Source organism: Ceratotherium simum, chromosome 5, assembly GCF_057802395.1.
Source record: "Ceratotherium simum simum isolate JZ-2026a chromosome 5, ASM5780239v1, whole genome shotgun sequence".
Taxonomy (NCBI): Eukaryota; Metazoa; Chordata; class Mammalia; order Perissodactyla; family Rhinocerotidae; genus Ceratotherium; species Ceratotherium simum.
Genome location: NC_141904.1, coordinates 88,824,925 through 88,967,555, shown reverse-complemented (window position 1 = coordinate 88,967,555; position 142,631 = coordinate 88,824,925). Strand labels below are relative to the sequence as shown.

The following is a 142,631-nucleotide window of genomic DNA, read 5'->3' as shown; positions in this document are numbered from 1 at the left end:
CTCTCCAACATTTGTTATTTTTTGTCTTGATAACTATAGCCATTCTCATGGGTGTGAGGTGATATCTGAGTGTAGTTTTGATTTGCATTTCCCTGATGATTAGTGATGTTGAACATCTTTTCATATGCCCATTGGCCATCTGTATATCTTCCTTGGAAAAATGTCTGTTTATATCTAAAACAGAGGTGCTTTTAACCAATGGGGTCCAAACTGTTTTGGTAGCACACTCTTATTGGTAAAAAAAAAAAAAAGAAAAATGAGTATAGATTTCCATTATCTGCCATGTACTGATTTATAAATTATATACATATATATACTAATATTTATACACACACATGCACAAAAATAGAAATATTAAAGAGATGGAGGAAGGTAAAAAGATGTCTTTATGTCTTCTTCTTTCTGCAATAGATCTCGCATGACCCCTGGGGCTCACGTCCTATTTTGGAACCCGAGACGCCATGGCTGAGTGAAGCAGTGACGGAGGGAATGACAGACTGCTCATGAATCAGAGCTTTTAAGAGCGGAGGCTCTGCAACCAGACCATTTGGTTGCCTTCTTCACTTATTAGCTGTGTGTCCTTGGGCAAGTTGCTTAACCTCTCTGAGCCAAAGTTTTCTCATCTGTAAAGTGGAAATGGAAATGGTCTTGACTTCAAAAGACTATGGTGAGGAGTAAATGAGATCATCTATGGAAAGTGCTTAGAACAGGGCCTGGTACCTTGTTAGCTGTTGCTAGTGGGAAAATACTTCTTCCTGGAAATAAGGCTGAAAAAGTGGCCAGAGTCAGAGAGTCGAAGACTGCGGACTCAGGAGGGAAAGCATGTCATCGACTCCCCTCTGCTCTGTGTCAGGGCCGACAGAGGCTGGGCCTGAAACCCTCTCTGCAGTTAGCATGTGACGAGTGTGGCGGGGCCTGGGCCTCTAACTTGTGGTGACCAAACGGGGTCCCGTCTGTGCCGTGGGAGGAGGGTGTACAGTGGGGGTGGTCAGAGGCCTGGATGGCTTGGAATGTGCTCTGCTGGGCAGAGGAGGATGCAAGGACTCGGGGAACCGGAGCTGCAAACCTGAGCAGCTTTTGGCCAAGGACGTAGCTTGTCAGGGTCGTAACTCACTCATCCTCTGCCCAAGTTGGCAGCTCCAGTTCCTGGCTTACGAGGGTAGTTTCCCCCGGCTCCTCTGTGGACAGACTGCTGCAGAAGTACGTGGAAGGCTGCACGTATACATATAAAACTGGTATCCCTGCTCCTGCCCCAGCCTGGTCCAGCGGAATCACGGGGAATGGGACTCGGAATTCTATCTTGAGTACGCATTTCCCCAGGACTCCTCAGCCTGACTGACTTGGAAATGGTTGGATTACACATCCACATTGCCTGCTTTACCATTTTTAAGGGACTCGGAGTCTCTCTCTCTGAGGGTATAGCCCAGTGGTCAGGGTCATAGAGGCTGAGCCTCAGTTTCCTTGTCGGTAAACAGGGATAGTAAGAGTACCTGTTTTCTTCAAAAGTGAGGTCTAAGTCCTTTAGTAGAGGCCTGGCTGGTGAGTGCTCAGTAAGTAGGAAGCACGATTATTACTACAACAATAATAATTAATAATAGTAATTATTATCATTACTGGTTGTTGTTGTTGTATTAGATGTAAAATATTTCTTCCAGGAATTTAAGTTCATAAAAAAAAGGAGTTTGAATGTCATAGAAAAGAAATTCCTGGTCCACCAGATCAGAGCAAAACAGCGTGCAAGTCAGCTGCTAATTATGTTCCAAGAGGCCTCCAAGCAGAATCAAGCCCCTCCTGTGTCTTTACACACCCCTAAAAGTGCCACGTGCTTTGTGGAGGTGCCAAACCCCACTAATCACACCGTCTTTCTTTTCAATAGAAGAATGACTGCAGAAACAAAATCAAGCTGAAAAAATAATACGACAATGTATTAAAACACTTCAATATATTAAAACAATGTATTAAAACAGACACTTCTTCAATGAAAACACATTTAAAAATTTTCACATGTAAAATGGTTTTTCTTTAATTACTCTAATATAAAAGACAGCAATGTTTCACATTTTACAGACTATTAAGAAACAGTTTTAAATCTCTCTCATAAGTATTTAATGAAAACAAATTTGTTGAAGGGTAGCAACCACTACAAAATTAATACTACCAAATCATACGCGATGACTTTTGCATTAACAATAATATTTGGAGGATAGGTGGAGAAAATATCAAACAAGAATATGGACATCTTAAAACTACATTTTATGCAGCCTTTATCTTTTTACTAAATCTTGTGCATATTAGAAGACGTATTCAAGGCAGTTGTAAAGATATTCAGCTAAAGTCACACTTCAAATGATAAAGGGGCTTTGGCTTCATTTGACATCAGCAACGTGACTGATCGACACATCTAGGAACCAGAGTTTTTAGGGTTTTAGGTGTTTAATTGCCTGCAGTCTCTCAGCTGAGGATTCTGGCCTTACAAACTTGTTTTTGGCCCTCATTAGTGGGTTATAAATAATTTTTAATTAGGTGAAAGGGCATCCTGTTGAAGGTGCCGTGATGGGAGTTGTCAATAATAAAAGAAGAAAACGCTTAAGAAAAACTGGAACGTACGACTTTGTGTCATAAGACACTCTAAGCAGACTCAAGGGTGGTTTGAAGTTTTTCCTTGTGATTTTTCAAATGCTGCGCGCAAAGCAGTCATTGCGTTTGTAATGATCCTGACAGTGCCTTGGAAAATTTTCTTGTGCTTTCAAAATTAATATGATTGGAGTAAAATTGCAAAAGAATACTTAGCCCTTGAAATCTTGTTCTAATTAGCATATTTACAAAATCAAACATTCAGTGAAAAGTGCCTTGAAAAATCAGCCTAAGACCGGGGATTTGGCCTCCTGGCTTTCCCCAAGTTAATGGGCAGAATTAGATGACGCAAGAAATTTCTGTGACATCACAGCCCATCAAAATTTTGGCCAAGGAAATTTGGGATGTGGGAAATAGAAATTTAAAAAGTTACTTTTCATATATTTCTTAAAAAGGCAATGACATTGTTCTCTAGGTATCCATCCATGATTCCACGAAGTTCTGTCCATCCTTTTAACCAAATGTCTTGTCTAATGGCTGTTGACATCTGTGAATCCGTTTGTCTTTTCCAATATTGTAGAAGTGTTATAAATCCTTTAGTCCTTTTACATGATACAGAAATACATATCCCAAATCTTTGCATCTTAAAGAAATCCAGGAACCCTCCTCTCTTCTCGAATGATCTTCAGAGGAGTTTGAACTCTGGACTAAGTAGGGTAAACTTGACTGGTGCAATATCCATCGTCACAACCTTCACACGTGGTCCTCAAACCTCACCCAGCGGGAGAACCACGTGGTGAGCCTGTTGTGCTGCTGGTGCGGGAGGCGTGGAGTGGGGCCCGGGAATCTGCCGCTTTCCCCAACATTCTGGTGCTTCCAGAGCCGGAGGCCCATGGACCACACTTTGAGAAACAGCTATTTGCAGCTCCTGTCTGCTTCTTCTTCAGTGCTAGGTGCACCACTGTCAGGATGATTTGTTACTTTGTGGGTCACGGGAATGCGATGCACACAGACATTTGTGGAACGTCCTCAATGGTATTTTCATGGAGGCCCATCACGAGATGAAAACGTGCACACCAGTGTGGTAACGCCAGGGCCAGAGTTTCATGAACGCCCAGGCATCCCTGTCTTGATTATTGGAGTTTTATAACACATTCTGGCATCTGATAAGGCAAGCCCTTGACCCTCTTCAGGCGTGTCCTGGATCTTCTTGGGTTCCATATAATTTTGTGTTATTTAGTCTTTTTTAAAATTGACATAAGTCACAAACAATAAAATGCATCATTTTAAAGTGTACGATTCACAGTTTTTTAGTATATTCACAGGGTTGTGCACCCATCACCACTATCTACCTCCAGAATGCCGTCGCCTCCAAAATAAACCCCATACCCTTTATCAGTCACTTCCCATTGCCGCTTCCCCCTGGAACCACTAGTCTACTCCCAGTCTCTAGGGCTTTACCTATTCTGGACATTTCACATACATGGAATCATGCAATACGTGGCCTTTGTGTCTGGCTTCTTTCATTTAAAATAATGTTGTCAAGGTTCATCCATGCTGTAGCATCTATCAGTACTTCATTCCTTTTTATGGCTGAGTAAAATTCTGTTGTACAGATATATTATATTTTGTTTATCTATTCATCAGTTGATGGAAATTTTGGTTTATTCTACCTTTTGGCTACTGTGAATAGTGCTGTTATGAAGATTCATGTACAAGCTTTTGAGTGAACATATGTTTTCAATTCTCTTGGGTATATACCTAGGAGTAGAATTTCTGGTCATATGCTAACTCTATGTTTAACTTTGTGAGGACCCTCCAAACTATTTTCCACAGCAGCTGCACTGTTTTACATTCCCACCAGCAATGGATGAGGTTTTCAATTTCTTTACGTCCTCACTAACACTCCTTATTGTCTGTCTTTTTTATTAAAGCTGTCCCAATGGGTGTGAAGTGGAATCTTATTGTGGTTTTGATTTACTTTACCTTATGACTAATGATGTTGAGCATCTTTTCATGTGCTTATTGACCATTGTGTATCTTCTTGGGAGAAATGTCTATTCAAATCCTTTGCACATTTTTAATTGGATTATTTGTCTTTTTATTGCAAGAGTTCTTTATATATTCTGAATACTAGTCCCTTATCAGATATGTGATTTGCAAATATTTTATCCCATTCTGTGGGTTGTCTTTTCACTTTCTTGATGGTATCCTTTGAAGCACGAAGGTATTTAAATCTGATGAAATCCAATTTATCTATTTTTTCTTTGGTTTCTTGTGCTTTAGGTGTCATTAAGAAACTGCTGCCTAATCTAAACTCATGAAGATTTACACCTATGTTTTCTTCTAAGAGTTTTATGGTTTCAATTCTCATATTTATGTCTTTGATCCATTTTGAGTTAATTTTTGTATGTGGTGTGAGGTAGGGATCTGAATTCATTGATTTGCTGTTGCTATCCAGTTGTCTAGTATTGTTTGTTGAAAAGACTATTATTTCTCCACTGGATGTCTTGGCACCCTTGTCAAAATCAATTGGTCATAGATACATGGGTTTATTTCTGGACTTACAATTCTTTTCTGTTGATCCATATGTCTATCCTATGCCAGTACCACACTGTCTCAATTACCATAGCTTTGTAATAAGCTTTGAAATCAGGAAGTGTGAATCCTCCAATTTTGTTTCTTTAAAGATTGGTTTAGCTATTCTGGGTCCCTTGCATTTCCACATATATTTTAGGATCAGCTTGTCAATATCTGTAAAAACAGCAGTTGAAATTTTGATTGGGGTTCACTGAAACTGTAGATCATTTTGGGGAGTACTGTCATCTTTCCATTAAGTCTTCCTATCTATGAACATGGGATAATTTTCCATTTATTTAGAGCTTCTTTTTTTTTTTTTTTAAAGATTTTATTTATTTTTTGCCCCCAAAGCCCCAGTAGATAGTTGTATGTCACAGCCGCACACCCTTCCAGTTGTTGCATGTGGGACTCGGCCCCAGGATGGACAGAGAAGTGGTGCCTCGATGCGCACCCGGGATCCGAACCCGGGCCGCCAGCATCGCAGCACGCGCACTTAACCACCAAGCCACAGGGCCGGCCCTATTTAGAGCTTCTTTGTTTCAACAATGCTTTGTAGTTTTCAGTATATAAGCTCTGTACTTCTTTTGTTAAGTTTATTCCTAAGTGTTTTATTCTTTTTGATGCTATTGTAAATGGAATTGTTCTATTTCCTCTTTGGCTTGCTTATTGCTAGTGTACAGAAGCACAACTTATTTTGGTATATTGATCTTGTTTTCCTTAATCTTGCTGAACTCATTTATTATTTCTAATAGTTTTCTTTGTGTGTGGACCATATAAAATTTATAATCAGCTTGTCAAGGCCCCCAAAGAAACTTGCCAAGATTTTGATTGGAATTGCATTGAAACTATAGACAATTTGGTGTTGAATTGACATCTTTGCAACATTTAAATTTTCTTATCCATTATCTTTCCATTTATTTAGGTAACCTTTAATACTTTTCAGTTCCATCTTAATTTTCTGTGTACAAGTCTTACACATCTATTCTTGGATTTATTCTGAGGTAGTTTGTATTTTTTTCTTGACATTACTAATGTATCTTAAAGAAATAATGCTTCAAGATTTTCTGTTAGTATATAAAATACAATTACCTTTCATATATTAATCTTATAATCAGTCACCTTGCTAAACTTTCCCATTGTGTTTAGTAATTTTTCTATAGGTTCTTTGAATTCCTATTAATCATGGATTAAAATTAGTCTAATTCTGGACATTTGAGGACTGAAAAAAGGGAAAGAGCCAGAGCTGATATTAATTTAAGTAAAATGTTGTTTGTTTGCTGATGCTATCACACTGAACTTTAAACACAGTAAGCCATGCAATGACGTCGTCCATGCTATTGAAAGCATCATCTCTCTTGGTTCTCTTATTGACCATGGACTTGGATATAAGTCACTAGGTGCAAAGGTTTCTTTTCACCGTGGCTGGAGATGGAGCCCCCAGAGGGCTGGACAGGAAGAGGTGAAGCGTTAGCGTCCCAAGTGTCTCCAGTTAAAGCTGCAAGGGGACAGGAAATGGTGTTAGGAAGCATCATGGCACCATGCAATAGGGGATTGATTTTCTGTTTGCACTTAAGCAGGAAAAGACTCTTCCTTGAAGCTGTTGAAGATACTTGTCTTCAGGTGCAGAGATTGCAGGGGCCACAGACCACAGCCATGGGTGATTGTGCGGGAGGAGACGTCATCCTCCACTCCTCAGGCCAAGACCTGGAGCACCTGAATCTGGGGTCAGGGCCCGGAGGGGGAAGCAAGCGAGGCTGCTGCCTTGCTAACTCCAGGACACACCACCCACGCTCCATTCCAGAATGACTGTCTCCTGGGCGCTTCCTCTGGGCCCCGCACTTTGCACCCCAAGCCGATTGAATCCTCCCCACGCTCTCCACTCCTATCACCCCCGTTTGTATGATGAGGAAACTGAAGCTTGGGAAGATAGAAGAACAGGGTCAAAGTCACCCAGCTGGTAGGTGGTAGGGCAGGGGCAGATCCCAGGACCGCAGCTCTCAACTGCTCTCATCTGTGCCTCCCCACCCTGGAACAGAGCGCGGGAAACATCACTCACTCCCGAGAGGAGACGGAGGGAGGGCCTGCCCTGGTTCCCACAGAATGTCCAGGTCTTGGTGCCTTTTACATTTCAATCCTCCCTTTTCAATATGTTTAAATTACATATTTTAGTGTATACATGTTGCTTAGGATCTCTCCAAGGGGCCCTTATTACCTTGGTGAGGATGTTATGTATGTGAGCCTAAGGTCAGGGCTGGAATTCCTCTCTGTCTTTGTAGCCCTGCACGGGGCTGGGCATGTGGTTGAGGCTGAGAATATTTACTGGAAGGATGAATTACTCGTTCTCACAGAGAGGCTTCTGAGATAAAACCAGCTCACATTTATTGCAAGTTTACTCCGTGTCAGGGATCACTGGTATTTAAAATGCAGCAAACCGTTTAATCCTCACAACAGCCCTATGAGCTAGGTCCATTATGATTCCCACTTTATAGACCAGGAGACTGAGGCTCAGAGAGGTTGTGTCCTGGCCTGAGGTCTCAGCCACAGCAAGTGGGGCTGAGCCAGAAGTGACCTTGGACAACTGAATCCAAAGCCTGCCCTCTTAACCTCCACATGAGGGCACTCACTGTGTGACTCTGTGTCCCCTGCGTCTTCCTCCTCATCTTCAGCAGGGTCAACCAGCCACCGCTAGGATAGCTCCAGTGATGGGGGCTCAGTGCAGCGCCAGCCCTGCCGCTCCCTCCCCACGCTGGTTGCACCGCTCCTGGCCCCTTCTCCGCCACACTGAACTGTGTGAAGTTCTCTGAGGCGGACCGTCACTGCCCATTCCATTTCGTGATGCTGATGTCTGAACTATCCGGCCACGTTTGTCCAGCTGGAAAACCCACTTCAAAGTCTGGGCTATTCCACTGAGTTGAAAACATCACCAATTGTAAGATGCACCTTTATTTTACATACACTCGAGAAAGAAAAATCCTACCAGTTAGACTTGGACGTAATGCTTTCTTATCATTTGGAATTTTTATTTTATTGTTATTGAAGGAACTCTTTAGGTATAGAGTTTATCATTTATTACTCTTGTGCATAAAAAATTATTCAAAACAGTCAGACCCTGAATGTGAACAAGTTTTAGGACCAACTTAAGCAATTTATTTCTCCAGGTGTTCAAGACCATCGACTGCAGCACTTCTAAAAAGACTGCTCCACTGGTCTCTCTGGGGCTTTCTCCCTCACCTCTGACACCCATTCTGCAAGGCCGCTGGAGTCTTCTCCCTGGGCCTGTGCTGGCCCCCATCCTGCATGTACCAGTAACAGGAAGTGACAGCTTCATCTATTCGTGTGGATCTTCTCTTTTGGGATCAGTAGTTGCTTTGCAAGAAAATATGGTTATTTCTTCTGCTAAATATTTGCTTTACTAACGTCACCTTTATACGCTGTTCCCAGGTCTCTTTGCATACACAATAACTTTTCACTTCAATGCCAAGTCATAGTGTAACCTCCTTGAAGACATTTTAAGTGGCAATTTAATGTAACAGGTGTCATTCCAACAATGCTCAGACCTCAGCAGAGTGATGACAAATGAGCGGCCATGACCGAGCTCACACAAGCACAGGCAGTGACAGCTGCCGCCTGGTGACCAGGAGGGTGAGCTGCTCTCCTTCTCAGAGACGGTACAGTGAGAAACTCAGGAGCGTGAGCCCCCCGAGGGCAGCAGTGCGCCTCATTCCTCTCTGTGCCCCCAGGGCATGACCCAGGGAAATATTTTTTGAATAATTAGGTGAATTGAGTAAGACACACTGCAGCTGGGGACAGTGACGGTGCAGGAGGGTTCAGGAAAACACTAACAAGCAGCTGTAAGAACTCAAATCACAGAAGGCTGGGGCCAGCGAGTTTAGGGGCAAAGTGCCCACTTGGCCAGAAGTAGACCCTGAAAGTGTCACAGCTTCATGTCTGGAAACAGCTGGTCATGGATGGTAGAATAGCAGATCTTAGAGGGTGCTGAGAGATCTTGTTCAACCCCCGACAACTAATTCATGGAGGAGCCAAGACGCAAACCGGAGGGTCCTGGCTCAAGCAGGACGCCGCCCTCGCTGCCTCCTGCAGGCTGGGTTGCCTCAGGCAGCACGGAGCCCCTGACACTTGAGGTTTATAGGGAGAAGCGGGAAACCTACTCCACCTTTGGTGGTAGAAACACCACAGGCTATGAGGCGGCCGGCCTTTGGGAGCTTTGTCGAACAACCTTAGCCCAAGCGGAAGGTTTCACGGATGAGGAAACCGAGGCTCACGCATCGCCTCCTTTAGGAAGCCTCTCCTTCCTCCTCGGAACACTCCTCCAGGCCCCAAGCCACTTGCTACTCTCTTGGCAGTTTGTCTCTTCTTTTGCCATCGTCTATCAGTTGTTTGTGTCTGGATTTATCCCCCTGATGATACGATAACCTTCAGTAAAGGTGCCATCTCCTTAGTGGCCACATGATCTGGTGGAGGGAGGGTTGACTTTGAACCACTTATATGGTCGTGGGATAGCAGGAAAGTTACTTACAATATCTGTGCCTCGGTTTCCCCTATCTGTAAAATGGAGATGGTAGTAATAGTACTTACCCTCCTCTGTGGTTGAGAGGATTAAAAGAGATAAGGAATGTGCAAGTGCCTAGAAGAGCACCTGGCACATGTCAGTTCTCAGGAAATGTTAGATTTGAGTTGTCATCACCATCATCATCACCTCTAGGCTTTCTCCATAGCGTGAAGCAGACGTCTGTGAATTAAATGAATTTGTGTCTGTATGGTGGACAAACATCTCTACAGCACCATTACCCTCCTCTGGTAAGCGCCCATCTTCCTTTGGGAAGTCACTCCTCTCAGGGTTAGCCCCCAGGGTCATGGTGGGCTCTGCCGCAGCGCCACCACCCTGGCCCATGTCAATCTGTGCAGCACTTGCCCAGCCACAGTGATTGGCTCTAGGATGATCACATAACCGAGGTCTGGCCAATCAGAAACAACAACTGAATTCTAGGTCTTTGAGCTGTCTCGCCCCCAGGGACATACAGCTGGAAAAGTGGAGCATTGACATCTCTGCCTCCCTCTCTTCATCCCAACTGAGAGCCTGCCTGAGAAAAGAGCCAGTGCAGAGGGAGTAGACCCCAGAGAGGAAGTGAGAGAAATCAGTACTGGTGACATAATTTGACCCCTGCATTAATTAAGCTTCACCTGAAGGCAGATCTACTCTTTGCCTTTTTTAATTAGTGAGAAAAAAATTCCTTTTATGCTTAAGCCAGCTTGGGTTAGGCACCTGAAAGGGCCCTAAATAATAGTTATTCTAAGCCTGTGTGACATACAAATTTACATATATTTCTAACTGCATTTTTAAAAGAACTTTTCCACAAATGTAAAATACAGTGCAGTCAGTGTGAGACCACGAGATCCTTGGGCTTTGACTAGCTTGCACAGATAAGTGCCAGGCCCTGCACCCTCCTCCTGGAAACCCGGTTACCTGCTTCCCTCCACTTCCTTCGCACAGTCTGAGCTGCAACCACGCTGTCTTGTGCCAACACTGCCACCCTGTGGCCAAGTCATGTCTGACTCAGTGTCTGTCCCACATCTTTCTTCAGTATCCCAGGAGGGAATTATGATCACTTCTCCTCTTGTGTCTCTTTTTATTTATATCATCTCAGCTCAGTTCAGGCAATTTCCTTCTGACCCACACGTGTCACCCTTCTCCTTTGTCTTTCTGTGCTATTTCTTGGCCAATCTCTTCTGGAAATCAGCCCCTCCAACCCCTCCCTCAGCCCACCTTGTCCCTTCCTTCTCTATCCATTTATGTGTCACCCTCGCCCCCCCAGCCCGCTCTCCTCCTTACTCCCAGGGAGCCTTTGACATGTGAGCGATGTTGGCAGAGTTGTGATTTGGGTGAGGAGCTCACTCCACCTCCCCCAGCACCCCCGCCCTGCCTGTTCCGCAGACTGTGGCCCTGAGGACCAATCACCTGTCTGCATCTCCCCTCCTGCACTAGCAGAGGCCCGATCCAGAGGAGGCCCTGACAGTGTTTGCCCAGGGAACACACCCGAGGACTCGGTCTCTGGGCTCTGCCTGATGCGTGTATGGTGAGCTTTGCTCTGGCCAAGGCCCCGTGGCTTGGAGCTCAGACCCACTGCCCCCCTTTCAGACAAGTGTATCACAATGGTTCCTTTCCTTGCCTGAAGTCAAATTCATAGAAAATATTACCTGCTTGCAACCCATAATTTAAACAAATTAATATAATGCCCTAGTTGTAATATTAAAGAGAAATAAAGGAAAATAATTTGTAACAAAATAATACGCATTTCATCACATGAATGCTTGGGCAGGACCACGCCAGGAGAGAGGATGCAGTTGTCAAGAGATTGTGCCTGTTTATAATGGACGTGTTTAGATTTAAGAGAAAGAAGACACTAACTGAGTAACGTAACACTTTGAAATAAGGCCTAAAGCACACACTTACGCACACGCACAGAACGGGCTGTGTGTACCAGAGCGGCAGGTGCAGACCGATGCAGGCATGGTCTGTGGCGACGGGCTGCAGGTGACGTTCTGAAAGGTGAACACTCTCGGGAAGGTGCTGGGAGACAGGAAGCGTAGCTTTCCCTGGATTCACATGGTGGTTTGGTTCCATCTCTGGCAAGTTCACGTGTATTCAACACCTTGCAAAAAGTAATAGAACCACTTTGTGTTTAAATGCAAAACAGAGTGAGAGTCTAGACTCTGGTAATCACTAAGAGGGATGCTGGCCATTCTTCCCGGGTGGAACGGTCCTGTGCCCTGAGATGCCCAGCTTCCAGGATCCTGTCTGCTAAATGGGAAGGGCTTCACCCCTGACTGCTGAGATGAGCATGAACACCCCGTAAAAGTCCACGGTGCCCCTGGGTGATAAAACTCCCTGTGAGGAACCCTAGCTTAGAAAAAAGTCTACGAGCTGTAGGGACCATGGTCGACGCTGCACGGCCGTGGGTAAAGCGCTCCCTGTGCCTGGATAGCTCCCCTGTGAGATGGGGCTTTCTGATGTCAGGTAAGACGGTGTGTTGATCCATGGCAGGGACTCAGTGGCAGGAGCTCCCTCCTTCTCTCCCCTGTAGTCCTTGGTCAGTCCTCAAAGACCCCACCCTTTCTCTCATTCAAGGAAGCTGGGGTTCAGGCCCATCTATCCGTGCGTGCTTCCAGAAGCTTCTGGGGGTTAGCCCTGCATTGCATCTGAGCTCCCTTTCCCTTCTATACCTTGTGCCATCCAGAAGCCTGAACCTCTATCAGACTCTGATTCCTTCACTCAAACATTGCTTGAGCACCTGCTGTGTGCACTGACAGCCTTGTGAGGGTGTGAAAGGAGTCACAGACTGGGGCTCAGATCCAAGGCTCAGCACAAGGCCTGTGCTGTCTGAAGGCAGCAGAGAGGGCTTCCTGGAAGAGGGGGTACCTGAGCAGGACCCTGAGGGTGGGGAGGGTTTGGACATGGAGCTCTGAGGAGAAGAACATCCTGGGAGAAGCAGTGTGGGGTCAGCGTCTGAGAGGCTAGGCTGGGGCATGGAAGGCCATCAGAAATCACTCTGTCACTAGCCTGGGTCAGGTCCTGTCTGCTCCGGCCTGCGCCACAGCACCAACGCCTCCCTGGTAGCCCGGCCTCCAGCCATGACCCTCCAATCCACCCTGACAGCTTCTGCCAAGAGGAAACCTTCCCCAGATTCACCGTTAACCTGGCCCAGCCCTGCTTAAGCCCTCCACGGCTCCCGTCTCCGGCAGGGCAGGCAGGTCCTTGGCGACCTGGACGGCTGGTTGTTCCCGCCTCCACCCCGTTACTCCCTGCTCCTACTGTCTGGTTTATTCATTTCTTCATCCAACACACGCTTACTGAACACCTACTGTGTGCCAGGTCTGCGCAATTAGTAAAACCCAGACAGAGAAGTTCCTGATCTCACGCGACTGACACTCTGGTGGGGAGACAGACAACGAAGAAAACACAAAAATGGAAGATGACAGTAGGAGTTAAGCAGATAGGAAAAATACAGCAGGGTCGGGGGACAGAGAGTAAGGATGGATTTTTCTTAAATATATATTTTAAAATTTAAGGGTTGATCCAATACCATTTTGTCCTTCCTGGCTTAAAAAATCCAGATTTTGTTCCTGCAACAGTTTTGTGCCTAATTCTGAGGGTGAATTCTGATTGGAGTTGGCTGATCTTGGCAGTCCCATTTCCCTTGCCAGGGATTGGTCCAGGGATGGGCATATGACTCTGTTTGGCCAATAGTATTTAAGGGAAAGACTGCCAGGGGCTTCTGGAAATGATTTCCTAGAAGGGATGTGCATAGAGAACACCTTTTATGCCGTAGCTCCCCTCAATTTTGCTTAAGCTGCTGTCATGAGAGGATGTGCTGTTGGAGCTGTGGCAGCCATCTTGTGACCGTGAGCAGAGACAGCATGGCATGCAAAGAGTGGCAGACTGGGAAATTAGACAAACTTGCATCCTCAGTGACATAATTGCACCCCTGAAGAAGCACAGTCCTCACCTCAGAACTTCTTCTCTGGTCGACACTAGTGCCTTAGATCAAGGCTCCTTATTAGTGGATGTTATGGTTGTAGGTGTGCTGAGTTACAACCTCCTTCAGGCCTCAGGCAGCCAGAGCAGGCTGAGTGTCTGGAGCCCCCAGGCTGGTAGCCTCTGCCTTCCAGCAGTGCCTTCTATTTCCCACAGTAGCCAACCCATGCCACCATCTCTCTGGAGAGCATGGACCGGTGGGGTGAAGTCGGGAGGCAGTGCTTGAGGCCCTGAGAGTCCAGTGTCCCACTGTGGACCACCATCCCCATCTTCAGTGACCACTCTGCTCTTGTCATTTGGAATTACTCTCTGCTCCCCAGACACCCCAGACCCTAGCTAGCTCCATGCTTTTACACTTGCTGTTCTGTCTGCCTGAATGCCCTATCTGCTCATCTCTTTCTGGCAAACTCCTGCTCATCCCTCAATGTCCAGTTTGAGATCAAATGTTGCCTCTTCTGTGAAACTTCTCCAAGCCTCTGCTCCAGGGTCTCTTTGGTGCTTCCTCCTGCCCGCCACTCACTGCCGTTGGCTGATGGTCTCTTCTGCTATAGACCAGGCCTTCCACAAGCCCAGGGGCTGGGTTTCCTTTATACCTGTGGTCCTTGTCCCTAGTGCCAGAACTGGAGGGCTCAGACCAGGGGCCAACAATTTTCGTTGGTTGGCTGAGTGAGTGAGGTGAGTGAGTGAATGAATGAAGGAAGGTTCTCAGCTGCCAGCCTGAGGGCAGAGGCCAGGTTGGCCTCTCCTCTGTGCAGGGCGCAGCGCCAAGGTGGCGCTGGCACAGTGGTTGTTCCGATGATCTGGAGGTGAACTCTGCAAGGGGAGACCAGGCGGCCCTGCCGCGCGGGGGCAGGTGGAGGCCTGCCTGCTCCCAGCCCTGCCGCCGCCTCTGAGCTCCGCTCCTCTCCCTGCATCTCGGGCGGGCAGCCGCCCAGGGGCCGGGCCCCCCTCGTTCCTCCCCAAGGCCTCTGCCAGCTGACTTATCCTCTCCGCCATCTCCAGACTCCCGGATCAGCCCCCTTTCCTTCAGGTGTGCATGCGGTGGGACGCTGGAGAGTGGGGCAGGTGACAGTCCTCGCTGCTCTGGGGAAAATGAATTAGCCTGGGTTCCGCAAATCACTTTGAAGATTAAAAAAAAAGAAAAAGAAAAAGAAAACACACGCACTAGTCCCTTATCAGGACGATTATTACCTTGAGGCTTACCTCTCCTCTTTGCTAGGGCACGGTTCGTCCCCATTCCATTCCATACCTGTTTTTCTAGAAAATCCAACTTCTGAAACCCAGGCACTTTGGTGCGTTTGGGAAGGTGCCTTTGGGTCCTCTCTGGGCGGGGCCTCAGCTGCTGAAAACTGGTTTCCAGTTGCTGCTGGGATATGGGTTAGGCTTCAGATGTGGGTTAGGATTCTGAGCCTGGGGACCCCTGGCTGGGGCCTAGCCTCTCTGAGCCTCCGTATTTCAGCAAAAAGAGGATAGTAATACTTCCCTCGGAACTGCCATACAACAGGTGCTCAATAAACAGAGCTCCCAGCCCCTCCCGACTATCTTGGGACAGAGCAGACAGAGTCTGCACGGCCCCAGGTAAAGGCTGGGCCTGTTGTCTGGGCCTGGTTTCCCAGGTACTCCCCAGGGACCACCCAGCCAGCCTGCCCGCTACAGGGCAGACTCCAGCTCAGAACCGCAGGAACAGCTGACAGCTGCCAGGATGCCGGCTTCCTCTCCACAGTCGGAAGGGCCTCGCCGTGCCAGGCCAGGCCAGGGGCAGGCAACATAGTGGGCCCTAGGTGTCATGCTCCAGACTGAAGTCATCTCCTTGAGATGCCCTGGAACGTGCCCCCTGTCCTTTCCTGAAGTGGAAACTGAGGCTCAGAGAGGTCCAGTCTCTGGTTAATGGACACCAGCTGGGCTTCCCCGCTTCTCACACCAGCCGGGCTGGGGGAGGGGTGGCTGACAGGCAGACAGGTGAGGTTTGGCAGAGGGAAGATCTGTGAGCTTTTATGGGGCTTCAAAAGTTTGGCATGGTTCAGCTCGAGGTGGGCGATGCTTCCTTCTTGGGGACACCTGCCCCTCTCAGGTCCTGGCATACCTGCCAGGCAACAGGTGGGCCTCAGAACCGGCTCATTTATGGCTCCAGGTGAGTGATGGTGGGACCCCCCACTGAGGAGTGGAGGGACAGGGCCTCAGGCTCCACAGGAAAGGCCAGAGGCGCCCTCCCATGTCCACTTCACACCTGGGGCCCGGCTCCTGACCAGCTCCATCGCCTGGAGCTCCGGGAAACCAGAGGGCTTCTCTTTCATTCTCCTCCCCGCGGAGGGCCCCTCTCCGACTGGGCCCCCTCTGCCTCAGACGATGAGTGACAAGTGCCTCCTAGGAGCCAGGCCTGCAAAGGGCAATGTGGGGTCCCTGATGGAAAGGCGGTCACTGGGCTTGGTCTGGAGCATGTCCCTCACCTCGCTGAGCCTCAGTTTCCTCTTCTGTAAAACGGGGATAAGAAAAGCCCCCCTAACAGGGCTGCTGAGGAGATTAAATGAGATAGAAAAATAGCTGGGTCTGGGGGCTCCCAGGTGTTCGTTCACAGCAGCATGGGTCCACCTTGTACGAGGGGATCAGGAGGGGAGTAAGCTTGGAGACGCCGTTTCCTGAGGGTGACGCGACAGCAGTTGGTGGCATCTACCTGCCGACAGAGTCTGAGCCAGTCTTTGCCCTTGAGGAACTCTCAAAGTGGGAAGAGAGATTGAAACGCCAGTGTGCTGATGGGGATGGGACGAGAGCAACGACTGGCCTTTACTCAGCACTTGCACTGTGCCGGCCTCTCACTGTCAATGCTTTCCATGTTCTAGCTCACAGTGCCCTCTGCGCCACACCATCCCAGGAGGCTGGTGTTGTTTTGTGAGGAAGACCAGCCCTGAGCTAACAGCTGTTGCCAATCCTCCTCTTTTTGCTGGGGAAGACTGGCCTGGGCTAACATCCGTGCCCATCTTCCTCCACTTTATATGGGACGCCGCCACGGCATGGCCTGACAAGCGGTGCGTAGGTCCATGCCCGGGATCTGAACCTGCGAACCCCAGGCCGCTGAAGCAGAACGTGCGCACTTAACTGCTGCGCCACCAGGCCGGCCCTGAGGAGGCTGGTGTTTTATGGCCATTCTCAATTTTGGGGTGAGGAACTGAAGCACAGAGAGGTCGGGTCGGGGCCTGAGGACACAATGCATGGCTAGAAAGTGGCGGACCAAGGATCTGAACCCAGGCGCTCAGGCTCTAAAGCCACTTCTTTTAGCCACTGAATCATGCTGTCTTTCAGAGAACACTGAGGATCTGCCTCAGAAAGTATAGGATCCGTGTCATAAAGGAGAAGGGAAGAGGATCTGGGAGATGATCCATGGTTCTTCCTACATGTCGGCCCCCTCCTGCTCACATACCGTCACTGGATCCCTAGTGTGTACAGGCCGATGCAGGGCCCTGGGTCCCCTGACCCCCATGTCGTCCTCGCCCTCCACCACCCACATCACCTGCTGGCCCCTCCTTGTCTGGCGTGGTCTTTCTAAACTCCTCGCTTCCCCTCACACTGCCCTCTCTGCCCAGCCCTTGTCTCCCTTCCCACAAGCCCAGCTCCCGTGCGGCCTTGGCTCCCAGGGTTAGAGAGAACGGTCGCCCCGTCCCCTGAGGGCTGGTGAGTACCTGGTCCTACCAGCCAAACACAGTCATTCCAGGGGTTTCTAAGAGGTGCCGGGTTTTAATACTGTGATTGTTTTATCACATTTTTGTTTAAACCCTTGAGTGTCTGTAGATATCTACAATGTAGAAAGTCTGGAAAATAGAAAAGCAGAAGGCAAAGAAAGGGTCTTCGAATGCTGCGCCCTGCCCAGGAGAGAGCTGCTGTTAGTGAACACCGGGTCTGGCCCACAGGCCTTTCCTCCCGTTTCTAGTCATGCGTAGTTTCAAAACGTTTATTCAGACTGCTGCAGGTGATGGGAAGACCCGCATTTTCCTCTCTTGTTTCAGGGTCTATTCCCCAGGGGATGGGAAGGTCCTCCTGCATGTAGCCTAAGTCTCTCCCAGGGCTTCCCCATGGGTCACGCCCTCAGAAGCAGCGGACCCCCGAGAGTTGCCATCCTGGGTTGCAGAGATAGGCAAGAACAAGGGGCTTCACTGGAATCTGCGCGGAGGGGTCAGGGGTTCTGGGCACCCCATAAAATGAGGTCTGGGAGGTCGCTAAGTAACCCCGGCAACCCAGCAGGCCAGCTCCACAGGGGCAGGTGCCTCTGTCTGTCTTGTCCACTCCTGTGTCGCCAGGCCCATAGGATAACTGGCAACATGGCCTGGCCCCGAGCAGGCGCTCACGTTGGTGGCTCGTGGCATGAACGAGGGAGAAGTGCGGTGTGCAGGGGTGGGGAGACGGCACAGACCAGAGAGAAGGGCTTGCCCGCGTCGGAGACTTGAGCATCAGAGGCTGCGCTGTCCCCTCGGGATGCGGGGGAGGGGAGAGCCCCGGGGCCAAGATGGGGTGGAGGGGCTTCCTGGCCGGGTCAGGAGGCTCCGCCCAGCCACCTGCCACCACTGGGCAGAGGAAGTGGAGGCTACCATGTCAGAACGCCTGCCCGAGGGCAGCCTCGCTCTGGAGCCATTTATCACCTGCAGCATTCCAGGAATGCAGAGACAGCGGGTGACAGAGGACGTGGAGGCAGGGGGGTTGGGGGGAGCCTTTCTCCAAGAAGCAGAGAACCCAGGCCCTTGGCGTCTGGGGAGGTGTGGGTCTAGCCTGGAGACTTGCACGCGCAGAGCCTCGGGTACCACTGGCTTTTACGGGCTGTCCACTGTGAGCCAGCCACTGTAGGGCCTCTCACAGCGCTAGGCGCTGCCACAGTCCCCAAGTTCGCGCCCCCGGGGACCAGCAGAGCCAGGATTCACACAGGCGGCCTGGGGCTGGAGCTCACACACTGATGCAGAGTGCTCCTGTTAGAACCCAAGCCAGGCAGGGCCCTGCTGTCCGCCCAGCCCCCATACGGCTCCCACCCACTCAGAGGAAAAGCTGAAGTCCTTACAGCGCCACAGCACCAGCCAAGTCAGTGCCTCTCTGGCCTTGTCTCCTGCCACCCTTCCTCTTGCTCACTCCGCTCAGGCTGCAGACTCCTGCCGGCCTGCCCCAGGGCCTTTGCACTCTCTGGTCCCACTGCCTGGGATGCTCCTCCCCTATTTAGCTGCTTGGCTCACTCCCTCACCTCCAGGTCTCTGCTCAGAAATCACCTCCTCCAAGAGGCCTTCCCCGACCACTTCTGCATGCCCTACGCCCTCAAGACCTGCTCTGTCTAATAGAGCAGCCCCCAGTCATGTGTTGCTCCTGAGCACTTGAAATGCAGCAAGTCAGCATCGAGACATGCTGTGAGGGTCAAATGCACCGGATTTCCAAGACCTAGCATTACAAAAAAATGTAAAATATCTCATAATATTTTTTTTGTATTGATTACATGTTGCCATGATAATATTTTGAATTTTTTGGATTAAATTAAATATATTATTAATATTAATTTTATCTATTTCTTGTTACGTTTTTCAAACCAGCCACGAGAAAGTCGAGAATAACGTGGGAGGCACCTTCGCCCTGGTCTCTCTCTCTCGATAGCACTCCCCGTCTGCCGGTCCCGGGTTCGGTTGTCTGTCTGTCTGTCTATCGCCTGGGCCTCTCCAGCGGGAGGGTGTGGTTTGCGCCTGTGTCCCCGCTGCCCCTCGCACACATGGCAGCAGTTGTCGGGTGAGGAGGGGCCTGCACTGTGTCGGGGTTGCTCTAGGCTTTGCTCCTGAGCGTCTGAACTTGGGTGGGGTAGGAGTCAGAGGAGGAGTGCTGGGGTCCTCGGTGCGGGGCGCAGAGCACTACGGGAAGAGCGAGATTTGGATTCGGGAGCAGCGCTGCCTCTGGCTCACTTGGTCACTCTGCGTTTACCGTCGTCCTCTGAGGGTCGCACTCTGCCTGAGGTTCTCATGGGCTCCTGGAGGTTGTCCTGCGAGCTCCAGTGGCCGGGAGAAGCTGGGGCAGCTGCCATCTAGGCAGACTCACGCCTGAGCTAGACAACAAGACTGAATGAGCCGTGGCCCGGAGAGAGACCGCCGCCGTTAACGTGTGGGCCCTCCGGGAGGGGGTGGAAATGGAGGAGCGGGGCCCGGTTTGGTTGGGAGGTCCCAGTGCCTTCCAGGGCGGGGGGTGGGCAAGGGCCAGAGGGGCCTGGGGACTCACAGGTGGACACGGCATGGTCCATGTCCTTGAGAGGGATCTCAGGGAACTCCAGTGCAGTGGGGTAAAGAGCAGGGCTTGGTCAGAGAGGGGCTGTGGGATTCCAGAAGTGAGTGTGGCCTCTGCCTGTCTGGCCAGAGAAGGTTCCCGGAGGAAGGGACATTTCCCCTGCTGGGGGAAGGCTGAGTGGGCCTGAGGGCAGCTGTGCAGAGGTGTGGTGGGGTGTGGGCTGGACAAGGAGGCCGTGAGGCTGGAGCGACGGGGCGCTGGTGGTAGTGGGAGCTGGGCCAGAGGGGTCGTCAGGGGTCCGGCTGCACTCGAGTGGGCTCCGGCCTGCCCTGGGGCTCTGTGACCGTGGGCGCTGTGGTGGCTGCTGCTCCAGGTCTGCGCAGAAGGGGACCAGAGAACCCCCGGCATCCCCTGGCGAGTCAGGCAGCCAGCGATTCCCCACGGGTGCCCCAGGATGTCCGTCCAGTCGCAGCTTGCACACCTCCCGGTATGAGCTTCCCACTCCTTCCAGGGCAGCTCAAGACCGGGACGGACGTTCTCCTCAGGCCAAGCTGAGCTTGCCCCGGCGACCGCCGCCCCTCCCCCAGGTCTGGGTTTGAACCTCAGGGACATAAATGCTCCTGCCCCGAGTGCCCTGGAGTAGCCCTGCAGAAACTGGGCACAGCGACAGGGCCCCAGGGGCTGCTCCTCTGCAGGCAGGACCACCCCGAATTCTTTGCTGCTCCTCACAGCCCCTCGTCAGCTGGCCTCTGCCCGGGAGCCCCCCAGCCTGTCTGCCCCTCGTGCTGGGAGCTGCAGAGAGAGGATGAACCCCTGCCCTGAAGACCGAGGGTGCGAGTCTCCCTGACTCATCTGTGGCTTTGTCACATGAGGCCCCTTCTCCCAGACTCAGTTTCCTCCTCTGGGAAGTGGGTGTGCCTCACAGAGCTTGCCCCGCAGGGTGACGGCGAGGCCTGTTCCCAGTGCTGGCTTGCTGGGTGTGCTTCCTGCTCTCCGGGGAGCTGGGCTCTGAGCGAGCACTGCCAGGCAGGTGGGCTGGCAGGCCTGGCCCCCTGCAGGGTTAGGGGGCGGCTGGCGTGGAATGATCACCCCAGCTGCATGGGGGGGCAGGGAGGAGGAGTGGGGGGCAGCGGGGAGCCAGGAGCGATTTAACACCTGCACACAATTACCAAATGATTCGCCTTCTGGGAATTATTTTTTATCTCAATCTTTTATTTGGTTTCATATAAAATGAGAGAGGGACCAGTAGGGCCTGGGAAGGGGGCAGCAGGGAGCTGCTGGGGTACCAGGAGGCTACTGCCCCTCGCTGTCACCTGGTCAGGGTAACCTGGCCCTAGGGCTTGCCTGGCCGTCGAGACAGGACGTCCAGCTGCTCTGGGGCCTGCAGCTCACCTGGGAAAGGTGGGAACCCTGTTGGAGGCAATGGAGACCCTGCACTGCTTCTGGGGGAATGTGTGTGTGTGTGACATGGTGGGTGTGACACAGTGCTGGGCAGGCCTGGGTGCGTGACTGAATTTAGATTGGGGATGTACCTGAGCAGTTGGTTAGGCACATGTGTGTATGTGAAGAAGTAGGTTTGTCAGGGCAGGGGTGTGTGTGTGTGTGTGCGCACGCGCGCGTGTATCTGAGTGTGCCTCGGAGGAGGTATGGGGGTTTGAGGGGCCTCCTGGGCTGCTGACGGCAGAACAACTGAGGGGGCGTTCATGATGCAGATTCCCGGGCCATATCACAGACCTACCCGACCCAAAGCGGAGGGGCAAAGTTCATGAATCTTCACTTTTGACAGTGATAATTTTTAACTTCCTAATAGAAGTGACCCAACGACTCATATATATCCTGAAGTTTGAAAACCACTGTCTTATTTTATTTAGCATTGTAGAATCTTTGGCAGTTTGAGAACTTTATAATAGTCAGATTCTTTGGGCCATTTAAAATCTTTAGGACTCTGGAATATTCTGATTTTAGGGGGAAGGGAGAATGTTAAGAATCATTACAACTTCCAAGTGTTTTGATTTTTACAGAACCATTCAAACTCTAGAATGTTCCAGTGCTTTACAGCAGGGCTTTTCAAATGTCAGACACTACTGTTCCCATAAAACCTCTGCCCTCCCCTCATTGAACCTGCTATTTTTTTTCTTTTTTATTCAGTCAGACACCATTTATCTTCTTCTTTTTTTTTTTTTTTTAACTTATTCTGGAGTAACTTTGGACTCACAAAGACAGTACAAAGATTTCCCACATAGCGTTCACCCAGCTTCTCCTGATGTTAACATTGTGAACGACGTAAATGCAATTACTAAAACCAGGAAATTAACACAGATTTAAAAAATGCCAATAACCAATCTGAAGACTTTATGTGAATTTTGCCAATTTTCACACCAATGTCCCTTTTCTGGTCCAGAATCCGATCCGTGGTGCCTTAGTTGTCGTGTCTCCCTCGTGTCTGATTTGGAAAGGCTCTTTAGTCTTGTTCTATGCTATGTTTTGAAAGAATGCCGGTCAGTTATTTTGTCGACTGACCTTCAGTTTGGGTCTGTCTGGTGTTCTCTCATGAGGTTGTGCCTTTGGGCAAGAACGTGGCAGCAGTGCTCCTCGGGCCTCTTGTCAGGATGTCTTTTTACCATCCACCTCTGCTATCAGTTGTATTTTCATCTAAGTTGATCCCCTTTTTAAACTTACTGCCTGAGTTAGTCTAACCATAAGAAACAATATCCCCCAAATTGTGATGGGTTTGATGTGCTATGGCTATTAAAATGGAAAACAGTTTTTCCTTGTGCCACCTAAGACCATCTCCACGACCTCCAGAGCTGTGTGTAGCACTGCTGACAAAGGTTCCTTTAGCTGGTGTAGGCTCTTTGGAACTGTGCAGTGTCGATTTGGTTTATTTTATTATTATTATTTTCAAAGAGTCATCAGAACTGTCAGAACTCTTGGCCTGTTTAATCTCTCTTCGATTCAGTGTGCTGAGAACTGTTAGGAGACAAGGCCCGAGGCCTCCATCTCGGTGTCTGACCTAGCTCCCTCAGCTTCCCAACCACCTGGAGGGTCATGGCTTGTTCTTAGCACCAGGAAATCTTGGCCTATGTAGGAGCTTTGGGGTGAGGCCCTGGACTCTGCCACTTTATCGAGTGCCCACCCACAGATGAGGTCCCCACCCATGCTGACATACCCCCGTGCCGTCAGTGTCCTGCAGAGGTATTTATCACACCTCAGTTGATGCATAAATGTCCACAGAGGGAAACCTGAGAGCTCTGAGAGGCTGTGGGGTCTGGCTCCCAAAAGTAAGCCATGAAATGGGCTCGCCCAAATGTCTGTGGACACTGCTGTGGCAACCAGGCCACCGCCCCTGACCCTGCCGCTCCTGGGCCGTGTGCACTCTGCCTTGCAATCTCACAGGAAGACCATTCTCTGGAAGCTCTTCACCGAACCGCATGGGGCAAGGACCCCGGGACCCACTGCTCCCGGACTTCGTGGTGTGTTGAGCTGAGCCACAGACAATCCAGCACAGCCGTGTCTGTGCAGTCGGCATCCTACAGATGTGGCTTAACCCTGTCACCTTCTGAACAAAGACCACGGCAGCACGGCATCTACGCCTAACGTGACGCACGACCCTTCAGCCGACTGGAGGCATGCTGTGCCTCCCCCGAGGAGCGGCCTCTCGGATGTCATGGTCGCTCCCAGCTGAGCCTCGTGCCCCTCTGCCTGTGACTTCAGTGCTGAGATTTGGGGTCACCACCATTAGTACCTTGTGTCTCAACAGCTTGGAAATGGGAGAGGGGGCAAGAGAAAAATAATGAGTTAAGATATAGTAGTATATTCATATGAAAGCAAGAAAAATCACATAAATTCTACAGTCTGCATTTCCGTAATTAGTCGTGTGGCCTCAGCTGCCTTGGTGACTTCCTTCTTGCCCTCCCCGTCCCGTGTCCCCTTGGCCATCGTCTAAGCTTGGTTCCCCCCCTCGGGCTGCATTCCTGAGGGGACTGTGCCACGGGGGTTGTCTATCCGCACTGCTGTGGTTTCTATAACCTCAGGGCACAGGTGTGCCCAGAGGCGCCCCAGGGAATCCCTGAGTCCGATGCCTGCACTGCCATTCTGCCGTCAGCACCCAGGAGGCCCCTCAGAAACCTCTGCATGGGGGTCCCGAGCTGCGCTCCCACTCAGTCCAGAGGCAGGGACCAGCCCGACCGGGAAGGAGTTGAGTGGGGAGCAGAGACTGAGCATTTTCTGGTGGGTGTTGGACAGCAGCCCAGCGGACCCCTCTGTGCCAGGCTTGAGCCAGCTGCTCCGGGGGTTTGGGGAGGCAGGCCGCGTCTCGGGGACTCGCCTGGGCCTCTTCTACCCCACCCTGCCCCTGGGCCCTGCCTGTCTGCTGTCCAGGCAGCTGGGCCATTGCAGGGCTGGCGTAGTGGGGGCAGCCTGGCAGGGCCCAGCGGAGATGCTCTGTCTCTTGGGGATGAAGAAGGCACGCACCCTGGGGTGGGAAAGGAGCCGGGGCACGAGCACAGGCCGCGAGCAGTGTAGGGCCCGGGCCTGCAGTAACAGGCCTCGGTGGAGACACAAAGGCCCATTCACCGTCTCCCGGGGCAGTGGCGACTCACAGGGGAATCCCTCGGCAGCCCGGGGGTGTGGGGAGCCAGTTCCCAGGAGACAGCTTCCTGCCCGTGTGGCACGACATCTCGGGGTGGGGTGAGACTCGTCTGACCCTCCCTCCAAGACTCTCCGGCACAGAGCCTGCAGCCCCGGCCCATCCCCAAACGGCAGTGCCAGGCGCTCCTCTCAACCCCTTACTGCACCGAGTCACTGACTCTTCACAACAACCCCGCGAGGTGGGAAGTACCGGAGAGGGGGAAACTGAGGCCCAGACAGGCCAGGATTCAAACCTGTGAAGTCGGGCTCTGAAATCTACAAGCCTGACCAATGCTGTGCTGCCTCCACAACCCTGGATCTCACGGAGAGGTGAGTACTCACAGATTAAGGGCTCGAACCCCAACCCTGGGCTGGAATTGGCTCCCTGGCACCCCATGCAGGCTGCCCTCTACCTCTGCTTGTGCTCCCCCTGACACGCACACCTTAGGCAGCCCACTCAACCCCTACATACTCCAACAATGAGGATGCTCTTTCTTGCAGGGAGCTGGAGTCTACTTCCCTGTGACTTCCCTTATAGTTCTGGCTCCTCCCAGGCTGGGGTCTCCAGCCCATATCCTCCCATTTTCTAAACATACTCTAGGATGTCCCTGCTTCTCCTCCAGGATAGGACTCAGTTCCTTCCAGGAGTACTCTGCATAGTACAGAACAGAATTGAATAATCACCTCCCTTAGGCTGGGTATAGATCTTAGTTAATATGACCTGACCTAGGCACTTCCTTCTTTAGAGGTACTATCCCATTGTTGATTCCAATTAGTTCTCAAGTAGGCCTTGAGATACTTTTCATTTGACATAACTATGACTTCCAAGTCTTGAGAATTTTACTTTTGCCTCTTTTCAGCCCCTTCATGCTCAAGGGCATCTCTGGGGGGCCTGGCCCTGATACCCTCACCACAGCAATAATCAACACCAACACCTGCTTTCCCCACCAGTGTCTCAGGAATGCCCCAAAACTACCACATCAGAAGACTGAGGCTCAGAGACCTAGAGGGACTCACTGTTTCCTGGGTGCCAGGCACTGGGCTGAGTCTCCCTGACAACAACCCTCTGAGGGAAGTGCTGTGTTGCCCCATTTTCATAGGTGGGGAAACTGAGGCATGGGGTGGTTTAGTAACTTGCCTAAGCTGCACAGCCAGCGTGTGGCTGAGCTGAGATTTGAACCCGAGCAGGCTGGTGGTCCAGGCTCTTCACCCCCAAACTGTTCCGCCTCCGGAGACCACGAGGCACAGGCTTTGGCTCCACCACTGGTGCCGGGCCAGGCTGGTCCTCTGTGGGCTCGCTCATCTCGCTGCGACAGGGGGACAATGCTATCTTCCCCAGGGGGTGGGGCCATGTCCACACAGCGCTCGGCTGACCTCCCAGCACAGGGCTAGCGCTCAGCGAGTGCGAGTTTACAAGGAAAGAAAAAGAAACAAAATGTTTAAAAAGCGCTGTGGGATACCCGAGTGGAGTTAAACTGCCCCCCGGCTTCCCTCCAGGTCGTCCATCCATTCCTTCAACCAAGATCTTTCAAGGGCCTGCCAGAGTCTCCCCCTGGCCTACGAGCCCCTGTGATCTGGATCCTGCAACCCCTTGCTCACGCCGTGGTCACTGCACTCAGGCCACACAGTGGGCCTGGCTGCTCCCTGGCTGTGCCGGGCCCCTCCTGCCCCAGTTTGCACTGGCTGGTCTCTCCCCCGAAAGCTCTGCCCCCACACATCTCCTCGGCTCACTGCCTCATTTCAAAGGCCTTTAATTTCTCAGGAAGACCTTCTCTGACCGTCAAGTCTGAGACGTCACACCCTCTTCCAGGCAACGTGTGGCAGCCCCTTTCCCAGCGTCGCTGTTTCTCTTTAGCCTTTATTGTGCTCTAACACACGACTCACGTTTGTGGTTCTTGTCACGTGCCTGTCAGCTCCACCAGGGCGGGATGTTTGTCCCATGCCGTCCCTGCTGCAGCATCGGCGAGTGCCTTGCACAGGGAAGGTTCTCGGCAAGCACGTTTGGAATAAAGGCATGCTGTGCGCTTGGAGCAGACCTGTGGGAAGCTGACATTCTTGTGGGTGACAACAGATGCCCACACTGGGGAGTCCCGTCCGGGAAGTGGTTTGCAAAGCCTCTGGCTGAAGCCAGCCCAGGGCTTCCGAAGAGCCCATGTGGGCCCTGGGTCCCCGCTGGCGGGGGAAGGGCATCGGAGCTGGGGGAGGGGCAGAACTTAGAAATTTGACATTAATACCTCAGGACCTAATTCATAAAAACGTCTAATTACAAGGTGCCAGTGTTTAATTGTAATTTCAGTAATGACCTGCAACTGCATACAAATTACAGGGTAATCAACTCAGACGCGCTCACAGCTGTGGCAAATGCCATTTACTCGCCCGCGGAGCTCCCCAGCCGGTGTCTCTGGGGCTCAGACAAGGGCAGGGTGCTGGGGACGTCCTGCACTCGGGCTGTGATGCCACAGTGAGTGACGAGCGTGACGCCGGGCTGCAAACCCACTACCGGGAGCTTTACCCCCCCGCCCCCGCCCGTGAAGAGCGGCCTCCTCGCGGCCCCCGTTTCAGCCGCAGTGAGCAGGACTTGGTCAGTCCCAGACTGGATCTGGAAGGGTCGGGGGTGGAAGGGGAAGGGCAGCCTCCTGGTCCACTTGAGGCAGGCGGGCAGCCCAGAGACAAGGCCGTGGCTGGGTTGGCCTCTGTGCCTGTAGTGGGGTGGACCTAATTGGAGGCTGGGAAGTGCTGGCCCCTGAAGTGTTTTATCTGGGCCACACAGTGCTCTGAAGAACGAATCTGTGAGTGAGGCAGGGCACGTGCTCCCTTGTGACCACACTCTGCACTGCTCCCTCTCGTCTCCTTGGAGCCTGTTTCTTTCACTTGCACCTTTCCCACCTGGGCCCCCTTGGCACTGAGCCGCCTGCACTTTTCCAGAAGCAGTGCCCAAGGTAAGAGGAACGTGGGCTTTGATGCCGGACGCCCAGTGGTTGAAATCTACACTCTGTCCCTCGCCAGCTGAGTGGCCTTGGGCAAGGAGAGGGCTCTCTCCAAGCCTTTCCAGGTGCGAGAGAGGTGATGCACATATACAAAATGCCCAGCTCGCAGGGTTTGGCCCGCACGTTCTCAGCTGCAAAAGGCAGCGTTGTGTAGCGGTGAGCGTGCGGGCCGTGGTGCCGACGCCTGGGTTCCCGCCCGGCCCGGGCACCTGTGAGCTTCCCAACCCTGCAGTTGCTGCTTCACCTCTGGAAGTCCTCGCTTCTCCACCCGAACATGGGGACGGTCGTGCAGAGCACCGCCTGCCTCCGGGAGTATGTGGAATGAGTTCATGAACGTGAACAGTGCCTGGCACACAGCGGACACTCCAGGAGTGTCGGCCATGAGTGCCTACCCTGCACGGGGCGCTGTGGATAGAGTGGAGGACAGGATAGCCCAAGGTCTTGCACACGCACGTGCACACACACACGTGCACACAGGCACGCCGCACTCTTTCTCCTCTCCCTCTCCTTGACAGCTCTCCCTTGTTGATCTGTCTGGAGAACTCTTTCGTCCTTCGAGACCCAGCTGGTTTCTCCTCCTCTGTCCAGTCTTGGCAGCTCCCCTCCCTCCTTTGGGGCCACATCTGTCGGGTGCTGGCTGCTCTGTGGCCACTGGCTGAGCTCTGTCTCTGCGTGGGAGTGTTCGGGGTGTCTTGGTCGTGGCGTCATTGCCACCCGGGCAGGGCGCAGAGAGGAACTCACTGACTGTCGGTTGAACTGGTCCTGATGGAGGAGGCAGCAAGGAGGGCCCTCCGAGGACTCCCACGCCAGGGGAGATGCTTTTTCATTAACTTTTTAAAAAAGGAAATACATGTGTATGTGGAAAAAATACATAATGAAAAAGTTCATAGGGTAAAAGTAAGATTTTCTTCCCCAACCCCTTGAATCTTCTGGAGGTAGCCCGTGTGCACAGCTCCTTGTCCCTCGCTGCAGACATTTTCTGTGCATCCACAGGCAGCGCGTCTGCCTCCGTGGACGGGCCCCTCTAGACACACTCGTCTGCCGCTCTTTGTTCACTGTCTGATCTTTGTTGAACATCCTTCTATTGCAAGTTTCGCAGAGCTCCCCATGCATTTTAGCAGCTCGTGTGTTCCAAGGTGTGGACGCCTCATGATTTATTTATGGCCCCTGTTTATAGACTGTTTATAGGCTGCTTCTGATGTTTGCTACCCAGGCCGCGCTGCACGAGCACCTTTGCACACGCATGTATCTGCCGGTGGTGGCGTATTCCAGGGTGGTCAGGTCCCCTGCCCAACCGGGCCAGCCCCCACTGCCGGGCCCCTCCGTTGCTGTCAGGCCTTCGGCATTTTGTCTTTCAGCAGCTGCTCGCTAACTCTAAAGGACAGCCTCATCCCTGTGGCTTCCAGCCACGTTTTGGGTTCAGGAGCTCCAAGGTTTTGATGGGAAACACCCTCACGAGTGAGAAGAGGGACAGATGGGCACACCTCTGCCATCCCCTGTCCCCCATCACCACCGACCACCAGGTACCTCTGCTTTGTCCAGTTTTATGTGGATTTTTCACTGTGGAAGTGGAGTTTCTCAGCTGTAGAACTGTGTCCGAAGGCCTTCATTTAGTCAGGCACCTCCTCCCCCTCCAAGTTTTAGATCCAGGGAAACTGAGGCCCAGGGAGAGGAGCTCTGTGGTGTGAGGCCCTGGCCAGGCCGGGGGGGCCGGCGGCCACCACCTGCCTTTGCCGGGTAGCCCCATCAGGGGCCAGCAGCCCCGTCCGTCGGCCTAATCCGTCTTCTGCCCAGCTGAACAGTGGCGAAGGCTTATTTCTCATCCCATTTTAATGCAAAGGAGGTTGCCAGGCCTGGCTTGTTCTGAGCTCGGTGACAGTGGCCGTGAATGGGGACCCCAGTAACGGGGACAAAAATGTGACAGGGCCCTCCATCATGGCATTGTCTGACACTCGGGACATTATGGTTGCTCCAGGAACCCTCTCTGGGAAGGGGCGGGGGCCTCCGCCTGGTATGCTAAGCAGACAGAGGCCGCCCGCCTTGGCCTGGTCAGTAATTCCATTGTGTCAGGCGCTTGGACCTGAGCGATTCAAAGGGTCCCCCAGCTGCCTCCCTCCCTCCACCTCCTGCTACCAAGGCCTGGACGTCGGGGGCGCGGGTGGAGGGGCTCCCAGACCCCTACCTCGAGGAGGCTGCTGGTCCCACTGCCCTGCTGCGTAAGCCCAGGACAGGTGCTTCCCTCTCTGGGCCTCAGCGGGTAATAACAGCAGCGACAACAGGGACAATCAGCACACACGGCACACATTTCTGCGTCTGCCGTGAGCATTTGGCATGCTTCGCCTCTAATGCTCACAGTAACCTTGGGACGGGCCTCTGCGACCTCTAGCTGACAGAGGAGGCCCCACGAGGGCAGTGACAGGCATCGCGGGCGCGGCGGGCTTTGGTGGGCACCCGACTGCGGACGCTGGCGTGAAGCAGCGCATCCCACGGAACTCGAGCCCAGCCTCGCGTGTGAGCTCGGGCTTTCCAGTGGCCACTCGAAAAAAACGGAAAAAGAAACAGGTGAATGAATTTTAATAGCGTAATTCATGTAAGTCCACACAAACTATTATCATTTCAACATGTTATCTATCTTTAAAACACTGTTAATGAGACATCTTATGTTCCTTTTTTCATGCCAAGCCTTGCAGTCCGGTGGGTATTGGACACACAGCGTACCTCAGCCCCAATGTGCCACATCTGAGTGCTCGGGGGCCGCACGGCTGCTGGCTGTCATGCTGGACAGCACAGCTCTAGAGGGGACCAGCGGGCGCGCTCACCTGGGCTGTTCGCCGACTCGGTGATCCCAGGCAGGCCACCCCGCCTCTCTGGGGATCAGTTTCCCCCTCTGAAGCTCCCTTCACAACCTGGTGATGAAGAGGGACAAAGTGATCCCCGGGGCCCTGGCTCGTGGCTACTTGGGTGCAGGCACCCTGGCAGGGCCTCTCTGGGACCCCAGATCATTCTGCAGCCCCCCAGGGGCCTTTTCCCCAGATTGTGGCTGGGACAGCCTTTCCCCCCTTCAGGCACAGCAGAACCCACACAGCTTCGCTGGTCAGGGGCAGCTCCAGGGTCTGGGCCCCAGGAGCTCCGGGGAGTGGTGGAACACATGTCCCTCCTTCTCTGGGCCAGCCCAGGGCTTGTCAGATCCCTGATCTGCACCTGGGCTCCAGGATATGGGAGGCTCCAGTGTCAAGGTCAGGCAAGCATGTCCTGAAGGGCCAGGGCCTAATAGTCGTTCTCACATTGTTCCCCACTGCCCTGTGAGCAGCTGCAAACCTCATTCTCCCCATTTTACGGATGGGGAAACCGAGACTCAGTGAGACGCAACTCGGCCAAAGTCACACAGCACGTAAAGGTGGGAAGCAACGGGACCAGCATCCTAAAGCAGGCAGACCCAGTCCAAGGCCAGGGAGAGCAGACTTGGGCGCCTCAGGGCTGGACCCCACAGCACTGGAGTCGGTGTGGGGAGGGCTCGTGGCTCAGGCTACTGGGAGGGTCCCCAGGCACCTCTGGACCAGAAGAAGGGGCTTGAACTCGAGAGTTCACTTATTATGTGACCTTGGACGAGCCCTTCCTCTCCTCCAGGCCTCAGTCTCCAGTTCTGGAAAATGGAGCTGCCAAGCCAAACTGGGAGGGCTGGAGGGGGGCTCAGAGGACGATGGGCCTGGCGGAGGAGCCAGGCGGGGGAGGAGCCAGGCAGGGTAGAGGGAGGACCGGAGGCACGTCACAGCTTAGCCCCACGGGGGCCCATGTCCTCTGCCCCCCCGTCCCCATTGCCTCTGAGGTTGCCTCTCGTGGCTCCATAACTCACTCTGTGGTCCATTACCGCCTGTCCCATCTCTGGCCTGGAAAGTGCCCAGTCGCAAATGGAAAGGAGCCGGGGGTTGGCAGAGCAGGCGAGCCTGCGGTTCTGAGGACGGGAGCCTCCTCGATCAATGGGGTCTGGGGAGGGTGCTGTGGGGGGAGGGAAAGGAGCTATGTCCATACCCACTCCCTGTGCCCTTCCACCCCGACCTGGGAACTGCCCTTTACGGCTTGTAAACGCCGACCTCCCTGTCCTTGATACACAGACCCTGGACCTGCCCTTGAGGAAACCAGGTGGAGAAGGAAGAGATTTACCTGAAGTTGCTCGTCGCACAGAGCCAGCGGGTGGGCAGCACCAGTTCCTGATCACAGGCTCCTTCCAGCTGCCTCTCCCTGGGCTTCCACCCGGGGGGGTGGCATTTTCACTTGTAAGTGAATGGATCTTGGAAGAAATTGGAGCGGCGAGGACTCTCCTAGCTAAACTTCCACAGGAAGCAGGTGAAAGTACAGCTCAGCCCTCCCTCCTGCGTGTGTCTTCAGGTGAGTGGGCCTTTGTTTCCACATCTGCAAAGTGGTTCAGGGGAGGTTTAGCAAAGGAAAGCAATCGGGACTCCTCCCTGGCTCAGGAGACACCCATCCGGTTCACCTGCCATTACGCCCCTGCCGCACCCCAGCACCGCAGAGGGGCCGTGTGCAGAAGCTGTCTGGGCTCTGCTGTGCCTGAAGTGGGGAGGGGCCGCCCAGCCAGGCTGCAGAATGGTCGGGGGTCCCAGAGAGGCCCTGCCTGCCCGAGTAGCCACGAGCCAGGGCCCCGGGGATCACTTTGTTCCTCTTCATCACCAGGTTGTGACGGGTTCAGAGGGGAAACTGATCCCCAGAGAGGTGGGGTGGCCCGCCAAGGGTCACCAAATCAGCGAGCAGCCCAGGTGACTGTGAGCGCCCGCTAGTCCTGACTCTTGTGGGCTTGCCCCTGCCTGCGGCGCACAGTGAGAATGGAGGAGCCACACACTCACTCTCGGAGCATTTATTGAGTGCCTGCTGTGTACTGAGCACCAGGTGTTGGCGTAGACCGAGCAAAGCAGCCCCAGCCCCTGCCCCTCCCAGCCCGGCAGGGCCCTCCTCAACCAGGTGGGGCACAGGGACAAATGCCGATGAAAACCTGCATCCATGATGGAGGAAGTGAGCACTCTGCGGTGGTGGAAAACCACTGAGCTGGGGGCGCAGCAGAGACCGACTTGGATTTGGGGCTCAGGGGGGCCCCTCTGAGACTGGACAGCAGAGTGGGGAGAAAGGCGTCCCGGGCACACGGAGCAGCAGGTGTCGGGTCCTGAAGCGGGAAGAAGCCTTTGGGGGCCCAGAAACGGGAAGGGCCTGTGTGTGTGTTGGGGGGGGTGGGGTCTGGGGATGGGGGCGGGGCCAGAGTTGACACTGGAGACTCAGCGAGGCCAAGGTGTCACGAAGTCAGACTTCGTTCCCAGTGGGGTGGTGGCATTGGGCTGTTGTGAGTGGGGTGATGACATCTCTGCTTGCTAGGTGGAGAATGTTTGTAGGGGGCGGGAGAAGCCGGAGACTCGCTAGGAGCCTCCTGCAGCCACCTGGACAAGAGAAGATGGTGGCGGGCCCAGGGTGGCAGTGGAGGAGGAGGGGAGAAGCAGATGGATTCAAGATCTATTTAGGAGGGGGAAATGGCAGGCTCAAGGCTCAGACGTGGGAGGTGAAGGAAAAAGACAAGTGAGGAACAATGCTGAAGTTTATGGTCTGAGCAAGATCTGGGGGAAAATCAGGAGTTCCACAGTGGCCTAGTCAGCTTGCCTGTGAGACCTTCAAATGCACAGGACACACAGGCAGTGGGATGCCTGATCCCACTGGGATGAATGTCTCCTAGCAACAGATAAGGTCACCTGGAGACAGACATGGAGAGAGCCGGCAGGATGGGCCCATGACTGGACCAACTTGAAACTTGGGTCCCATTAATCAAGGTCTATACCTAGAATGAGGGAGGTGACATTTGTGCTTTATCCTGCTCAGATTCCTCCTGGATCCTGTACCTGGTGCTGGGTGAGAAGGACAGGGAGGAGTCTACAGACACAATTCGGTAAGTAGTGCTGGGGAAATGATGCGCTCTATCTGGAGTCTCTGCAGGTTCCCCCAGGCAGGGGGAGTAGGTGGGGCTGTGGGCCAGCAGGGCCAAGCTGGGTTCCAGTGTCCAGAGCACAGAAAGGCAGGCTCCATAGGGATGGGGCAGGCTGACCAGTGAGGAGAGAGCTCCCCATTCGGAGAGTTATATGAGCCACGAATGGACAGCCCACGTGGAGGGTGATGCAAATGGTCTCCCGCCTCAGGTGGGGGCTGGACTCTGGGATCCACAGGGCCCCTCCTGCTCAGGCCTCTGACAAGGAACAATGTTCCCAGGGAGCAGCAGGAACCACCACTGATTACAAATTGCCCTGTGATTTTTCTCCCGTTACCAGGGTGACAGCAGGCCGAGCATCTTAAGCAGCAGCCCAATCTTTTAAAGCCGTAGGTGATTTCCCTTCAGGGTTCTTCACCTCCTTTCTCCACTGCATCCTCCCCTTTCCCTTTGCCCTCTCTGTCTCCTTAACACTGTTCCCTCCCCTTCTCCTCCCTCCCTCCCTCCATCCCTCCCTCCGCCTTCCCTCCCTCCCTCTCACCCACCCTGTACTTGGCATTAGGGTTCACACCTGTTCCCTACTCAGCTTCTAAAAACTGTGCCTTCTCCTTGTAACGCATGCCAAGGCTTCTCGCTCACAACTGCTCCGGGCCTCGGTTTCCCCGTCTGTAGAACAGGAGGAACATGAGCCTGGGCGACCCTACCCATCCCCACATGTCCACATCCAGCTCACCTTTGGATAGCCAATGACAATACTTCCTCTGACTTCCCCGGCCTAAAGCCAACTCTGGTTCATTCATTCACGTTCGCAAGCGTTCATTAACCTGCACTGTCCAACGCGGTAGCCCCGGCCACGTGTGGCTACTGAGCCCTTGAAATGGGGCTGGTGCCACGTGTTGAAATAATATTTGGGATATATTGGCTTAAATAACATACATTATTAAAGTTAATTACACGAGTTTCTTTTTACTTTTTAGAAAATCTCAATAAGCTACGTGTCTCGCGTTATATTTCTGTTGGAGACGGCGTGACTCTCAGTCTGTGAGTGTGGAACAGGCACGGCAGGCTGCAGGGACGGCTGCGTCCCGACACAGCCCCGGGCGGACAGGCTGCTAGTGTTCCTGTTTCACAGGGGAGAAAAAGAGTCTTGAGAGAGGGGCGGCGTGCCAAGGGCACACTGCTGGGGTGGCTGTGCTAGGTCCCCTAGTCTCTGTTGGAAACTCTAGAAAATAAAGCTGACAGACACGGAGGTGTTTTTTTCAATTATAATTATTTTATTGAGGTCCCACTGGTTTATAACATTGTGTAAATGTCAGGTGTACATCATTATATTTCAGTTTCTGTGTAGGCTGCAGCGTGGTCACCACCAAACGTTGTTACCCACCACCGTACGTGTGTCCCTTCACCCCTTTCACCCTCCCCCCACCCCTTCCCCTCTGGCAACCACCAATCTGTTCTCCTTACCTATGTGTTCATTTGTTTGTTTATCTTCCACGTATATATATAGAATGAAATACTACTCAGCCATAAAAAAAGACAAAATCGTGCCATTTGTGACAACATGGAGGGACCTTGAGGGTATTATGCTAAGTGAAATAAGTCAGAGAGAGAAAGACCAATACCGCACGCCTTCACTCAGACGCAGTGGCTTAAGGCAGAGACCAGGGGGTTTCAAAGCTGGGTGAGGGCGGCAGTGCAGCTCCCTGTGGTAGGCATTCGGGTTGGTCACCATGGCCAGTCGCCGTCCAGGTGTCCAGGGTGTCAGGTGGTGGTGAGCGCTGAGGGGGTCCTCACCAAGCCGTTACCCCCTCCCCAGCGCAGCCCTGACACTCTGGCATCATTACCTTGTCCAGTTGGATTTAACCTCCAGGTTCCACCTGCTGTTCTGCCCACAGGTTACACAGAGGTGACCTGGTGCACAGCTCATTGCTGCTTGTATGACACCTGGTCTGTGAGCACACTTGGTCCAAAGTTTCTGAGGCCACTGGTCCCTAGGATAGGGAGGAAACAGCAGGGCCACAGCCCACCCCAGGCTGGAGCTGCCACCCAGACCCACTAAACAGTTCCAAAGAGCTTGCTCTTAAACACCCTGCCTGCTGGGCTGGCTGTTTTTCACTTACTGCCCCCTCCCACATGCTCCCTGTCCTTCTCCGCCCTGCTGGGCGCCCCAAGGCTGACCTCTGTGGACCCCATCACCCAGGCTCCCTTGCCCTCCTGCTCCTGACTGGCTTGGCCAATGGAAAGGCAGAGGCGGGGTGTGGGGGCACTTGTGCCCCCTCCCTCTTTCCAGGGTCACCATGAGCTGGCTGCGTTCCTCCGCCTACCGTGGCAGCCCCTGTGCGAGGCCCCCTCCCACGCTCCAGCTCTTTTCTGGCGCCCAGTCCCTGCCCCGCCCCTTCGGGCCCAGAGTGGTGATGGTGCTCCACCGTGGCTAGCCCCTGGGGCTGCTCTGCCCCTGTGGGCTCCTCGAGCCCCGCCCTGTTAAGTAGTGCCTCCAGCTGGCATTCTTCAATGGCCCCCGCTGAGGGGACATCTGTGTCCTGCCTGGACCCTCATGAATCTGCCCACGGCCCATCCATGGCCTGGAGCTCAGCCGGCCACCTGGCTCTGGCTCCTGGTGCAGCCCAGCCTGGCCTTCCCCATCCCACTCTCCTCTGCCAGCAGCCACCCCTTTACGTCTGCTTCACAGCACGTCCTGCCTCCCCTCGCGGTGGTCAGTTCCCACGGGTCTTGGCTTCCTCACTCGGTCGGTCTTACCCACCGCCTGTGGATCAGCATCGCTTGGTGACAGCGTCCTTTACCCATCTCCAGGGCTTCTTCTCCGAGACCACGGCTCTGTGTCCAGTTCTTTCCACCATCTCTTCATCCCAGGCCTGACACTCAGGTGACCCCAATGACTGACTAAATGAAGTGATACAGGATATCCACAGCCTGGAAACAAAGATGGATATATGTATGTGCATGTGAGTGTGTGTGTGTGTCTGTATACACAACCACATATATACAGATATATATACGCATGCATACACACACAAACATGCATACGAATAGTGTGAGTCCTATACATACACACATACAGTCACATATATACACACATACATACACACACATATACACGCATATGTATATAGTGTGTGTGTGCATACACATACACATTTGTATGTAATGTTGTCAAGGACATCTTCAATTTATAAAACCATTTAAAGATGTCATGTGTGTCCAGACTCTGGCCTCGGATGCCGCAGCTGCAGCCAGACGTCTGCGTGAGCGGGCCGGAAGATGGAGGATAGAAGGCTCTGCGTCTAGCAAAGCACCTGGCATGGGGCCTCCGGCCCCCATGGTGTGAAGAAGAGCTTAGCAAGGGGGTGAAGAAGCACTTGCCGGCCAGAGGCACCATATCCTTGGGACTTGTGTCATCTTTGTGGCCAATGCCAGGCCTGAGCGCTGTGCCTGGTCCGCGGACTGATGGGAAGCGTGTGCACGGGTAGGTGCATGCTCCATGGGGGCCCAGGCTCCAGGATTCCCCAGCTCTGCGGAGACAGTGAGGCGGGCTTTTCTCCATCAGCCCTTCCAGACCTGCTCTCAGCCCTGCTTGTGCCCCGGGGGCTGACCTGGGGCGGCACCCATGGCCCCGTGCTGGCTTCTGTTGGCCTGAACGGGGGTCAGAGGCTGAGCAGGGTCCTGGTCCCTCCTGCAGGGCTGCCGGCAGCTGTCGGGCTTCCAGGGAAGGCTCTTCTGTGCCTCAGGCCTCAAGGGGGATGGCTCCCTGCTGCTGCCAGCCCCTGGGATTGCCCAGCCCACCCTCCCGGCTGATTGCCCTGACCCCGCCCAGGCCTCTGTAACTAGCCCTTTATTAATCACCCTTTTGACTGTGCAGTCGGCTTCCTGCTGGGACCCTGCCTGATTCAGCAGGGGCAGCACCTCCTGGAGCTGAGTCTTGGTTTCTGTGAAACGGGAGTGATAACAGTAGCCACCACATAGGGTGGTTGAAGAGGTTAGCGAGAGAATTCACCTAGCAGTGTGGCTGGCTCACCATGAGTGCTCAGTAAAGGGCTGTTAGGTAACCATGCTATGGGGGAGCAGGGTGGGGTAGTGGTTAATAGCATGGCCTGTGGAGCCAGACAGTCTGGGTTCAAATCCCAGTCCTGCCATATCACAGCTGTGTGACCTTGGGCAAATTACTCAGCCTCTCTGTGCCTCCCCTGTAAAATGGGGGTGGTAGTTATGACACCTATCACTTGAGGACTAAACACTTGAACATTGCTAAGCACGTTAACAGCAAGGTCTGTGAGTGCATTGCCTAGTGGCCACAAGATCCCCCGTGTGCTGGTTGGAAGGTAAACACCAGCGGTGCCGCAGCGGGGCCCTGCCGGCATTTTCACCACGGGAATCGGCAAACACTACACACTGGAGTCTCCTCCGTGCCCCACACGCAGTTTAATTTTCCCACTTCTTCCGACTTCTCTTCCACGTTGCCGGTTGGAGGGATGTGGTCAAGCGGTCGTGGCGAGTGTGTTCCTGTCCACTCCCTTCTCCAGTGTGGGGGTTTTGTGGCCCCGGGAAGGCTGGGGAAGGCCCACGGCGGGGCGCGCCCTCTTCGCACTCAGCACCACCACCTCTGCGGCCCCGTGCTTCTCACCCTTTCTCCCTGGGCTGGGTTACTCCACCCCGCCTGCCATGGACACGCCGGGGCCTTCAGCCGGGCCACAGCTCCACGGACCTTCCCAGGGCCCGCGCCCCCCTCGCCTGTCGGCCGTGTAACCAGAGCCGCAGCCGGGGGAGCCGGGCCCGGCGGCCAGATCGCACAGGTATCGGCTGACCGCCTGTGTCCCGTTTTCCTTCACACGAGGCGCATTTAACAATGGCTGACAGTCCTCACAGGGGGCCCGGTCCCCCCAGGGAGAGGCCCTGGTGTGCTATCGGGCCACACGATCTCGCCCCTTCGAAGGCCTGCCCTCCCTGCTGACATATCACACAAATGGGGCCTTCACTCGCTGCCAGCGCCCGGCTGCCGCCCTGGGAGTGCGGCCGGAACCCAGGCCCCTGTGCCAGCCAGGCCCGCACGGCCTCGCTCCTTCCCTCCATGTGAACCTGCCTCTCAAACACCTGACTGCTCTCCCCTTGGCCTGGATTACACCCCGTGAAAGCCCTTTGTTCCTCGGCCCTGGGTGAGACTGGGTCTGGCATGGGGAGGGGCTGCTCTGCCTCTGCCAACGTAGCCATCTGCCCGTGGGCCGCCCCCACGCTGCCAACCCGCTGCTGGTGGGACACCAGCTCCAGGCCCAGAGAGTAGATGAGGGGGGTGGGCAGGGCTAGGGGGTGCTGCTATTGCCTTAGGTAGCCCTGATTGTGTCTCTTTCCTGCCCCAAGACCCTAGGCTCCTCTGCTCTAGAAACTTCTCTGCAGCAGCAGATGGGGGGCCTGGTGTGTGGTCTCGTGCTGCCCTGCTTTCCTGGGTGAACTGGGGAAGCTTCTGGCCCTCGCCAAACCTTCTCTTCCTCATCTGCAAGATGGAGATAATGGTACCAACTCCAGGTTGTTGCAACAGCTAGTTGTTCACACTCAGCGCGTAGTAGGCCCTCGGTTAACGCTGGCGAGAGTGGTGGCAGACCTGTCAGAACTGGTACTCGCAGGTGTGAGGGTTTTTCCACGAGGACGGGAACAAGGACCAGGCCCAGCTCCAAACACTGGGGTTGGGGCCTTTGCAACGACACGTGTCAGAAGGGATGGGGAGGGCAGGCTGAAGAGGCCCAATTTCAGGCCAGGACTTGGGGTCCTTGAGAGAGAATTCAGCCTAAGTGAAGGCCTGCCCCGCAAACCAGGCCTGAGTCTGTAGGAGAGTCCAGATCCTGGGCAGACTGCAGAGCTGCTCTGTCCAACTCCATGGCCACCAGCTGCATGTGGCTGTTTACATTTAAGAAAAATAGAAGAAATGCAGCTCCTCTGTCCCACTAGCCATGCTTCAGGTGCTCAGCAGCCACGTGTGGCCGGTGGCTGGCACCCCGGGCAGTGCCCCTGTAGAACATCTCCACCACTGCAGAACGTCCTCTTGGAGGGCACTGCTCCGAGGCCTGGCGGGTGAACTAATTCAACACACACTCGTTGTGCACCTCCAGTGCGCCAGGCCCACCTGTGCCGTCCAGAAACCTGCCGTCACAGAAGCTTCTGCAGCCTGCTCTTTCCGTGCATATGTATTAGGCACATACTGTGTGCTGGCGCAGAGAGAGGGCATCAGAGCTCTGGCCTCAGCAGGCTCGCGGCGGGCAGCGGAGTGAAGGCCTGGATGCTCATCAAGGCCACACGAGCCTGGTGTGCCAAGACCCCAGAGAGACGTGCAGGCCACGTGCTGGGGCCTGGTGGAGCAGGAGTCGCCCCCACCGGAACAAGGGATGCTTCAGTTTCTCCACGAGGAAATGTGCAGGTGGCTGAGGAGGGGTTCCGAGGTCTTCAAGTTCTGAGCTAATCACCCATGATTCCCACCGCCAGGGTCCTGAGTGGGCCTAAGATGCGCTTCCATCCAACCAGGCTGAGGAGATGGTTATTTCTGCTTCAGCAAGACACAGCCTCACCTCGCTGTGGTAGACAGGGTCATGGCTCCCCCAAATATGTCCATGTCCTAGTCCCTGGAACCGGGGAATATGTTGCCTTATATGGCAAAAAGGACTGTGATATGTGAATAAATTAAGGATCTTGAGATGGGGAGAGTATCCTGGATTACGCAGGTGGGCCTGATGTAAAATGGTCCTATACGAGGAAGGCAGGAGGGCGATGTGATGATGGAGGCAGAGACTGGAGTGATGTGCTCTGAAGATGGAGGAAGGGGCTGTGAGCCAAGGAATGCAGGTGGCCATTAGGAGCTGAAAAGGGAAGGAAATGATTTCTCCTCTCAGAGGCTCCGGGAGGAACCAGCTCTGCTGACACCTTGACTTTAGCCCAGGGAAACTGATTTCAGACTGCTGACCTCCAGACTATAAGAGAATAATCTGTGTTGTTTTAAGCCACTGAGTCTGTGGTAATTTGTTACAGCAGCGAGAGGAGACATATAATACACCAGCCTAGCAGTTAACATCACGGGTTTTGGCCCTGGACCGAAATAGGTTTGAATCCCAGCTACTCCCTTTTCTAACTGGACAAACTAGGGCAAGAGGGTCCATTTCTCTGTGCCTTAGTTTACCTTAGCTGAAAAATGGGGCTCATAATGATACCCACCTAATAGGGTCATTGGGGGACTTGAGAGAGATCGTGCAAGCAGATCGTTCAGAAAATGCTCCCTGTTGGCATCACTGTCATTACCTCTTGAAAGGCAATATGTGGTTTATTGAGGGTGTAGTGCCCAGATCCGGACTGTCTGGGCTGTAAAATTACTCCGTCCTGCCTCAGTTTCTTTATCTGTAAAATTACGGTAATAACAGGGGATGTTATGAGGATTAAGTGAAATACTCTGCATACAGCGCTCAGAATAGTGCCTGGCCCCTGGTAAGCATTTAGTCAAGGCTAACTATTATTATTACTGATGTTATTGTATTCCCAGCCCAGCGCACCATCCTGGGGCCCCCACGGGGCTGTCCCCCAACAGCCAGGCTTGTGGGCCGGGGCTGGGCCTGCAGCCAGGAAGGCTGCACAGCAATGCCCTGCCGGGGCGACGGGCAGGATGGGGCCACGGCTGGCCTGGCCAGGCCTGGCGCTGGCCCTCTGTGTCTCCACTTTCTCTGCCCCTGCACCCCTCAAGCTGTCCAAACATGGGCTGGGAGCCTGAGGAGGAGTCCCAGGGAAGGACCCTGGGGAAGGTTGGCGTCCGCAGCGTGCGGCTGGAGGAAGCAGCCCCTGTTTGCTTTCCTGCAGCCCGGGAGCTTCCTTCCCTCCGCGTGTCTGCTTTGCTTCCCCGAAGCTGCCTGCTGTGGAGGGCTGGCCGCCCGGTGGACCCAGGCCCTGGAGCCCCGGATGCTTCCAGACTCGGAGAAGCAGCTTAGAACAATAGCTCAATCCTCGGCCTCAGCCCCCAGAACTGACTCTTGGAACTCTGGCCATTGAAACTAATTGAAGACAAGCAAAACCAGCATTCTCTGTGCACCCACTGTGTGCCCGGCTCCCTTCTCAGCAGTCCGTGTACGTCAGCTCCTTGAACTTCCCTGAGACACTGTGAGCCAATACCATCCCACCCCCGTTTACCGGCCAGGAAGCCGAGGCCTGGAGCTGGCAGGCAGTGGCCCAATTCCCAACACTCGTACAAGTTGCATTTGATCTCCAGTAGCTGGCTCTAAAGCCACCTGCGCTGTGCGGCCCCCCAGAAGCTTTAACACAGAGTCAGAGGCTCAAAGTCATGAGATCAGAGCATTTTAAAACAGAGTCGTAGAATCCAGGAAGCTGACGGTAGAAATTCTCAACAGTATTACAGGATCTTGTAAAAATCAGAGATCCTTACTCTCAGGCTCATTACATGTACCTGCCAGGAGACCCTAAATATTCTACTGTGCCCCCTCCTGCTCAATCCCGCCTACGGACACATTTCCACGCACGCCCTCCTGCTTTGGGTCTCTCCTGCCTCCCCCAGCCTGCCCACCTCCTAGCAGCTTCCCTCCCACCTTCCCCTTCCTACTTGCCTGCATAAATTAGCACCCCTGCTCTGAACATCTGGCGACAACAGTGGCCCAGATTCTACAAGGCTGTGCGTTTCTTGTGTGGATTTCACGGGGCAACCCCCAGGGAGGATGGGGGGCTCACGCTCAAGCTGAGCGTGTGGCTAGAGGCGGCTCTAGTTCCTCCAGCAGAAGGAACTTCAGACGGTGCCTGTGAAGGAACCTCATGCAGATCTCAGGCCGGGATCAGCCCCCAAAAGGTTTGCACAAAAATAAAATCAGCTAGGGGGCACAAAAGAAAGATCGTCCAGGGCAACCCAGAACTTGATGCGGGAACTCTCTGCAGCACCTGGTGGGTGGTTGTTTAGAGCCCCTTGAATTCCTCCAGCAAAGGAGAGCTCACTACCTTGGGGCTCTCCAGGGTTTATCCAGGGCCCTCATGTTGGACAATCAACCCCCTTCCCTGGAGGATCCATCATAATGTAAAAGCCCCACTGTTTAACTCAGAAACCCCACTTCTAAGATAAACCTTCAGCAAGACTTACACCGTGCAGAAACATGGATGTTCAAGGATCTTTGTTCCGGCATTGTTTGTGATGCTGGAAAAACAAACGGAAGCCTCTTGGATGCCCAGCAACAGGAGGCTGTTGAGGGAATGGATGCAGGTGCCTCCATGCTATGAAACACTCTACGGCTACGAAGAATGAGGCAGGTCTACTTGTGCACGTTGTGAAGTTTGGAAACCAGCTTGCACACAGGCCCACAGTGGGATCTGTGACAGTGTGTATATTCACATAGAAAGTCTGCTCCCAGCGGTTCCCTCTGAGCGGGAGGGTTTTGGAGGGGATGCGTGTATTTTCACTTTTTACTTTAGACACTTCTGCATATTTTTAAACTAGGGAGCATGTGTTACTTTTGTTATTAAAAGATATAAAGAAAGAGGACGTCCTTGCTTACGCTGAGAGCATCTGCCTGGAGAGAGCACCAGAGGGACGGGCTGGCGCGCGTCACCCCATCTACAGGCTCATTCACTGAGACTTCAGGCCAGCCACTTGCCTCCAGCTCGTGAGACGGACACAGCCCAGTCCTACTGTTCTAGCTGGTAATTCCAGTTGCTCTAGTAGTGAAACCCAGGCATCTCAGTGGCTTAACACCATCGAGGTCAGCTGCATGCATTTCAGCAGTCGAGAGGGGCGTGTGGCAGGTGGCCCTCACGGGGCAGGCCGGTCCCGGGGCTCCTGCCATCTGCGGTTCCTCTCTCAAGGCTGCTATGGGGGAGGAGAGGAGAGGCGGGCAAGGCTACTTTCCCACGTAGGTCTGGTTGTGATGCACCCACTTTTGCCCCTGGTCCCCCGGGTCCTGTCCTACAGAACCATCTCCTAGACACAGCAGGACTGGGGCCTGCAGCGCGTGGCTTTGCTCTGAGGCAGTGAGCACAAATGCTCTGGGCCTCTCAGCCTCCAATGCCAACATCTTTTCTGGCGCTATTTAAGCTACCATGACTTAGAAGCGGGCAGCAGGGCTCCAGAAGGAAATTAGGAGGACTCACCTGAATACCCAGGTAGCCCTGAGTTAAAGCTGCCCCGGGGAAGTCCCGCAGAGTGGGGCTGGGGAGGGCGCATGGGGCTGCTCTGGGCTTGCCACAGACTTGGCCGTCCTCGGCTTCCTCGCCTCTAAACGCCACCAACGAAAACACGCAGCACCCAAGGGCCAGTACTGGGAAGTGCGAGGATGAAAAACGGAGCTGGGTCCAGGGTGGGGGAGGCAGCAGTGCAGTGCTGCTGATTTAGGCAGGGCAGTCAGGGGAGGCCTCTGTGACAGGGGGGCTTCTGAACAGGGACCTTCCTGGAGGAAGGGAGCCCACCAGGGTAGGGACGAGCATGGCAGGTCCAGCCAGCTGGAAGCCCTGGCTTAAGCAAGCAAGCACTTCCGGAGAGGTGGATGCCAGCAGGGCCAGAGCCTGTGGACCTTCCGGCCCTGGGGAGGAGTTTGCACTTTCTTCCAGTTGTGATGGGAAACCAATGGACGAATGAATGAGGTAGAAAGTACAGGGGGGTGAGAAGGCAGAGCGGTCTGTCTCTGGCAGGGTGTTCCCGGGGTCCAGGGCGCCCGGTGCAGGCTGCCTGAGGAGATGCGCGTGGGGAGTGGGGAGGCTGACCAGGGAGGATGCTCAGGAAAGGTTTCTCAGGTAGAGGTAGAGGCCGCAGCGGGAAACGGGGTCAGAGGTGTGAACACGCCCTTTACAGAAGAGGAGACAGAAAAGGCCACGGAGCACATGGAGAGATAGGCAGTCATCAGCAACCAGAGAAGCACAAGGCATCACTTGATGTCGATTGGACCGGCAGGAATCGGAAAGCTGGGGACTGCCAAGGGCTGGCGTGGGCGTGGGCACCGAGGACCCCTGGTGCCCGGCGTGGACGTGGCCACGGGGGAGCCAATCAGGAGAGCTGCCCCCAGGGCTCATGCAAATGAAGTGACACCTGCCTGTTTGGGACTCAGCAATTCTGCTCCTGGACACTTGTCCCGAGACATTCTCACCCAGGTCCCTCAGAAATGTGCAACGCGCGGCTGTGAGGATGCACCCTCCGGTGTTATTTGGGCAGTGGGCGCCGCAGGCCCTGGGTGCCCATCACGCAGGGAGTAGATGGACATGTACTGAGCACCCACTGCTTGCCAGGCACAGAGCAGTGCAGTCGACCTCATTATTTCATTGCGGAAGGAGTCTCTTCTTAACCCCCTCGTACTGCAGAGGAGACTGAGGTTCAGCAGGGGAAGCCCTGGCCCGAGTCCCAGAGAGTCAGGAGCTGCAGACTGTGTGGCTCTGCCTCCCCCAGAGTCAGCTGAGGTCCCAAGGAGCTGTGTCCTCAGCGGTTTCACCTGCTCCCCACCAAGGGGCCAGCTCCCACAGCGACGGTAGCCGTGAAGCCAGGCGGTACATGGTCTTGCAAGATGCACCCTGGCTGTTGTCAGGAACCCGGCTCTGAGTCCTGGCTCTGCCGCTCAGCTGCCCTGTGCCCATTGCTTGGCATCCTCAGGCTTCCCACCTGTGAAATGGGCACAATGAGACCCACCTCAGAGGCATAAGTGAAGTTTCTTACATCAAGCTCCCGGCACAACAAATGTTTCTTTCCCTTATCCCCACTCCCCAGGTATGTGGAGGAAATCTCTCATCACCACCCCAAATTTAAGTAAAGAAGGCTTCTCAGAGGAGGTGTGTCTAATCACGGAAACTGGTTTTACAGAAGTTCAGTCCAGGCAGACTGAGCTCTCATCCCAGCTGTGTGGCCTTTGCTAAGTTCCCATCCCTCTCAGGGCCTCCGTCTCCCCCGTTGTTAACCAGCTGGTCCAGGCGAGGAGATCCTCGGACTCAAGCAATGCTTCTCGGTCGGGGGCCGGGAGCTCTGGACACTCTCTATGCAAGAGCCCAGTGCGGCGGAGAGGGAGAGCCCCAAAGCAGTGTGGATTAATCTACACACTGACATGTGTAGATTGGGGGCACGTGGAGGGTTTACAGCAGCCAGAGGCTGTGTTCTGGTGCCTGCTCGACCCCAGCCCTTCTCTGACCAGCAGACTCTCTCCCACGTAAATGCCATAGCAAAGATCCTTGGAGCCTCGCATCCCCTGTGCTCAGCCTGGGCCCAGATATAACAGAGAGGCCAGGCACTGAGCTGCGAGCCTTTTCCCTGCAGCACGCGGGCAGCCAGGATGGGGCGGCAGGAACCTGAAGACTGTTGGAGGCAGAACAAGAACCGCTCTGGTGCGGCTCACCGTGAGGAGTCCAGGCACTGCAGCCAGGCTGCCTGGGTTCACGTCCTGGTCCCACCGCCACACGGCTCCCCGGGCGAGTGTCTCACCTCTCTGTGCCTCCATGGACGCAAGAGCAGCCCGGTCACTGGGTTGTTGTGACCATGCAATGGGGGGCATTAGGCGCACAACACTGGTAAGCCACTGTCACTGTCATTCTTGCAGGTCCCCCTCCCCCCATGCACAGGGGACTGAGCCCTCAGGGGGACCCGAGGACCGCAGAATCCGATTCGTCAGGACCCTCAGTCAGGAGAGGCTAAGTTATGCTGCAGTAACAAAGCCTCAAATCCCAGCGGCTTAGTACAACAAAAGTTTATTTCTCGCTCCTGCAACATGTCCAAAACAGGCCAGCTGCGGCTTTGCTCTGTGCCGTGGAGTCAGGCTGACGGAGCAGTCACCATCGGAACACTGCCCATCGCTGTGGCGGAGGGCAGAAGGGAGCGGCAGTTGCTACTGGCTCTTAAATTGTCTGCCTGGAAGTGAGACTTCCCCTTCCCCTTCCATTCAAACTGGCCCATGCAAGTCACATGGCTGCCCCAAGGCTGCGAGGAGCACGGCCCTACCGCGCGCCTGGAGGACGGGGAGACAGGACATCTGCACGCAGAGCCGATGACTGCCACGCCGCCCAACCTTCTCTGTTACTATTATTATGGTTGCTACTATTATTTCAAATAGGGGCATGCTATTATTCTTGCTGGTATTCCTTTAAATATGGGGCTCAGAGGGATCAAGGAGTCAGTTCCAGACCACAGAGTAGTCACTCACGGAACAAAAGCTGTTCTCTTTTTCAACAAGTGTTTTTTGAACAGCTACTGTGTGCCAGACACTGTCTTAGGCACTGGGGAAATTATGCAAAACAAGGGAGTCAAAAGGCTCTGAGTTTAAAAAGTGTTTTTTCTGGTGGTGGCGGGAATACAGACAAGAAAGAGTCAACATAGTAAATAAGTGAATGAAATCATAAGCGAGAAGGTAAAAACAAGCGAGGGAAGGGAGGCTGGAGTCCCGGCAGGAGGAAGCCACTTTCAGTCTTAAGTAGGGTGGTCCAGCCTCTTGGAGAAGGTAACATTTGAGCAGAGACTTGAGGGAGGTGAAAGGGTGAGCCATGAGGATGTCTGCGGGAAGGGCATTCCCTTCCCGCAGACAGAGGGAACAGCGTGAGCAAAGGCCAGTTCCGTTATTCAATCGACAAACATTTATTAGGGCCTACTCTGAGTGGGCAGGTGCTGAGAGTTTGGCACACAGAGAAGAATGAAATAATCCCTAACTCTATAGACTTCAGAGCCCAAAGGGGAAGAAAAGAAAGGCCTGGTCACTAATGAATTAATGATTCATTCATCCATCCACTAAGCATTTATTTAGTGCCCACAGTGGGCCCTGCTCTGTGTGGGATGCTGGGGCCCTGGTACAGGGTCAGACACGGTCCTTGTCCTGGAGTTGGCCCAGTCTGGTGGGGGAGGTAGGCGCACCAGGCAGCTGCTGTCCAGTGTGAGAGAGAAGCACAGTGGTCAGGGAGCCCAGAGAGCCCAGAGCCCACCGTGGCCCGGAGAGCTGGGGGGCAGGCCCAATCCTGAGGCCTGAGGAGGCCGTGACAGGGGGCTGGAGAGGCGAGATTCAGGAGGTGGGATCAGCAGGAGCAGTGACAGACTGGATCTGGAGCTGGGAGGAGAAGGGGGAACCAAGGGGCACTTTCGGGGTCCCACCATGGGTACCTGGGAGGCTGAAGAAGGGGCCATTCTCTGAGATTAGGAATGTGCAATGCAGAAGAATTTTGGCAGAAAATGGTGAGTCTAGACTTGGCCACACAAGGAGTGAGGTGGCTGGTGGGACAGTGTGCTGCTTAACAGTGGGACCCAGGGGTTCACACCTGGGTCTGCCCTTGCCCGGCAGCGTGGCCTGGGACAAGTCAGAAGTCAGTCCCTCTCTGAGCTTTATTTTGTCACTTGTAACCTGGGAATAAATACTGTGTACCTTGCAAAGTCCTGGGGGAGGGGGCCGTTAACCGACGTTACCTAAGTGCCGTGTTGGTGGTCCCTGGCAACCTCGGCTGCTCACCAGAGTCCCAGGGAGCTCTGAGAGGTCCGACTTAATAAATGGGTAAGGAAGGAAATGGATTCTGAAGACAGTCCCCACACCCCAAGGTAACAAGGGGCTTTATTCTTCTCAAAGTAATTGAAAGTTTTTTCACCAAATCAGAATAAAGTAAAATTACAAAACACAAAGAAGCAAAAAGAACACAAAACTCCAAAGTGGCCACCTGGTGAAAACCACCATGAATATCTTTACAGGCAAATTCCCTATAAATATGTTCATTATATAGGCATATATTCATATATTTATGTATGTATACATGTGTGTGTGTATATATATATATAAATATATCTCCAAGTATTTGTAACTACAGTCATGTGCCACATAATGACGTTTCAGTCAACAGCAGACCGCACATACAATGGTGGTCCCATAAGATTAGTACCACATAGCCTAGGTGTGTAGCAGGCTGTACCATCAGGTTTGTGTAAGTACACTCTATGATGTTCACACGACAATGATATTGCCTAGTGATGCATTTCTCAGAACATAGCCCTGTCATCCATTAAGCAATGCATGACCATATTATATTTTTATTTCCACCAAAAATAAAACCAAGCTCTTAATCTTCAAGCAGAGTTCACCAGGCCTGGATTCACAGCTGCTTTCACCCGTTAGGCAGGTGACTTAACCTTTCCCGGCACGTTCTCCTCATATAAATGACAACTCCCCAATAGATGGTTCATTGCTTTTGTTTAAGCAGTCAATTATTTTGAATGATATTTAAATAATACAAAGAAGTCATCTTTTCCATTTCCCCACGGAGTCACTCTTTGCAACACTCTTTGTTCCTCTGTGTAAAGCCAAGTTTCTATCTGGTATCATTTTCCTTCTTCCCAAAGTGCGTCTTTTAGAATTTCTTATAGTGTTAGTTCGCTAGTAATGAATTCTTTCAGCTTTTGTGTGTCGAAAAAAGTAACATGTATTTTTCTCTGGCTTCTTTTAAGATTTTCTCTTTATCACTGGTTTGGAGCAATTTGATGTGATGTGCCTTGGTGTGGTTTTCTTTGTGTTTCCTGTACTTGGGGTTTGTTGAGTTCTTGGGTCTGTGGGTTTACAATTTTTCATAACATTTGGAAGGTTTTCTACCATTATTTCTCCAAATTTGTGTTCTGCCTCCTTCCCAGACTCCAATTACTTGTATGTTAGGCTGCTTGAAGCTGTCTCACAGCACATGAATGCACTTTTCAGTTTTTTACAAAACAATTTTTTTCTGTGTGTTTCATGTTGGATAGCTTCTATTGCTATGTCTTCAACTTACTAATCTTTTCTTCTGCAGTGTCTAATCTGCTGTTACCCTGTCCAGTACATTTCTTCATCTCAGCCCTCATAGTTTTCATCTTTAGAAGGTCTTTTTTTACATCTTTCACATTTCAACTTAACTTTTTGCACCTGTGGCATCCAGTCACAAGAACTATTTTAATGTCCTTCTCTGCTAATTCTAGTGCCTGTGTCCGTTCTGGGCTGGTTTTGATTGGCTGATTGTTTCTCTTCCCCGTGGATGTGTTTCCTGCCTCTCTGCATGCATGGCGATCTTCAGTGGGATGCCAGACATGGTGCATTTTACCTGGTTGGGTGCTGGGTATTTTTGTATTCCTATGACTCTTCTTGAACTTTATTCAGAGATGGAACCAAGTCCCTTGGAGACAGTTTGGTTCTTTCGGGTCTTGCTTTTATGATCTGGTGGGTGGCGCAGTGCGAGGGCTAGGGCTGATCGTTCCTCACTACTGAGGCCAGGCCTTCCTGAGGGCTCTGCCCACCGCCCTGTGAATTGGGAGACTTTTCAGTCTGGCTGGTGGGAGCAGTTGCTATTCCCAGTCCTGTGTGACACCAGGCAACCTTCTCTCTAATCCTTTCAGATGGTTCTTCCCCTGGCCTCAAACAGTGTCCTCGCGCGTGCCCTGATCACTCTGCTGGGTACTCAAGGTGGCCCCTCTGTGGATCTGCAGGGTTCCCTCTGGGCGGCTCTTTCCTCTGGACCTCTGCTCCGTCAACTATGGCTGCCTTGGTCTCTGTGGACTCCCAGGATTCTCTGCCCTGGGCAGCTCCCCTGCCTGGACACTCCCAAGGCAGCCAGCTGGGCAGTCACAGAGCTCACTTCACTTGTTTCCTGTATCACAGGGATCATTGACCTTGTGGCCTAAAGTCTAGCATCTTGATAATTACTGTTTCACGTATCTTGTCTGTTTTGTTGGTTTCATGCAGGAGGGTAAATTGGTCCCTGTGACTCCATCTCAGCCAGAAGTGGGCGTCCCCAGGGATTATGTGCCCTCCTCACCTGAATTAAACTCGATTCTTCTTTCCTCCCTCTTCTTCCTTTCTACCAACACAGGCTGCTATGTGCCTGGGGCCAGACCCTCCACCATGCCCTGAGGGAGGCACACGGAGGTCTAGGGAGCCTGGGACCTGGAGGGGCCCAGCGCTGGGGGAGAAGGAGGAGGAGATGGCGTGGTAGCACTGTCTAGGTGCCCAGCAGCACGTGCTCGGAGGGTGTGTGGGCGCCGCGGAGCCTCGCTGCAGACGTCTGGGGAAGGATTGTTATTCACCCCACCTTTCTAGAGGAGAAAACTGAGGCCCAGAGAGGTGAGGCCCCCCCCCAAGGTCATACAGTGTGAGAGGTCAGGGCAGGACTTGAACCCAGGCCGGGCAGTCCACTGCAGTGAGAGCTGACAGTTTGTCAGCTTGCTCTGTGCCGGGCCCTGTGCTGAACACTGAGCCGGTGTGTGCGGTTTAGTCCACAGCACGGCCCTATCAGGCAGGAGCGACTGGCTCAATCTGAACAGGCAATACTGCTGAGGGTTGAGGGTGACGGGGCTCTGGGACCTGGGTTTGAATCCTGCTTCCAGCTGGTAAAGTGTGTGTGATCTTGGACCAGTCACTTAAAGTCTTTGCCTCAGTTTCCTCACCTATGAACCACACGTTGAATTGTGTGCCCCCAAATTCACATGTTGGGGTCCTAGCCGCAGTACCTTAGAACACGCCCTTCTTTGGAGATGGGGTCTTTACAGAGGTGATCAAGTTAAAATGAGGTCATTACGGTGGGCCCTAATCCCATATGACTGGTGTCCTTATAAGGAGGGGAAGTTTGGATACAGAGACACGAATAGAGGGAAGACCACGTGGAGAGACACAGGGAGAAGACAGCCACCTACCAGCCAGGGAGAGAGGCCGGGCACAGACTCTACCTGACAGCCCTCAGAAGCAACCAGCCCTGCCCACACCTCGATTTTGGACTTCCGGCCTCCAGAGCTGTGAGGAAACAAGTTCTGTTGTTCAAGCCCCTCAGTTTGTGGTACTGTGTCACAGCACCCTAGCAATCATACACCAAGGCTGACAACAGTGCCCGTCTCATATTGTGAGCACTACGGGAGTGAATGTGTGTGAAGGGCTTTGAACAGGGCCTGGCACACAGCAACACTCAGTAACTGACGAGGAGGCTGAGGCCCAGAGAGCTGACGCAGCTGGTCTGGGATCACACAGCTCAGTGTTTGAACCCAAGCCCCACACTCTTGACGACTCCACGGCCCTGTCTGCACTCCAGTCTACGTTCCTCCCCGAGAGCACTTTGCAGGGTTCCTGCCACCCTGTGACTTCTTTGCCCATACTTGGTGCATAACCACATTCATTGATCATCCTTTCAGATGTCAAAGGAAAAAAATGAAACAGCAGAGAAGGGGGCCAGGCTGGCGGAGGAAGGATCTTGCTCAAGGAAGTAATTACGTATTAAGTGAAAAAGTCCACCGGCATGTTCACTGATTCAGCACCGTCACGGCCCTGGCTGCCTTCCAGCGGCAAGGGCCACATCAGAATGTCTGCCATAAGTCACCTCTCTGCCACCATCCAGGCATGCTGGCCGGCAGGTGGGGGCCAGCAGGTGGGCTGGAGGCTGCTCCAGGCAGCAGTTGTTCCTGTGGAGAGGAAGGCCTGGCGCTTCAGGATGCAGCGGCCTGGCACCTAGTTGAGTGCTGAACGACAAGCCCTAGGAGCCGAGCCTCAGTTTCCTCGTCTGTGAAGTGGCTGTCACTAGTGGGGGAGCCCCAGGACCTGCGGATGTTCAAGATACTGGGCAACTCCCCACCTGTGCCCTGCTGGAGGCTGGAGAGGGTCAGAGCGAGGCTGCAGAGAGCAGTCCTCCCTGGTCACCTGGGGTCGGGGTGGGTGGGGTGCGGTGGAGTGGGAGACAGAAGGAACACGGGCTACCTTTGGGGGGTAGGGGTGGGGTTGCGGTGAGCAGATTGCAGCAGCTTTGGGGACAACCTCTCAAGCTAGGCCTGACTGGCCATGGGGTATGGGTGGGGGAGGGGAAGGTGAGCTGGTGGGTGTTGGGGAGACTCCTCTGGGCCCTGAATTTGAGGGGAAATGTTACCAGAAAGAAAAGTGCCCATGATTATCACAACAGCTCAGCTCCCCCCACTCCTTCCCCCATCTCTGCCCTAGGGAGAGGAACCATAATGCAGATCGCATCTTAATGCACCCCAGGATGAACAGCCAGAAGATGGCGGGCCACGATGCCTGGGGCAGACGTCCAGGAGGAGGGGCCCTCAGCACCCAAAGCAGGCCTGGCACAGTTAGGGTCGTCAGATTTAGCAAATAAAAATATAGGACGCCAGTGAAATTTGAATTTCTGATAAACAATGAATTACTCTTAGTCTGAGTACGTCCCATGCGGTGTTTGGTACATACTTGTACTAAATTCTTGTTATTGTTGCTTATCTAAAATTCAGGTTTAATTGGGCGTCTTGTATTTTATCTGGCAAACCTAGGCACAGGGAGGGGCAGAGACGGTGGGGGGTTTTGGGCGGGGGTGCTTTCAAGTCAGACAGCCTGGGTTTCAGTCCTGCCTTTGCCACTTACGACCCCACCACCTCGTCAGGTTACTGGAAACAGCCTGGGTTTCCTCCGATGTCTTAACAGTACCTATTTCATAAGAAGGGTGTGAGGCGTCCGTGAGATAACCCTTCTCAAGTCCTCAGGACAGGGCCTGGTGCACAGGAAGGACTCAATATATGCTCCCGGTTTTATTATTTACTGAATTGGGATGAGCAGAGGAGCTATCATCAATTGCTAGCCATGCGTCTCAGGGAGCAGGTCTCAAACGTTGGGGTCTCAGGACCTCTTAACATCTAAAAAATTATTGCAGACCCCAAGAGCTGTTGCGTGTGTGTGTTATATCCACCAATATTTACAATAATAGAAATTAAAGCTGAGAAAAAAATGTAAATATTTATGTATTAATTCTTTTAAAATGATAATGAACCCCCGATGTTTACATAAACGACACTTTTTTAATGAAAAATAGCTCTGTGTTTAAAATTCCATAAAATAAAATAAGATTTAGTGAAAAGAGTGGCATTGCTTTACATTTTTCCAAATCTCTTTAAAGCGTGGCTTAACAGACGTCAGCTGGATTCTCCCACCCGCCGCTGGTTCAGTCTGCTACAATAGCCTCTGGAAAACTCCACTGTACACCCGTGGGAGTGCGAGTGTCAAGAAGGCAAATATGTCAGTGTTACCGTGAAAATAGTTTTGACTTTTTCCTCTCCTGATCCCCCGAGAGGGCTCCTCGGACCACGCTTTGAGATCCCCGTCTGAGGCGTATTTCAGGCAGAGGCCCTGCGGCCCCTGGCGCCCACCTGGCCGGCGATGGCGGTGGGGGCGGAATGCAGGCTGCAGTTCCGAGGTAGCGCAGGGCGCCGCCGAGTCGGTGGTGGGAGCCCACAGCCGCTGGCTGCTCTGACTGCGCCGGGGGAGCCCGCCTGGGGTCATCCGGGCTCTCTGCAGCGAGGGCGCCAAGGCTCAGGGATGGAAGGGCCTCGCCCAACCTGCCACAGTAAGAGGGGCCGAGCTGTGACGGAGCCCAGCCTTGGGGCGGCGAGCAGGGCTTTGGGGGCGCACCCTGCCCTGTGCGAGGCAGGACCCGAGTCTCAGCAGGTGCTCTCGCGGCTCTCAGAGGTGGTCACCCTTCATCCTCCGGTATCTCCTGTCTGGGTGTGGCCTCCTGAGGGAGACGGCGCTGGGTGTCCCTCCATGCATGCCGCTGACTCCCAGCCCCGCCCCCAATGCGCGCACGCACACACACACACACACACACACACACACACACACACACACACACTGGGGCCTGCTGCCAGACAGGTGCTGGGGAGCACAGGTGGATGGCGAAAGTCAAGCCCTGGCCTCCCAGGTGACCCAGGCTGCTAGTCTGAGGCCAGCATTGGGGAGGGTGTGCATCTTGTGAGTGTGACCCTGGACCCCTTGCGGTGGCCTGTGTATGTCTCTCAGGGGTTCTCATGGGGTCATCTGAGGCTCTGGGACGGGGTAGGGGTGTGTCCGCACTTCCCCTTTGTGAGTGTCCGGCTGCTCCCTCGGCGTGTGAGGCCCTCTGGGTGTGCGCAGGACCCTCTGGGTCTCTCGCTCAGTGTCCGCATGCGACTGTGGGTCTGTGTGTACGCGTAACGAGCACGTGGTGTGACACTTTCTCGGGGTCAGAGGCGGCTTGCCATCTTGGGGGCTCAGCTGGGGGGTGGCTGCAGAGTTCTCTCGTTGTCTCCGACACATTCTTCTGGGGCCAGGAGTGTTGTTGTGGCAACCAGTGGCCACCTTGTCAATGGAGCAGATGTGCCTGTGGCCACGTCAAGGGGGCTTGATCTGTCTCCGTGCCCCCACCCAGACCCTGAGCAGGCAGGCAGTTCTCAAGACAGGCCACCTCTTGTCCCCCGGCTCCTTGGCTCCAGACGCCCGACCGAGCCCGCCGCCCCCCAGCCTGGGCCCAGACAGGGGGCTGGCGAGTCTGGGAACAGGCTCCAATCTTCATTCATTCTTATTCAAGAAGTATTTATTAACCCCAACTGTGTGTTGGGCACTGGAGACCCAGTGGCAACCAAGACAGACGAAGTCCTGCGCTCACGAAACTTAATGAACATATTAATACCCAACCCCACACTCCCATGGCCTGCACAGTGTGCCAGGCATTGTGCTTTAAATCTATATGTGTTAGCTCATTAGTCACGGTGATATTACTGCCTCCATTTTACAAGTGGGGAAATGCAGGCACAGAGAGGTTAAGTTCCTTGCCCTAAACCACACAGCAGTAAATAGCAGAGGCAGGTTTGAACACAGGGCATCTGGCTCCAGAGTCCATGATCTTAACCACTATACTGTACAGCCTCTGAGAAATGAGAAATTTCATTTCCAATAGTGGTAAATGCCACAAAAAAATAAAAATAGTGGATGAAGGGTGCTGGGAGCCAGGGTGATTGGGGGCATATCTTTGAAGTGTTGGTGTTTGAGTTGAGTCTTATTAACCAGAAAAAGCCAGCCATGCAAAGGTCAAAGGGAACAGCATGTGCAAAGGCCCAGAGGCAGAACAGAACGTGGCATGTTGGAAGAGCAATGGAAGCCCACTGTGGCTGGAGCCTATTGAGGGAAGGGCTCTGTGCTGTAACAGATGAACTCTCGAATCTCAGTGGTTTCCCACCACAGACATATACTTCTTTCCTGTGGGTGTTCCTGATCAGCAGGGGGCTCTCCTCCAGGGGGCCATTCGGAGACCTAGGGCCCTTCCTTCTGCGGCTCCATTGCCCAACCCCCTCGGGTGGCTGTCCCGCCGGGGGAAGGGAAAGAGCATCGGAGGTGTTGACAGGCCCAAAGTGGAGCACATCAGCCAAGTCCAGAGCCCAGCCACACAGCCACTCCCAACTGCGGGGAGATGGGACATGTGGCCTAGCAGCATGACCCAGAAGAAGGGGACCTGAGTGTGGCGAGAATTCAGCCAGACGCAGGCACGTGAACGGCCGGTGGGTGTGCAGACAGAGTGGTCATATCTGGATATATTTTGAGGTAGACTCAATGGGATTTGCTGATGGATGGGGGTTAGAGGAAGACAAGACCCAAGGTTGACTTTGGGACCAGGCAGCTGACGGAGAGGTGGAGAAACTGAGGCTCTGGGGTGGGGAGATGGCGGGGAAGGTGCAGCAAACAGAGCGGCTGTGTCCCTGCTGCTGGCAGTGCTAAGGCTCTCTCCTGCTCAGGACAGCAGGTGTGAGTCTTCACACTGGTCCCGTGGTCGAGTCCCCTCCCTGTCCCATGCCCATTGCTCTGTGACTGTGCAGTCCTCCCATTAAGAGATAGAGTCTCCTTCCCAACGCCTGGAATCTGGGCTGGCCCCCGGCTTGCTTTGGCCAGTAGAAGGTAGCGGAAGAACGCAGTGCCAGTGCTGGGCCTGGGCCCAAGGAGCCGGGCAGCTTCTGCTCCAGTGTTTAGAATCCTTCCCCTCTGATGTGAACACGCTGGGGTGGCCTGCAGGAGGATGAGATCATGTGGAAGAGGACCCACTTGTCCTGGCTGAAGCTTCTAGATCAGCCTATAGCCAGCTGACCCCAAAATACATGAGGGGTTCTGCCAAGATCAGCAGGGCCACCTACCTGAACCACAGCTGACCATTGGTGCATGAGGGAACCCAGCTGAGATCAGAAGAACCACCCAACCCATCCGTGGACTCAGCAGCGGTAATAAAATTGTTTGAAGTCACTGGGTTTGGGAGTGGTTTATTACTCAGCAACAGCTAACTGATACACTTCCCCAAGCAGGCCAAGAGCCCTGGTTAGGGAGCCCGGGACGTGCCTGGCAGTAATTTGTGGGGGTGAGTCCCTTCGTGTCCCTGCCTTAAGCTGGAAGGCGGCTCTGAAGCACTGTGAGGGAGTGCGTGGTTCCGATTCCAGCAGCTCAGGATGGGAATAAGGGCAGGGCTGCCCTTGCATGTGGGTGGCTCCAGATCCCATTGCTCCTGCAGCAGCACAGAAAGGCTCCTCAGAGGACCAGGAGTTTGTCAGGCGGAGGGAAGGAAGGCGGGTGCTCCAGGCAGGGGAAACAGCAAGGGTACAAGATGTACAGGGGGTGTGGGGATGACAGAGAGAGCATGAACATTGCTAGAACCTGGCCTGGCATAGAGCAATTACTTCACAAATGACATCATTGCTACTGCTGTGCGGAAGGGGCCAGCATGGCACGTGCCAGGTCGTAAGGGGCTGAAGAACTTGGTCTTTATCTGCAGGACAATAGGGAGCCACAGCTGGTGGTAGATAGGGAGTGGATTGGTCTGGCCAGAGCTTGACGGAACAGAAGCGAAGTCAAGGAGACCTGGGAGGGGCTGTGGCATCCTTCCAGGTGAGAGATGATGGTGGCCAGGGTCAGTGGGGAGGGTGGGCGGACTGTGGGATGCCCCAGGGGAAATGCCAGAGCTTGGTGACCTACTGGCTGCACCCAGTCAGGTGGAGGGAGGCGCTGACAACAGCCTGTGTGTGACCTGGGCACCCTGTGTGGTGCACAGCCTGATCCTTCCTCTCTGTCTTCCTTAAGCCTCCGTCTGAGGCGGCGGAAGGCCCAGGAGGCGAGTGCTGTGGGCTGGCATGGACTAGCCTGGACTACAGCCCTTGTTCCCTCACCCCCCAGTCGTGGGGCCTTCAAGGGATCACTGCTCTTCCCTGAGCCTGTCCTTGTCTGTGAGTGGGAACGAGAGGTCTCCCGGGAACTCAGGAAACATGTCGTGAACTTGCCTGGAAGACTGCAGGCAATGGCTGCCCCTCAGGTGGAGGAAAACCTCCCCCCAGGACCCTCCTTACCCAGGTCTTGCTGAGCAAGTCCCCTGATTGGAGGGCTGTGGCATGGGGAGAATGGGGGGATTTGGGGTTCCCTTGGCCAGCTGCCAGGGCACCCCTGCAGAGTGGTTCAGGGCTCTGGCCCATCCCTGCAGGGCCTTTGGGAAAGCCCAGATCCTGCCCTGTGGAGCTCTGAGCCAGTTTTAAACGTAAGTTCAGAGGGTGTGTGTGTGTGTGCACACACACGTGTGCAAACATATGTACGTCTGAAGAACAAATAGGAACTTTATCCTTCCCAACCCAGCTCCACATTATTTTCCTGCCTCAGGGGTGAACTATGTTGGTGAAAGGCCTTCCCCAGGAGGCACAAGTCCTGGCCTTGGTCTTCCCTCTGCTGGACTTGCTGTGTGGCCTTGAGTAAAGCCCTGCCCCTCTCTGGGCCTCAGTTTCTCTGTGTTTAAAACAAGAGATTTGGTCCAAGTCAGAGTCTGCATGCTGGTGGCACAAAGGCCAAGTTCAGCTTGCAGTCATGTTTTGCTCTACCCTCATGTGTTTGTCCACATACCCAAAAGTGGGAGATTTTACTTTAAAAACCCGGATGTTCAGCCCTTCTTGAAAAATCCAAGGGTCTGGTCCTGAGGAGGCCCACGTTAATTACCACGTGGCTACGATAGGCTGTCTCGAGCGGCTCACTTCCTGCGGTTGTGTGACAGCCCGGGCCCCAGGCATCCGAGCTTTCAAGACTATAGTCCCGGGCTTTCTGATTTTTTGACTCAGCCTCTTAAGATTTTGGCCTTTTTAACGTCAGTTTTGTTGAAAAGCCACTTTAGGAATAAACCAAAGAGGGGAACATACTTTTGCCCAACACAGAGCCAAATATTTATTACCATAAGCCGTGTTTGAAGAATCTTATCATTATGGAGAGAATAGTAACAGTAATTAATGATAATAATAATAATAACAATATTTAGCATTCATCTATTGCTCTGCAACTCAAAGTGCCATACAGTCGTTACTGGGAGGACCCTCACAACAGCCCTGTGAGGTAGGTATTATTATCTCACTTTTATAGATGGAGAAACTGAGGCTCAGAGCACAGCTGAGCTGGGCACCTCAGAGAGAGTGCTGGCGCCACGGTTGGGCACTAATTGTGCTAAGGGGCCAGGTGACACTGGCAGCCGACCTGGCCGTTCTTCTCACAGGCCTGGCTGCCCTCATGCCAGCCCACTCCTCATCTGGATAGTAAGGGAGGACACTGGGGTGGCTTCTGATGCCACAGTTATGTGATTAACATCAAACGGTCATCTGGGGAGGCTGGTCAGAATCTCCCCCATTCTCAGGTGCCATGAGGCCAGGAGCAGAGGGACTGCAGGCTTGGGAAGACTCTGCTTATGGTAGACACTGTAGGCTTTCCAAGGCAGAGACAAACTGTGACATGGGGGGCTTCAAGAAACTGCTGTATGTTTTCTCCTCCCTTACCCATCCACCCACCCACCCATCCACCCACTCACTCATCCATCCATTCACCCATCCACCTACCCACCCAGCCATCTATCCATCCACTTATCCATTCACCAATTCACCCACCATTCATCCATCTATCCATCCACCCGCCCACCCATACATCCATCCATCCATTCACCTACTTATCCATCTATCCACCCACATATTTATCCATCCATCCATCCACCCACCTATTTATCCATCCATCCATCCATCCACTCATTCCTTCACATGCTTACTCATCCCAACACCCAAGTAAAGAATCAAAAAATGGTCCAAGGGAAGAAATCAACCAACCATCCAGCCATTTTATTTGTCCATACTGTGATCCAGGCCCAGTGCCGACATTGGGAAGTTCAACACGGCCTACACAGTGAAGGGCTCCCAGTGTGTCAGGCCATGGACCTGTGGTCTCAGAGGTTTCTGAGTTTCACCAGTGTCTGTGGGCGCAGAGTACAGAGGTGCCATCTCTTGGTGGCTCAACACAATCGCCAAAGGTCCCTGCAGTCTGTCTCACACCACAAGCCCTCACCCGCAGGCAGACACTTGGGGACCAGCAGGTGCACAGGCACACACCCACACGCACACATCACTCCGAATCTCTGAGACACGTAGAGAGACACACAGATAGCCAGGTACACACAGGAGCACATAAGACGTACACACATCAGCACCCCAGAGGTGCTTGAAGGCCCAAAGTGACATGACTACGCCAAGAATGCCTAAAGTCACACACACACACACACACACACACGGAAATGCAAACGGACACATATTAGAACACCCATAGCGTCCCAGAGGAGAGCTCTCCAGGCTGAGAGGCACTGGACGTAGGCGGACCCTCATCCACACCTCTGCTGGTCTTCCCCGGGACCGTGACAACCTGGAAGGCCCGCTGGGCCCTGCTGCTCATGGGACACCTCACCCTAGCTTTTCTGTCCCATAACTGAGGGCTGTGCCTCACTTCCCCATGACATACGGCAATGGCAGGGGCACCCTGATGAGAAGCGGGCTCCCTGAGTGGCGAAGACCGGGTCCCTGTGATGGCCACGCAATGCCGAGGGCACGGGCCTGCCCAACACAGAGCTTATCACGAAGTCACCACTCAGTGACCCTGCTCGGAAGGCCTGGGCTTACCGGGCTGGGGCTGGGGATCTGATTCCTTTTCCCAGGAAAGACGGATGACACTGCAGCCCGTGCATCCAGGGGCCACTTTTGTCCACTTGGCCAACAGAACTTGAGAACGCAGCTATGTGAGGGTCCCCGTGGGGCTTGACCCCACACCCAGGCCTCGCCCCTCCTTACCCAAAAGTGAGTACCGGAATCAAGAAGAAGCACAGGCCATGGAATGATACAGGCAGACTCGATATAAATAAAATACTCATATAAAAATAGTCTCTTACAAAATATTCTCTCTTATCCAGTGGCTCACTTTCCAAAGGATGAAAACTGTTGGGAGTTTTATTATTATCTTTCTTCTCTCTCTCTATTCCAAACTGGCTTTTTCTAATGGTGAAGTTTGAGCTGGGGAGGACTAAAGGCAGGAAACGTATTCTGGAAAACGTCTCCAAATCTGGACCAGCTTAAATTTCTGGATAAATAGCAGCAAACAGCAAAAAAATATAAATGTGTGTGTACATATATATCTATATACGTATAAAGGATGTCTGCTCTTGTACTTAAAATCTAGTGCGAAATCAACTAGTAGAGCTATCTGCATCAAGAATAATCAGCTACAATTCTACTTGGCTCCTTGTCCTAGCGACAACGTTATCCTGCAAGGGAGGCAAGCGGTCCACTTTGATTGCAGAAAACGGATCCTGACGAGGTGGAAGGATTCTTTTTAATTAAATAAATTAATATTATTTTTTTATCAGAATAAATTGTTAAATATTGCTATGATGAGGCCCTTGGGTCCAGGGTTCCCGCTGCGAAAGGCTCTGCTCCAGCCGAGGAGGGCCCCGGTGGGGTCTGGGGTAGGGAGGAGCAGCGCTGGGCATGGAATAGAACAGTCGAGGGCTCCAGAGAGATCTCTCCCACAGGTGCCTGCAGGAAACCCAGGAGAGGTGCCCCCTCAGCAGAAAAGACAAGCTCAGCGTTCCCGCGGTTCCCGTGAAGGTCGAGGACGTGACCTGCCAGGGGGGTTGCAGCTTGGGAACTGCCGGTCCCCCCCGCAGGCTCACCTGCAGCTGGAGACGGCGGGCCGCGCGGTCTCGGGCTCACTTGCACGTGTACACCTCCGTGCGCTCGCTGCACGTGTTGCACTTGACGTAGCAGCACCAGTGGAACTTGCAGTTGCACTGCCACACACGCGCATACTGGTGGGTGTTGTAGCCGCGGCCGCAGCACATGAGGTCGCAGCCGCTGGCCTGGGGCGCCGTCTTGTTGCAGGCGCGGCCCTGCGTGCCCACGCTGCCCGTCACCGGGTCCTCCTCGCAGTAGTTGGGAGACTTCTCGATGTACACCAGGTCTGTGTCCATGGGCTTGCGGTAGGACAGCGGCTTCTTGATCTTCAGGAAGGTGGGCCGCTTGTTGCGGCTGGCGCGCACGGGCTCCACGTGGACGGCCTCGTTGTACTTGTCCTTGAGCACGTAGCCCAGCTCCCGAAACTGTGGCAGCGTGGTCCAGCACGTCTTGGTGGTGCATGAGCCCGACACGCCGTGGCACTTGCACTCCAGCTTCATGTTCTCCTCCAGGATCTGCGGGGGCGGGCGGGGAAGAGCACAGCGCCGTCACTGCACCCGACCGCCCAGTGCAGCCCCCCGCCCGGCCCACCCTCTGCCCCCCAGCCAGGTTTGGCTTTCGTTTTCTATTTGGTGCAGGGAACTCAGAGCTGGAGTCACACCCCTCTCACTTCCAGCCTTTGCGCTGTGCCTTCCACCCGGCCCTCGCTTGCCCTTCTTGCCTCCCAACTCCTATGTGGTCCTTGGATGGCACCTGGATCGGTTCGCGCCAGTCCAGACCACACATAGGTTCTCTTTGGCCTGCACAGGTTTAAATCACTTTTGAACCAACATTTAAAAACCAGGAGAGTTCACTCTAAAAGACAGACTTCCAGGGGTTTTTTGGCAAACAGAAAGGGCATCTGACAACATTGGGTGATATTCAAATTATTTAATAACTGGTGCATCTGGGCGCTGACCTCCTGGCACAGAGGCTGGCCACAACTGCCAGCACGGCAGTCCTGAGGTGTCCTGGCTCACTGCAGTCTCTGCCAGCAGTGTCACACGGCAACAATACCCAGAGCTGCACCAGCAGCTGCCTCCTTCACAGGCTAGCATCCCTCAATTTGCCATAGTCCTCACCACTCCCTTTTGCTTCCCTGACCTCAAGCTATGGTTTCTCAGAGGTCATCTGCTCTGACCACTTATGACACCTGGTAGGCCCCTGGACATCTGAGTCTGGGAACCCTGGCTCTGATTTAACCTTCTCTGGCAGCTTTCTCTGACTCTCCAGGCTAGAGGATGTACCCCTTCTGAGCTCCCAATACCCCTTGGGCTTCCATCATCATAGCATGAGAGGCAGCATTATAGAGGGAATAAAAAGCACAGATTCTGGGTTTAAATCCCAGATCTACCGTGAACCTGCTGTGTGCTCTTGGGCAACTTACTTTAGCCCTCTGTGCTGCAGTTTCCCCAAATGTACAATGGGGATAGAAATACTACTTAATTATAAGCATACAACAAAATGCTAGACAGCACTGAAAGAGAATGAACTACTAATACACATAAGAAGAATAGATCTCTGGGATGCAGAGACATAAAAGAGAACATACTGTGTGGTTCCGTTTACATGAAGTTCAAAGACGGGCAAAACTAAGGACTGTTTCTCATTTAACCTTTATTGACATATATAGGCAGCAGGCCAGAGACGGGCCACGAGCTGTACTTTGCTGACCCCTCCTTGGAATATCTCAGCAGTAAAAGAAGGCAGCACTTACCAAACGTCCCATAGTACAGGATATTTAGGTTGTTTTCTGTTTTGTTTTGTTTTTTTAAAATCTATTTTTTCCCTTCCTTCCTTCTTCTTTTTTTTTTTTTTTTGTGAGGAAGATCAGCCCTGAGCTAACATTCATGCAAATCCTCCTCTTTTTTGCTGAGGAAGACTGGCCCTGGGCTAACATCCGTGCCCAACTTCCTCCACTTTATATGGGACGCGCCACAGCATGGCCTGACAAGCAGTGCCTCAGTGTGCGCCCGGGGTCCGGGCCCAGGCCGCCAGCAGAGGAGCACACGCACTTAACCGCTAGGCCACAGGGCCAGCACCCTTCTTTTTGTTTTTTTAACTATAAGTAATGTGGAAGGAAATATCTTTGGAACTAAAGCTTCTCTTCCTTCCTCATCATCTTCAGCCTGATTCATCCTAACAGACATTTATTAAGCTCCTACTATGTACCAGGCACTGGGATGGGGATGTACTAGTGAGCGTAGTTTCTGGGTCATGGTGTGTGAGCATCTTCATGGTCCTTCATCTGGATCATCAAATTGCCTTTGCCTGTTATGTGGTGACAGAATTAGTGAGTGAACAAGTAAATGACTGGATATTTATTCATCACCTGCACATGTGTTGGGCCCATGGTTTATATGTGGCATCTTATTTAACTCCATGAGGTTAGCACAACTCCATTCTACAGGGGAAGAAACTGAGGCTCAGCTAACTCTTAGAGCTGGTCTATGAGGCATTCGGAGGGGAGGGTCTTCTGGCCAAGGGATGTGAATTAAGTGCTTGGTGGCTGCTTACTTGCTATGTGACCTTGGGGTTGTCACACTCCCTCTCTGAGCCTCAGCTGCCTTAACTGAAACATATAGTGAAGGCAATTCCATCTTTTCTGACGAAAGTCAGGATCCTGCAACTGAATCAGACATTCAAAAAACAGTCATTAGTTCTGCCTCTGGGCCTGGGCCTGTGGAGGTGCTGGAGACACAGAGGTGACAAGATAAGGTCCCTGTCTCCAAGGACGGGTCTGTGTTCAGGGTCCTCCCAGCCCTCAGAGCTCTGCTTCCAGGAGGAGGTGACTAGTGCTTGGGTCAACAGGCTCAACAGGAAGGGAGGGACACGGAGTTTCAACCACAGCATCTGCAATCAAACCAGCCAGCAATGCTGTAAGCATTCAGAACATTCCGGGACGGAGATTCGGGGTGGTTGAACGCCCTGGTTCTAGGACACCTAGTGCGACAGAGCACCTACTGTGTGCCGGCGCCCTCATACGACCTCCACACACGTGCAGCTGGTACTGGATGGGCAGCCCCCCAAATGACAGAGATGCCCCTTTTGGTCATCAGTGAGGACATAGTTCCCAAATGTCCAGCCCGCCTTTCCGTCTTGGACTGAGAAGCGTAGGGAAGGAGCGAGGCTCAGAGGTGCAATGCGTGTCGGGGGCAGGGCTAGGCAGGCACCTCTGAGGCTCGAGGGCCTGGCTGACTGCGATTTCAGTGCAGCCAGAGACTTCAACACAGAGACGCCGGGGGGACGTTTGGAGTGTACTCTGACACTGCTGAGCGTTGGCGAGGAGGCGGAGCACCTGGAACTCTTCTACTGCTGGCGGGAGTGCAGACCCAGCACAGTGTCTAATAAGCTGAAGATGCGCAGCCTGTGACTCGGGGACTTCACTCCCAAGGCACGTGCCCGAGAGAACCACAGGCTGCGAGCACAGGAAAGAGGTTCAATGATGTTCACGGCAGTAGCGTTCCTGACAGCTCCAAACAGGGCGCCGTCCAGATGTCATCCACGGTGGACTGGGTAGACCGAGGCATGTGCACTCAGTGGGACACTACAGGGCACTGATCATGAACAGCTATAGCAAACCACACCAACAGGGGTCAACCTCGGAATACAGTGGGGAGGGAAGGAAGCAATCATGAAAGGTGTCCACAGAATGATTTCATCTGTATCAAGTTCAAAGGTGGGCAAAACCGGATCGTATGGTTTAGGGGCCCGTGCAGAGGGGAAAGTGTAATAAAAAGTAAGAAAGAGGATCACAAATATCAGGACAGTGGTTGTCCCTGTGGTGGGGGGTGAGGGTCACCAGGGGGACTTCCGGGGTGCTGGCAATGTTCTGTTCCTCGGGGAGCTTTATAACTATTCTTTTAAATCAACATAGATGTTCGTGAGCTGTTTTGCACATTAGCTATATCTCACAATTTATAAAAATGCAACGGTACAAAAGCCAATAAGCACAAGAAAAGATGCTCAACAACACTAGGCATCAGGCAAGTGCAAATCAAAGCCACAATGAGGTACCACTTCACACCCTCCAGGATGGCTAACAGAAATACAGACATGACAAGTGCTGACGAGGATGGGGAGAAATGGGAACCTTCACACACTGCCGCTGGGAACGTGAAATGGCGCAGCCCTGTGGAAAAGAGCCTGGCAGTTCCTCAAAACATTAAACACAGAGTTACCATATGACCCAGTGTTATGGTCTGAATGTCAGTGTACCCCCAAATTCATATGTTGAAATCCTAACCCCTAAAGGTGATAGTAGGTGGGGCCTTTGGGAGTTGCTTAAGTCGTGAGGGTAGAGCCCTCATGGATGGGATTAGTGCCCTATAAAAAAGGCTCCAGAGAGATCTCTAGCCCCTTCCACCCTGTGAGGACACAGCAAGAAGGCGCCAGCTTTGATCTAGGAAGAGGGACCTCACCAGAGGGTGACCATGCTGGTGCCTTGATCTCGGACTTCCAGCCTCCAGGATTGTGAGAGAGAAACGTCTGTTATTTATAAGCCACCCAGTCTGTAGTATTTTGTTATAGCAGCCCAAACAGACTGAGACACCCAGCAATTCCACTCCTAGGTATATACCCAGGAGAAATGAAAACAAACGTCCATACAAAAACCTGTAAACAAATATTCATAGCAGCATTCTTCATAATAGCCAAAAAGTGGAAACAACCCAAATGTCCATCAACAGATGAATGGCTAAATAAAATGAGGCCTATCCATACAGTGGAATATTATTCAGCAATAAAAAGGAATGAAGTGCCTACACCTGCTACAACATGGATGGACCTTGAAAGCACTGTGCTGAGTGAAGGAAGCCAGTCAGAAAAGACCACGTATTGTACGATTGCATTTATATGCCATGTTCAGAACAGGCAAGTCCAGAGACAGAAGGTGGATTAGTGGGCTGGAGGAGTTCGGGGGAAACGAGGAGTGACTGCTGAAGGGCACAGTTTCTTTTCGACATAATGAAAATATTCTAAAATTGACGTGGTGATGGTTGCCCACATCTGTGAATATATTAGAAAGTGTTGAATTGTACACTTTAAGTAGTGCATTGTATGGTATGCAAATTATACCTCAATAAAGCTGGTCTTTAAAAACAGTCCCTGGAAGGTTTCAGCGAGAAAGCAGTGGGCTGCCTTTGCAAGGCTGTGCCACCAGATGTTTTCACTGTGGTGGACCCTGAGTCATGAGCCCCACGCTGACCTCCAGGCTCCTGCGTGGCATGGGGGCAGCTGCCACTCCGGCTGCATGCAGCCCCCTGCCCACTCCTCCCTCTCCCTCTGTGCCACTGAGATGGCCTGAGGCCCTGGAGCTGTTTGTGTGGGCCCCCGATCAGATGACGTCCAGCCCGTTAACACTGCAAACTCTGCATTTTGAGAGCCTCAGTGATCGCATGTGTCTGCACTAAGCTGGGCATAATCACAGCTGCCCTGGCCAGGACTGGCCACCCAGACGGGCATCCGGATGGGCACTGAGCCCTCTCCCTGAGGCAGGGGACAACAGAGAGGAAATGTGTGTGGGACAAAGCCACATTCTTTGTACCCTCTGCCCCCACCCTGATGCCAGGCTGGCTACCAGCTCCTGAGCTGCCCAGGGCGACTTCCCGGGCTCCCCTTACACTTGAAGACTCTGGATTGCCCTTCAGTGTCAGGTGGTCGGAGGGTTTGCAGGCTCTAAGATGACATGACTCGGGCACCTTCCAGGGGCCTGGCACACAGCAGGTGCTCAGGTAAATTCACCAACAGGTGCATTCCAGCTCTTCTACAGCCAGTGCACCCCAGGCCCGAGCAACCCTCCTGAATGTTCAGGGTCCTGGAGGCCCTGCCTGGCCAGGCATCGACCCTGCATTGCCGGATGGAGGGGAAGTCAGCAGGACCCAAGGGAGGAACCGTGAGGGGGAGCAGCAATCGGGGGGCTTGCAGCAGCCGATACGGACAAATGTCAGTATTTTACGTCCCTGGCTACACTGCTGGGTCCTGGCTTAAAGACCAGCCACATAAGACTGCTCAGGGTCTGCCATTTTACCATCCTGCGATGCAGGGAGGCCTCAATGCAGATGGAAAATAAACAAGAAAATAAATCTGTGAGGCCTAGAATCTGGTGTCTCACGGCGTCTCTGGGGGACATAGAAATCTTCCACCTCTCTTCCCCCAGGGGACTCAGACGACACGAGGAGGGAGCTGTCTTCCCTTCTTGCTTCCACCTCCCCTGTCGCCGCTGGTTGGTCAGTGCAGGGCTGGGGAATGGCCTTTGCAGGAATTGAGGTGACAGCTGAGCACCTAGTCTGTGCTGGCCCCGCGGTGGGCGAGGATTGGGGACTGGGCACATTCTACAACAGGTGACTGGTTCAAATACTAAAATAAGTGAGAAGAAGAGAAAGGAACAGGATTAGGGGCTGGAGAGTGAGGGAGGAGGTAGGGGGAGTCTCTGTGACACTGACAGTAGAGGATGACCTCTCCGAGGAGGTGACATTTGAATAGATAGTGGAACCCAAGAGGAGGCCAGCACATGGTGGCACAGACTCAATCTCTCGTTTCATTTCCACTTGAGGGACCGCAGGGCCAAGATCTCGTGGCTGGAGCATGGTGACCACATGGTGCCGAGATGGCACAGGTGGGGGGTCCTATCCATAGGTCTCCACGGGCCTTGCTAAGGAGGCAGGACTTTTTTCTTATGCAGTTTTTTAAAAATGACCTTTATATTTTAGAAAACTTTTATGTTTACAGAGAAATTGTGAAGATAGTACAGAGAGTCCCCATATATCCTGCATCCAGCTTCCTGTATTACTAACATCTTACATTAGGAAGGTAAATGTTACATTTAATGAGCTATCATCGATACATTATTATTAACTGAAGGCCATACTTTATACAGATTTCTTTAGTTTTTACCTAATGTCCTTTTTCTGTTCCAGGATTCCACCCAGGATGCCTCATGACATGTGGCAGGTGACATGTCCTGCCTCCTTGGGCTGGGAAATGGGGTTTTATTGTGAGCGGACAGGCAGGCCAGTGGAGGCCAGGGGCAGGATTGATGATTTAAAAAGCCCTCCCTCTGGGGCCGGCCCGGTGGCGCAAGCGGTTAAGTGCGCGCACTCCACTGCGGCGGCCCAGGGTTCGCCAGTTCGGATCCCAGGCGCGCACCCCACGCGCCGCTTGTCAAGCCATGCTGTGGCGGCGTCCCATATAAAGTGGAGGAAGATGGGCATGGATGTTAGCCCAGGGCCAGTCTTCCTCAGCAAAAAGAGGAGGATTGGCATCAGATGTTAGCTCAGTGCTGATCTTTCTCACAAAAAAATTAAAAAAAAAAAAAAAAGCCCTCCCTCGCTTGTAGCAGATGTACAGATGGCTCTAGTGCGGGGAGCCGTCGGGGTGGGGGTGGGGGGAGATGGAAAAACTTTGTACCTCCTGCTCAATTTTGCTGTGAACCAAAAACTTCTCTGAAAAATAAAGTCTGTTAAAAAAAGATCTCAGAATTGAAGCTGTATTTAGGATGTCCCTGGAGTTGAGATCTGGCTGTCTCTGCTGTGATTGGCTGGGTGCCCTCGCTGGCCCTCGGTTTCCCCATTTTGAACTCAAGGGTTTGAACTAGATGATTTCCAAGGCTGCTTCTGACTCTCTCTGCAATCTTGGCCTTGTACCCGTCCTGTTTTTTAACCCATACAAAGTGCTTTCAGAGCCCTGATGGCATCTGATTTTCCCGACACCCCCTGAGAGATGGGCAGTTCGCCCCATTTCACAGGTGAGGGAAGTGGAGCTCAGAGAAAGGCAGGGACTTCACCAAGGTCACCGAGTGCACTGGATCTCCTCCAGGTCTCTCCAGACCAGAGCCCACACCGCCGCCTCTTGCCCCCTGCCCCACGAGACTAAATGGACTGTGAACGCTCCTACTGGTGACTGTTGGGCCCAATGTGTGCCAGTCACTGGATAGCTTGAACAGTGTCCCTTCCAGGTAGGTCTGGCCAGTGGAAGGTGCTGGAGGGAGATCGGGGGCCAGGAGGAAAGTCCTGATAGTTATTCCTTGTGCTCCTCCCCGCTGGGCCCACAGGATGGCTGTTCCCCTGGACGGTCCCCTGGGATTCTAGGAGCCCAATCTCCGCAACCCCCAGCCCTAAGGAGGAACAGCTCCCACTGTTGCCAGCTCAGGGGGCTGCACCATCCCCCTGAGAACTATCCTCTGTTTTATTAGCAATGTCTCTTTTTTTAACAGCTTTATTGCAATATAACTCACACACCATACAATTCACCCACTTAAAGTGTACAATTCAATGGTTTTTAGTATATTCAGAGTTGTGTAACCATCACCACCATCTAATTTTAGGACATTTTCATCTCCCTAAAAAGAAACTCCACACCCATTAGTAGTCAGTCCCCATTCTTCCCTTCCTCTCAGTCCCAGTCAACCACTAATCTATTTTCTGTCTTTATGGATTTGCCTGTTCCAGACATTTCATATAAATGGAATCATACAATATGTGGCCTTTTGTGTGTGTGGTTTCCTTCACTCAGTGTAATGTTTTCAAGGTTCATTCATGTACCAGTACTTCATTCCTTTTCATGGCTGAGTAATATTTTATTGCATGGCTATGCAACACTCTAGCCATCCATTCATCAGTTGTTGTACGGCAGTCTCTTTTCAAACTCCCCTTAATTTTCCAGTCTGAGGGTGCCTGTTGTAGTGGCCACTGCCCCAGCAGCTACACACTGCTCCTGCATGGCAGAGCCCAGAATGAGTCCCATCCTCTTGACTCTCAGTCCCATGCTCTTTCCTCCTCATCCACCTCTTGGCTCTGCACCTTATCTGGAAGGCCAATCTTTACTGCCATTACAGATGCTCAACCCAACAATTCTACTACTGAATGTGCACCCTCCGGGGAGGCTCATGCATGTGCAAAATGACAAAGAGCTTCACAGAGGCATTATCTGAACTATCAAAAGGCTGAAAGAATCTAAAGATCCACCAATGGGGACTGGCTACATAAATTATATAAATTACGGTACATCTACAAAATGGAATGTCCTGCGGCTGTTAGAGAGAATGAGGCAGCTCTGTACTTACTAATGAGGGCTGATCTGCAAGATACATGGTCAAGAGAACAAAGCAAGGTGCAGAAAAGTGTGGAGAGCATGGGCTCATTTGTGTGAGAAAGAAAGGACCTGTGCATGTGTCTTTGTGAGAGCACAGAATAATATCTCTGGAAGAATACGTGAGAAGTTAGTAACAGTGGCTGCCTCCAGGGAGGGCACCTGGAGTGGACAGATGAGCGGGTGGACAGGAGCCTTACTTTTCACGGAATCTCCTTTTGAATATTCTACCATGTCAAAAAAAAAGTTACCTCCTCCACAAAGCCTTCCCTGATTGCCAAGACAGTCAGGATTTCCATGACTGTCCTGGGCGGTTAAGTACTTGTCACCTTGGCCCCATGCTCACTGTCTACCTGTCAGCATCTCCATCAGGCCAACAGCTCTTCGTGGTAGACACAGAGATATACCACCCAGATCCCCCTTCAAGGGAAGTCTTGCTTTGTAGCTACAGGGAGAGGGGTGCACATAAATTGGCTCTCAAAAAAAGAAAAGCGCTCGGTTTTGTAGTGTGGGATAAATGCTCCCTCCACGGCTGATTTTAAGCTACCAACAGTCTAACGATCAGCTCACAAATCCCGGAATATTTAACACTGGGCTTGGGAGCCCATAGGAGCCAGTTCCAGCACACACCATGGGATCGAGAACGGGATCAGCACACGCCTCCAGCTGTCAGGTCCTTCGAGGTCTGTCCCGGCTGCAGAAAACTGCAGCCTTCCCCGGTGGCCTGCAGCTGGGGACAGAGAGGAGCAGGGGCTCAAGGTCCAGCCACTCTGATGGGCGGTACCTGTTCCAGAGTTCCCACCGCGTGTTGCTTGGCCAGCAGTCCAGCTCCACGTCTACCCTGTCTCCTCCCCTCCCCCTTTGCTGATTCCTAATAAACACCTTGGACCTAGAACTGCATCTCAGCCTCTGCTTCTGGAGAACCCCACCTGCGACACAACTGGGAGGCCAGGGCCAGGACATGCACCTCCTCAGCCTCTGGCAGAGACTTGCCTGGCATGAACAAGGTGCTGACCAGTTTCAAGGCTAAAGAAGGACCTAGTGTGTGTCTCTTCCTAGGTGCATTCATTCACTTGCTCACTCACTTTTCATTGAGCACCTACTGTGTGCTATTCGGCATCGCCCCTGCTGCGGAGGCCCTGGGAGGACCAGGACACAAGTAGATGCTGTCCCTGCCTTCTTGGAGACTGCAGACCCCAGCCACAAGCAGCCATGGAATTAATAACCCCCCGAATCCAATTATCCATTGGCGAGTGCTGTGAAGGAGCAGAAGAGAGGGCACAGAAGAGAGGGCACAGAAATCTTGACCCAGAAGGAGCCGCTCTTCTGTGCAGCTCCAGGAAGCCTCCCCCAGGAAGGGAAGGGGTGAGCTGGGAGCCAGATAACAGGAAGGACTTAGTGGGATGAGGCAGGCGTGGCTGGGGCCCAGTGAGAGGGAGACAGACCTGGGAGGCAGCAGGGCTGACCACTCAGGGTGGAGTGTGTGAGAGCAGTCAAGAGGGTCTGCAACCGGGATTCCTGCACCAGGCGGGGCAGGGCTGCTTCCCTAACCTGGCCCCAAACCTGTCTGGAGCAGCAGGAAGGATTTTCCGCATCGCTGGAGGGAGAAAAATCAATTTCTTTCTGACAGGTCCCCCAGGAAGTGCTAACAATGTACCAGGTGCTGCCCAGAGCCCAGAATTACCAGGGTGGGGTTCTCAGGCCTGGGAGGGCCTCGGGAGAAACTTGACTCCAGAAAGTTCCTTGATTCATAACAACAAGTAGATACTATGGAAGTTGGCCTCCTGGGCTGTCTCCGACTCTTGGGCTGCCCAGAGGATCCAGGGGTGAACTCCCTGGAAGAGGGAGCGGTTCCCAGGGGAGAAAGACAGACACTGACCACTGGTTCCTACGGGGTCCCTGCCACATGGCACTCCTGTGACCGGAAGCCTCTGTCACCCTCCACAGCATCCCGAGAGGCTTCTCATTTTTAAAAACCAAAAGCTGTTTCCCAGCATTGGATTCCACTGCTCCCTTTCACCTCCCCTCCAACATTGCAGCCACCAGGAAGAACCCAATGCCCCTGGCACAGTCCAGGAGGACTTCCTGCCTCATGGTGATCGGTCACTCCTGCCACGCCCTCCTCCAGGAATGTGCGTCCATTCATCCCCGCATGGCCCAGCCCAGCTCAACCCTTCAAAGCCCTTCGCAAATGCCACCTCGTCCTCAGAGCGTCCTGCCCCTACCCTACCCAACCCCGGCAGGACTCCTCCAGCACGGATCTCTCCTGCTCTGACGCCCCTCTCTTTATGCCTTGTTTTACAGCAAGCCTGGCATGGCCTTCAGACCCCTGCAAACACTGGCTCCTCAGTGAGGCCTTTCCCAGCCACTGACACTAAAGTTGTCCCACTGGTCATCGCTCCCAGTTCCCACTGGTCATTGCTAAGGGACCACTGCGGGGTCATTGCAGGTGACTAGGGCCAATCAGGGCCAATCAGAGTGAGTCCTGAGGATTTGGTGTGAACAAAAGACAAGAATTGTTGGTTATTTCCAGCCAGATGTGAACAGGAGGGAATGCAGGGCCAGAGCTACAGACAGGCATCTCAGAACCACGTGCGTCTGAAAATGGAGCTAACTAGGAAAGCAGAACTGAGAAATAGAGAGAGGGTGAGGGGTGTGTGCAGGTGGTTCTTGGGAATATAATTTGCCCCCTGGATCAAGCTGGGTCTGAATTCATTACCCCAGGACCACTGTTCCATGAACTCATGAATTCCCTTGGTTTTTAAGCCAGCTTAAGTTAGGTCTCTGTTCCTTACAGCTTAAAATATCCCAACTGGTACAGAACTCCTTTCATCTGTGCAGTGGAGATGCCTTTTGTAAAGCCAGTAGCCTTAGTTTGTAGGTTTTAAGTCACAGACAGCATGGAGCAGATCTGGGAAGCTGGAGACTGGTTCAGTTGAGAGGGTCTTGGGGAGGCCAGGACCTCAGGGGCCGGAGACTGAGGTTAGCTGGCTGTGTGCTGCTTCCTTCCCTCTGATCCCCTTCACTGTTGGCCAGCCTGGCTCCTCTGCAGGGAGGGGTCAGTTCTGGACCATCTGTGCCCCAGTCAATGAGAAGTGACAATCAGAATCAGTCTCTACATGGCAGCGCATTATGACGAAAAGCAGCCTGAAGCCAGGGAGGAAGCACCAGCGACAGGCCAGGTGGCCTAAGAACTCTGGTTCAAATCCTACCTCTGGCCGCCACATGCCGCTGATGGCAGAAACGGCCAAAGGGAGCAGGGCGCACGCCCCGTTGCGCTCTCTAGTCTCAGCCTGCCTGCCTCTGAGCACGGAGGCTGAGAACATAAGACACTGCTTGATAAAAAGAGAGACCTGAGAGAGGGATTGCTCATTTACTATCCTGGAAAAGAGAGACCTGAGAGAGGGATTGCTCGTTTACTGTCCTGGAAAAGAGAGACCTGAGAGAGGGATTGCTCATTTACTATCCTGGAAAAGAGAGACCTGGGAGAGGGATTGCTCATTTACTATCCTGGAAAAGAGAGACCTGGGAGAGGGATTGCTCATTTACTATCCTGGAAAAGAGAGACCTGAGAGAGGGATTGCTCGTTCACTGTCTCTGGAGGCTGTGGTGTGAAAGTGTGACTCCTGGAGCTTACACAGTCATCTTATGACCAAAAGGCAAGAGAACCAGAGGCCTGGTGACAACGGCAGACTGGAAGGATGGAAAGAGCCTGGGCCCTTGAAGAGACTGCTGGACCTTTGAAAGAAATTACATCCAGACTTTTATTTTGCAAGAAAAAGCAAACGCCTAGCATTGAAGCCACTTCTAGTAAGGTATTCTATTACTTGCAACCAAATGCATTCTGAGTGATTCATTCCATGTTGTAAAGTAGGAGCAAGTGTGTCCTCAGAGGGAACAATGGGGATTAAATGAGGGAAGGGCTATCAGTGCCTGGTGCCACCGTGCGTCCCATAACAGGCCCCCAACCTGCGTGAGTTTTCTTCGTTTTGTTCAACGAATGCCAGCACGGTGCTGAAAGGGCAGGAGGGCAGAGCTGTGGGGTGGAAGGAACAATCGGTTGGAGGTCCTGGTTCTGCCTCTACACTGCTATGGGGCTGCAGGCAAGTCCCTTTCCTTCTCTGGGCCTCAGTTTCCCCCATCTGTACAATGAAGGGGCTGGGGGGGGAGCCCCAGGAGAAGACAGGACACGGAGGGACAAGGAGGGCAGGGGTGAGGAGAAGAGCTGGTTGGTGGAGTCTGCCACATTCTCCCACGTGTCCCTGGGGTAGGAGTCCATGTCTGGGCAGTGCAGTAGCCACCGAGACACAAGGAAGTGACCAGATTCCCCAGGGGTCATTGCGAGTGCCGAGTTGACCCCTCCGAGGAAGCTCCAGCCCTTCATCCTGCCTACCTCCCACCTTCTCCCACACCCAGGCCGACTCATCTCAGAAACCCCTCCTGCTGTAGACACCGCCCCCTTTATCTCCTAAAGCCTGTCCGTGCTGCTGCCACCTGACCTGGAGCCCACGGCATCTTTAAGAAGCCCCCAAGATCACCACCTTTCTTCTCCCCTCATACTTTCTGCTCCCAGTCCGTGCAGCGTCCTCTCCATCTGTGTTACCATCAATGCTTACTCCCACTCTCAGATCCCAGTTACCATCTCCCCAACAGGAGACCTGGCTCCCCAACCTTCTCCAGAAACCCTGGAGTCAGCCGGATCACCTGGGAAAGGTGGGCCTCAGTGAAGGAGAGGCACAGAAAGCAGGTGGCAGATCTCCAAGGCACGGAGGCCTCCTCTTCCTAGGGCTGGGGTTTGGTTCCACAGAAGGCCCTGCCTGGGTCAGACTTGAGGGGACCTGAGGCAGGAAGATGGTCCCCAAGTCCTGCTGGTTTCCTCTCCCAGGTCTCCATGCCCCAGCTGCCCATGTTTCTCATCTCCAGGTACCACATGACCCAAACCAGCTGCACCAGCCGAGCTGAACACTTGTCTCTCATCTGTGCGTGATAAAGGTGTCCCTTACTGTGCATGTACCACGGGTCACTCCCCGAGCTGGCCACGCCCTGGCCATCACCCTATGGAGTCCCGCCCACAGCCCGACAAGGTGAGAGCCCTGCCGAAGTCCAGGCTGGCGCCCCTGCCCACCTCCCGTGAGAGCCTGGGTGTGCTGGGCAGTCTCTGTGCCCCCTTCTCTGCCCCAGAGGCTCGCCTGTGTACACTACCACCATGGGCCCCCTGCCCTCCAGCTCCGGTCAGGGCCAGCCAGTGGGAGGTCCCACAGGAGACTGGAGGGCAGGAGGAGGCTGGGGCATTTATTCCCTAATGCCCCGTCTGTGGGGCGACGTGGTGGCTGCTACTACCTGTAACCACGGCTCCTGCCAAGTGGCTCCTCTCCTCCAGCTACACCTCCTCAGGTAACACCGCTCCCTCCACTGTGCCTTTGGGCCTCCAGGTAGTAAGAGTGCCCCACTGTTGTGGCCCCAGGTCTGCAACATCCCTCAGAGGATTCCCTTAATGCCACCCGCATTCCTGTAAGGAAGCCCTTCACTACACTTCCTTCTGTTGCCCTGACTATGCCATCCACCAGACCCCGGCTGGGACACTGGGTAAGTCACACCACCTCCTTGAGTCTCGGTCTTGTCTCCTCGTTCAATAGAACACGCCCGGTGGTGGCAGCGTCAGGACTGAATGACCAAAGGCAGAGCACTGAGCTGAAGAGGCTCTTGGGAAACACAGCTGCTGTCGTGGTTGTTAAACTGTTTACAGTACGGTGTGAAATTTCTGTGTTGGTCTTGGGCAAGAGTAGGGATGGTTTCTCAGAATAGAGCTCCACGCTGGCTCCAGGCCCAAGCTGCTCTGTGTCGTAGCTTCCTATCTGCACACTCGTGCCCCCCACCAGCACTGCGAGCCCCGTGAGGGCAGGGACAGGCCCAACCCCACCACAAGCCTCTGACCGCATCAGCTGCTGTTTTGAGTGCGCAACAGAAAGCAACTCACTGACCCTGCAAAGCAACCCTATGAGGCAGATCTATTATCATCATCCCCATTTCACAGATGAGGAAGCGAGGCACCAAGGGTCACAGTCGGCAAGTGCTGGAACTGGTATTCGACCCCAGGCGGTCGGGCTCTACAGCCTCGGGATGCAGCTGCACAGAGGAAGGCGGGTGGGTAGGATGGCCTTGCTCCCGTATGCCATGGTCCACAGGGCTGGTTTGTGTAGTGGACACTGGTGCCCACCAGATCCTCCTCCAAGACCTAGCACTCACTGCCCGGCTCAAAGCCGAGCTCCTCCTGAACTGCTCTCCCAGGATGGAAGCCGCCTCACCCAAGGTCATGGTCTCCCCTCAGGGCAGCCCGTTGCCAACCATGGTTGACACGGGGTACAAAGGCCCGGTCTCCCTGCCTCACCTGGGGACAACTCTAAAGGGCCACTCCAGCTCCAGAACTTCTCGCGGGACCAGCTGAAGTCTCTGTTGCTGCTGCAGCACAGCCCACCTTCCTCCACAGCTGGTGCTGCCGCCCTCCATCCCTACAGCGTATCTCCGCAGAGCTCTTCCCGGAACGCCCTGCAGGCAAATCTCCACCTCAGGGGCTCTTTCCAAGGACCCTGATCTAAGACCCCGTGCAATTCAGTAGGCAGGCAGCCGGGGACCCCGCCCCAGGAGACTACAAGTGTGAGCCCCACCTTAGGAGGGGGGCTTCCCTGCGAACCCAGAGCCAACACCGCCTCCCCCGCTCCTGCTCCTCCTCCTCGCTGTCCGTGCTCCTCCTGCCTCCTCCTCCTCCCTCTCCTCCTCCTGCTCCTCCTCCTCCCTCTCGTCCTCCTCCCTCTCCTCCTCCCTCCTCCCTCTCCTCCTCCTCCCTTTCCTCCTCCTGCTCCTCCTCCTCCCTTTCCTCCTCCTGCTCCTCCTCCTCCCTCTCCTCCTCCTCCCTTTCCTCCTCCTCCACTTCCTCCTCCTTTTCCTGCTCCTGCTCCTCCTCCCCCTCTATGGCCCCTCCTACCACGTGTCCATCCATCATGAGCATAAGGCTACATTTCTTTCAGCTGCAGCTGTGTTCCTCTGGGCAACTCAGATGAAAGAGGTGGAAAGATAGCTTTTTTTTTTTGGAAACATTTCGAGTATTTTCTTCTTGGTCACATTCTTCAAGTCATATTGGATGTACTGACTTCAGGCAAATATTCCTGTCTGCCTCGGGTGGGGATGGCAGGGGAAAGCTGCGTTCCACAGAACGGGGCCACTGGAATGCAACCAGGTCAGCCCTGACTGCAAGGGAGGCGCAGGGTCCAGCCAGGGCCTCAGGAAAAGGCGTGTCAACCCAAACCGGAGAGAGAAGTTTCCTGGTCTAGACTGGGACCTTCTGAGATTCAGAGTTGGTGTGGTTACGACTGCTCCAACACCATCTGTGGCTCCCTATTGTCCTGGGGTTAAAGCCCAGAGTTCACTGTCTGGCTCCTGAGGCCTCCACAAACTGGCCTCTGCCCAACTTGGGGTCTTGCAGGAACCTGTGTCTCATGGACAAACATCCCCTCACCCCCACCCTTGTCTCCTTCTAGGTTCCCACTTCCTCCCAATACACCATATGCCTCTACACACAGCCACACCCCCCCATGTGCTCTATACACATGCCCTTCCCATATGCATGACCCCCGGCGACCCCCACACTTGCTCACACACCCTCACACTCATCACCCCACACTCTGTCACACATGTGCTCACATTCACCTGCTCCCTCACCCACAGTCACACACACGACCCACACGGTTTGTACCACAACCCACACAGACATCCCCCCACAGCCCCAGATGCTCACACACGTGTACCCTCCCCACACACCCTCACACACACCACCACACCCCATCCACTCCTGCATGACACACGCTCACACAGTCCTTCACGTGCACAGTCCACCCACACACCCTCCCCTGCTCGCACATGTACACACACACACCTCCCCACGCACAAGCTCACACACAGTCATACACACACCCTCAAACGTGAGGGAGCCCAGACGGGGGAGTCGGCAGACAGACTCCACTGCGTGCTCTAGACAGAGGCCCTGGGCCAGGCCTCAGCTTTCCTCGCCTGTCAGCTGGGGCTAACACTACCCCTGCAAAGGGCTGTCGTAAGCATTCAAAGCAGAAGCCCCAGTTTTTAGGGGGAACAGCCGGGCACTAAGCTGGGCAGTGGCTGCTCACAGTGCGGCCTCCTGACCCTGGCCCGTCTCTCCCACACACACTCTGGCTCAGGTGACCCCAACTATGGCATGAGGGGCAGAGAGGCCGGCAGGTGGGAATGGAGCCATCGAACCCTCAAGTTCCTCTCAACTTCTGGAGCATCCGTGAATTCGCTTTGGCGTTCCTTCCTTCATTCAATCACTCATTAGCTCACCTTTCCACCACATGTTAATTGAACCCCTGCCCTGGGCCGGGCCCTGAGGTTGGTGGCCAGGTGGACAGAAAGAGGCAAGCCCCCGTTCCCTTGAAGCTTACGCTCTGGAAGAGAAGGCGGCCGTGCATACAAGTGTCAGGGGGCGTGAGGCCATGCCGACCTCCACCAACGGTGGCTCTGAAGGCACTGCAAAGCTGCCCCCCTTGTGGTCACAGCCCAGCAGTTCCCCTCCCACAAGCCAACTGGAGAATGTGTTTAAGACCACAGAGAAATCTGATCAGACAGGGTATTCTATGGCATTGAGGAACTGTTCATTTTGCTCTGAGTCATAACAGCACCATTGTTATGTTTTTAAAAAATCCTTATTGATTAGAAATACACACAGAAGGGCCGGCCCCGTGGCTTAGCGGTTAAGTGTATGCGCTCCGCTGCCGGCGGCCCGGGTTCGGATCCCGGGTGCGCACCGAGGCACCGCTTCTCTGGCCGTGCTGAGGCCGCGTCCCACATACAGCAACTAGAAGGATGTGCAGCTATAACATACAACTATCTACTGGGGCTTTGGGGGGAAAAATAAATAAATAAATAAATAAATAAATAAATAAATAAAAAAGAAATACACACAGAAGAATTCATGGGTAAAATAACATGATGTCTGGGATTTGCCCTAAACTGTTCCAGTTTTGGGGAGCTGGGGTCGATGGCTGTTGGCCAAATGTTGGGGTCACTGAAGGTGGGTGTTGGGTACATAGGTTCATTATACCATTTCTCTCCATACCTTTGTCACTCCACTCCAATCATAATGGGTTCCTTGCTGTTCCTCCAACACACGAGGCATGCTCCTGCCTCAGGGCCTTTGCACTCACTGTCCCTCTGCCTGGAATGCTTTTCCTCACTCTCTATTTGGCTCCCTCCCTCAATTCCTTAGGGCCTTTGCTCAAATCTCACCTTTCCAAGGACACTTTCTCAGACCCCCGCCTTGGTTCATTTTGCTCCCTCATGGGTATCAGTATCTGACATAGCACGCATTTTAGTGTCTCTCACTAGAATGTAAACTGCCCAAGGGCAGTAGGTCTATCTGGACGGGTGCCTGCAACACGTCTGGTGCTCAGTAGATACTTGTTGAATGAATGACTGAGCTCAGTAACAAAGGAAGCTGACTGGAGTGAGGAGGTGAGGCAGTGGCCCCTTGAGCTGAAGTGGGATGTTAAGGAGGCCTCAGTGACAGAAGGGACGAAAGGGCAGGGAGCAGCACACACAAAGGCCCTGTGCAGAAGGGAGCAGGCAGCAGTCAGGACACCCGGCCTCCTGAGGGCAAAGAGGGGCACGTGATATTTGAGAAGCTCCCAGGCGGCCACACAGAGGACACACTAGAGGTCTGAGCAGGTGCCTGAAGAGGTAAGATGGAGGCTCAGCCAGGCAGAACGGAAGATGAAGAGCAAGGAAGCATACAGATGCCAGGGGCCGGCTTGGCCATTTTCCAGGGGAAGCCCCTGTGAACCCACTCTAGTGGTGAATCAGCTACAAACTGCCCAGCCCAAGAGGGCCGAGCGAGCATCCACAGCACCTGTGACCTGCATGGCCCTGGCCAGCCCCGTGGGGATGCAGAGCCAGAGGACCCAGGGCATGGCTGGCCCTGGCTGCCCAGCAGGCCAGCACCTACGTCTGTCCAGACCTTCCTCTCTTGACCCAGAGACCTGGGCTCTCTCAGGGACAATCTGGACGGTGGTGGACTTCAAAGACACGTGCCTAACCACTAGGACAGTGCAATGGTCAGCCCAGAAATGTACATCCACGCAAAACCTGTCCACAAATGTTCACAGCAGCACTATCCACAACAGCCAAAAGGTGGAAACAACCCAAGTGTCCACTGATGGAGGAAGGGATAAGCAAAATGTGGCATATTCATACAATGGAATATTACTCAGCCACGAAAAGGAATGAAGTGCTGATACATGTGACAACATGGATGAACCCTGACAACACTGTGCTAAGTGAAATAAGCCAGACACAAAAGGTCACACACTGTATGATTCCATTTATATGAAATGTCTAGAAGAGATAAATCCATGGTGATAGAAAGCATATTAGTGGCTGCCTGGGGGTGGGGGGAAGGGGAGTGGGAAGTGACTGCTAATAGGTATGGGATTTCTTTTAGGGGATGAGGAAACAGTTATAAAATTGATTGCAGTTGCACAACTCTGTGAATACACTAAAAATCACTGAATTGTACACTTTAAATGGGTGAATTATATGGTATGTGAATGATATCTCAACACTGTTATAAAAAAAATCAACCAGACCAGACCCCCCATTGGTCCAGCAACCCTGGGAGCTTGGAACCACTGAGCACAGCTGCTCCTGCAATGACAGGGGTCTTCCGGGGTCTGCAGGATGTGGGGCTGACCAGGGCCTCACTGAATCAGATGCTCACAGTCCGTGTCTGAGGTTCTCCTCCCAGGCTGTACTGCAGGATCACCTGGAGAATCAGTGGCCTTAGAAGTTGCCGATGCCGGGGCCCCACCCCCAGAGGTTCTGATTTCACTGGTCTAGGGTGTGGCTGGGCATCTGGTATTTTTTCAAAGTCCTCAGGCGAATTCTAACACGTGGCCAGGGGTAGAGAGCCCTGGTAAGGTCCTCCATCCACTCGGGGCCTGTGCTGCATGCTGGAGAGGTGAGGGGGGCCAGACAAGGTCCTTCCTCATCCTCAAGAAATACCCAGTGTAGTCTGGGAGACAACTGGCCCAGTAAGAGTCTTCATACAGGGAGACTGGGCTGAAATAGAGGCCCGTACTGACACTGGGCAAGCAAGCAGTTCTTGCTGACAGCTTCCTGGAGGAGGTGACCCATAGGTCTTGAAGGATGAGAAGGAGCTCCCCACTGGAGAAGCGGAAGGGCGTCATAGGTGGGGTCACAGGAGCATCTGGGCCAAGGCCTCTGGGGGCTGGGAAACCCAGGGGGCAGGGGCCCCAGGAAGGAAGGGAAGGCAAGTGGGACCTGACCTGCCACGAGGCGGAGCGTGCCGAGGGCCAGGCTTGCTACTCCTGGCCAGAGCCCGGCACGCGGCAGGGCAACAGTGAGGGTCAGGCAGGAAGGCAGCAGCCTCCAACGAGAACCACCACCTCGGCCTGTCCCCTGGGGCCCCAGGGCACCCTCTGCCCCGCAGCCCTGCCAAATCGCCTCTGTGCACACTTCACGTCAGGTCCTTCTGAACCACACCAAGCCCATGCCCGCCTCAGGGGCTCCACAGCTGCTGTTCCCTCTGCCTGTGACACCCTTCCTGCAGCTCCTCAGCTGCAGTCTGCTGCTCAAAGCAACCCTCGCTGGCCAGCCTCTCCGAGGTGCCCCCGCTCACTCTCCCTACGTCACCCCCCTCATAGCACCCTGTTTTACGTCCTCCCGAGCACTAGGGACACTGGAGGATGACTCGCTTGCCTCTCTCCTCTCCACCTAAATGTCAGCTCCAGAAACATATTGCCCTTGTCCTTCTTGTTCAGGAGGCATCTAGAAGGGGACTGCCTTGTGGGAGACGCTCAGCTAGCATTTGCCGAATGAATGAAGGAATGAATGAGTGAGTGAATGAATGAATGAATGAATTCACTCTGGCTCAGGAGCCTAGATGGCCATTTCCTTCCCGGCGGGGTCTTGTAGAAGAGTCCTTGACTTAGTCCACAGAAGATCAAGGCTGAAGTCCCCAGGGAGGGGCTTTGGGACAGGGGACGTAAGGGACAGATGCTCCAGAGCATGGAGGAAAGACCCAGGAGTCAGGTCATGCTGGCTGAACACCCTCTGTGCCCCGTCCACCCCTAGGTGAACTGCTCCAAGCCCAGCAAGGCCTACCGGGGTGACCAGGTACCAATAAAGCCCTTTGGACCCCCTATCCCAGAAGAAAAGCACTCCTGTCTGGGGCGTGGGAGCTGGTGTCCAGGAGGGTGGGCTGGCCTGGACCGAGATTCCATGCTGCCCGGCAGCCTGGAGCACATGGGCACAGGGACACCTCCCCTGAGATATCCTTTTTCCTGCCCCCGGTGGAGTCAGGTTTTTTCCAGCCAGGCGACTGGGAAAAACACCCTGGGTTATCTTTATCCCAGGGCAGTTTCCAGCCACTGAGGTGGGGTGGCGCCTCTCCCCATGGTTGGGGGGGTGGTGGTTGAGGAATAACTGATTCCTTACTGCTCTGAAGCCACAAGGAGCTGCCACAGGAGCTGAGACCCAGGGCTCAGAGGGACTCAGGATTTGTCCCGGCCCTGCCACCAAGAGCTGTGTGGCTTCTGATGCCCACCTCCTGCTATCTCTGAGGCTCTGTCAGCACCACGTGGGCCAGCCCCGTGTGTCTGGAGGACTGTAGGTGGGCCCGGAAGGTCCTCTGAAACCCTGTCACAGCACAGGGAGAAGAGGTTTCAAAGTCCTGACTTGAGTCCCAGCTCTGCCACCTCCTGGCTGGGTGACCGTGGGAATATCACTTAACCTCTCTGAGCCTGGTTCTTCAAAAGAAAACTGGGGGTTCAGAATAACGACAACAAAACCATCTCAGGGGTGCTGTGAGGCTAACTGAAGCAGAGTGCGGGAGGTGCCTGCCTCAGGGGAGGGAGCTGGAGGAGGGGGCTTCAAGTCCTTTGCAGGACTATTCCCTGCAGAGGATGCCCCCTGGCCGGGGACCCAGAGAGTGAGGCTGGCTCTTCCCAGTTGTCCTAGGGGACAGTTTCCAACTCAGGGCCTGCAGGGACGAGCGGACTTTTCATAAGGGAGCGAGCTCCCTATCACCAGAGGTATTCAAGCCAGATTGAGATCTGCACCGTCCAACACAGGAGCCACCAGCCACACGAGCACTTGAACTGGCTGGTCTGAATTGAAATGTGCTGTAAGTGTAACGCAAATGCCAGATTTTAAAGACTTGTTACGGAAAAAATAGAACATGAAATATCTCAGTATTTTCATATTGATTACATATGACAATATTTTGGACATATTAGATTAAATAAAATATACTATTATATTTAATGTCACCACTTTTTACCTTTTTGATATGACTACTAGAAAATGTAAAATTGGACAGCGTGGCTCACATTAATTTCCATTGGACAGCGTTGGTCAAAACCCTTGCTGCACAAAGCGTAGCCCCAGGACCTGCAGCACGGCCTCACCTGGGAGCTTGTTGGAAATGCAGACTCTCAGGCCCCCCCAGACCAGGGGAATCAAAAGCCACGTTTCCACACACTGCCCAGTGATGGAGTGCAGGTTAAACTCTGAGCCGCCCTGCAGACGCCCTGCTGGAGGCCTGGGATCCCTGCTAGGAGGGGTGGGAGTGCACGGCCTGGAGCCAGTCTGCACCCTGTGGAACAGGCAGTCAGTGAGGCCTTTGCCCCTGATGCACACACTTGGTCTGAGATGTCCCTTAAACCCAGCTCTCTCGCCCGGAAGCAAACACACACTGTCAAGAGAAAAGGGCAGCTTAGCAAGAGACTAGACTCGGGTTTACAAATAAACAGTGTCAGGAACACACCATGAGTTGGCATCCTGTAACTTTTTAAAGCCTGGGAAATAATCTCAGAAAACAACTGAAAAATAGACCTATGTGTTAAAAAAAACCAACTTAACCAACTCCCTCTCAATTCCTCCCTCTTTTTCTCTCTGAAAATGTGGCCCACAGGCATTAAATGGCACTAAATATAGAAATGGTGAGCAAGTAAATCACTCAGAGGGGCCACATGTTGCCCAGGGCCTGTTTCACGGTTGACTTGTAAACCATGGAGAGCGGAGCTGATTAAAATGCTGACGGCCTCCCAACTGGGAGCCACCAGGGGAGAGCAGGGCTGCGAGCCCGAGAGAGAGCGGAGCGTGGAGGGGCGGCCTTTCCAAGCGTGGATCAGCCCAGCGTCAAAGGCCGCCATTGGCTTTCCCAGACGCAACGAAACCCACACTCCTCACAGGGCCCAGGAGGTGATCTGCCGTCTCCCCTAACCCCCGCTGCCCAAACACACCCATCTGTGACCTCATCTCCTCCTCACCAGCGAGAGACACACTGGCCTCTGCCTCAGGCTTGTGTGTTTGCTGTTCCCTCTGTCTCAAATGCTACTCCCCAGATGGCTCACTTCCTCACTTCCTGTTCAGATCTCACCTTCTCAGAGAGGCCTCTCCTGACTACCTAAAATCAAATGCCTCCCTCCTGTCACCTCTGCCCTCTCACCCTGCTTTACTTTTTCATCATAGCATTTATTAGTCTCCGACAGTAGATTCCACACGTATTCGATGTTTCGTTTGTCCTCTGCTTTCCCTCTGGAATGTCAGCTTCATAAGGGCAAATACCATCTAATCCCAGAGCCTAAAACACTACCAGACACATAAGTAGGTGCTTAATAAACATTCGTTGAATGAATGAATGCATGGATTTCCATCCCTTTCTTTCAGCTGGTCAGGTGATCTCACTGGGAAAATGTCCAACTTGCCTGCAACGACTCAGCTTCTCACCCATCCATTCAACCAACCGTCTTTCCAAATAATGATCCATCCATCCATCTTTCCAACCAACCAGCTACCCAAACACCCATCCAACCATCTTCTAATGTCTGTCCGTCTAGTCACACACGCACCCATCTGTCCCTCCATCCATCCATCCACATAACCACTCATCCAACCATCTTCCAAATACTTACTATCTCTGTATGTCTGTCTGTCTGTCTGTCTAGCTATCCATCCATCCATCCATCCATCCACATATTCATCCTCCATCCAACCACTCAGCCATCCACCCATCCAAACCAATCTCCAAATGGCTAGACCTCCTATTCCAGGGTCCCACACTTCCCTACCCTCTCTCTTACAAAATCCAGTTCATACTATCACGCTTACATGCAGTAATTCCCCTTTCCCTCTGTTTTTAGAATGTAAGCGCTTCAAAAGCAGACATTGTGTCTTATTATCTCTGATCTCCAGTGCCTAAAATAGGGCTGAGCTTAGCAGGTGTCAGGGAATGTCTGCTGAGGGAATATATTTTTCCTTTCCCCTCAGTGACTTGTTCTGCATTTCCTACTAGACTGAGCTCCCTGAGGGTGGGAACCCTTTTCTAGTCACCTGTTGGTCTCTAAAATCATGCACCTGACACAAAGAAGACCCGCTACAAACATTTAATGAATGAATGAGTGAATGAATGCACAAAAGAGAGGAAGTAGAGCAGGAGTATAGACTCTGCAGCCAGCCTTCCTGGACTCAGAGCCTGGCTCTCTGTCAGCTGTGTGACCTTGGGTGAGTCAATCAACATCTCTGTGCCTCAGTGTCCTCATTCGCAAAAGAGAGATAATAATGGCACTGACCTCACTGGGTTCTGATGAGAATTTTCTGAGTTAATATGTAGGAAGCACTTAGAACAGTGTCTGGAGTAAGACAGGGGCTACACCGGTGTTTAAAAATAAAATCACCACTTAAAGCTGGCCCATAGGAACAAATATCGAAAGCACAGACTCTTAAGTTTAAAAGGTGAGAAGGCAGCTTCTGTCTGAGCCTGCACTGTTCCCACAGGAGGCCTCCTACAGCAAACACTCTAACTTTTCCCAGCCATAGTGGGATAATTTGGCAAACTATCCACATTATGTCAGGTGGTCATACAGGCTACGTAGAAAAAGAAAACAGGGAAGGCGACAGGAGGGGCGAGGCAGACGGGTGGGCAATTTCAAGTAGGGTGGCCAGGAAAGGCCTCCTTGAGGGGGTAATATTTGAGCAAAGACTTGAGGAGGTGAGGGGATAAATATCTGGAGGGCAAGTGGGCCAGGGAGAGGGAACAGCAAGTGCAAAGGCCCTGAGGTAGGGACATACCCAGTGTGTTTGAGGAACAGTGTAGGTGGAACAGAGTGAGCCAGGGGAAGTAGAACAAGATGAGGTCAGAGGGTCACAGGGGCCCAGGTCATGCAGGGCTTGTCGCCATTGTGAAGACTTTTTGGGTTTCTACTCTGAGTGAGTTGGGAGCCATTGTGAGGTTATGCGTAGAGGAGGGGCGCTGATTTAATTTACATTTGAAAAGACTGTACTGGGCCAAGGTGGAAGCAGGGAGACAAGTTAGGAGGCTGATGTACTTCCTCAGGTAGGAGATGACAGTGGCTTGGACCAAGGGGTCAGGGGTACAGGTTGTTAGAAAGGGGAAGATTCTGGATAGATGTTGTAGGTAGAACCAACACGCTGGGTGTAAGGTGTGCAAGAAGGAGTCAAGGGCAAAGGCAAGGCTTTCGGCCTAGGCAACTGAAGGAAGGAGCTGCTCTGGGCTGAGCTGGGGGTGAAGGCCGGCGTGTGGGAGCAAGGCCAGCGCTGAGGCTGGGCACAGGTGGGTCTTCATGAGCCAGTCGTGCGAGTGGGAGGCAGCTGGATCGCGAGGCCTGAGTTGGGTGAGAGGTCTGGGTTGGAGACTGGACTTGATGGACCACTTTGCAGGTGCCCGAATGTGGCATGTACTTGGGTTCCTGCGGCATGGGGGCGCAAAGGACAAGGGTAAGGCTCTCTCTGCAGGTGGCTGCTCAGACACGACTGAGAGACCCAGAGGGACCTCACTTGTCTTGGAGAGGGCAGGACCAATGTGGAATTGCAATGGCTTCGTCCCCTTGTGACCCTCTCTGTTAGTAAAGTGACAAATCTCAGTGACCTCTTGGACTCCTTCTCCTCAAGTCCTTCCAGCATGCTGCATGTGCCAGCACATGGAGAACATGGAGTTTTAGAGCGAGAAAGATCCTTAGGAATAAATATAGGGATTAAAACCTAATTGTGGCTTTAAAATGACTACTACCGCTAACAACATTCATAAGAGCAGCCACTCTGGTCTGAGCACTCCCCACGCAAGACAGTGTCAGACTCGGCACTTTGTGGGCATCATCTCTCAGTCTGCACGGCGGCTCTGAGAAGTACAAATGAGCACGGCCTTTGTCCCAGCGAGGAAACTGAGGCTCAGACGGGGAGACTGCCACAGTCACACAGCAAACAAGTTGCAAAGTTGGGGTTTCTATTGCAGCTCTTTCCACAGCCACGTCATTCCCGTTTCTTAGCACAGAACGAAAGCCCAGCATCCCTTCCCGAGTCAAGAGCACCGTGTGCTGGGAGCCCCTCGACCTGCCTCCCGGCCCAGGACTCTCAAAGCCCAGGGAAGAACAACCCCCCGCAGAGCCGCCCTCCCAGCAGACTGAGCGGCACCGGCCAGAGCCTCAGGCGCCTCGCCTGCAAAATGCACACCACTGCACCACTCACTTGGAGGAGAGTTGTGAGTCTGGGCCATGAAAGTGTTAAAAAAAGGTTTTGCAAATTATAATGTGTTTTACAAATGTTGTTGTTAGAACCATTATTTCAAAATACTGCCAATCCTTCCAAGTCCAAAACACACACACACACACACGCACTATTGAGGGCTAAGAAGAGGCCTCACAGAGGACGGGCAGAACACGGGCTCAGAGACGGGCTGACTCGGAGGGAGTCCTGGCTCGATGCTTTCTACCTGGGCAACCTCAGTCCACCATTTAACTCTCTGTGCCTCAGTTTTCCTCCTCTGTAAAATGGAAATAACAACAATAGGCCCTTCCTAGTGAGATGGCTTATGGAGAGCACTTGGAATGGGCCTGGCACATGGTAGATCCAGCCTGGAGAGGGGCACACAGAGCGGCTGAGTGCTAGCCTCACACCCCCACGCCCCCCTCGCTGCAGTGTCCTGGGGAGACCCTGAGCTCAGGGGAGCACTCATTCTACTGCAGTTAGGACTGCCCGGAGCCTGGGACGCGGCTCAGGTCACTGCCTGGACCCCAGCTGCTCATCTGTGACACGGAGCTAACAAGGACACCCAAGGTCGCAGGGCCAGTGAAACCGATTAACTCATGGAGACAGAGCCCCGGACAGGACAGGGCGAGCACCCACCATTGTGAGCAGTCTGCATTGTTCGCATCTCAAATGCACACCGCAAGGCGATGATTTAAAGAAGCCCCTTTGTCAGGCAAGGAGCCCTTTTTCAGAACATAATAGCACCTGGATTTCTCCTGAAAGGACACGCAAGTGTTCAGGATTAGGGAAAGTGAAGGCTGCAGCTCTGGCCAGTTCTTTCACATGGCTGGGCCCCGCCCCATCCACCTGCCTCCAGGACCATGCCTCCCCCATCTCACCCCCCACCCCCCGCCCCGCCTTCCCCACCAGCACTTGGCTCCTCTTCCCTCATCCCGGCAGATTTGATAACACCCAGGAGTCCCAGTCCCCTCTGGAGGACAAAGGCGGCAATTGTCCTCGGTGGGCGGCTTTTGACTTGGTCTCACCGTGTTGTAACCGAGCCCCCTCGGCTTCACCTCACTTGGGCCTCTCAGGGCCTCGCCTACTGCCCCCTCCACCTCAGGTAGGTTTCCAATGAGCCCCCAGCTGAAGGGCCAGCAGCCACACTGGGAATTCCTTCCAAGAGAAATCAGATGGCCACTTGAGACCCCCCTTGGGCTGGTTGGGGGCCAGGGACGTGGAAGCATTGGCTCCCACCGCTGCTGAGACCTTCCCGGGTCCCCTCAATAATAGCACCAACATCTGTGCCCACCACCACTCTAAGCCAGCGGGCGCTGTCCAACAAAACTTCCTGAGACGATGGAACTGTCTAATACGGCAGCCACCAGCCACATGTGGCTACCTCGCACTGGGAGCGTGGACTGAGGAATGGAAGGTTTAATCTTATTTATTTGTAATTAACTTAAATGTAAATAGCCACACGTGGCCTGTGGTGGCCACATTGGACAGGGCAGCTATAAGCGCACCACGTCATTGAGAGCAGCTACTGTATGCCAGCTCCAGGCTAGGCTCTGGGAGACAAAGAGGTGACTCTTGCAACCGCCTGGAAGGACAAGGAGGATTTGGCAGAGCGAGAGGATGTGGCTCTCCAGGCTGCCTTCACCAGGCTAAGCAAGCCCAGAAACTGTTACAGCAGGAGGTGCCCCAGGTCTCTGCACCAGGGTGAGCACTCCCGGGCATGCCTCAGTCCGGGCACCACCTTGTCCAGTCGCACCCTGAACCCCCATGGCAACCCAGGCCCCCTCACCTGCTGGCAGGGGCAATGTGCCGAATCCCCCTCCCACAGCCAAGGTCCCTCCTGGTCTCCAAGTGTCCTCTCCCAGGCAGAGGATGGTGGCCCAAGGACTGTCCACAACGACCAGAGTGGGAGAGGACTCGCAGTGCCTGAGTAATCCCCAATCCCCAAACTACCAGATAATCGCAGCCTTTGGGGGGCTAAGGACTGCAGAATCTCCAAGATCCCCAAAACAGGGGATCTGAGAACCTTAGGATAACATCTTAGAATGACAGGATGTCGGAACTGGGGGTGGAGATAAACACATCCGAGTCCAAGAACCCCGGGGGCTGGCGGGACAGTTCAGTGGTTAAGAACTGAGTCTGGAGCCAAACTACTTGGGTTGATCCCAGGGTGGCACCTGCCAGCTGTGTGCCCTTCGGCAAGTTTTTTAACTTCTCTGTTTCTTGGTTTTTCCATTAGTAAATGGAAATGCCAACCTCATAGGACCGTTGAATGCTAACAGAGAATGCTAACCTCGTAGGACTGTTGTGGGGATTAAATCAGTACATGCATTTCTAGTGCTAACATTAGAGTTGTGTCTTTATTCTCCCAGCAAATGCGGACCTGCCCTCCAGCTTGTCTCACTTTCCAGTAGCAAGTTCTTTCTCACTGGAGCTGAAACCTGCATCTTCCCCACATTCCTCTATTTCCTGGGTCCTCGTCCTGCCTGCTACCCTCCCACCAACCACCACTCCTAGCACTTCAGTGACAGGGGACAGCGACGGCTCCCTGAGGCTGCCCTACTCCACGCTGAGCCGCCTGAGCTCCTCCAGGGCCAGGACGTCCAGCCACCCTCTCTGGACCTGCCCCAGGCTGCCCGTGTCCATCCTGAGTTAGGGTGGGGAGGTGGTCTTAGCAGCCCACCCAGAGCACAGTGGGATGCCGTGGACGAGGCTCCAGGGAGCGGGGGCCCACGGACGTTTCCCTTCTCTGCGGGAAGCGCTGCTCCTGTCCCACGCCCGCTCCCCACCCCGTGGCCTCCCAGCTCGTCCCCTCCCTTCCCGGGCACTGTCCACTGCTATCACCGTGGCATCACTGACCGGACCTGGCTGGGCCCTGCCCTTGCTGTGTCATCGGAGAAAAGTGGAAAAACCTCAGGCTTGGTGGGCATCCTCCACCAGGGCCTGGGCCAGCTCCTCGCTGACCACTCCTCAGTGGCTTCTGCTCCGGACCCGTCCTGGCTCCTTCCTTTGGTCCCGCACACCCCAGCCTGGTCATCCCAGTGGGCTGGCCCCGGCCCCACGTCAGCACCTCATCCAGCACAGCACCACCCGCCTGGGCCAGCCACAGGGAGCAGGAGGAGGCCGAGCTGGGAGCCAGGCTCTGGCTGTGCATCCTGCTCCTCCACTCGGTGCCTGTGGCCTTGGCGGGGGCCCTCACGGCTGGTGGCCGTCTCTCATCTATTAAACGGGCCCAAGGAAGGGAGAGTCTCCAGTTCTAAAATGATTCTACAGTCCTCCTCAGCACTGTCCGAAGGCCACTCTCCCCTACAGGGCACATAAATAGACAAAAAAATGAACCTTGACCTAAAATGTGCACCTTATACAAAAGTTAACGCAAAATGGATCGTGAAACCTTGAGGACACTAGGCTGAGTGAAATAAGCCGGTCACAAAAGGACAAATACTGTACGATCCCGCTCACGTGAGGTCCCGAGAGGAGTCAGATTCCTAGAGACAGAAAGTAGAACGGGGTTTGCCAGGGGCGGGGGGAAGGGAACGGGGAGTTGTGTTTAATGGGGACAGAGTTTCAGTTTGGGAAGATGGCAAAGTTCTGCAGATGGAGGGTGGTGATGGCTGCACAACAATGTGAGTGTACTTAATGCCACTGAGCTGTACACTTAAAATGGTTAGAATTGTAAGTTTCATGTTATGTATATTTTACTACAATTAAAAATAAATAAATATTTAAAAATAAATTCAAAAAAGAAAACTTTGGGGCCAATCCCGCAGCGTGGTGGTGAAGTGCACACGCTCCGCTTCACTAAAAATTCTTTTAGTGAGGGGCTGGCTGGTGGCACAGTGGTTAAGTTCTTGTGCTCCGCTTCAGCAGCACAGGGATCGCAGGTTCGGATACCGGGTGTGGACCTACGCACCGCTTATGAAGCCATGCTGTGGCAGGCGTCCCACATATAAAGTTAAAGGAAGAGGGGTAGGATGTTAGCCCAGGTCAGTCTTCCTCAGCAAAAAGAGGAGGATTGGCAATGGATGTTAGCTCAGGGCTAATCTTCCTCATCAAAAAAAAAAAAAAAAAAAGAAACCTTTGTTGATTTAAAATTAATTAATTAATTTAAAAACGAATCACGAACTTAAACATAAAATGTAAAACTACAGAACTTTCAGCAAAAAGTATAGGGGAATATCTTTGAGACTTAGGGCTGAACAAAGAGTTCTTAGGCAACACCAAGAGCACTATCCAAAAGGAAAAATTGATAAATTGGACCTTATCAGTGTTAAAAACTTTTGCTCCGCAAAAGAGGATAAAAAGACAAGCCAAAGACTGGGAAAAAAATATTGGCAAACAACATGTCTGCCAAAAGACTAGCATCTCGAACATATAAAGAAATCTCAATACTCAACGGTAAAAATATAAACAATCTAATGAGAAAATGGACATAACACACGAACAGACATTCCACCGACGAGGAGACACAGATGGTAAATAGGCAGATCGAAAGATGTTCACCATCATTAGTCCTGAGGAAAATGCTACTGGAAACCACAGTGAGCTATAACACACACCTATCAGAATGGCAAAAATAAAAAACCGAAAACACCAAATGCTGGTGAGGATGCAGAGAAACTGGACCCCTCGTACATTGCTGGTGGGTGTGTAAAATGGCACAGCTGCCCTGGAAGACAGTTTAGCACTTTCTTACAAAGCTAAACATGCCACGACCACACAAGCCACTACTCTTGGGCATTTATCCCAGAGAAATGGAACCTTATGTTCACACCAAAATCTGGACACACGTGTTCACAGCAGCTTTACGTGTAAGTGCTGAAAACTGGAGACATCCAGATGTCCTTCAACAGTCAAATGGTCAAACAGACTGTGGTCCATCCGCACCATACAGTATTGCTCAGTAACCACAGGAACGAACTATTGATACACACAACAACGTGAGTGCATCTCGGGGGAATTATGTTGAGTGAAAAAAGCCAATCCTAGTAAGTTACATACTGTATGATTCCATTTATAAAACATTCTTGAAATGACAAAATTATAGGGACGCAGAACTGATTAGTGGCTGCGAACGATTAGGAGGGGGCGAGGGAGGGAGGGTGGGAAGGGAGTAGATCCGGCTCCAAAGGGAAGCACAGGGATCCTTGGGGAGATGTTCTGTGTCTCCTGCCTGTATCAATACCCCAGCTGTGATGCTGCACCATAGTTCTGCAAGCTGTTGGGGGAAACTGGGCCAAGGGTACATAGGGTCTTTCTGTGCTCTGACAACTGCATGTGAATCTACAATATCTCAACATAAGAAATTTTATTAAAAAATACAAGAAACTGAATAAAATTTGAATTTGAGATAAACAATGAATAATTTTTTAGTATATGTATGTCCCACACAATCTTTGAAACATACTAAAAAATATTTGTTGTTCATCTCAGATTCAGATGTAACTGGGAGTCTTGTATTTTACCTGGCAACCCTACTCCTGGGACACTCCCAAGGTAAGAGCAGATACTTGTCCTGTTCACTCACTCCACCAGTGTTTCTTGAGCACTTAGTCTGCCAGGCACTGCTCTCGGCACCCAGAATGCAGCTGTGAACCTGCGTCACCCCGATCCTTTGGGTACTGACGTTGTGGTGCGAGGAGACAGCGACAACGGCACAAAGAGCTGTGTAAGTAGAACAACTTCATATGGTGGCAAGTGTCACCCAGAAAACAAAGCGGGGCGGTATACAGAGAGAGCTGAGGTGGATACAGGGGAGGCGCGTCAGGGAGGGCGCCCCTGAGAAGGGGACATCTGAGCAGAGACCTGAAGGAACAGAAGGAGCTAGTTATGCAAAGATTTGAGGGAAGAGCATTCCAGACAGAGGGAACAGCATGTGTAAAGGCCCTGAGGCAGGAACAAGCTGGGTGACTCCAAGAGTGTGTGGTTGCAGACAACGCTGGTGTCCAGTGGTCCTAAGAACCCTGTGCCCTCTGCTTCCCCACACGTCAGACCTGGAAGACCCTTCTGAGACCATAACGTCCCACGGTGGAAGACACCAAGGCCCTGGAGGGATGAGATTCGCCCAAGGCCATCCCTGGTCCAAGTCCCTCAAATTCTGGCTAGAGGCCTTTCCACCTGGGAAGGTGAGAACCCACATGTGCGCCTGGATCTGGGGCAGGAATGGAGGGAACGGCAGTCTGAGGAGGCCTCCTCACAGCCTGGCCTGGTCAGCCGGCTTCAGGCCAGGCAGGGCCTGGCTCCTTGGGCCCTTGACATGCCACCGCTGACCACTCTATCTGGTGAAATATGCAAGTGGCCCTCGGGAGAGCGGAGAGGAGCATAGCTGAGCAAGCCTTATCTGGGCCCCGCCCCAGGTGCCAGGAGCCGGATCCTGGTGTCCCCTGACTCACAGGCCTGCCTGCAGCCAGGGCAGGGGAGAATCCAGCTCCCAGGAGCACCCAGACCAGACGGGGCAGGGCAGGAAGGGACACGACCAGCACCCTCCGTGAGCGAGAGGCTGGGCAGGGACTGGGAGGTGGCTTCTCACTCTGGTGGAATTCCATCCCCCTGAGCTCACCTCCCTCGGAGCAAGCGGCACATTCCAGCAGGGGCCAGCCCCATCCCAGCCGGGCCCCCATCCCCAGGGCTGCCTCTCCTGCGCTCAGGCACCACTCACTCCCAGGAAGGGGCTGCTGAGGGCCCCTCCCTCCCCGGAGGCTCCCAGAGCTCCCTGAGCACCTCACTCTCAGCACACAGCAAGGCCTCGACAGCACGCTGGGCCAGGGGCAATATCATCGTGGAGGCGCGGAGAGAGTGGCCCCTTGGGTGCGGTTCCAGAGCTAGCACAGAGCAGAGGCTCAAAGCACAGTCTGGGCTGCTCTGCACCCCACAGGGGGCGTTCCACATGTGCTCCAGAATGCATCTGGCAGGGCCAACTCCTGGCTCTCCTCCCCCCTCCAGGACTGCTCTTCTGCTTCCCATAGCCCTGCTGCCCCAGGGCCCACTGCCCCAGGGCTGGTGCCCAGCTCTTTGGCTTTCCCTCTTGAATCTTCTCGCTGGGCAATCCTACCAATCGCCAGGGCTTCTGTTACCACCTCCCGCTGATGACTGCCAGGAAGTGGCTCCAGCCAAGACCTCTCTCCAGAATTCAAATCCAGGCACCACCTGGGCACCCCCACCTGCTGCCCACAGGGTCTCCCACTTCCACGCCCAAAGGCACCCTGGGGATGATGATCTCCCCCAGACCGATCTCCCCCTGTCCCAGTTCCTGACCCCAGTGAGGGGTGGTGCCCACCCATCTAACCCAAACGCAACCCAAGGCGGGTCCTGCCTATTCTGCTTCCTAAACAGCTGTCCCTCCCGCCCACCCTGATGCCCCTGCTGGATTTGGGCACCAGCTGCTGCCCTGTCCCCTTCACTCTGCTGTCCACTCTGTCCCAGAGAGGGCCAGAAACCTGCCCATGGTAGTCCCCAACCAAAGCCTCTTCAGGAACCCCAGTATAAGGAGGATGTCTCACTCCTTGGCCTGGCATTCAAGGCCCTGCATGTGGCCCCAGCCCCCTCCGAGCCTCACCACCCATTTCTCCCTTTCCCCAGACACATGCAGCCCCCGACCATACTTTTTTAGGACTTCATGCTTTTGTACATGCCGTTAACTTCTTGAACTTCCCTCCTCCTCCCCACCTGCCTTGTCCACCTGGAGAACTCCTACTTATCCTTCAAAGCCCTGCTGAGCAGTCCCTTCTTCCCCCTAGAGGTCTCCAGACTGCTCCGAGAGGAAACCCCTCCCTTATCTGAGCCCCTTTCTGCACCTTCTGTGTTGCAATTTCCCAGTGGTGTGCAGCCTTGAATCATTGTTTTTGCTCCTCTCATCTGCCCCTCTCACTAAACTGAGCATCTTGAGGGCAAGAATTGTGGTTAGTTCATCTCCCTACTGACAGAAGCCTGGAAAGAAATGATCAAAGCCACAAGGATTCTGCCATCCAAGGATTTCACCCCAACACTTCTGTTGCCTCTCTCCGTCCAAACCGAAGATCCCAGGATTCCAAACCCCACATGTGAGGATGTGACCTAACGTTCTACAATCCCAACCGGAACAGTCTGTGATTTCAATCCAAAAATACGACGGCCCCAAAACTCCAATAGAGAGAGACTATGATTCTAAAATCCCAAAAGAGCTGTTGGCACCCCCCATTTCTCTCTTCTAACCTTACCTGATTCGACCCTGCAGACCACACAATTGCAGGAGACAATGAGGGCAGGGAAAGCCCCCACCTGGGCCTGCAGCGCTGCCCCCACCTCCTTAGCCCCGTGGCCACATCCGCGGACAAGCACCTGGCTCTGTCTGGCTCTGCCCTGCTCAGACCCAAACTGGAGACGAGTGCGAGCAGGACGTGCCCCACAGCGTTTATTCTCCCTCCTCCGCCAGGGGAGTTGGTGGGCTGCCCTGGGTCTCCTGTCTTCGGGCCTGCCACCACCTCTGCCCCTCGGGACGTGCATCCCCTCCCTGACTCCCCCCGCCTCCTCCTCCTCTTCTTGCACCAGCTGCCAACAAGCCCCAGAGCCTGTGGTCAGGTTGAGTCTTGTCTCCCCACAGCAGGAGGAGGGAGCCGGTGATAAACACATTTGTGATCCTTTCCAAGAGCTCAGCCAGGAGCGGCTGCAGGCTGGCCCCTTTACTGCTGCCGGTTCCCCAACTTCGCCGTGCGTGCGTGGGGCTCATGAAGGCCTGTTTTGGGGGTTCTAGGATGGGGCCCCAGGCCTTTAAATAAACGGCACACTGCAGGATCGGGGGGTCTCCCATGTGTGCCCTCACCTGGTCCTGAGCATCCGGAACAAGGTAAGGGTCACAGTCTCATTTGACAGATGGGGAAACTGAGGCATTCAGAAGGGATGGGACCCAGAGCTGAGACACACGGAGCCTTACTCACCCCAGGCGAGGTGGTGGTCCTTGCTCCTGACTACTTGGATATGTGTCTGGGCTCTTGGGATGCCCTGTGGCAAGGAGTACGGGGCTAGGCTGGGAGACCACCTTCCCACTGTGCTGTAGCTGAGCGATGTGGCCACTGCTGTGGGTACCTGAGGGCCAGTTGGGACCCTCTTTGGGCCTGTTTGCACCCCGATACCACAAAGGACACAGACTGGTGGTTAGTCAGGCCTTTCCCTGTGCACACTGGGGAGTCCTGAATTCCACCTCTTGGCCCTGAAAAATACACAGTGCCTGGTTGGACTGCTGTCCCAGGAAGCCACTGGCAAGGGTCCTCTGGAGCCAGAGTGGCATTGGGCAGGCTGCAGGAGCATCCCCTCAGCTGGGTTTCCCTGAGCTGGGAGACCGTTCCTGCTCAGAAACATCAGGTCAGGCCCAGCCTGCACTCTGCCCAGACCTGGGCCCTGACCCCACCGAAGACACCACTCCGCCTCCCTGGAGTCAGTTTCTGAGACTTCTGCCCCTCCCTTGCTTTAGAACCAATAGCGGCTCCCCAGTGACCAAAACGTACTTGACCATTCACTTGGTACATATAGAGGGCGCCTCTGTATGCCAGGCCCCGGGTGCAGCTGTGAATGAGACACCCGGGGTCTCTGTCTTTGTCAAGTTTTTGGTTTAGGGAGGGGAGAAAGCCCAGAACAAGGCAACATCCAGGAAAAGGCTAGGAAGGAACTAGAAGGGAAGCTTCTCTGAGGAGGGCAATCTGAGCTGAAACCTGAACAGTGAGGAGAAGGCAACCACGGGAAGATCTGCGGGACAGTGCAAGGCTCTCACTCCCCGGCCTGGCGGGTGACCTTCCAGGCTCTCCAGCTTCTGCTACCCCTTCAGGGACCCCCAGACCAGCCAGTCTGGGCCCCTGAACCGGCCCCAGCAGCCACCTCTGGGCCTTTGGTCACTCCTCCCCACACCAGACCTGGGTTGCCTTCACCTCTCTTCTCTGCCTAGCCAAACCTCACTCATGTTTTAGGGCCCACCTCTTCCAGGAAGCTCCCTGAGGTTGGTCTTTTGACTGCTGACAGCTCCCATCGTCTGCATCGCCCAAGAGCTGCCTTAAACAGCAACCGTGGCCCTCACACCCGCTGGGGCTGTGTGGCTTATAAAACCCTCTCCCACTCGATACACACTGAACCCTTGTTACCCCAGGCCAGGCACTCACTCCTTTAATTCTCACAGTGGCCCAACCAGGTAGCCACAGATGAGGAAACTGAGCCTGGGAGAGGGAAGCCACTTGTCTTCCTTCTGTCTACCTCCAGGGAGTGGGAACTTCAAGGGCAGCAGGGAGCCTGTGACCTGTGACCTCAGCCCTAAAGAGTGACCTGACCACAGAAACAGGCAGGAATGATAGCTGAGAACCCTGGAGGATGTGCTGGGCCTGGGCAGGAGCTCCAGCCACAGGACTGGACAGGCAAGGCCTTGCAATGTACCCTAGGACCTCATCCTGAGACAGGCCAGGTGAGCGGCTCTGCCTGTGACTCACTGTGACAGCCTGCGAGGCTCTGACGCACGGGATGCGGCCAGAGGCTGCAAAGGAGGAGGTGGGGAGGCCTCTGAAGGCCGGAAGAAGGGCCAGTTGGCACCTCTCATTCATCCACACGCCGAGAGGCCTTGCTCCTCTTCAAAGTGTGCAGGTTACCCCCTACACCACTTACCAGACAGACTCCCTCCCACGTGACACATGTTTGCACAACGTGTAATCACACTCACCCTGTGCTGAGGACTGTGTGTGTGCCAGGCCCTGGGGTAAGGGCTCTCCTGCCTTGTCTGCTTCCCTGCTCACCTCAGCCCTGAGGACACTCCTGCCAGCTCTGCTTCCTTCCAGGGAAGGAACGAGTGACAGAGCTGGGATCTGAATCCCAGCAGCCCACTGCCAGCAGGCGCTCTGACCGCCATGCCGCAGCAGCCTGTGGTATGCAAAGAATGCCAACTCAAGAGCCAGACACACTGGGTTCGAATTCTGGCTTTTCATCTTACTAGCTGTGGGACCCTCAGCACATTACTCAAGCGCTCTGTGCCTCAGTTTCTTCACCTGTAGAATGGGGATAATGATGCTACTGTTCGTAGGGATGCCGTGAAGATTAAGTGAGCAGATGCAGCGAGAGCTAGAAGGCTGCTGGCCCACAGACATGCTCTAGCAGAACAAGAGCCATGCCACTTCATCATCTGTCACTTGAGGCCCACACTTAGCCAGGAGATGTGTGTTTGAGCCCCTATGGTAATCTTCTCTTTTACTTTTTCTAAATTTTTAAGAGTTACTGACGACTACCAGTTTTAAATGTCAACACTTGAAAACAGTGATCGCACATAAAAATCTGAGTCTAAAATCAGAGGATGCGGCTGCCCCTGAGCAGCATTCACATATAGCCACAACGGGCTGGAGCCGAGTTGGGGGCCATGGATGGGGTCTGTGTTCCTTGGCCACCATAGCCCTGTGCACGGTTTCCCCCGTTCTTGTCACTCTTGCTCCTGCCCGGCCCCACTGGGCGCCCGTGTTTGTGGCTGGTGGTGGTGCCCACATGTCTTGTCACCGCAGTGGTCCGTTTCCCACACAGGCGGTATCGAGCGCTCCCTCCATGCCCATCCTGGCCCACAGACACCTCTATGGAGCTCTGACCCGACATCAGACATCTTTCTTCCCCCAACACCTCCTGGGCCTGGGGGCTCCAGGGTGGGCTCTGAGCACCTCGACCTTTGCAGGCACTTCCAGAGCCCACTCCCAACCTCAGGCCTCAGCCCAGGACACTGCCCGAGCCAGGTGGCCCTGACTTGGGTGCCCCAAGATGCCTGGTCAAGCTGCCTCTGCTCAAATACTTCCCGGGATGGGGAGCTCACTCCTTTCTTGGTAACTCAATTCATTTCTCAGTGGCTATGGCTGGCCCTCACCCTGGCAGGACCTGCCTCCTTGTGACCCACCCCCAGCCCATGAACCATCACTCTGTACTCTGGGCCTGCAGAGCCATCTGATCCCTTGCTCTGGGACAGCCAGCTCCTCACAGGATGGGGCTCCAGCCCACTTTCTAACCCAGCCACCTCCACTAGAAACATCCTGGGACATCCCTGACTCTCTCTAAGCTGAGCCCAGAATTCAGGAGGATCTGAGGAGGCAGGGAAGAGGGAACGGTCACCTCCTTTATTTTGAGCTCCAGATCCTGGTTAAGGTGACCAAGGACATGTTAGTGGCCCTGGCAGCTGCTCCATAGGAATGACTCCTACTGAACTTACCCCAACCCCTCCACACACAGTTTTGTACAGCTGATTTCGTGGACCCAAGGAAAAGAGTTCACATCCGTCCCTCTTTCCATGTTGCTGAGTTACACCCAAACTGTTTTAAGAGAGATTCAATTGTTCAACCTCTTCAGCAACTGACAAGCGTCAGGCCATACACAAATCCCGAGCAGCAGCAAATCAACAACACAGTCACGCAGAATGAGGCTAAGGGCAGAGCCCTGTGGCTCATCACAGAGGACCCAACACCAGCCGTCATGAATAAGCTGTTTTGCAGCAGGTCTGCGAGAGCCGCCCAGTTCCCCGCCCCGGCTGCCTACCTTTCGGCCAGCCTCGTTATTGTGCAAGTTCATGAGAGTTCGGGCATTCTGCTTGATCTCCCGGGCATCCACAAAGACCTTGGCGAAGCCGATGCCGTAGCGGATGTCGGCAGAGCAGCCACCCCACTTCCAGCCCTCGTCCCGGTGGTACTGGCCTTGCTTCTCTTTGTCGCAGCCACAGTCGCTCAGGTTGCCCTGGGTACAGGCAGCTGTGATGGCGTGGGCCACTCCAGCAGCAATGATGGCGTACGTGAAGGCAGCCTCCCGGCTCCCTGCGAGGAGAAGAGCGGAAAGACTGGGTCAGGCCCAGGGCAGCCTGGGAGAAGGCGAGCCTGGGTAAGCAGGCAGTCTAGCTCACTGTAACGGCTCCACAAAGATCTACTGAGCTCCCATTCCTTCCCTCCAGGAGAGCTCTGTCTTGTGATGACATGCCTGAGCACCCCACATCATGCACACACCCATTCAATCCCCAATCACCGAGTGTCCTTGGGGAGTTGATTGGGCGGTGGAGGAGAAAGGCATGTGTGCTGGTTGTCCAGGCTCTGGAAGGCCAGACGAGCGGACCTTTGTCAATTACACCCACTCCCGACCGCCCTCGACATGGCGGTGTGGACTGTGCACGGGCACGACGCTCACAGTATCTGGCGACACAAAGTGAAGCAGCATTTCTTGGACACCTAGAGTGTGCACAGGCTCTGGAGCCAGAGCTGGGATAAATGCCAAGAATGTCAATCTCTGGCTCTGTGGCTTTCATCCAGCGATGATCCCTCCCTGTGTCTCAGTCTCCTTGGCTGGAAAATGGGGACTTTGCAATAGCACCTTTCTCGTGGCAATGACAGAAAACGGTAAGAGTTTGTCTGTGAAAAGCTCTCAGCTCCACCTGGCTTATGGCACCTGCCTGACACAGCAGCTCTCGTTCTCGTGGCCCCTGTTATTATGTTATTACTGCTGTGTGTCACCTGCCATTTATAGGTCCACTCCCTCCTCTTCTCTGTGGCCCTCTCCGAGACTGTGAGCATCTCCAGAGAAGCCTGGGACCCGGCCCCTTCACATCTGTGTCCCCAGGCCTCAGTCTGATGCAGAAGGCAAGGGCTGGGGAAGCAGGGAGGGCACCACCCACGGTCAGGGGAAAGGGCGGCAGGTGCAGCCACAGGAAGGCTCAGTGGGGGGTCTGGGGACCCACAGGTTCTTCCCAGCTGTTTGGAGACGGCCTTGGCAGGAGGCTGGGAGCTATGTATTAGGATTTCCAAGGGCCCTGCAGGATGGTGCTGGGTTTTAAGTGGGGGTGGAAGGGTCCTGAGTAGCCAGGGTGCAGGAGTGCTGCCACCCAGTCTCTTAGCCTCTCTGGGCCTCAGTCTCCCCACCTGCAAAACGGGTTCGGGAGCAGAGTCCACTGTCCAGGATGAAGATGAACCCAGCGCACTCTGTGGGACGCCCTGTGTGGTGTGAGCCCCGCGGGAGTGCTCAGCAAGTTCACTCACAGAGCCATGGTGGGGTGGGGTTCAGGGAGGGCACCCTGGAGGAAGAGGCCCCTGAACCCAGAGTAGGCAGAAGAGGCACATCGGACCAAGCAGGATGAGGCGGGAAGAGGTGTTCCAGGATGTTGGGATGGGGATGGCTGAAGCAGAGGGAGGAAGTGGACGAGGTAACCTGCAAGTGGCTTCAAGCCCCAGCTCACTCAGACCCCACTCAGACAGACCTTTTCCTCCCAGCCCACCCACCTCATGGCCTCCCTCACCCAGGCTGCTAAGACACAAACAACCTATGCCCCCAACCCCTTGTCGCAATCACTGCTCTCCCGCCCTGCAGACACGTCGGCCTGGCCACCTGCTGGACCGGACGGCTTCACTGTGCCAGGGCCCCTTTGCTCTGACATTCCGTGCCAGCCCATCCACGGCGTCCCTGTTAACACGGTGGTTCAAATCCCAGCTCTGCCACTTACTGACTGTGACTTGGGCAAGTTCCTTCTCCTCTCTGAGCCTGAGTCTCCTCATCGGTGAAACGTGGAGCACGCCAGTGCCCACCTGGCAGGAGCTGCCAAGGACTGAAAGCAGAGGGTGTGTGCACAATGCTTAGCCCCGGGCCTCACTCCACAAACAGCCCTGCTCTGGGCACTCCACGGTGGAGGCTCTGCTCCCTCCCCTCAGTATACCTCAACCTTGGGGACTTGCAAACAGCATTATCCGAGCACCTCCTGGGGTCCTGGCTCTGCACACGTTACTGTATTGGTATTAGAACCCACGTATGTAGCAGGTGCCTGACAGAGGGCTTGCACAGAGCAGCACTGATGGGGGCAGCCACAGGGTAGACAAGCACACAGGCTGGCAATTTGGCAGGCTGGATACCCGACAACAGCTCTGTTCTGTGAAATTAAGAAATGCTGCCTAATTTTCACTAAGATTTACTAATTTTGCCTAATATTTACTAGTGCTTGTCCGGGCTCACAGGAAGGAAGGGAACCCGTCGGGGCCACGTCCTGAAGACAGAGCTGACCACCAGCAGGGCAGGGGCAAGTAGGAACAGAAGGAATGCGGCCATCTCTTGTTGCTGGGATCTGCAAAGGAGGGAGCTTTCGAATTAAGGCCTTGAGGGCAGGAGCCCAGGCCCCGAGCCCTGCTGAGGTGGGACACTGGAAAAGAGATAGCACTAGATAGACAGTCTCCCAGGGAGAGGGCAGGCTGGAATATCGGCCCCTGCCCCCAGTAAGGCTAGCCAACAAGCAAGCTGGTCTGACTCAGCGTGAACAGGGGGCGGGAGAGTGAGGGGTGGGGAAGCGGGGATCTCCCGGGAACTAGGAGCCTCATTCCTGTCTTTGCACAGATTTAAGGCTCAAATTTTATCCCCCTGCATGTTCCAAGGGCTCCCAAGCCAAGGGAGAAAACTGGGCCCAGGCCAGTGATTCCCCAAAACACCTAGGGGAGCAGAGATGGAGCCCCCAAGCCCCAGCTCACATCAAATGCACAAGAAAATAACATCCTGGAGGAGGCAGCCAGCCAAACAGTGAGCTTGGACTCTTCAGGACATCAGAGAAGAGAATAGTCAGACAGAGAGTCTAAAGAGAACAGGATGGGTGACAGGGAACCCTGTTCCACCACTTTCTAGCTGTGTGACCTTGACTGAGTCACCTAACTTCTTTGTGCTCCAGTTCCTCCATTATAAAATCGGGATGACAACCACCCTCTTTATTTAGGGTGGTTGAAAGGACTAGAAAAAATTAACAAAGGTAAAGCATTTAGCAGAGAGCCTTACACGAGAAAGTGGCCCCAAATACTAGATTTATTACAATTTCTATTGATGACAATCCTAACAGTTCCTTGTAAGAGGGCTGTGAGGTAAGGAGTAGAAGTCTTCATTTATCTTCATTTACAGTTGAAGAAACTGAGGCCAAGAGAAAGAACTGGCTTGCCCAGGCTACCCAACTGGTGGGCAGCAGAGCTGAGCTGCAGATTCGGCCTCCAGACACCCCATACTGACCAGTGGGAACTGTCCCCAGGGATTAAATGACTCCAAGGTGCAGCGGGCTCCAGCATCTGACAGGAAACTGTGTCCCCTTTATCAGACCAAGAACGGAGTGTGCAAATTGAGGAGGGGCTGGGGAGCCTGGCCGGTCGTCGGTCATGGGAGGCTTACCCCTGTGTCAGGCTCCTCCTTGAGGGTGGGGCCAGCGCAGGATGGCGGGCTGCCAGCCCAGCACCCTTTGTGGTAATTTTGTGTGCAGCCGAGCTACCACCCAGCACGGGTGACAGTCCCCAGGTCTCTCTGAGCCCCCTGAGCAGTGCATGACGATGCAGATGATGGAGGACCGACAAGTAACTAAACACGACAGCAATGACGATGGCTTCTGTGCCCACACAGGATTCCCCATCACATACTCTGAGGTGGGGGAAGCACAGCTGCACCCTGGTCCACATTTGAACTCTCCTAAGTTCAAGGTGGACCCCCAGACCAGAGTGAAGTCTATCATAGGCCGTGGCCTTCCCCTCCCCGCCAAGCTGACCCTCTGCACCCACTGCCCCTGAGAAACAGCAAGGGACCATTATTGTTAGCTTCAGAGCACCCAGGGACCCAGGTACTGGCTGCAGAAGTCCAACGCTTCTGGATACTAAAGGGTCATTGTCGCTCCTGCCGTTGACCTTGACCTCTGCCTTGCCCACCAACATTAGACTGGGACTGCCCAGTCTCACCTCCTCTGTTCCCCGCAACACTGACACTGCGCTGGGCATCAGGCTGGCTGTGTAACTAATGTCAGGCCTGTTAACCTAAGCCTCTGTTGTTTCCTCTGTGAAATGGGCATGATAACAGCACCTGTGCATCATGGGCTTCTGAGTGGACGAAATCACAGAACCAGGGGGAGGTGCTGAGCACAGCTCCCGGCATGTGGTAAGCGTTATTAAACATTAGCCGTTGTCATTGCTCTTGTTATTATTTCCACCAAGTCCTATGTCACCTCATCGTGCTCCATGATGCCCTGAGGGACAAGACAGCCTCACGCAGAGGCAAGCGTGTGGGGCCAATCCAGCACCTGTCTGCCCAGCCAAATTTCAGGTTCACAAGGGGACAGGGACCATGTCTGTCTTGCTCCCACTGTTTACAACCCCCACCATGATGTGTGACGGATGAATGAATGAGCAGACCTGAGTTCCAATTTCCACCCTGCCAGGAGCTGCATGACCTGGGGCAAGTCACTTAACCTCTCTGCCTCCATTTCCATATCTGTTAATGCCACTCACTCTGTCAGAGGAAGCAGAATCACCTGGCACGGAGTCGGTGCTTAGATAAACGGCAGTGAGTACTAGAACGATTATAATTTGTTATATAGGCCCCGCCAGGAGGAGCAGAGCCTCCCCATCTTAGTTTTCTCCGTAGCTCTCCTGCCATTTCAGACTTACTTGTCTCTTGTCTGTTCCTGGACCACACCCACCCCCCGCCCCTCTACACTAGAATTTCCTTGAAGGCACCCCTTTGTCGTGTTCCCTCCGTGTCCCCAGGCCTGATATGTGGTAGGCACTCCATAGGTACATGTAGTAGGTATCTGTTGGATGAATAAAGGAACGGATGGAAGAAAGCTCCAAGCAGTGGCCAGCAACCACGTGACCTTTATTTAGTGCTTACTGTTTGCCAGACTCCATGCTAGGCGCTGTGGAAAAGCGTCCTCACTTAGCCCTCAGGAAGACAATCCCACAGGGTGCAGGGAGGCCCCCACGAGGCGGGAGCGGGGCAGTGACGGACTCCAGCCCTTCTGCACAACTTCTCCCAGGGTATTAGCACAGAGGTGGCCAGAGGCTTGGGGTTTTTGGGGGGGTGGTGGGGAGAGAAGGATAGAAAGAAAGTAACATTCGTTGGGCGCCCACTGTGTGCCAGACCCACACTTGGCTCTCAGTGTGGAATTTCCCAACAGTCCCCCTGGGGAGACACCATTCTCCACAATTTTACAGAGGAGGAAACTGAGGCTCTGAGAAGTAAAATGATTCACTGACGCCACGCACCTGGAAACTGGCCAGAACTGGGATTCCAGGCCCAAGCTGGGCAGTGTCCTTCCTCAGCCCCACCCCCACTCCCCACCTCCCTGCGTCTGGAAGCCCACGGTTAAGGGACGTTCCTTTGGCTTAAGCCATCCACCCTTATTAAAATGCCTTTTTTTCTGTCAAGAGATGCCTTTCGTTTGTTATCAGTTAAAACTTATCGATAATTTATAAGATCCATTCAAATCGAATGAGCTAAGCTTGCTAAGCTGAGAACAGGATTTGATGGCAGAAAGAAGGTTGAAAAGGATCCTGGAATCTTAAAATCTCAGACTCTCAGGGCGAAAGGCCATGTTCAACTCCCTCCATCCACACCTCCTTCACCCAGCCCAGGGGAATAAAACTCCTCCCTTTATCCACGAGGACCTGAGGCTCAGAGAGGTGACTTGCCCAGGCACAGCCAGGATGCAAACCAGGAGGTCACATGCTGTCTCCAACTACCCCAGCCTGAGGACTCCCCTGGACCCTGCCCATGCTCAGTGCTCCCAGAGAGGCCCCTCTCTCAGCCTGGGGAAGCCCCTCCAGTTGGAGGATTTCCCAAAAGCCACCTCATTTGTCTCTTACGACGTATCTGCAAGGGTGGTTCTAAGATGTCTGTTTTAATGCTGCAGAAATGGAGTGAGAGGATATGCCCAATGGCACGTAGTTCATAATAAGAAGAGCAAAGTCACAAAATGCTTACTATTTGCCATTCTCTTTCCTAAGCACTCAGTATAGATCAACTCACTCAATCTTGGCAACAACCCTGTGAGGTGTGAACCATTAGTCTCTCCATTTCACAGGTGTGGAAACGGAGGCCCAGGGAAGTGATGTAACCTGCCAAGGATTCAAATCTCGTCAGCCTAGTTCCAGAGTCTGACCCACTCTTTTGCCTCAAGGTCATGATGCCCACTGTAGTCCTACTGCCCGCCCCGCCCCGCCCAGGCTCTTTCCCGGATCTTCCACGTGGGGCCAATGAGCAGCAGACAGTGGGCTTGGCCATCACTGGCTGTGCACCCACCAGGAACAGACCCACTCCCTCTCTGCCCTGACTGTCCACCTCTCCCTCCTGCCCACGAGCTGAGGAAGAACCTCCATCAAAGCCCGCCCTTCCCTCGGCCTCCTTGACTGAGCCATGTGCCCTCTTCCTTCACTCAAAAGGTATTTCTTGAGCACCTACTATGTGCCAGGCACCATGCTAGGGGCTGGGGAAGCTGAGAGGAGGGATTCAGACATGGCCTTGCCTTAGTGGAGAGCAAGATCACGTCACCCAGTGGCTGAGGACTCGGAAGAAGGTAGAACAGGGCAGTAAGGGGAGCGGAGGGCATCTGGGGTGGTGACTTTTGAGCAAGGAGGAGCCAGCCTTGGGCTCTCTGTGGGGAGAGAGGGCTCCAGGCTAAGGGGCAGCCCGTGCAATAGCCCTGACGTGCTGTCGCCAGCGTGGGAGCGGGTGAGCCAGGGGGCCTGGAAGGAGGTGGGACTGTAGAGGGCAGCGGCAGGTCCTGCGGGCCCCCACCATCCTGCCCCGGGCAGAGGCCCCTCCTGTCCCCAGAATCAGAGAAAAGTCTTCCAGAGCCACAGACATAAAGCCTGTGGGTTCCTCCTGAAATGATATGTTCATGGAGGCTGGGAGACTTACTCAAGGTCACCAGTGACTCAGTGACACCAGGGGAGTTAGAACTACTGTCTCCTGGCTCCCAGAGTGGAGGCCTCACCCTCACCTCTACCACATGCTCCTTAACTCTCAATCCACCTGCATCTCCAGGTAAATTTTCCATCCAGCAGCCCAGGTGCCAGTCCCTCGTCCTTCCTCCTTATTCAGCTGGGTGACCCTGAGCAAGGACTCTGGCTCCCTGAGTCTCAGCTTCCCCATCTGTGAAATGGGAACCATAAGGAGGACACTGCAGAGCTACCATGAAGATTAAACGAAACCTCTGTGTGGATAGAGGCCCAGGTCCCTGGAAGGTGCTTAGTAAAGAACGGTATTATCACCAAGATGAAAATGGGGAGCCCGGCTGACGCCCTCCACGCATTCCAGCTCCATAACGATCCCGGCGGGTACAGAGGAAATAAACTGATGTCGGAGCCTGCCCGAAAGATTCCATTCCACCGCCCTGTGCAGCCGCTGTAAATGGTTTGCACCGGAATATTATCTGGGTGTATTTACGGTATCTTACTGGAAACCACAAAGTGCATTGTATTTTTTTTCTTTTGCTATTTAAAGCCAATGGGTCAGAGAGTGAGCAATCTGCAGTGACACAAGCTGAAATATATGATGATTTGGAAAATATACAGATGGAAAAAGGTTGTCTTTGCCAGCCCCATGGCATCGCAGTTCACAGCCCTTCTGGGCTCAGAATGCCACATCTGGCTGTCTCCATCCGGAGGAACTAGGGAGCCTCCTGATGAACAACTGGGAGAATTGGGGGTGCAGGGAGCATGTGTCTAGGCTGAGCCTGGCTAAGGTAACAGACCCATAGAGATGGAATCTGGGGGAAGCACATGTGCAGGTCCCCAGCCTTCGCCCTTCTCTCCTGCCTCGGTTCCATCCAAGGGTCTCTTTTCCCACCGAGCAAGGCCAGAGCACACTGCTGACCACTCGTCAAGAGTCAACATCTGCCCCTTCCTGCCTCCACACCCTTGCACATGCTGTTCCCTCAGCTTGGAAATGCCCTTCCTTTCCCATCCACCTGGTGAGAGGCAATGCAGCCAAGTGGTTTCAGAGCAGGGCCCTGGAGGCCGATAAACCTGGGTTCACATCCTGGCTCCGCTTCCCAGTGGCAGGACCTTGGGTGAGTTAAAATTTGTAAAATGGCAATAATGAGGTACCCGTCTCCGAAGGTCACTAGGAGTATTAAATAAACCAAGGCAATGACAGGCTCGGTGCACACCTGGTAAGGGATCAACAAGCAGGAGCTCTCACTCCGTGCATCATTGGTTAATTGTATCCATCAAGACGCAGCGATGCTGTCCCCTCTCTGAGAGGCCTTGCTGACATCCCCTCCCTCTGCTTATGGCCTAGCACCTTACTCATCCTTAGTTTGTGTTGAACTGAATTATCGGTCTCTCCCCACGAGGTTGTGGGGACCTGGATTATTTATCTGTGAAGCCTCAACAGTTGAATGAATGAGTGACTGTGTGTGTAAAAGCGTGTGAGTGAGTGTGTGAGGGTTTGTGTGTGTCTGTCTACCATATGAAAGCTGGAAAGAGAACATTATAACAAAAGACTCATCTCAAAGAATAGTGTCAGGAGAGCTAAAACCCAGGATGAACTGAGGCTTGCAAAAAAAATGCAAACGAGACAAAAAGTCCTTTGTTAGCTGCGTTCTAAGCAAGAATAGGTCTTTTGCTCTGGCAAGATGGCGTATTGTTAAGAAACGGCAGAGAGAAAGTGGAGCTGGCCCGCCCCTTGCTTCTGTCTGTCTCACTAGAAAGGTCTTCAAATCCATCCCTCCCAGCCGTCATTAGCTCACCAGACATGTGCTCCACTCTCCCAGCCGAGATGGGTAAAAAGACAGGGCCATTTGTGCGAGGCGGCCATTCCCAGGCGAGGGAGCCTGGGCCCAGCCGGTCACCCCCAGGAGGGAGATGAGCTGCTGGAGGGCCTGCTCAAGAGGAGAAGGGGTGACAAAGGCTCCAGGAGCAGAAGGCCAGAAATGCACCAAAGTGACTCAGTTTGTAGACAGAGGAGGGTGGACCCCAGGGCTGAATCCTAGGTCATCTGTGCCCATCCCTGGAAAAATTCCGGCAGGGGAGTACCAAACAGGAGGTCGTGAGTATTTGGAAAAGAATGCAGCCGTCCCCAGGAGCACACGTCGGGAAATCACCATTTCTCTGTTGACAATAATGCCGGAGACATAGCAAATTTCTATATGTGCTAAGAATTTGATTATCTTCCCACATCCTGTCCCTCCCCTGAGACAGGGGAGAGAAATTCTTCTGACAGCTCCCCTCCCAGGCAAACCTCTAGTCTGGTACACAAAACCCTGTGGAACTGACTCGCTCCCAGCTCTCTCTCCAGCCTCCTTCTGCCCTCTCTGCCCTACAGCCTAGAGTCCAGGGGCCCGGATCACTCTGGATCCCCTGGCTCCTGGCTGGGTCACACCTGCAAGCCTTTCTTGGCTGCTCCTCCCCTGCCACACCCCTCCTCTCCCGGGGTGTGGACCAGCCCACTTCAGGTGAGCCGTGCAGGCAGCCTTCCTGCACGTCACCATGCAGTGCACCTGCACATCCGCCCAGTGCCCTCCCCTCTTCTACCAGAGCCCGGAGCACACTTCAGCCCCCACTTTGCTGCCTCTCCCTGCCAGACAGTGAGCGCCCCGAGGCCAGAGCCTGTGGTCGATTCATCAGCCATTTACCACAAAGAAGATTCTAGTAAATATCTGCGGGAGGAATAAATGAATAACCGAGTAGACACATGGGGGCTGGTGTGTGATCCCATGAGCATTTAACTTATGTGAATTCAACCAAATGCACCCAGGGAAAAATAAATTAAAATACTGTATGTGTGGGACTGTAAATTGGTACAGCCACTATGGAAAAGAGAATGGAGGTTCCTCAAAAAATTAAAAATAGAACTACCATATGATCCGGTAATTTCACTTCTGGGTATTTATCTGAAGAAAATGAAATCACTATCCTGAAGATTTCTGCACCCCCATGTTCATTGCAGCACTATTTATAATAGCTAAGACATGGAAACAACCTAAGTGTCCAGCGACGGATGAATGGATAAAGAAAATGTGACATACACATACATACACGTGCGCGCACACACACACACACACACACACAAAGGAATATTATTCAGCCACAAAAAGAAGGAAATCTTGCCATTTGCAACAACATGGATGGACCTTGAGTGCATTATGCTAAATGAGATAACCCAGATCGAGAAAGACAAATACCGTATGATCTCACATAAATGTGGAATCTAAAACATAAAAAAAAAAACTCAAAAAAATATTGTATGTATACTCATATTTTGGATATGTACTCTTCATTCTATATGGTTCATTATTGTATATATATATTATACACTCATGTGAATATTTTACTGCACTTGTATAGAAAATCAGGTGTTTTGAATTTGTGGACTTGGGAGAGCCACGTGGCTTTATTAGGAGAGCGATTCTGGGCTGTTTTCCACCCCCGCCTTTCCCCATCCCGGCTGACTTTCAAGGGTAATGTTGACTAAAACACATTTCCCCATCCATGTCCATTTCAGTGCTAGGATGGGCCTCTGCTGTGCCCTTGGAGAAAGACGTCGGACATGGGGGTGGGTAAATATACTTTTGGTGGATTCCTGGTTAATCCAAAAGCCACGCTACCAAAAACCATGGTCAACCTGTAAGGGTGTCCAGAGTGGTGTTTCCTGGTGTGGGTGTCTCTGAGGAGCAGCTCCACTAGACAGTCAGTGGGTCCAAGGTCAGAGAAGTGTAGACCCTCCAGGGGAAGCCTGCTTAAGCTGCTCTCTTGTCTGCAGGACTTTTCAGAGCCTTTAATATGCTGGTGGGCACTCTGACTCCCTCTTGAGCAGGGAGCACAGCATGCTGAGTTCCCAAATTTATCATCTGAGGAACCCTTCTTTTTTCCCCAGAGCAGCTGGAGGGGTTGGGGAGGGAGTGGAGACCAACATTCTGCTGAACAGATCCTGGGAAAGGGGCCTTTTGAGTCATGCCATGGGGCGTGGGGAGGGTCTTCCTTAGCCCTTGACCTAGTCAACGTTTTTATCGCATCTGAAGCCAGTGCGAACATGGAAGGGAGAGCTAACAAAATGCTGGGCTAAGATGGATCAAAATGAACCTGAGCAGGAATGAATGTTCAGTTCCGTATTTTGGGTCAGAAACGAAAAGCATTCACTCACAGAAGAGAGAACAGAGCACTCCCTGTGTGTGGGGTGCCACTGGACCCAGGGTCAGAAGACAAAGGAGACCCTCCAGGGCTCAGAGCAACCGCTGACGTGCAGGGTGGAGAGGAGCTGGCCTGACCCGGCCTCAAGCATGTCTTCATGTTTCCTGAGCACCTACTGAATGCCAGGCCCTGGGCCAGGCACTGGGGGTCCTGGGAGAAGATGAGTGACAGGTCTGGGCTCCATGCACTTCTCAATGGTTCGGGAGAATACCAATGTCAGACACAGCCTTGCAAAAGTAAGCCAAGTCACTTCTGAAAGTAGTAAGTGCTGTAAAGACAACAGCACAGGGTGACCTGTGGGGAGGCTGTCTCAGGCCGGATGGTCAAGGAAGGCCTCCTGGAGGAGGTGGCATTTGAGTGGAGACCTGCATAACGTTGGGGCGGGCAGGTTACCCGTCATCGCTCTGCAGCTTCTCCCTGTTGCCCTTCTGCTCTGCCTCCTGCTGTAGAAGGAATTGGGGCAGGGGTCTGCACCAGTTATCTGGGGGTGACCCCACAATCACTGAGTCCTTTTGGCCCAAGAGACAGATGATAACAGCAACAAGACAACTATGATTTATGGAGCACGTGCTGTGTGCCAGGCACGGTTCTGAGAGCTCACGGGAATAAGTACCCTCGTCCTCCCGCAACCCATGAGATAGGTACTACTGTCATTGCCATTTGGTCCAGGTCCACAGCTAGGCAATGGGGAAGCCGAGAAAAGAACTGAGCAGGGGGCTTCAGGGCTGAACCGTTACCCAGCACTGCACCAAAGAGCAAACAGAGACTACACCCTGGAGCAGTAAAGTGACACAAAGAAAAAACACAGCCAGGCGAGGGGCCGAGAGGGATGAGTGGTCCACACCACACAGGGGGTCCTGAAGGCTTCTGTGGTGGGTGGCATGTGACCCAAGGATGGAAGGATAGAAGAGGATCAGGCAGAGGGAACAGCCAGGGCACAGGCCCTGAGGTGGGACGGACTTTGGCATGCTCGAGGGTCGGAGTCCAGCAGGGTTGGGGTGGAGAGAGTGTCGGGAGGCAGGTCACAGAGTCTGTAAAGGACCAAGAGACCTGTAGGTATTTTATCCTCAGAGCAAGGGAAGCCACTATCGGGTTTTACACCAGGGGACACCACAATCAGAGCGACACTGGGAAGATGACGTGCTGCATGGCTGCATGGACTGACGAGGCGGGTGTACATTAGGAGGCTGATGCAATTGCCTGGGGGACAACTCGCTGAAGATAGTGGTTTGAACCAGGAGGTGGTGGTGGAGGTGGTGGGAAGTGGACAGACTGGGGGATACATTTTGGAGGTAGAGTCAAAATAGTGAGTTTAGATTAGTAAATTGGACCAACAGCTTCTACTGCATCAAGAATGAAATCTAGAGCACGCATCCGCAATTCCTTAAGCTCGTCTTCATATGAGGCAGGCATGTGGGCCTCCGGAGAGGCTGAAGGGATATCCTCTGATGGCCCTAACCCAGCATACCATTAGATAGGCCGTGTGACTCCCCCATTCTGCAGATGAGCAGACTGAGGTCAGAAGGGTGATGTTCTCACGCAGAGTCATCAGCAAGGTAGTGGTGGGGCGGCATGGAGACCTGGCCATGCGAATGACGCCAGTGCTCACCTGGCTGCCCCATGGCCCCACAATAAGACAAGGTTCTCAAGTACACAGTAACCTTGAGGATCTCAAATGTGCAGGCTCACACAAACAGAAGAATCTCTCCAGTACCAGGGAGCTCACTACTGATCTCAGCCCTGCCACAAAACAGCCACATGACTGGCCAGGCTCCACCTCGCTCCGATCCAGGCTCCAGCAGTGAAGTGGGTGGATACGTCTCCTTTATCGGGTGGATGAGACCAACGGAGGCAATGTATGAGGGAGGGCTGTCTTGGCTCCTGGCCCTACCAACAGATCCTCAATGAAAAGATGAGTGACAGGAGAGTGAAGCCCACATGACCGCCCCCCCACCCCGGGTGCTGCCTGAAGCAGCCCTCTTGCCTCGGCACCATGACGCCATGCAACCACGATGGCCAGACCTGAGGGGAGAATACAAGACCCAATAGAAAAATGAGCAAAAAGCAGGAACAGGCAACTCATAGAAGAGTAAACAGGCTCGGCTGGTAGATACAGGAAGAGACTTCACCCCATCACTTCTCAGGGAAATGCAAATCAAGATGACGGTGAAAAAGCATTTTACACCCATCCCCTAAGCAGAAATGAAGAAGTCTGGACAATCGCAGTGTTGACAGGCCATGGAGCTACACTGCAGGCTGCTGGGAATGGCACCTGGCACAATCACTATGGAAGTCAGGTTGATTCAGACCCGGCTACCAGCCATTCCTTTTCGTATACACCCGAGAAACACAAGCACATGGACACCAGGTGCACAAGGAGGCCCATGGTGGCACTGTGAGTGACAGCAAATGCTTAGAGACAACCCAGAGGCCCCACAACCAAAACTGTGGGTGCACAGATTGGGATCTATTTACCACAGCTGAAATGAATCAACAATAGCTACAAGGAACAACCTGGATGAGTTTTATTAATAGTGAATGAAAAAAACTAAATTCCAAAAGATTGCAAATAGCACGATGCCTCTTCTTTATAAAATTAAATACAACTAAAACCAAAGAATTTATTTCTGGGAAATATATCAATAAATTAGACATAAACAAGCAAAAAATGGGAAACCCAAGAGTCGTACAGAGAAAGCTTGGCTTGGGAGGGGCAGGGGGTGCGAGAGGGTTGCTCACAGGCGTGCATGTAAACTACCCTTCCTTGTTCTAGCTGGTGTGTTGGGTGGTGGATTCAAGGGGGTTCATTGTATTATTTAAGAAAAGGAAGAGCCTGGAGGGGGGTGATGCTCTCTTAGGTCCCAAGGGCCACACTGGGCCTGGGTAGCACTTGATGAAGCTGATGTGGGCCTCCACACCATGCCCAAGTGATCCCTGGCTTTTAAGATCCTTGATAGCCAACCTGTCATCTCTCCTGAGGCTGCCCACCCTCTGCCTCCCGAGGCTGCAGACCCCTGTGCTCCATCCCCTTAGCAACCATGTCTTTGCCCTGCTGGTCCCTCTGCCTGGGATCCCCTTCACTGGCTGGTGAAATTCTTCCACACTTCAAGACCCAGATCAAGGCCATGTCCACTGTTCAGGCCACTCCTCCCACCTGGGATTCGCACCTCTGAGCACCCACCACATCCCACGTGCCTTTCCCGAAAGCACAGACCATGCTCCTCAGTTGTTATGGCTGTTGTTATGGGTTGAACTGCGTCCCCCCAAATTCATATGTTGAAGTCCCAATCCCCAGTACCTCAGAGTGTGACTGTATTTGGAGATAGGGTCTTTAAAGTGGTAATTAAGTTAAAATGAGGCCTTTAGGGTGGGTGGGTCCTAAACCAATCTGAGTGTCCTTATAAGAAGAGGAGATGAGGACACAGACACACACAGAGGGAGGACCCTGTGAGGACACAGGGAGAAGGTGGCCGTCGACAAGGCAAGGAGAGAGGCCTCAACAGAAACCAGCCCTGCTGCCACCTTGATCTTGGACTTCCAGCTTCCAGAACTGGGAGAGTATAAATGTCTGTCTAAGCTGCCCAGAATGTGGTACTTTGTTATGTCAGCCCTAGCAGATTAATAGACTCATGAGCAATCCCTCTCCCCTGGGAGATGGTCTGGGTGGGGCTCACAGGCCTGGCCAAAAAAACCACTGTTGCCCTTGGCCACTGTGGTTGGTTTGGGAAGGACACAGGACCAAAGTCAAGCTGTGTTAGCTGGTCCAATCAGGGTGAACCTTAGGACTTTTGCAGGTGCTGCCAGAGAAGGGCTAAGGCTCTTTCCTGCTGGACATGAACCTGGAAGTTGTGGCAATGGAGCTGCAACAGCCATCTTGCTGCCCCAAGAGGCGGCTCTGGAGTTGGCAGAAGTCAACACCACCTTTGGTCCAGGCCAAAGGACCAAATTCTGAAAGTCAGCTCCATCCCTGACTTTCCAGTTACTCAGGCATACATAAATTCCCCTTTTTGCTGGAGTTGGCTTAAATTGGGTTTCAGTTTCTAGCATCTCAGAGGGCCTTGCCTGGTACATGCCCATGGCCTTCTCCTCAGATCTAGGCAGTAAAATCCAGCACACTCAGAAGGAGAGACAGAGCCACGAAGCACAAGGAGAGCTGGGGACCAGAGTGGAGGTTGAGGAGAGGGTGAAAGATGAGCCTCCAGGTCTCAGCATGGGATGGAGAACCTATGCCAGGGGCTACCTGCCCACCCCAACTGCCCTTCCTCTTCAATCAGATCCTTAGCTGGTCTCATGGCCACTATGAATAAAAGACTACATTTCCCAGCTTCCTTTGCAGCTAGCTGTGGCCATGTGACTAAGTTCTAGCCAATGAGATGTAAGCAGAAGTGTGGTTGGAGCTTCTGGGAAGTCTCTTCAAAGGTAGGTGATGTGTCCCACTGTCCAGAGTGTGGACTTGATGGCCAGAGTTCCAAAAGTCAAACACTATGCTCCTGATCCCTCACCCCTACAAGGTGGCCCTTCTTGGCTGGTTATTCCCAGCAAGAGACCACCCCATGGCCAGGAGAGCACTGATGAAGAGTCCAGAAAGCCTAAATTTGAGGCTTGCTTTTTGGTGTCTTTGAGCAGGATATCTGTTTACATGTGAGGAAATCGAGGCTCAGGGGTGAAGTGGCTTCTCAGACTCGCGGGGGTCTCATCTTGACCTCGTCTTCCTCTGCTCCCACCGCCACGACCCTAAAAGCCCCAGGGTAAGGTAACTCCTTCCTAAGTGGCTTTCAGGCTGTGCGTCTCCCTGTATCCTGGCAGCTGAATTCCAAAGCAGATCTCCACTGCTGTCACTCAGGTCCCAGCCACCGTCACCTCCTGCCTGGAAGACCAGACCAGACCAGACTCCTGACTCCCACCCTGGCCCCTCTGTGGTTCACTCTATTCCCAGCAGCCAGAGCAATGCTACTAAATCTGAAGTCGAATCCTGTCACTCCTCTGCTCTCTGTTCCCACAGAAGAAAATCCAAACCCCTGACCTGGCCTGACAGATGTCACACTGTCCAGCTCCTGGCTCCTTCTCTGACCTCTGAGCCTCCCTCTTCCTCCTCTCTTGCTGTACTCCAGCCATACTGGCCTCCTCGCGGTTCCTCAAACCGCCAAATACATTACTGCCTCAGGGCCTTCGCACATGCCATTCCCTTTGCCTGGCATGCTCTTCCCTGAGACATGCCTGTGGCTCACCTCCCTCACAAATCCAGAGGCCTTCCCTGACCACACGGGCTGGAACAGCAGCCTCCAGCCACAGTGAACCCTCAATAAATATTTGGTGAATGCGTGAGTGAATCAATGGATGACTATATTGATAATACAAGGGTGTATCCACCCTTTAATGAATCTTCCAGAATTCCCATTAGGTTGAATCATATGATGTTGCTCTTTGTGAGGGCTAAAGATCATTGAATAGTGGCAATTTCATACGATGTGATTTTACTTTGTCAGTGATGCCCATGCACAAAATTCTCCAATTGCTCCTACCCTAGAAACCGAAACTGCCAAGGCTGACCCCACGTATCTCCTGGCTCTGGCCCCCACTCCCTTCCAGGCCCTGTGTCTGTTGCCCTAGCATCACTACCCCATGGGGTTTTCTTGGCTCCCCACTTTGCTGGAATTTCCTGAGGCCACCTCTGCCTACCCAAGCCCTCCTCTCGCCCCAGCCTCTGCTCCTCCCCCGGGGGATACCGGCAGTGTCCACTGGCAGTATTCCTCCACCTCACCTGCAGTGGATTCCCCAGTTCTACAACTCTGACCTACTGGGGGGCTGCTCGACAGCAGGGGCCGTTCGTCCTGGGACTCCCTTGCGCCGTGGCCCTCCTGCCGCACCCCAGCAGGCACCATTACAGTGCAGCCAGTGGGCTGGCTATTCCGAGACTGCAAGCTGTGCCGGGATCAACCCAGTCCTGGAGACCCTGCCACCCACTTTTGTTGACCTTGGGCAAGGCCTTCTGTTTCCTCATCTGCAACATCTTATATGTCAGCAAAGATACATGTTTAAAATAATGCCAGAGCCCAGGCCTGGGTCCCAGAAATGGGGGGCGGGGGGGGGGGGTTGTGAGCAGAAGGCAGGAAAACCACAGGTGACAACAGGGAGGGCTCACAAGACGGGGACTTCAGTGACCTGAATTGGAGTCCCAGTGTTGATGCCACCTCCCCGTGTGAGGTGGGGCAGTTCCATCCTCTCTCTGGGCCTCAGTTCTCCACCTGGAATGCGAGCCCTGAGGCTGAGGAGAGGGAGAAGAAGGGCAGGTGGTGCAAGTTCTAACCACAAAGATGTTGGACAGGGCCCTGCGGGAGGAGGCCACCACGCACCGTGCCACTTGGCCCCGACCCCGGGATCCTGTTCTGCAGTCCCCTCAGGTGTGAGGAAGAAGGTGACTACAGAAGATGGTGACAAAACAAGATCTGCTGCAGGACTGAGATGATGCTGTTCTTCCTTCCAAGAAGAAAGGGGAAGAAAACATTCAGTGGTGAATGTGGCAGGGGAGCCCCGGCCCTCACAGAGCTGGCATTCCCAGCGGGTGAGGACAGATTCAGACAGTGCCAAGTGCTTGGCTGATGGGATGGAGCTTTGTGGTGAGAGGGGACTTTAGACAGGGGATCAGGGAAGGCTCCAGGGACCTAAAGGCTGGGAGGGAGCCACGCGCACACAGAACAGGAACCTGGGGGTACGGATATGAGGGAGAAGAAAGGCATGGTGCCGAGGCCCTAGAGCAGGACCCAGTGTGGCGTGTTTGGGAAACAGAACAAGGCTGGGTGGGCAAGGCGAGAGGGAAGATGGGAGCAGATGGGGGCAGAGGGCAGCAGTGGCCCAATGAGTTGGGATTTCATTCTGATAGGAGGGGAAGCCTCCGAAGGGTTTTAAGTGGGGAAACTGCGTAATCTGATGTCCATTTACAAAGCCGACCCTGCCTGCAAGAGGGTCTGCAGGATGGCCAGGGGACAGCAGAGCAATGAGGAGAACCTGGGGGCCCAGAGGTGCCAGCTGCATGACCTGAGGGGAGGAAGGAGGGACACGCAGAAGTGACTGGATTTTGGGTGGATCTTTTCAATATCCATTGGATTTGCTGATGTTGGGGCTGAGAGAGAGGGAACTCAGGGATGACCTTAGAGCAGTCCAGCAGGCTGGGAAAACCACTCCAGCCCAAAGAGACCTGAGGCCGACCTGACCTGCACGGAAGTTCACAGCTCAGAAGCAAGCCTGCAGAGTTCCTGACCCCCCAGTCCAGACGCACACAAGCAAGACAAACAACATGGCCTTCCCCACACTAATCGGGGCTTCCCGGCGACCAATCCTCTTTCCACCAGGCTTTTCTCACGATAGCTCTGGAAACCAAATGTGTGGCCCACCACTTCGTGCATGTCTATGTGTGTGTATGTGTGTGCATGCACGTCCAAGCAACACACAATTCCCATAAAACACGAGTTGCAAATTCAAATGCCCACAGGGGCCAGAGGAGTCATATAAAGGTGGATAATAGGGAGTGGTGGGGACTGTGGCAGTGAATGGGCTGCCCGGGGGGCTCGACCTAAAGGAAGCTGTGTTCTTAGCTCTGCCCCATTATAACTATGTGGGCACATGTGAAAGATATTGGTAGATCTGCCAATTTTTCAAAAGAAGCCAGAAATTCATATCTTTAGGTGAAACAGCTGATTTTGAAATTTTGGCTTCAATTTAAAAAAACAACATCAGCACTGTATCAGCCAGTTGGCATTTGGGCACTGGTTTTCAATTTTGCCATAAACGGCTGGGGGTACGGATTCAAACCAGAGAGCTGATCCTCTTCAGGAGACAAGAATTCAAGTCTGGCACCTTCAGGATCCCATATCGGGGGCATTCTAGCATGGGGCAGGTGAAAGGGTCCCAGAGGGCTCCCAAGGGTGTCTTACAGGCCTGTAAGACCCTGCACGGGGTGTCTGGGTGAGCACATACCCACTTTGAGCTCCTTCCCGAAGACGGTGCGCTCCCCTAGCGCCGAGCAGTTCCAGCGGCCGTTGCGGAACTGAAACTGACACTCGTCGAGGCCCATTTGGGAGCCTTCTCCTATGATGATGATGGCGTCGGGCCGGCTCTGGCAGATCGCCCGCTGTCTGGGAGCCAGGCCTGGGATCTTGTTACAGATGATGCTGGCACCCAGAGCTACCACCGAGGAGAAACCACTGGAGCAGGGGACACAGAGAGATGGAGCATTAGCCCAGCAAGGTGGCAGCACGGCCTACAGGCCCTCCCTGGGTATCTGGCCCTGGCCACCCCAGCCTGTTGCTCCCAGCAGAGGTCTCCCAACTTTTTGATACTGCACCCCCAACCCATGTTTATTCATTTATAATTCCACATCAGTACTTGTGCAATGTGTATATTCAACATTAGTGAGGCTTGATCTCCTTTTGGGATACAAAAAAATGACGATGTATGTCACAAACAATGGTGAAAGAACTAAGCAAGTTGCCTTCGTATTTATGGCAGAATTCAACTAAGATGAGGTTTAAAATCATGCAAAATGAGATATTGTCTAGGAATCACCTCTGTGTGGTAAAATTGCAAAGGCAAGCAAGGGAATGAAAACCACCCAGTGTCACAGAGCAATTGCCTCTGAAAGGGTGGTGGGTGCACAGACGTCCATTAAAAAAAAAACAGCTGTTCATACATGTTATATATATTCTCTGGAATGTAAGTAAATGATTTACTATCAAAAAGAAATCTTTAAAAAGCAATTGTAAACAGACGTTCTAGCATTGTCTTCCTGTGTGCCAATGGGGTATGTATAACCCACTCTGGACATGATTGGCCTAGAGGATGCTTCTGACTCTTCAGGTGAGAGTTCCTATCTCCTTAACTCATTTGCTGCACAGATGCATCCTGGACACCTAGCACGTGCCAGGCACCCTGCTGGGAGATGGGTCAGGCCCTGCCCTTGAGGGAGACAATGCACGTGTCACAAATGAATACAACAGGCCATTTCAGACAGTGACGTGCACTATGAAGAAAGTAAACGAAGATGCTGTGATGGCAGCTAGGGGTAGGTTGGTTTGGGAGGGAAGGGAGAGGGGCCACTTTAGTTGAGGTGGCCAAGGAGGGCCTCCCTGAGGAACAACAGTGCAGCGGAGACCTGAATGGCAGGATCCAGCTGTTGGAAGGTCTGGGGAACAGTATTCTGGGCAGAGGGAACAGAAAGTGCAAAGTCCTGGGAGGGGAACAAGTTTGGGATCACCAAGGAGCAGAAGGAATCCACAGAAGCTGACGCAGAACCAATGCTTGAGGAGTGGAGAGTCTCAGAAGAAGAGCTGGCTGAGGGCTAGAATTTTCTCAGGTACATCAGGAAGCACTGAAGGGCTATCAGAAGGATACTGACATGGTCCCATGCTTCAGCCCCAAGGGTGGAAAGGCCTATGGGGTGCCAGAGCGGGAGCAGTGAGAGTGGGCAGGCCAGAGGTGGTGGTGGCTTGGCCTTGGTGGCAGTGGGGGGGGGGGGGGGTGGCTGCAGATGGAGCTGACCAAACTTGCTGATGGGGTGATAGACAGGGTGGAGCTGAGGGGAGGGATGAGGAAGGGTTTAAGGGAAAGACAGGCATCAGTGTGACTCGTGGGTATCTGGCCTGAGGGTGCGGCCATTTCCTAATATCAAGACAACCCCAAACAGGCTCCACTGGTAACCCTGATGATGCAGGTAGCCCTCACTTCACAGAAAGATGGGCCCCTTGTCTAGAGCTTTCTTTTATATACGCCTTTAAATGTCATCGAGAGTACCTTTAAAGAGAAGACCTCACTCCTGATGCCTCACTCTGGTTGTAATAATAAGAGCTTCCATTTATTAAGGGCCACGCCAGCCACTGGGCTGAGTGCCTCATGCTTTCCATCCTGGGTTCAGCTATGGGAAGTTGTTCTGGAATTGAGATTTCTTAAAGTGAGACTCCCCGGTACCAACAGCACCAGAGATGAGGGGACCCTGCTCCTCTCCAAGCACATAACTGACCACTCCTGCCCTCTTTCCCTCTGCTGCTGCCTCACACCAGCCCTCTTCCTGACTCGGGCCCTTGGTCCTTGCTGGTCCCTCTCCCTGGAAGCTCTCTCTCCCCCTGAGCTGCACATGCTTGGCTTCTTGCCATTATTCACATGACCTCAAGGGTCACCTCCCTGACCGCCCCAGCTAAGGGAACCTGTCTCCCACCCCACCCCTCCTCTTTCCATCACAATCTCTGTTTTGTTTACTTAATGCTCTTGATGACTCACAGTCCTCTACAATATTTTAATGTATGCATTTGTTTTTAATTTGCTTGCTCACTTGTTTAGTGACTTTCTCATTAGACCATGAGCTCTTTGAAGGCAGGGAGGCTGTCTGCCAGTTCACTAAACAGCTACCAAATGAACGGATTGTGGAGCTTCAAAAGTGTCACCCGGGGTGAGCACCTGTTACATAGCAGGTGCCCCCAAATAGGCGCTGAATGCCTCCGTGAGCTTCTGCAGCATCCCGACTATGTGTCAAGGCAGCCTGGCGGGTACTGCACAAACAGTAGCGCATGCGACCTTTCTAAACAGCCCTGTTGGATGGGAATCACCATATCCATTTCACATATCTGAAAACTAAGGCTCACAGAGACTGATCCCTGGAGGTGAGCAGGTGACAATCTCAAACAGGAGCCGGGGGAGAGCTCTCAGCCCTTCATCTTAGCCATTAAAGGAGAGGCTGATAGAGAGCTAGAACGTTTGAAATGCTTGAGGAAGAGGTGGCAGAGAAAGATTAAGTCAAATGGAGATGTTCTGGCCACAAGTCAGGAGGAACCTCTGAACACCAAGCTGACCACCAGGAAACTCCTACACCAGCAGAGAGTGTAATGATATATTAGGGTCAAAAGTTTATAGGAACAATAGTCTAGCAGCTAAGAGGTCAGGCCTAGGGTGCCATCTAAGCTTCCTTCACCTACTAGCTGTGTGACCTTGGGCAAGTTACATCCCCTCTCTGTACTTCAGCTTTTCCATGGATAAAATGAAGATATTGATAATTAGTCCTCCCCGCATAGGGCTGCTGTGAAAATGAGATGTGTTAGAACATGGAAAGTGCCTAGTAGGTGCCAGGCACACGGCGAGTACTCCATAAATGTGCAGCTGTTGTCGTCATTATTACTACTGGATCTGCTTGTTACTAGGGGCTAGTACTGGAGTCCCTTGGAACTATCCAAATAAAATAGGAATACCAGAGACGCCCTGCCATCAGTCCTCAGCAGGGAGGAACCAGCCACATCTGGGGACCCAGAAGGCCTCTTAGGGACATTGGGCCTTTACCTCTCACGCCCATTTTACAGATGGATAACCCGAGGCCCAGGGAGCAGCAGGGCCTGGCCCCAAATCACCCTGCAACTCCACCTCCGGCCTAGACCTCTCCCCGCCCCGAAGGGCGGCGGCGGCGGCGGGGCGGAAGGCCGGCGCCCTCCGTGGCTCCCTCGCCCCGGGGCAGCTGGGCCCCCGCGGGGCCAATGAGGTCTCGGCGCCGCCAGGAGGTCGGGCGGGCTGGCGGGCAGGGCGGCCAGGGGAGGTTATTTTCTGTTGTTTTCCCTTTTTCTCTTCCCTCCCCGGTCCCTCCGCCCCGCTTCTAATTAAAAAGGAGATAAAGCCACACGCGGCCAGCGCCAATCAGCTCGGCCGGCTTCCTGGATGCTGGATGCGCGCGAGGCGGCGGGGCGCGGGCCAAGATGAAGATTAAAGCAGGGGGGGAAAAAAAACCACCCAGACGCGGGCGAATCAATAACACTTAAAACACACCGGCAGGCAGGCAGCGCGCTAGCCCCGCAGCCGCCGCTGCGTCCGCGCTCGCCGCTCGGCCCGCGGTCGCGGCTGGCGGGCCGCCTCGTCCCCTCCCTGCGCACCTGCTCGCCGCCAGGGCCGGTCAACTTGCGAAAGCCCGGCTCCAGAGCCGCGAGTGGGGAAAGGGGAGAGCGGTAGTGACAAAACACAAAGGACGTGCCACGCACACCCCCTCGCCGCACCCCCGCAGTCCGCCCCTCCCGGAGCGGAGCGGTGGGGAGGTTCCCTGCTGGGGATGGGGCAGCAGGTTGTGTGAAACGTGCCAAGGTGGCCCTTTAGCGCCAGAACCTCTGTCAATCCCTAAAACCCCCCACTCCCCACCCCTCCGTGCTTCACGCGCATTATCTCCTAACTACAAAGAGTGACTGGCCGTGCAAATACACCTCCAAGATGCGCCCCGAGCCACCTCCTCCCACCTTCCAGGCAGAGCGCCGCCCCGGGCCCCACCTCCATAGCAATGCCGGGGTGAAGCGGGGAGGGCTGCTCCGCGGGCGCGCCGGCGGACTCGGGTGCCCAGTCTTAGGGGGCGGGGTGTCCCGCCTCTTTCTGGCGCTGGCTCTGCGAGCTTGTCTCCCTGGGTGTCTCAGGCCATCTCTCGTCCTACCTATTGTGTGTGTTTGCTGGGAGTGGGAGGCGCGGTGCTCTTGGCCTGGGAAAGGGCTCTGGGAGCCCGAGGGTCCTTGGAATTCAGGTGGTGCCAGGGCTCTGAGCAGCGGTTTGTGTTTTTGCCAGCGAATGTCCCTCCCTCTGGGTACCTGTTCCCTGCTGCACGGAGCGGCTCGGCCTGCCACCCGGGGACTGCCCTATCTCTAGGAGCGGCTGTGTCCGCGCCTCTGTGTACAGAGTTCCTCTCGGGCTCTGGGGGCTGAGTTCCCTGGGAGCGGTTGTGGTCCTGGCTCCCGGCTCGGTGTTCCTGCTGGACCTGCTATTCCCATGCCCGGGTCTGAAGGGCCCCTGGGAGAGGCTGACCCTTTCCAGCAGCTAGCCCTCTTCAGAGTTCCCCAAGCCGGAGCGTCCTTACCGGCTGTCTCCGGTTCTGGGGGCTTCCAGAATCGGACGTCCTCAGGTTGGCCGGTTCCCCTGCCCATGTCTCTCGAGCTGTGCGCGCCCCTGGGGCACCCGCCTGCGGGGAGCCTTTGTGCGCCCACTGCTCCCGCACCGCGCCCACCCGCCCTCTCTGAGGGTCCAAGTAAGTTGGTGACCGGCGGCAGCTCCGCAGGCGGTGGGACCTCTCCCCGGGCCACGCCAACTTTGCCGGGACACGCGTGTAGGGGGTACGGCCCTTACCCGATCCGGAGGTAGACCATACCCAGGCTGAGAAAGAGGTGGCCCAGGCAGCGCCGCGCTTTCCGGTTCATAGTCCCCACTGGCCGCGGGGGCCGCGGGCCGGGCTGTGCTGATCCCGCGGGCCAGCCCCGGCGGGGCAATCAACATAGCCCGCCCGGGAGGCGCGGGCCGACGCTTCCCCGGGGCCGTCTGCCCGTGCGCCCGTCCGCGCGGTCGGCTCCTGAGCCTCGCCGGGAGCGCGGGAGCCACGGAGCGGGAGGAGGGAGGGAGGAGCGAGCGCGGCACGGGGCGACGCCGGGCTGCGCGCGAGCGGCCGGTGCAAGTGTGCAAGACGCGGGAGTGCGGGGGCGCTGCAGCCGCCCGCCCCCGCCCCTCCCTCGCGTCTTTCTCCTGTCCCTCCCCCGCCCCCTCTCCCGCCCGCCTTCCCCGAGCGCCCGCCCTGCGCCCCCGCGCCCGTGGGACCGGGCCGCCTGCTCCAGGCGCGCGCCCGCGCCTTGCCCCTCGCGCTCCCTCGGCGCCCCCTCCCGGCTCCGGGGCGCGGAGCCGGGTGGGGGGTGGTGGGAGTCCGCTCGACCCCTTCCCGTCGCTAACTCAAAAGTTGCAGGGCGAGTGGGCGCCCAGAGACTGCCCTCGGGTTGAGGGCGCTCAGGGCTCGGCCGAGAAGCCATGAGCACTGGTCAGCCTCCCCGTTCCGCCGCGCCTGGCCGAGCATTCGGAGCTGGGGGTTGTTAGGTCGCACCCCGGTTTCGCCTTCCCCTGGGCTTCCAAGGCCGACTTCGGGGAGGGCGCCCCCTTCCGCTGGGCTACTGGCGGAGCGCGGATAACTGGCTCAGTATATTCCTCTCCCACCCCCGTCTATTAGAGGGTGGATGGCAGGTGGGTGCCCAGGTGGGTCAGCTTCCTCTGGAATCCCGCTCCTAGCGGACAGTCGGAGTCGGGCTGAGGCCTGGATGCCTCGCACGGAAGCAAGACGTGGGGCGCCCCAACCGCCCGAGAGCGCCGTGCGCAGCTGGCCGCTCAGCGCGCTCTCGCGGCGACACCTGGCGGGGGAGGTCGGTGGTGCAGCTCGGCCTCACTCCAGGGGACAGCTTCCTAGCTGACCAGAGGAGCTGAACACTTTCTGTGGTATACACCCCAGTCCAGTGAGCTAGGGGCTGTTGGACTCAGGTTTCATCTGAAGAAATTGAGGCCCAGGGACCAGAAGATGTTTTCCCAAAGTCACTAGCTAGTGAGTGGCAGAGCCAGATTGGAAACAAGACGTGTCTGACCCTAGTAAGCCACCGCCCCCCCCCACCTCCCCGACCCACACCAGGCCTGCCTATCCTTCAGAATTGTTTTTCTAAATCGTACACATGTTCCCTGAAAGCCACTGTCATGAATTCATTCACATTCCACAAATGTCTGTGCCAGGCACCATGGGGGACACTGTGGACACGACAAGGAACAAGAAAGACAAGGGTCCTTCTCTCTTGGAGCTGGTGAGGGAGACAAACCAGAAGGAAACAAACACATAATTTCAGACATCACAGGGACAAGTGAAGATAATAAAACAGAGTGATGGCAGAGACAACACTGGTTGCTGGAGGGTTTATTTTAGATCTGAGGAGGTGGCATTCCAGCTGAGATCTGAAGGACACGGGACCTGGAGGCCCAGCACTTCAGGAAGGAGGACCACAGTGAAAAGCTCAGAGGTGGGCATGAGCCCTGGGGCTGTGCTCAAGAAAGAGAAAGAGGGCCAGTGATGTGGGAGGGAGGAGATGGGGTGTGCAGATCCCACAGAGTTATGTGGGCATGTCAAGGAGCTTAGATTTCAGTGGAAAGTTTGGTGGGAAGACATTGGAGGGATATGAAGAAACGGTGACTCCTCTCTTGTGTGTTCAAGCTCCCCTTGGCTGCCCTGTGGAGAATCCACTGGGGTGGATAGATAGGGCTGGACAAAGTGGAGCCAGGCAGACCAGAAAGGAGACTACACCACGGGTCCAGGTACTAGATAGTGCTGGTTTCAGTTCAGGTGGTGGTTTTAAAACATGGTCACAAAATTATTCGCCAAGCCTCCCATTGAGAGGTGGGCTGTCTGTGCTTCCCTGCTTGAATCTGGATGGGCTTGTGAGGGCTTCGACCAATAAGGTATGGCAGAAGTGATGCAGCAAGGCTTGCAAGGCTAGGTCATGAGAGGCAATGCAGCTTCTGCCTTGTTGGCTGGAACACTCCTGCTGGAGCCCTGAGCCACTATGGAAGAGGTCTGGAGGCTGCCATGCTGTAAGGAAGCCCAGGCACATGTAGGGGCACGTGTAGGTGTTCCAGTCCACAGTCCCGGTTGAGTTCACCATTGGAGATACCCGGCCCAGGTGGCAGACATGTGGGTGAAGGAGCCTCCAGACGATCCCAGCCCCCGGCCATCAAGTCATCCCTGCTGTTGAGTCTTCCCAGCTGAGGCACTGCAGACAGTGGCTTCTGTAGTCATCCCCAGTGTGCCCTGCCCAAATTCCCAAGCCCCATAATTTGTGAGTATGATGAAACTGTTTTATGCTGCTATGTTTTGGGGTCACTTGTTACACAGCAATTGTAACTAGAACAGTAGGGTGGAAGTGGGGTGCACAGAGGAGGGAGGATGCTGGACCTGGGACACAAGCAGCACTGACAGGACTTGGGAGGACTCAGTGGAGAGGGGGAGGGGGAAAGAGAGAAGAGAGTAAGGAACAATGAGCCCATGCTGGCTGGAGTCCTTGCGTGGAAGGAGGTGTCAATGAAAGATGAAGGCAGGGGGGTGGGAGGATGGGGGGACTGGAGCAGCCAAGGGTTTGGGAGAAAGTCACAAGGTCTGTCTCAGCCACGTTCTTCCCTCTGTATTCGTCGTCCTCCTCCTTCTGTCTCCCACAGATGCAGTCAGTGCCAAGACCTGAGCAGTCTACCTCCAAAGCATCACTCAGATGTGTCCTTTCTCTTCTATCTGCATTGTCATTCTCTTAGAACAAAGATCCATCCATGTCACAAATGTTGGCAGACACTCATAACCAGGATGTTGGGACAGGTGCTGGAGACACAGCAGTGCATCAAATTAATCCAGTATCTGCCCCCTGGAACAAATAGTCTGAGGACTGATCTCATTATGGAACACATGGGTAGCGCTTACTATGTGCCACACACTGTCATTAAGAACTTCAGCATATTAACTCATTTCATTCCCTAACAACACTATAAGATTGATGCTCTTGTTGTTGTTGTTGTTATTATTACTATTATTATCATAGCTCTCTTTATTTTATAGTATGGGGAAAGTGAGTCATGGAGGGACTAAATAAAGTTCCAATCTCTCACAGCACATGGCAGAGCTAGGATTTGAACCTATGGAGTTTCGGCTTCAGCATCTGCTCTTATCCCCTCAATTATGCCACCCATCTAATGGAAAAGAGAGACTTGGGCCACTGCAATAGAAAAGAAGTTGTTAGGCATCAAGATAGTGGATGCAGAGGCCTGTGGGAACACAGGCACTGGGCTCCAAATCCAGACTGAGTGGAACAGGGAAGCCTTCCTGAAGGAGGTGTTCCTAAACTGGGCTCCAGAAGGAATAAGTTGGGGTTAACCAGGTAGAGTTTTTGAAGCAAGAGGAAGCAGGGCCCATGGGAGTCCGAGGGGCCTGGAGAATGGAGCATTGGAGGGAATGGAGGTGGGGGAGAGTTGCAGAGAGGAGACCCAAGAGGGAATCTGGGGATACTTTTAGGGCATATTAATAAGTTCAGGTTTTATCATAAATGGGAGCAGTCGTGTCACACAATTCCATTTATGTTTCCAAAGGTTCACGGTGGCTGCTATGGGGAACCAATAGAAGGGGGCAGGAGCTGACAGCAGGAGGTATCAACAGTCATCCAGGGGAGAAAAGGCCCAGTCCAGGGCCAGCCCAGACAAGGATGGTGGCAGACGGCAAGGAGAGAAGTGAATGGATGTGAGAGCTGATTTGAAGGCAGAATGGACAGGATGCAGAGGCCCCAGAGGACAGGGTTCTGTCTTGTGAGATGGTGTGGCTGGAGGACAACATGGAGGTGGGACAGGAGGAGCGGGTCTGAGGGGGATGAACTTGGTTTTGGAGGTGCCAAGTTTGATGTCTGTAGGTCACTGAAGGGGCAGCTGAATGTGTGTGCCGGGCATTCAGGAGGGAGGGTGTGGGCTTTTGAGGGTGACTGGGGTCTCCACAGCTAGAGGTGGGCAGTCATTCAAACCAAGGCTGGGATGCCACAAGAGGCTGAGAAGGACGAGTAGGGAGAGCTCAGCACAGAGCCCCAGGAACATAGAACCTTTTAAAGAACCAGCTCGGGAAAAGGAATAGCTAGAGGCAACTGAAGAAGACTAGCTGGCGCAGGCAGGAAGTTACTCAAAGAGCTAGAGAAGGAGCAGAGAGTTTGCAAGGTCAGACCTTGCAGGGGAGGCAAGGACTGAAAAGTGTCCAAACTCATCACCCCAGCATCTGAAGATCTTTACAGTCTGGCTCCAAATTATCCTTCCAGCCTCCACTTTTCCCAAATCCCCTGTGCCCATATCACAACAAATTAGAAAGTTATCACTAACATTTACAAAGTGGAAATAGACCAGAAAATAACAGAGGGCATAGTACATAATAAGGTTCTAATTGTGTGTATATATTGTGTGTATATTGTGTATGTGTGTATATTATGTGTCGTAATTTTTTAAAAAGTTGAGAGACCGTTTCTCCACCCTGTTATTCCTTTGCATGTGCCTGGAATGCCTTTCCCCCTCTTTTCCACCTGGCACACTCCTACCTCATCCTTCAAGTCTCACCCAAATACGAAATCATTGAAAGCCTTCCTTGATTAACCTTGCCTCTGTCCTAGGCACTTGGTCTCTTCCTTGTTCATTCATTCATCAAACATTTATTGAGGATTAAAGTGTGCCAGGCCCTCTGCCGGGTACCGGATACAGCAATAAACAGAACACACATGACCCCCTCCTTTGAAGAGAGCACATTTTAATACATGTCTTCCTTTGTGCTCCATGGCCTCTGAGCTGATCCTAGCAGAGCCCTTCCCATCTCAAATGATGTCTGGGCTCACGTCCCTCCCTCCTCCATTAGAATGTGAGCTCCTTGCGGACAGGGCCCTGTCTTCTGCATCTCTGTATCCCCAGCACTCAGCACGGGGCTTGCATCAACTGAGGACCATGGCTTGATAAAATGACGATAGACTTTGGGGTCAAATAAGCTTGCGTCTGAATCCCAGCTCTGCCACTTAATAGCTGCATGATCCAGGACAGTTTAAAAACTGTTGGACTTTCTCTGAGGCTGATAATTTCCAGGTCATTTAATCTTTCAGTTGACTGGAAGGTCCTCCAAGGGGAAACCATATCTGATTCATCCCAAGACCTGGAGCCAGGTGCAAATAACTGTTTCATGACTCACTGGGACCCACTGCAGAAAGTTCTTCTTTGGCAGAGCTATGCTAACCCAGAGTCTTTCTCCCCTCTTGTCTCCCTCTGCCTGGATCCAGGGAAGAGAAGGGCATCTCTCTTCAGTGCTGCTCCACTTTCCGCCACAGCAAGCATGCCTGGGGCAGGGCCACAGGGGGCCGGGGCTTTGGTTCCCCCTGCTGGATACAGAAGGAGAGGCTGCTTGGGTCCCAGGGCCCGTGTTAACAATGATTGCTCACATGCCTGAGCTCTGCCAGTTACCAGACACTGCTGTAAACGAGAGCTCTAGAGGGGTTTAAATCTGGCTCTGCCATGTGTTATCTCTGGGGCCTAAATCTCTACTTGTCTCAGTTACTCATCTGTAAACCCGGGGTGGTAACAGTTTCTACCTCCCAGGGTTGTTGTGAGGTTTGAGATGCTACATGTCAAGTGCTTAGAATGCTGCCTGGAACAGACTGAGTGCCGTGCACGCATTTGTAACATTAGATTAACGGGGAGGCCACAGCCACCACATGGTGCCACCACTGATCAGGATAGGATGTCCGTCTTTAAGACAGTCTCCGTTGATGGTGCCATGGTTGAGTTTGTAGAATCTTCTCATTTGTATTCACTTCTTTCATTTTCTTCATTTGTGCCTATAAGGAAACTTGAGCAACACCAACCAGAGAAAAAGAGTTCCTTTACTCAAGTATTTGGAGCTGCTGGAAACAGCCAGGAGGAGTGGAAATTCCCTCGAGCCAGGAGCCCAGTGATTTGCATCTGGGGAAGGCTGCCTGAAAAATGTGGGCTTTTTTAGCAGGAGGGAGCACTGGGGACACGGGGCATGGGGCCAAAGCTCTTGTGTGGAAGCCAACAGAATGAGGTTCTTCTCTCAGCTTCGTCACTTCTCTGTGTGGCTTTGAGAAAGTCACTGAAATGTCACCTCCTCAGAGACGCCTTCCCAGGCCACTCAATCTCAACGAGACTCATTTCCAGCCGCCTTCTCTCCCTTCACCCATTTTACTCTTTTACAGCACTAGCCACTATGGGGAACCCCGCCTTTATCTCTGTGCACATCGTTTCTTCCTTGTCTGTCTCCCTGCCCTGGAAGGGGAGCTCCACGAGGTCAGGGGCCAGCGCAGTGTCCTGCTCACCATCCCAGCTCAGCTTAAATAAGGAGCTGTGACAGAGAGTGGCTTGGTGGGGAATCTCGGCTAGTGTGGACAGAGAAGGCCTCTCTGAAGAGGAGTCATGTGCTGAGAACTGAATAATGAAAACACCCTTTAAGATTCAGTTCTCCTCCAGAAGCCATCCCTGGCCAAGTCCTGCACCTGGGATATTTATCTTCATAGCCCTCATGCTGGCCCCTGTCACAGCAGCCATCACGCTGCATCACCTTTACCTGTGTGTTGGTCTGCCCCCCTCACCTGACATGAGCACTACCAGAGGAGGGCCCGTGGCTGAGACACTCAGCTGATGCTCACAGGACCCCAGGGTAACCAGCCTGTGGAGAGCAAAGAGTCACGAAGAGGAGGAGTTGGAAAGAAGGTTGCAGAAGCTGTTCAGGAGTCAATCGCAAAAGCCTGTAGATGTGGGAAGCCGCCCGTGTCACCTGTGTCTGAGCTAGGCAGTGACACAGTCCCATGTGGGTTTTCACAAGTGAGGTGAGCCTCTATTATTTTGGGGCTGCCCAGCATTCAGCCCCCTTGTGACTGGCACCGCAGTCTCCACTTGGGGAGCTTCCCAGTGCATGTCAGGCTGATCGGAGTTGTGCAGCCTCTCCCATGGAAGCTCCCCTCCTCCTCCTCCTGCTTGGGGCTGTGGATCTCCAGGTCCTCTCTCCCAGGATGGGAGCAAGTGGGACGAGATGAGGTAGTAGCTGTAGGCCACATTCCCACGCTGGGGAGCAGTAGCGACACAGAGATGGTGCATCTGGTAAAAGAAGGAAATGGCCCCTCTCTCTGAACTATGGGAGCATGCAGGATTTATTAAGCACCTGCTATGTCCATATAGCATGTGGAGGTCCCTGATGGACGCTTTTTGTTTCTTTGCTCCCTGGAAACACTCCTCTCCCAGATAGTTTTACTTCATTCAAGTGGTCCCTGAGCATCCATACTGCCCCTTCACGGAACTCTCTAGACCGTCTCTTCCTCTGGCTTTATTCAGCTTCCTGGCACTTACTGCCACCCCCTCTGACTTTACATGATATATTTGTTTGTTGACTTATTTTTATGTTTTTCCCTGCTGCACTCTTAGCCCTATGAGGTAGAGATATTTGTCACTTCACTGCTGCATTTCGTAGAATGATGGCTGGCACATAGTCAGCCCTCAATGGATGATGGTTGGATAAATGAGTACTCGAATTAATCTCATGTACTCTCATAACATCCTCATTTTCCAGAAGAGAAAGCTGAGATGTTCAGAGGTTCAGTCACTTGCCCAGCATCCAGCTGAGTGTCTGGCACATAATGGGTGCTTAATAAAAGTTAACTATTCATTCCCTTTGTGTCCACCCCCACACCTCCCCACCCCAGCCAAGAATGGGGGCCTCCATTTTTCTCTTTATTTATATTTGTGACACTGCTCTGATTTTTTGTATTGTGTTTACCATGAGGTTCATATAAAGATTTTATAGATGAGCTAGTCCATTTTCTGATAGCCTCTTATCTCTATTAGCCTAAGCAGGTTCCATCCCTTTCCTCTTCCCCTAATGTTTTTGTTGTCACAGGGTATTCTTTTTTGTGTTGTGAGTTTGTGACTAAATTCAAGTGTTTATAGTTATTTTTGATGCTTTCTTTCATCTTTTATGTTGTAATTAAGCATTTGCTAACCTATTTTGATAGAGGGCTGCAATTTTCTGATTTTGTCTGTCTATTTATCTCCCTGCTCCAAGCTTTGTAAACCTTTGCCTTTTTGTTTCAGGTAGGAGGGTTCCCTTCATCATTTCTTGTAAGGCAGGTCTACTGGCAATGAACTCCCACAGCTTTTGTTTATATGGAAAGCTTTTATTTCTCCATCATTATCTGAAGGATAATTTTACTGGATACAGCATTCTTGGCTGAGAGTTTTTGATACTTCATTCCATTTTCTCCTGTAAGGTTGCTGCTAAGAAATCTGCTGAAAGCCTGATGGGGGTTCCTTTGTAGGTTATTTTCTTCTGTCTTGCTGTTCTTAATATTTTTTCTTTGTCATTGACTTTTGACAGTTTTACTATTATGTGCATTGCAGAAGGTCTTTTTGCATTGATGTAATTAGGAGTTCTATTAGCTTCATATACTTGCATGTCCAGTTCCTTCCCCAGGTTTGGGAAGTTCTCAGCTATTGTTTCTTTGAATAAGGTCTCTGCTCCTTTCTCTCTCTCTTCTCCCTCTGGGATACCTATAATCCTTATGTTTCTTTTCCTAATTGAGTCAGATATTTCTCAACGAATTTCTTCATTTTTAAAAAATCTTAGTTCTCTCTCCTCCTCTACCTGAATCATTTCTATATTTCTATCTTCAAGGTCACTAATTCTCTGCTCCATAAGGTCTGCTCTATTTTTTATGCTTTCTACATTATTTTTTTTTAAATCTCATTGTGCTCTTCATCCCCAGGATTTGTTTTTTTTTGTTTTGTTTTTTTAGAGCTTCAAAATCTTTGGTGAAGTATTCCTTCTGTTCATTAATTTTACTCCTGACCTCATTGAACTGTCTTTATGAGTTTTCTTGTAACTTGTTTTTTTTTTTTTTTTGCTGAGAAAGATTTGCCCTGAGCTAACATCTGTTGCCAATCTTCCTCTCTCTCTTTTTTATTCTCCCCAAAGCCCCAATACATAGTTGTATATTCTAGTTGTAAGTCATTCTAGTTCTTCTATGTGAGCTGCCACCACAGCTACTGACAGATGAGTGGTGTGGTTCTGCGCCCAGGAACCAAACCTGGGCTGTCAAAGCGGAGCACACTGAACTTTAACCACTAGGCCATCAGGGTTGGCTCTCATTTAGTTTCTTTATGACAGCTATTTTGAATTCTCTGTCAGTTAGATTGTAGTCTTCTGTGACTTCAGGTTTGGTTTCTGGAGAGCTGTCATTCTCCTTCTGTTCTGCTGTGTTACTGTAGTTCTTCATGGTGTTTGATGAACTGATCCTCTGCCAGCACATTTGTGGTAGTAACCACCTTTTCTTATTTGGGTACTGCTTTGGTCCTTTGGTTCTGGTCACTTGGGTCTTGTGTTCCTCCTCCGGCTTTCCATGGGCTCAGATGCTGCTGTCCCATGCACCACCTGCACTGTGGTTCCCAGCTTGTTCTGGGGTGCTAGTTGTACCACTGCCAAGGGTGCTCAGTTCATGGGTGTCATTGTTGCTGGCAGGGGCCTGGGGACTTGGGGACTTGTATACAGCCCCTGATGCTGGTGGAGCTGGTGTCAGGGTTGCTAGCCACTGGAGGCTGGGTCACCAGTTCTGCTGTGGTTCCTGTTGCTTCTGGTCACAGATTCCTCCTGCCACTGTTGGGGGGTGGCAGGGGATGTTTTTTTCTGTTCCTGCCCCATCTGCTCATAGTAGTGCCAGCTGGCCACTCTGCATTCATACAGACTGGGCCACAGCTGCTCAGCGGGCAAGTCACACTAGTGTGGTTGGGGCCACTGACCACTGGGTGCCTTCACATGGGCTGAACTGCCACAGGCACTATGGAAAACAGTATGGAGATTTCTCAAAAAATTAAAAATAGAAATACCATATGATCCAGCTATCCCACTACTGGGTATTTATCCAAAGAACATGAAATCAACAATTCAAAGAGATTTATGCACCCCTATGTTCACCGCAGCATTATTCACAATAGCCAGGACTTGGAAGCAACCCAAGTGCCCATCAATGGATGAATGGATAAAGAAGATGTGGTGTCTATATATACAATGGAATACTATTCAGTCATAAAAAGAGACAAAATCGTGCCATCTGCGACAACGTGGATGGATCTTGAGGATATTATGCTAAGCAAAATAAGCCAGACAGAGAAAGACAAACACCATATGATTTCCCTCATATGTGGGAGATAAACACATGGATAAGCAGAACAGATTAGTGGTTACCAGAGAAGAAGGGGTATGGGGAGGGCAAAAGGGGTAAATAGGCACATATGTATGGTGATGGATTAAAAACTAGATTATTTGTGGTGAACACGATGCATCTATACAGAAACTGATATATAATAATGTACACCTGAAATTACACAACATTATAAACCAATATGACCTCAATAAAATATTTTTTTAAAAAAAGAATGGGGACCTCCACACTGATTTCATCTGCATGGCTTTCATCTACATCCCAGGCCTTCCACTGCTGTGCATGAGGTCTGCTTACTCTAGGTCAGTGACTCAGTGCTTAACACAGGTGGCCAGGATGGGCAAGGCCAAAGCATCCCAACTGGGAAGAGTTGGAACATGGGTAGCAGTGCACTGCCTGGTTGGGCAGCAAACCCAACAGGCCTGTTTGCAAATTTAGGCAGAGATAGTGGTGCATGAAGGTGCAAAGAGACTGTCCACTCCATAGATGGGGAGACTGAATCCATAAGCAGGTATGAGAGGCTACCAAGACACATGGCCAGCTAGGAGCAGAGTCAGATATGAAATGCTGAGGGCGGTGGGGCAGCAGATCCTGCCTTGAGTCCCAGCTCAGCCATTTGCTGTCTGATCTTAGGAAAATGATTAACCTCTCTCAGCCTCAGGTTCCTCATCTGTAAAATGGGGAGGAAATAATAATGCTACTTCATGGGTTATATGCAATCATATATGTAAAGCATTTACCAGAGTGTCTGGCATTATATCACATACTCAACATATGATAACTATTTGATGATGACTACAATGATAATGATGTATATCGGAATCCAGCCCTTCAGGACCAGAAGGAATCTTAAAGGTCATCTAGGCCAGTGTTTATCAAACTTCTGTGTGCATCAGAATGACTTGGTTACAAATCCAGATGCCCAGGTCCCCCTCCAGACCTCCCAAGCTGGACTTCCTGGCAGAGCTTGGGGTTACTTCTCTACTTAAAAGCAGCTCCCTAGGTGCCAACCAAGTCTGGTTTCATTGGAGCAGAGGCCTTTGAGGATCCCTGCCGTGGCACAATCCCCACGCAGTGCCCATACCCCCTCGGTGCCATCCCCACTGAGTAATGCCACCTGTGCACAAACCTCTCTCAGGGAGGGCAGCTCACTTTATTCCAGGGGAGCCTCTTGCATTTGGGGACAACTGTGGCTGGGAAACAGTCCTTCTTCAAACCCATGGGAAACCAGCTGATGGATGTTAGAGGGATCAGAGAAGGGAAGAGCAGGTCCTCACTCTTCTCTGAGCCTTGATTTCTCGTACTCACAAGTGGGGCCAGTCATGGCAGCTCTAAGTCTGTGTCGCTCCAAAAGGGACTTCTTCAGACCCTTAGTTTTCCAGAGACAAGCTCAAGGCTCCAAGAGTGACAATTTTTAAATTATCTTGTTTCACTTCAACATGAATCTAACGTCCACATATTTTGGATATCAGGATGACAGCTCTCTAACGGAGAGAGCTAGCCTCCAACTGACTTCCTTGCTTGAGTTTGCCTTTGTGTTTACAGTCATGAGTGTGCCAGCTGAAAGCACTTTCATGACTTGGGGCTACTGAGAGGGAAGCAGAGGTTGACGGCATGTAGATAACGCATTGAAACCCCCTGCGCTGTGTGGAGGAAGGGTTAGAGGAGCTGGGAGGGAGGAAAGGGTGGGAGAGTTGATTCATCTCCTGACACAGGTAATACCTGGGGCCTGATTCCATGTGGTAGTGGGTGGTGCCTCAATCGGCCTGCAAGCTGCCATTAGGCTTCAGCAAACCAGCATTCTCTGCCACACTGTCAATATCATTAATTTAAAAGTTAGGTTTTGTAGTGTTGATTCTAGTTGTCTACATGTAATGTGGAACTTGCTGATTTTAGAATTGGATTAGGGCCTATACTGAGTTTTATGATAGTACCTATTGAAGCAACGGTATAATAAACATTAATCAAACCACTATTTTGTGTGTGAGAAGCAGCACACAAACCACCTTCCCCTTTAAAGGGGCTGCGCATTCCCCCACTTTGAGAACCACTGTCCTGCTGATTTCCGAGGCCCTGTGCACTCTCATGGTGTGTGAGCCTGTGGATGGGCCATCAGGTGAATGGGATTTTCTACTGAACTTGGGCTAAGATCTTTATAAGGCCATTTTACACTAGATAATCATAGTGCACGTGTGTACTTGGAGTTTGGCAGCGTCAGAATCTCTGGGGGGGCTTGTTAACACACACAGGGCTGCTCAGCCCCCAGGTTCTGATACAGTCCATCTGGAATGGGGCCCAAGAATGTGCATTTCAAACAAGTCCCCAGGTGATGCTGATAGTCCAGGACCACAAGTAGAGATCCAGAAAATGTTCCACAGTAATACTTTTAACCCCAAATAATAGTGCGGTGCATAGACCCGTGGGCTGGGAGGCAGGACTCAGGTTGAGTCGGCCTTTGCCAGACTTCCTCTGGAATCCTGGGTGAGCTGTTTGCCCTCTCTGGACTCCATCCTTCCCACTCGTACATTGACAAGTTTGGACAAGTTTAGTGACTCACCTAGAAGCAAGCATAAGACCTGAGGCCTGATTTGCCATGATGAGGCTAGAGCCTGGTTGTTTTATTTGGGAGACTTCATGTCCACGCAGGGAGCACGAGGAGGGGAGGGCAGCAGCAGTCTTAGCTCCTGCTTTGGGGAGGCAAGCTGGCAGCAACAGAAGGGCAGACTCCTACTTCAAATCCCATCTCTGGTCCTGCGACTTGGAGCAAGTGATTTGTCTCAAGGCTCCGTTTCCTGACCTTTAAAGTGGAGTGCTCATCACCATGCTGTAAGGTCGCTAAGAGGTCAACTCCTGGAAAGCACCTGGAGCTAGCAGGCGTCCTTAGACGCATCTGAGTGCCCTAGCCACACTCGGCCTCGCTGATTACTGGCCAGCTGACCATGGGCTCCTAGTCACCTTGGGAGGAGGGTGCTTATCACAGTTCCACCCCCAAGGTCTTCCTCAGGATAATCTGTCCCGGGTGATTCATCTCATGGGCTGGGTCCTTCCTCTCAGGCCTGAAATATCTCCCTCCCTTCACCGTTCCTGGGTCAGGCCTGTGACCCCTGCCATGTGACTTCCTCTGGGGACTGGCCCTGGGCCCCTGCCCCCCTGCCAGCCCTCCAGTCCCTGGCTAGTGACCCATTCTGGGCCTGACATATCAGGCAGGGCTCAGCTGGGGAGGAGGAAGCCCACAGCTTGTTGTGCTGGGGAAAAAGTGCATCCCCACGTCCGGCCCCCACCCCAGCCCAGCCACACCTCTGCCTTCAGAGGGCTGGGCTTCCGTCGCACATCCTGGCATGGCCTGGCCCGTTTATCACCCAGCTGCCACGTGGTGCCCTATCCCTCAGGCATACACATTCTCAGGGAGGTTTCTGGGCTGGGGCAGAGGGGTTGGCCAGTGTACCCCTCAACTTTATGGAAGCCACCTTTTCCTGGAGCCAAGGACAGCTCTTTGGAGAAAGTAAAGAGATGTGGGCAGACATCCCAGCTCCACTGTGGACTTGCTGTGTGACTTTGGGCAAGTGAATCTACCTCTCTGGATCTTAATTTTCCTGATTTTAAATAGAAAAATACCTCCATCTCCAGTTGTTGTGAGGATTAAATAAGATAATGCACGTACACTGATGCCCAGACTCTACTTCCAACCAACTAAATTAGAATCTCTAAGGAGTGGGTCCCAGGCATTGGGTGCAGCCAGGGACAGAAACCACTGGCATGGAAACATCATTAGGAGCCAGAGCTTTAGAGTAGACCAACATGGGTTTGAATTCTGGCTCTGTTATATAATTATGGAGACTTGCATAGGTTATTAGCCTCTCAGAGCCTCCATTTACTTGTCCATCAGATGGGGATATAATACCCACGTCTCAGTGCTGTTATGAGAATTAAAAGGAGTAATAGATGTTAGGTGCTTTGCACATACTAGCCCCCAAAGGACCCACGTGAGGACAGACCCTTGTCTATTCACTTCACCACTGTACACACAACAGCTAGCTCTGTGTCCGACTTCTAGTTGGCACTTCCAACAAATATCTGTAAATGAATAAGTGTAGCTGTTATCATTATTGTAGATTAAAAATTGATGAAGAACTATCACTTATGAGGATGAAGCTCCTGTCATTTAACTGACTTAAAAAACTACATTTGCCAGCATCATTTGTAGCCAGGAGTGGCTGTGACTCAGTTCTGGCCCACCAGACGCAGGTGGAAGTCACTGGGCCTTCAGTCCCTCAGGTTTTCCCTTCTTCCTCATCCTCTGGCCACCATTTTGAGAAAGATGGCAGAATGGAAGACAAGAAGGATGCTGGGACATGCCAGCCTGGGTGAGCTGCCATTGCAGCCCAGACTGCCACTTCCGGGCTTTCCTTTCTTTTCCCCAGGTGAAAGGAAAATAAATTTCTCATTGTTTAGGCCCCTGGTTGGGAATTTTTGTTTCCAGTAGAAGGAAAACAGATACTTTGGGCTTCCTCATTGTCCTACTTTCTGTCCACAGTCCTCAGGCTCCAGATAAATCTGGGACAAAAAGACCAACAGCCTGTCACTAATTCCCTACTCAGACCTCTAGGGGTGGAGTTAGAGGCATCACAGGAAGCCTGACCAGCCCTGAATCTATCCCCATGAGGCAGAGTTAGCCCTGTGTCCTGTCCAGGCTCCTCTGGCCTCCCCAGAGGGTTCAGGAAGAGAGAGTAACCCGCTCCTTCCCCAAAGGCCAACCCCCCGCCAAGTCCAAAAGCTCACAATTCCTGAGCACTGTCTTTGGAGTCAGGCAAATATAGATCAGCATCTTGAATCCTGCACTGATTTGCCATGTGCAAAGTGTCTTTGAACAAGCCTGAACGTTCACATTTGTAAAGGGGGCTATGCCAACCAAGAAATAAATCTAAACAAGGAACTCAGAGAAGGAAAAGCCAAGGTAACAGGACTAGAGGTGAGCAGTGCTTCCAAATAAACCCAGAACTAGGACCAAACATCCCAGGGAAGGGAGGTGGCAGAGTAAATGTGCATATTCTAGACCTTGGCATTATAAAAACAATAGCCCAACAGCAGAATGTTGGGCGTGGGCGTGGAAGAGTGTGAAGGACTTTTTTCTGATCCTTCATAATAGGGAAAAATAAGAGCTAAGAGTGAAACATGTAATTTAAGAAAATAAACGACTTTCAACCTCTTAATGTTCTTCATAATCTTGGGGGGGGGTGTCTTGTAGGAAATAATCTCTTGTGGTAACAAAACAAACAGATAAAGTTAGCAACTGCTTCTATTTCACTTAAATTCTTTTTTCTTTTGTTAAATTCAAGTATAAATAAGCTCCATATATTTTATTTTAAAATTTAGCATACAGAGTGTGATCCCACTTTATAAAATTCTGTCTTTCTTTCCTTCCTTCCTTCTACCCTCTCTCCTTCCCTTCCACCCAACCTTTCCCCTTCCCTCTCCCCTTCTTGCCTCCTGCCATATATACAACTAGAAAGATAGCTGGAATGATGTTGCCTGGATATTTGGGGTACTAGAATTTACAGTGATTTCCTGCCACCCCGCTGTCATTTTTGCAGCATTTTGCTATATAGAATTCTTTATAAAAGCATTTAGCATTTTTATAACGAAAATAAAATCATTTTCCAAAAAGTTAATAACACCTATTTTTGTAGGGTTTTTGTGAGCATTGAATAAGACGACCAGAAAAGCACCTGGCATAGTGTGGCAAGCAGAAATCTGAAATGACCCCAAGATCTCTGCCCTGTGAGGGACATGCCCTGTACATGCTGCCCCTACCTGGAAGGGAGGTCGTTTCCTTCTGTTTGGCAAATTTCTATTCATCCATCAATACAATCACATCCTACTCAAATGTGAAGAATTTCCTGACACCTACCCCCATTAATTAGACCTTCTTTCTGGACACATAAGAGTCTGAGTAGTGACAGCCCAGTGAGACAGTAGAGAGGGCTGGAGTGCCTTCCTACAGCAGTGGGGTACAGGGGGAACTGTTCAGAGGTTTTTGGCACCAAGACCACCTGGGACATCCCAGCTTCCTCTTTACTGACCTTTGTCTTCAGGTTTTCCTTAATCCACGATCTCCCCAGTATCCTTCCAACAACTGTTTTTTTTTTTTTTTTTTTAAAGATTTTATTTATTTTATTTTTTCCCCCCAAAGCCCCAGTGGATAGTTGTGTGTCGTAGCTGCACATCCTTCTAGTTGCTGTATGTGGGACTCGGCCTCAGGATGAACGGAGAAGTGGTGCCTCGATGCGCACCCGGGATCCGAACCCGGGCCGCCAGCATAGCAGCGCGCGCACTTAACCACCAAGCCACAGGGCCGGCCCCAACAACTGTTTTTATTTAAATTAGTAAATTCAGTTTCTGCAGCTTGCAACTCAAGTATCCAACTATTGCCCTGAGCTGGTTGAGTTCCAGGCTAGTAAAGGTTTGTGGATGAATCTCAGTGACACTGAGGGTCATTGTAAGAGGCCATCTCCCCCCAGCCCAGCTTTCTGAAGGACGGGAAATGGGACTGACTCCCGCGCAGCCTCACTCTGAGATGTCTTGAGCTGGAGCGCAGGGCGAACAGAGACAGTTCTTGCTTGCCAAGGAGCTATGCCCATTTCATGGCGAGGAAACGGCTCAGGGCATCTAAGCGACCTGCTCGAAGCCATACCGCGAGAGAAAAGCAGAGGGCCAGGTCTTGTACGAACAGGCCTGTTTGGTCCTCTGTGAGTTCCTGGAGGATGCAGCGCCAGCGCTCTCCTCTGCGTCCACACTCTGCTTAGCGCACGGATGGCGCTCAACACGTGCTCACCGGCTCCCTCGTCCTCCTATAGCCCAGGGAGCGGGATCATCAGCAATTTCATCTTGCAGATGGAGAGACTGAGACTCAGGGGTGAGAAGCCTGCCCCAAGGTCATCCAGTTGCCATGTGGGGGCCTGGTGGCGACGCCAAGTGCCCCAGATGCTCCACAGCCGAGGTTCCTCCCTCAGCCCGCGCGGCCTCCGCCATGAAGGAAACCCCGGGAGGCCCCTGTATGGTCGTGTGGGAAGGACTCCCCCAGAGCAGGCCGGTGGGTGAGGGGTTGGCAGGTGCCGGGGAGCTTG

At 53.1% G+C, this 142,631-nt stretch overlaps 1 protein-coding gene across 1 annotated transcript; it reads right to left on the bottom strand.

Annotated features, from left to right (window-relative positions):
* Window positions 1-59,373: 59,373 nt before the first annotated feature.
* On the bottom strand, window positions 59,374-125,372 carry WNT7A (Wnt family member 7A). The gene is made up of 4 exons (XM_004442935.3): window positions 125,066-125,372; window positions 119,915-120,141; window positions 100,527-100,798; window positions 59,374-61,798 (listed from the first exon to the last, which is right to left on the bottom strand). The coding sequence occupies exons 1-4, from the start codon at window positions 125,134-125,136 to the stop codon at window positions 61,319-61,321; spliced, it is 1,050 nt and encodes a 349-aa protein (XP_004442992.1). The 5' UTR covers window positions 125,137-125,372; the 3' UTR covers window positions 59,374-61,318.
* Between the last annotated feature and the right edge of the window lie 17,259 nt (window positions 125,373-142,631).

Excerpts from the sequence above, each read along its gene's own strand:
- WNT7A (XM_004442935.3), bottom strand. The coding sequence starts at position 125,136 with ATGAACCGGAAAGCGCGGCGCTGCCTGGGCCACCTCTTTCTCAGCCTG. Across the intron at positions 120,142-125,065 it reads ATGGTCTACCTCCGGATCGG|TGGTTTCTCCTCGGTGGTAG; the intron begins GTAAGGGCCGTA and ends CCCCTGCTCCAG. Across the intron at positions 100,799-119,914 it reads CGGGAAGGAGCTCAAAGTGG|GGAGCCGGGAGGCTGCCTTC; the intron begins GTATGTGCTCAC and ends TTCTCCTCGCAG.